At 43.3% G+C, this 144,179-nt stretch overlaps 1 protein-coding gene across 1 annotated transcript; it reads left to right on the forward strand.

Moving 5' to 3' along the window:
- The first annotated feature begins 36,482 nt into the window (after window positions 1-36,482).
- Window positions 36,483-115,192, forward strand: WWTR1 (WW domain containing transcription regulator 1). The gene is made up of 6 exons (XM_044288649.1): window positions 36,483-37,236; window positions 84,488-84,624; window positions 100,306-100,511; window positions 108,243-108,376; window positions 108,470-108,582; window positions 111,440-115,192. The coding sequence occupies exons 1-6, from the start codon at window positions 36,827-36,829 to the stop codon at window positions 111,619-111,621; spliced, it is 1,182 nt and encodes a 393-aa protein (XP_044144584.1). The 5' UTR covers window positions 36,483-36,826; the 3' UTR covers window positions 111,622-115,192.
- Window positions 115,193-144,179: the final 28,987 nt, after the last annotated feature.

Below are 144,179 nucleotides of genomic sequence, written 5' to 3' on the forward strand. Positions count from 1 at the left end.
GATGGCCTCTTGGGGCAAGTAGTATGACGCTTGTTGATTGGCTGCTTTGCAGCCTTTCAAAAAGCGCCAAGAAAGCGTCACAAAAGCGCGAAGAAAGCGACGAACACCGAACCCGAACCCGGACTTTTACGAAAATGTCCGGGTTCGGGTCCGTGTCACGGACACCCCAAAATTCGGTACGAACCCGAACTATACAGTTCGAGTTCGCTCATCCCTATTCTTAACTATTGAAGGGCACTGTTGTTGGCTTTATTTCTACTGGGGCACTATAGGTGGCTTTAGTGCTACTAGGGCACTATACACCATTATGGCATTATGCATTATGGCTGTCTCTACTTCTACTGGGGACACTATAAGGGGAATTATTAGTACTGGGGGGGGGGGGGGGCATTTTGGTGGGTTTATTACTACCAGAGGACTATGAGGAACACTATTACTAGTATGGGCATTATGGGGACATTAACACTCATTGGCCACAATGGGGGGCATTATTACCAATAGGGGCACTGTGTGGTCACTATTACTACTATGGGTACTCTGGAGAAAATTATTACTATTGGCCGGACTTTTGGGAGCACTATTATTGTTTCTACACCCTGGCACAGTGTCAGTTTAGCACAATTATTTTTTGGGAGACACTATGCTTACGGCATTATTAATGTCAGAGGCACTATTTGCTGGGCCCAATTATTTTTGAGAGCACTGTGTGGCAATAATTATTGAAGGAGACACTGTCCATGTGGTGCTAGTATTTTCAGGCGACTATATGTTTCTGCAGTATAATATTGGGGAGCACAGTGGGAACAGGAGTGTTAAGAAGGTGGGGAGGATAAGGTTGTAGTAGGACACTAAGATGTCTGTGTGACACTCTACAGAGATGAGAAATGAAAGAAGTCATCATGGCAGTCTGGTCTGAATGGAGAAGATGAGGAAAGAAAATGTCTACATCAGAGGAGATGTCACTGGATGTAAGAGGTATGTAGTGCTGTATTCTCCTGTATGGTAGCACAGAATGTAATTAAAATAGTAACAATCATCAATCATGGGTCCTAGTGTGAAGTCTATTATTTTGGCAGGAAGATTAGTCCTGCACGCTGTGTTATTCTTTGTCAAATTTGAAGGATCTTCTGACAGAGGCTTAGAACAGAGCCTATGACAGTAGCGTAAGAACAGCCTTATTTTGCTAACATTTATCACTGTTCGCTTCCTTGGGGGTACTTGGTGCAAACCTTATGTCACTAGGAGGTACTTGGCGTTGAGAACCACTGCTCTGGAGGACCTGGAACAATCAGGCATTTGATGGAGAGCCCATTGATTTCAGTGGGCAGTGTGGAAAGCTACATTTTCCCTTTGATGGCAAGAAAACTGAACAGATGCTGCTCTCTTCTCCCACAGATCACAATTGCTGCTTGCAGCATATCCTTATAATCTGAGCACCCATCTAACAAAAAAAAGGGAAATCCCCACAGGACTATTGCAGTGTATTATACCAGTGATAAAATCCTGTAGTGATACTTAAAATGTTAAAAAATAATTCAATAAAATGTTTCAAAAAACATAACATGAATAACAAAAAACAAAAAAATCCTAATTAAAAATGTTTTATGTCAAAAAATAAAGTACATACAACTATGCTGCATTTGTAACAGACCACACTATTAAATTATCAAATAATTATACTCAAACAGTGAACACTGTAAAAAAAAAAAAAAAAAACAGAATAGCTGTTTTTTAATCATCCTATAATAAAAATCTAAAGTTGCATGTACCCTAAAATGGTATAAATGTAAACGGCAATTCATCCCGCAAAAACAAAAAAATAAGTTATTGCTTTTTTTAAAGCATTTTTTGTAAGTGTTTTCATTGTGCAGAAACAGTAAAACATATGTCTTGTGATACATTAGGCACAGCATCTGGCAGTCTATGTGCCTGAATTGAAATCTACTCCAGCCCTTGGCTGGCATAGATTTCAGTCTTCTTGCACGCCAGAAAATTGGTGTTGAAGATGACAAATATGGCGGGGCCACCAGCCCCTCCCCACGTCTGTCACGCCCACTATTGCTCAAGTGCCTTTGAAAAAGTTGCAAACACACCTTTTGTGACTTTTCTGTATGATAAATCTGGCCCTATATGTATTTAGTATACGGTATATAGTTTTATTTGGTGTATATGCCATTTATACCAAATGGTAAATGCTGCAAAATGTATACAGCATAAAATATTGTCAGAATTGCTGGTACCACAAGAGGGCCAATGAAAAATACAGCTCATCCCACAAAAACCACTGAAATAAAAATAAGTTATAGCTCCTGGAATGGGACGATGACAAAAAAAAAAAAGGGCTTTCTGGAATTCATATTGATGACCAATCCTCAGGATAGCAAATACTATATTCAGAGCAGCACTCAAATACTACGTAGATGCTAACTGGAATGCATCAGCCATCCACGACCTCAGATCCACCTTGGTCATCCAATCAGCATACAAACACAAGTTGACGGCAGCATATCCAGAAGTGAACTTTATTCACAGTGGGTCCATGGAAAAAAATGTGCAATTAGCCAATAAAGTGCACATTATTGGCTTTATTGCACATTTTTTCATGGACCCACTGTGAATAAAGTTCACTTCTGGATATGCTGCCGTCAACTTGTGTTTGTATGCAATCCCCAGGATAGGTCATCAGTATAAGATTGGTGGGTGTCAGACAACCAGCACCTCCGCCGATTGTATTTTTGAAGATGACACGGCACTCCGGTAAGCGCTGCAGCCTTCTTATGCTAATTAAACACACCTCCGGTCCATTCACTTCAATGGGACTGAACTGCAAATAAGCCATGTGAATGTAACATCACAGGTCTAGGTTCTCACCGGAGCACTGTGACCTCTTCAAACAGCTAATCGGTGGGAATACCGGGAGTTGGACCCTTCGCCAATTAGATATTGATATTAGATATCCTGAAGATAGATGATCAATAAAGGATTCTAGGAAAACCACTTTGAGGCCCAAACAGGCCTGGTCATTTAGAGGTTAAACTTATTTGTGGTGGTAACTAAACTTTTTTTAATTAATGGAGGACAGGTCATGGTGGGACCAAGTTAACCAGTCCAACACTGGTGCCAGAACCAGGAGAACAGACTTTACACATATCAGAATGAAATCTTGTTTGTACTTGTCGAGTGGCCAGCTCCTGAGGACTTGGAGCCAGCTCCTGTGCGATGCCCATTATAGGAAGAATGACTACAAGCTGCGTGCTCTTACAATTATATTGATATGACAGTCGCTATAAACTCCAGGGAAAGGCAACGAGAACTGGCATTAACTGGAGGCCGGGAAGCTGCGGGGAGTTTAGTCTTGAATCTGACTTTATTACAGCCGTGTTTGTCCTTCAGTAGATCAGACACAGTCTCCCCCTCTGGGCTTCATTTTCTCTTGCACAAGATTTCGGCTTTGTTTTTCTCAGCCCTGACGCCACAACGCACACACAGACATTGATTCACAAAGCCAAGACTGAGCTCTTTTAGAAACTTGTGCTTGAGCCATTTACGTACATGCTGAAACCCCTCAAATTAAATGCCAGAAAAATGACGTCTTACAACCCAAGCCGTGTGATCTGCTAGCATCCCATAATCCCCTCACATGCAGCTCATAACTTCTTGCACAAGCGAGCGATGTTGTTCACGTAATATTGAAGAGGTTTTCTAGGAAACGTGGTGTTGATAGAGAAATAGACTGTAAATAGTAAATCTAAGATACTTGTCTATATAAGATATTGCACAGGGTTCCCACTAAAAAAGCTGCAGCCTTTTGGGTAAGCATAGATATCTCTACAGTATATAGTCATGGCAAATGTGGACACATCACTACACTCATAAAATCATTTAATTATAGTTTATTTTATTATATAATATATATTACATTATTTGGAACATATCCATAGCTGGGGCAAGGAAAAAACATGGAATCACACAAGAAAGTGCGTCTACCTGCTTATTTATAATTATGCCTTATATAGATAAGGAGATAGACAGATAGGAGATAGCTAGATAAATGGATAGATAGATCAATAGATAGATCTCATAATAGAGATAGATAGTCTAAATTTGCTTATCGAAATGTATCTTTCCTTGAGTCCAAAGGCAGCACAACACAAAGGGTTAATGTCCTTGCTCCTCCCGCCTAGGACAGAAGTTAAATCATTAGTAAATCAGAATAATTAACCCCCTATAAAGGAAGCACACCTAGTAGGTAGATGTGTTTTTTCCAAGCAATGTCTTTTTCAGGGAGGGATATTTGTGCTGCCTTTGGACTCAAGGAAAGATACATTTCAGTAAGCAAATTTAGACTTTCCTTATCGTCCTACAGGCAGCACAACACAAAGGGATCTGAGAAGCAGTATTAAACAAGGAGGGGGGGGGGGTCGAAATCGCAGCCTTAATCACTTGTCTGTCAAAGGCTGAATCGCAAGCACCAAATATATCCAACTTATATTGTTTTGTAAAGATGCATGGAGAAGACCATGTAGAGGCTCTGCATAATTGATCCAATGTTTTTTTTTTTCCTCTCTCTTCCCTCTGCCCAAGCAACTAAGTGGACTGAGTTGAGTGTGCTGTAACTTCACCTGGTAACTGGGGTACTCGGAATTTAGAAGCAGATTTTAATAGTATTCTTAATCCAAGCAGTGTAGCTTGCTGGCTTTTATGCTACTCTATATAAACAGTTGGTCAGCTGACCTGAAGGACCCTGGTTCTCCAATGACCAGTAGATGAAGCTTGTCTTGTTCAGCTGATTGAGAATTCTGGCAGGAGAGTTTCTTAACTTACATTCATGTCAGATGAGAGCTTTGGTAGGATATAGGGCATCAACCTTAAAATCGAAGTCTCGTTTATGGACTTTCAGATATGGGCCTTGCAAAGTCTGACACCTTCTTGGCTGATGCACATGCCACCAGAAATAAAACCTTCCAAGATACCAACCTTACTGGTGCTTCTGTAAAAGGCTGAAATAGAGTTTCAACCAGGGTCTTGAGGAGAAGAGCCCAATCCCAGGCTGGAATAGGAGGCTTAACCGATTAAATTAAATTGAATAAAGAACGTAAAAAAAAAAAAAGCTCCATCTATGCAAGCAGTGGGGGTCATAAAATGCACTCTTACATTGTTGGATTTTAACCCAAACTGGAAACCTTCCTAAAAAAAAAAAAAAGAAAGTAAGACTTCAGACCGATCAGGGTTTTGCACAGTTTCCTCCACCACATCTTATAAGCCCTTCTCCAGTCCTGAACCGTCAGATTCCAGGCTATAAGCTGAAACATTTCCTGTGGATTCTGTAGGCCTGTATCTCCAATAATTTCCTCTGGAAAGTTGTAGCCAGTGAGGGATCATGCCCTCTTGACCAGATTAGCACTATGGTTATATCTGAGACTCTTGTCTTATTTTCCTGAGCACTCAGGATATGAAAGGAAATGGAGGAAAATTTGGATGAAAAATTCGTTCCCAACTGAAAGACAGGCCATCTATTCTTTTTGGTGGATTCGCTGGATTCAGGGAGCAGAACCTCTTGCTCTTTGTATAGGAGGCTTTCCCCTTAGCATCTAAATGGGGTACCCCACCCGCACACAAACTGTTAAAAAAAATACACTTAAAAAAATTGATACTGGCGCTTCTACCAATAACTATATATAACTGTCGCTGCGGTACCACTGCAAAACCGCTATTGCTGCGAGTAATCTAAAACTTAAAAAAATGCAAATAGGTCCCATGCGACCCTGAACCTGCACCTATTAAAACACCTTAAATAGAGGTATATATGCGTACACAGCATAAAACCATGTATATGACTTACTGAGCTCCACTGTCACTTGCTGCCCGTGCTGCTCCTTTCTTGTATACTGGTGCTGCTTATCCGCATGGGGTAAGAGCTCTTATCAACTAGGGTAAGATAGAGTGGTGCCACCAGCCGGGGCACACTCTAAGTCCTATCCACCTACTCGCGCTCAAACAGAGCTCTTAGTGACGTCACTTACTGAGTACGGATGTCCTGAGTGTCAAAAATTCCAATGCGTTTCGGATACTACGATATCCTTCGCCTGACAAAGGATATCGTAGTATCTGAAACGTGTTGGATTTTTTGATAGTCAGGCATCCGTACTCAGTAAGGCTACTTTCACACTGGCGTTTTTGGCTTTCCATTTGTAAAATCCGTTCAGGGCTCTCAAAAGCAGTCAAAAACAGATCAGTTTGAATGCATCAGTTTGCCTCCGTTCAGTCACCATTCTGCTCTGGAGGCGGACACCAAAACGCTGCTTGCAGCGTTTTGCTTTCCGCCTGACAAAGCGGAGCCAAACGGATCCATCCTGACATACAATGTAAGTCAACGGGGACAGATCTGTTTTCTTTGAAACAATCTGGCACAATAGAAAACTGATCTGTCCCCATTGACTTTTAATGGTGTTCAAGACGGATCCGTCTTGGCTATAGAAGACATAATACAACCGGATCCATTCATGACGGAGGCATGAGGTCATATTATTGTAACGGAAGCATTTTTTGCAGATCCATGACAGATCCGCAAAAAATGCTAGTGTGAAAGTAGCCTAAGTGACTTCACTAAGCTCTCTGAGCGTGAGTAAGTGGATAGGACTTAGAATGGTGCCACCGGCCGGGGCACACTGTCTTACCCTAGTTGATAGGACCTCTTACCCCACGCGGATAAGCAGCACCAGTATACAAGAGAGGATCAGCATGGGCAGCAAGTGACAGCAGTGCTCAGTAAGTCAAACACTTGGTTTTATGCCGTGTTAGCATGTATACCTCTATTTAAGGTTTTTTAATAGGTGAAGGTTCAGGGTAGTGCAAAACCCATTTGTATTTTTTGATGTTAAAAATACAGTCGCTGAGACTTCAACTGTGACCTATGTAACAGATCCATCTGAATATTCATAATACCTTGAATGTGGATGGCTCTCTACGGTTTGACATTCCACTGCCCAAGTAAAAATTTGACTGCACCGTGGATCAGAGTGAGTCCTGTGCCAATTGTTGATATAGCACATGGTGGAGATTATCTGTTTGCTCCCCCACTGGCTGATTCTTGAGCCTCCCCTAAATGAAGAGCTAGATATATTGTTCCCAGGTCTCTGATATTGGATCACAGATACATCTCTTGAGGAGACCGTCTCCCCTGAACTCAAAGAATGTGGAAGTGTACTTCCCGACCAGAGTTATCGGAGTGGCCAGAAAAAATCTAGTTTGTTCAGTATTTCTTGGACAAACCAATCAATACAGGTCTTCCCAAGTTTCTGGCTTGATCACCACAAGACGAACCAGGCTTGATAAACATTGGTTTCTTCCTGAAACAATGCTGGTTTGCAATGTAAACTAATGCACATGTTACAGCTTCTATCTAAGAGGTCAGGAAAGTATATATTTGTAGACAAAGACTTAAGCAACCAGTTTATGGAGTCCAACTGGAAGCTAAGAGCTGAGTTAGTGCTACCACTTAGTAAAAACACCAGTCGATGAAACCAAAGGCCAGTGAATTGAAGATGAGATACCCTGGTGAGTGATGGCCAACCTGAGAACTTGTGATGGGTTGGCATTAACATGCATATAAGGTCTTGGCTATAAAATCATCCTGCCGGTTAATGTTACATCATGAAATTGTTCAAAGAAGGTATTTATTTAAACATGTCAGATCTAACCTCCATCTTACCTGTAGCTTTGGCACTGCATACACTCTTGAAAAGACCCCAGAAATTACCTGGGAAAGAGGTCAAGATTTTCCTGTGAAGTCCTGAAACAACCACCATATGAGGCTTTGTGAAGGGTTGACCATTTTGCCTTGGGGGGGGGGGGGGGCAACTTTTTTAACCTGAGGGAGTGGCCTAGGTACAAGATTTCATCCAGGAGTCTGACGTAATCCTTGCCCAAGAAAAGGTTCCAAATTTCTACTTTCTAGTGCTTGGAGAGCCTGAACACTTAGAACTTACTCTTCTCTATATGTTCCTTCTCAGCCCCTCTTAGGTGATCTATGGAATGAAAATGACAAGAATAACAATAGACCTAGAGGTATATTGTGGAAAGGAGACCCCTCTGTAACCACGATTGATTCGAAGATTTCCATATTGCAGACAAGAATGGGCATTACCATACAGGGTAGGAAGTTCTGAACCGCAAATGCAGAATGCACGCGGCGGATCCGTGTCCTATGGATCCGCAACTTGTGGTCTGCAAAATCGGATATGGTTCTATGAATGGACCCCCAATCTTAGTGACTAAGCGAGACTTCATGGGGAAGCAATCCCTATGACATTAGGAAACTGAAGCCAAAGAAGCTTTGCTCTCCGCCATAGACAAGGAATTACTATGTTTCAGAAGGAAACAATCTTTCTGACCATAGGGATAACCTGACAGGCAGAAAAAAGTCTTCCCAGACAGACCGGCCACTGGAATATTACCTTAGGGGGGGTTACCCCGCTGAGCTATGACTGCAGGACATGGCTGTAATCTAGCTCCCACATAATGTTACCTTACCTGTCTGGAACCACACTCCTGCCATACTCCCCTCCCCCTCCATTTTGGGCTTATCCCCTCTGGGTGCAACCATTTCAAGGTGAGCTAGCACATCTTTAAAAATGAAGGTACGCCATCATGAAACAAAGATCTTGCAAATCCTCCTGATCACAGAGACAGTCCACATCCAGGTCAGATGAGGCATGGAGACACAGATCACATAAATACTCAATTAATTATTAATAAGACACCACAACTTAATGTTGGATAAAATAGGCCATGTTGCTTTATTCGGGGTTACCCAAGTTCAATCAACCAATAAATATATACATATTTAATAAATAATCAATAAATAAACCACCAATAAATAATTAAACCAATAATGAATAAATATCGACCACTAAGTCCACCCAGCATTAGCTGGGCGACCATATCCCCCAAACAGGCAACATGACTAACAAAGGGGAGGGAGGGTGGGGCACAGGTCCAGGTCTTCTTACAACTGCAGGTGACTAATGGCAATGTTCTTTCTTTTAAACCCACAGGCTTCCCGCCACAGCAGACTTCAACCAATCAGCTGATGGACCTCTTCCTGCTGCTGGACAACTGACCAATTAACAGCTGACTCCAGGACACCTGTCACTGGGCAGAAGAGGGATCCAAACCAGCTGAAACCAGAATTCATCCCAGGTAAGTCATGTCAACACAAAAGAGGGGGAGGGAAGGAGACACAAAAAACACACACCACCGGCCAAAACAATTAAACAAGAACAAGTGATCGTGTCCAATGGTCCCCCAAGCTATACACTCTGGGGGGCCCCCAACAGGAGATAAGGTAAAGGAGTTGTAGATAAGAGAGGTCTTATAGATATATGAGCAGAAAGGACCAGAGAGTGAAAGCTTCTGACCGCTGAGAAGTAAACCATTCCACAACCTCTGTACTATGTCTGGAGACCTTTAGCTGGGAGGCAATGGTGCAGACATCTCCTACATTGTCCACAGTTGGTGCAGACATCTCCTACATTGTCCACAGTTGGTGCACATACTAGCATGTATGGCTTTATGGGATTCTTTGCCGGTGTCTGTAATTGTAACATAATAATTTGCTTACACATACATAAAAGCTACATATGAGCCATGCCAAGACCCAGGATCCTTAGAGCTGCTGTAGCAATATCTCACTGTGCAGAGCCACAGATGTAGCTGACCTAAAAACAACTCTGATAACTTATGGCACAGTGGTATTTCATACCATTTTGACAAACTATTGAAATAGTTCGTTAACCTTTTGTGCCATTTTTTACTTAACATGTTACCCATCAAGTTTAGCTCAGCTGCACCTGTATACTTCTACTCCAAAATGGCTCCTGAGATGAAGACACTGCTGCAAGCCTGAAGACAATAACAGTGCTTCTAACAGCCAAACCAGCACATCTCACAGGGACACACCCTGAAACATACATAGATAGTTTGCAGGGAACATCCGATGCATATGAGAAACTGACCAGCAGTGATGGCCAGTTCGCATTGTTCGCCCGCGAACACATGCGGACTGCCATCTTTTCTCACAAGTCCGGCGATGCACAGGTAAGCCCTTACCTGTGCCTGTGCGCGAGCCGGTCTGAAACAAATGCAGTCAGCGGGAGCAGGCAGTTCCGAGAACAGCCCGATGAAGGCCCCCGGCGGCTGTTATCGGAACTGCCTGCTCCTGGCGACCGCATTTGATTTCAGACCGGCTCGCGCCCAGGCACAGGTAAGGGCTTACCTGTGTATCGCCGAACTTGTGAGAAATTATGGCAGCCCGCATGTGTTCGCGGGCGTACAATGCGAACTGGCCATCACTGCTGACCAGGAACCTCCAAAATAAATCTCAGTTTTAACCTCCCATGGAACATCAGATGGGGAAAATAAATCATGGAAACCACTTCCAGTTCAGTAATGTTATGCAGTTAATTCTGGAGCAACCCTCCAGCTCTAGAACATGCATATAACAATGGACTCTCCTCCAGCATCTCATATGATATTCTGGAAACCACTTCCAGCTATATAATATCAGGCTTAACAACCATACTGACCACAGCTGCAGGAGCATCTGTATGTGTGAGCTTCATTGTCCTAGAGTCCTAGACAGAAGAAAAATACACATCTACCTAGTGGGTGTGCACTCCTTTATAGGGGGGTTAATTAGTTAATTAGTCTGATTTACTAATGATTTATCTTATGTCCTAGACGGGAGGATCAAGACATTAACCCTTTGTGTTGTGCTGCCTGTAAGACGATAAGGAAAGATAGATATGATAGATAGAGATGGCCTTGCGGTTCGCCCCGACGGTCATTTCGCTGCAAACTTTCCTCGTTCGCGAATTGACAAACATGCAAACATATGACGATGTTCGCATGCGCCATATTCTTTTGCATTGCGCCAAACACATCTATCAGGTGGGACAGCCAATTGAGACGTTTTAGCACATGGACACCCCCCCCCACACTATAAAAGAACCCGATCTGGCAGCCATTTTACATTCTGTGTTTTGCCAGTGTAGGGAGAGGTTACTTTGTGGAGCAGGGACAGACTGTTAGGGACACCAAATGCTAGCTAATAGGGCCACAAAAGTCCTTTTAAGGACTGGTATAGGTTTGATATCGATAGGTGTGATATACTTGAAATATACTTTCTAACATAGAAAGTATATTATAGTGCATTTGTATTGTACAGCAGTTGTGTACAGTTTTGCTGTGAAATCGCAGCTATATAGAGGGACAAACGCTATTGGAATAACTAATTGCAACTGGTGTATTATACCTGTTGCCCCCCAAAAAACTGATTGAGGGCCCGGGGTGTGATATACCTATAATATACCTTCTAACATAGAAAATATATTATAGTGCATTTGTATTGTGCAGCAGTTGTGTGCGGTTCTGCTGCGATACCGCAGGTATATAGAGGGACAAGCTTATTTGCAATGCGTGTGATATACAGTACCTGTTGCCACAAAAAAAAAAATGATTGAGGGGTGCGATATACCTGCTTCCACAAAATACTGATTAAGGGGTTTGATATACCTGCTTCTACAAAATACTGATTGAGGGGTGCGATATACCTGCTTTCACTAAATATTGATTCAGGGTTTCTATATACCTGTTTCCACAAAATACTGATTGAGGGGTTTCTCTATACCTGCTTCCACAAAATACTGATTGAGGGGTTTGATATACCTGCTTCCACAAAATACAGATTGAGGGGTGCGATATACCTGTTTCCACCAAATATTGATTCAGGGCTCTTTATACCTGTCTCCACAAAATACTGATTGAGGGGTGCGATATACCTGCTTCTACAAAATACTGACTAAAGGGTTCTATATACCTGCTTCCACAAAATACTGATTGAGGGGTGCGATATACCTGCTTCCACAAAATACTGATTAAGGGGTTTGATATACCTGCGTCCACAAAATACTGATTGAGGGGTGCGATATACATGCTTCCACAAAATACTGATTGAGGGGTTCTATATACCTGCTTCTACAAAATACTGATTAAGGGGTTCTATACAACTGCTTCCACAAAATACTGATTGAGGGGTGCGATATACATGCTTCCACAAAATACTGATTGAGGGGTTCTATATACCTGCTTCTACAAAATACTGATTAAGGGGTTCTATACAACTGCTTCCACAAAATACTGATTGAGGGGTGCGATATACCTGCTTCCACAAAATACTGATTAAGGGTTTTGACATACCTGCTTCCACAAAATAGAGATTGATGGGTGCGATATACCTGCTTCCACAAAATATTGATTAAGGGGTTTGATATACCTGCTTCCACAAAATACTGATTGAGGGGTGCTATATACCTGCTTCCACCAAATATTGATTCAGGTGTTCTATATACCTCTTTTCCACAAAATACTGATTGAGGGGTGGGATATACCTGCTTCTACAAAACCTACAAAAAACGGAGCTCACCATGTACTAGTACCAAAATATATAAATACTTTATTGAATTCATAACATGATGTATATAAACGACATTGTCATTAAAAACAGGTAGACAGAAAGAGACACCACCCTGGTGGGACATAGGCTGCACATAGATATTATAATGTAACTGACTGCTTATCAATGTATAATAAATAAATGAATAAATAACATGGCGGTTGGTCTATAATTATGTAGTGTATACATATATAGGAGACAGCAGGCCTGCAGAATGTTCCCAGCAGTGCTCCGGAAAACAGAGACCGGCACTGTGACTCCAAACCATGTGACCCAATATACTATGCAAAATAAGAGGAGACCTACCGGAAAGGGTGCCGTATGTCCACAACAAGGATGGCGCTACTCCGACGCGCGTTTCGGTGTGCCTTCGTCAGGGGGTATCGTCTTCACTGTGGAACACAAGATTATAAACCCCTTCCCACAAATAGGGCGCGTGCCCAATAATCCGCTCCCTAAATCACCTGGACATCTGCTGGCTGCGCCATGAGAGGGCCGCCGCACATGATCCTCCCCCCAGCCAGCGGCACATCGCAACACCCACACCACGTGACGGAGTCACGTGATGCGATGGATCGACGTCAAGACGCCGGGTGGGAGGTGCCACCTCGCGCACACATCCAGAGGAGAAGGGAAGTAAGACCGGCTACAGCCATAGGGAAAGATACTCCCTCTACTGGCTGTCAGTATATATACCTGTGTGTATCATCACGGCTCACCCACCGCCACTATATACAACAGACAGTTCTCAATGAATAATACCTCCCTGTTCCGTAAACAATTACAGTACACTATCAAATATTATATACAAATAAATATTATAAATATACAGTAAAGAAATTATATATAAAAGGATGACAAAAAATATATAAATATTTGTGTGATGTAAAAATAAATACCAGTATACAGATACATACTAATGATTATAATTCATATTATAAACACATATCATTAAAAAGTGCAAAATGCATGGTGTATTAACCAAATTAATTGATCACATCAAAAAATATTATAAATGAATGAACAGTGTATTACAAAAAGTGTATCCCAATAAATACCAATAAAATATTTAATTACATTAATAAGTAGGGTAGAACACCAAAAAGGGTATAGTGGGTGACAACAAACACCGTGAAAATCAAAAAACATATGTAGAATGTGTAAACAACATATATGTGGTATATATAAGTGAATGGCAGTGACGGGGTGGTGAAAAGACTGTGTGAAAAACAAGCGTAAAAAAAATAGTAAAAATGTGTAAAATGTATAAAGGATTGTAAAAAATGATGGAAATTGGCCTTAAGCCGTCTTAATAGCAGTTCAACGCATACCAATTGCCTCCAACAACATCTCCTGGCAGTAGCCAGACTTCTCATTGCTTCAAATTGGAAGTCAAGAAATGTGCCCGCTGTCCATCATTGGATGGCTCGCTGCGACCCAGTTTATAGGCTTGAGAAAGTCTGGGGGGTGTGGAAGAAATTAAGAGATTTTACTTAAATGTGACCTATCTTGTTATGTATATGCATATATGTCCTCCGAACTGAGTGATACTCAGATGATATTTATAATTATATCCTAGGAACAGTACTAGGAAGGGGTGCGATACAACTAATCGTTGATTTTATGTATATGTTAATGTCAATACTACTGTGCATTATGCAGATGCATAATACGATGCCATTGATGTCCTCAAAGTATGACATTCTTTTTGACTTGTACAATAAAATATTTTACAAACTAAAAAATGCTGAAAAGTGCATGTAAAAAATGTGTAATAAACCCATGATAAAATGTTATGTAAAATCATTTGAAGGCACTGATGTGGAATGGAGGAGGGTGGAAATGGGGAGGAGGGAGGGAGGGAGGGAGCGGAAAGGGAAGGGTTGAAAGGGCTGGCCCATAAAAAGCAAATATGGAATGGGGAGCCAACAGAACTAAATTTTGAATTCAAACCTACCCAGTGGTAGGGTAACCAAATAAATACTTACTGTAATAACAGTGTGGGACTCAAGTACGGGGACAGAAGAGGGAGGGGGGAGGGGGATGGAAGGGAAGGAAATGTGAAACAGGGCACCCATCTCTGTCATCCAAATTCTTACATTAAGTATAGAGAAATTCAAGAAACAGGGAAACTGAAAGAGTTATGGCAATGGGAGTCAGGACGACACCAGACATCAAAGTCTTAATACGATGATACAGCCAGATCCTATATAAGAACAGGAAAAATGCTCTGCTCTTAACATGGATGAAGAGATCTTCTATTTCAAACAGCCAGGAGGCTATTTTGGGGGTATTATAACCTGAAAAAACAAGTAAAGAAAATAAAACGTTAAAAAACAAAAACTAAAAACAAGTGGTCCACAGTGGCGGTCTGGATGGTTAAAGATATGCAGCGAAACCCAGGTTCTAATTAAGACCCGAGGGACGAAGAGTCCCCAGTGTCCAGAGCCAACGACTCTCTTTCTGGGCCAATTTTTTAGATATATTTCCGGTGCTTAAATCTACTCTAATGCAGTCGATTCCCTTTACTTTGAGAAATCTAGGATTACAAGCATGACAAATCTTGAAATGTTTTGGAATAGGTTTTAAATCTTCACAATTTTCTACATCCTTAGTGGCAATAATTTCTCTTACATGCTCCCATACCCATATTTTTAATTCACGGTTAGTGAGTCCAATATACATTTTTGGGCATGTGCACATGGCATAATATATTACTTTGGATGTCGAGCAAGTGATTTGATGTGTGATTTTAAAAATTTTAGTGCCCCCTGCATCCATAAACTGATCTGCTCGTTCCATGTTGGGACATGCATGCCACGCATCTCCCACATGGTTTGAAACCGCATTGTGGTCCTCTATTTCTGGGGAAAATCTGTTGGGGCGTCGGTTCCAAGTAACTCCTTACCAAATTGCTGCGCAGAGTGTCGGCTCTGCGCACAGTAATGGAAGCGTATGTCGGCAAAAGTTTCTACAAAACTGGATAGGTTCGCAGAACCGACCAGTGTCTGGCCACAATATCTCTCATCTCCTCCCAACGGGAATGGTATGTAGTTACATACCTGATTTTATTATCTGTGGCTTTATCCTTTTTCGGTTGTAGGAGATCAACTTGTTTCTGTGATTTGGCTCTATGGTACGCCCTCTTTATGGATCTTCGGCTATACCCTCTTCTCAAAAAGCGGTTTGTCAGATCACTCGCCTGTTCCTCAAAAGGGTTATCCTCTGAGCAGATCCTCCGCATACGCAGGAATTGTCCAGTGGGGATTGCGTTGATAGTGTTTCTAGGATGTAGGGAAGAATCGTGTAAGAACGCATTAACCGAGGTGTCTTTTCGGTATACATCAGTTTTTAACTGTCCCCTACTTTCTTTCAATATTGTCACGTCTAAAAAATTTATCGTATTTTTGTGATATGTATAGGTAAGTCTAATATAGAAATTCTGTAACTGTCCCTCAGTGCCCTGCCAGATTATGAAGACGTCATCAATGTACCGCGCCCAAAAAATTGCGTGGTCCATGATGACGTGTCCATCTGGCATGGCATCATGTTTGTCAGACATAAACAGGTCTCTTTCCCACAGCCCCAGGAACAAGTTGGCATATGAAGGCGCACAAGCTGCCCCCATCGCAGTTCCCTGGAGCTGTAGGAAAAAAGACACATTAAAAGTAAAACAAAAAACTGGTGAGACTATTCTTTGTTATTGGCCCTCATAAAAAACTCCAATCAATCTGAGTGCCTAATGCTCGTGTGGAGAGATTCTACATCACATGTAACTAACAAGTTATCTTCCTCAAGATTTACTCCTTGTAGTTTCTGCAGTAAATCAGAAGTATCCCAAATATATGATGGTAACGTTTCCACTATAGGTTTCAAGTGGAAATCAAGTAGTCTACAGATATTCTCTACCAGGCTGCCTTGGCCTGATATGATTGGCCTACCTGGGGGAACTGATGCATCCTTGTGGATTTTTGGTAATAAATAAAGTGTGGGTATTGTTGGCTCTAGAGTAATTAAAGCTTGATGCAATTGTTTGGAAATGATGTCTTCTTTCAAAGCCTTGTCCAGGATTTTCAATAGGTACGCTTTGGTATATAGTGGCTCACCTCTCTTATCACTATGGCAATGGTGCTTTGCTATGAGTGGTTCACCTAACCACTTCGTAGTGTACTAATATAATTGATTAGCAGGCACTCACCATCTGCATTTCATACATATATCACATTTATTTAGAAGGATAATTGTAATAAAAAATCTGTCGTACAATTCGTAAAAAACAAATGGTAAAAAACATACGATAAAAAGCTTGCAATAAAACATAAAACATATACTTGTGGCATAAATTTGGACCTTATGACATATAAAAATGGATACCAATAAATAACAAAAAGTCCATATGACGACACTAATTATTAGTCCAGTATTGATAGTATCCACATAAACTGTAAAAAAGGGTGCATTAGTGGTCACACTCAGATTTATTATTTTATTATTACCTGGGTGTGTTGTAATTTTGTTGATAATATCCTGTGAATCAGTCCACTGTTATGGTATCTTTGTGTGTTCTTGTAGCTATTGGATACTGTGTCATAGGATGGAACACTTGAATAGAGTGGCTGAGTAATGTAGCTGACTGATTTAGCATACAGACAAAAAATGACTCTTATCGATAATATCACTCGAATTAATAATGCAAATTATTAATGCGAATAATCTCACAAATTTGCATTAATAATTTGAGTGGTATTATCAATAAGTCATTTTTTGTCTGTATGCAAAATCAGCTACATTACTCAGCCACTCTATTCAAGTGTTCCATCTTATGACAGTATCCAATAGCTACAAGAACACACAAAGATACCATCATAACAGTGGACTGACTCAGGATATTATCAACAAAATTACAACACACCCGGATGGCTGAATATCATAATAATAAATCTAAGTGTGACCACTAATGCACCCTTTTTTACCATCTATGTGCATACTATCAATACTGGACTTATAATTAGTGTCGTCACATGGACTTTTTGTTATTTATTGGTAACGATTTTTATGTCATGAGGTCCAAATTTTTGCCACAAGTATATGTTTTATTGCAAGTTTTTTTTATTACAATTATCCTTCTAAATGAATGTGATATATGTATGAAATGCAGAATTTTCAATAGTTCACTTCTAAAGGAAGATAGGGGGTTAAAGGTTAGTTTTTTATAACACTTCTTGTCCCTTAATTGCCTATATGCTTCCTTCAGATACATATCGCGTGGCCAGACAATCAAATTCCCTCCCTTATCTGCTGTTTATATAAAATGTCCGGTAGATTCTTCAGTTTCCTGAGGCTTTGTCGCTGTCCCTGTCTAAGATTGTCTCAGTGGACTGACCTGGGTATATCATTATAATCCCTGGAAACCAGTTTAACAAACAGGTCCACTGCCGGACATGAAGATAGGGGAGGGAATTTTGCTGATTTCTTGCGCAAGACAGGAGGCACATCATTTGTAATCCTGTCTTCGCGTTAGTACAGCAGGTCCTTTAAAATTCGCAGGGCCTGTTCTTCAGACCGGGTGTCAAAAACATCCACCTCCGTTTCCTTATGGTGCCAGCGCTTCATCATCAGGGAACGTCCGAACATGTGTAGATCTTTAATAGCAGTGAACTGGTCAAACCGTGAACTGGGTGCATACGACAACCCTCGTTCTAACAATGAAATATCAAAATCAGAAAAATTATAAGTGGAAAGGTTGATAACCTTGAGGTCTTTATCGTATTGTCAGGTATTGGTAGTTGGGGCCTGTTGTCTTTTCTGCCCCGGTCCCTGATCATAATCCATTTTTCTCTTACTTCTGCTTGATCATGTAAAGTGAGATGTACTAGGTTGAGAGTCATTCTGTGAGAATATCAAGGAGACGGATGGGGATCTACTCAGAGACCTGCCCCTGTCTCTACCTCTCCATCTGTATACTCTCCTTTGTTGTACGTCATTCTGGTCACGAGTGAATTTCTTCATCTTAAACTCCTGAATTTCCTTTTCCCATTCGGAATATTTATTTTCCATCGAATTGGGGAATTGTTTCAACATCTCAGGATTGCCATCCTTGGAGAGGCGTGTCTGTAATTGTTCAATGTCTTGGTCTATTTGTTCTAGACTCTTCTTATTTAATCCAATTAAAAGTTCCATAAATTTGAAGGAACTGTTATTACATATGTCCTCCCATTTCAAGGTAAAACTCTCATCTTCTATGGGGAATGAGGGGAACACTTGTATGCGTAATCCCCTGGGAATAGGGCTACTCTGGAGATATTTTTCCAGGAAAGCCTTATTCCACCAAATGCGTGTTCTTTTATGTAATAATTGCTGCAATGAGTGCTGGGTCTCCCTGAGAGTCTTGCCACCATCCAGACCACCAACTGCCCCCTCGTCCTTAAAAACAGCGTCCAGTTGTGAAAGCCACGACTGTTCTGTGGGGTGGGATGGAAGGGAAGGGAAGGAAATGTGAAAAAAAAAAACATGTGTACGGACATCAGGCAAGGGTGCCCAGACACAAGGGCACCCATCTATGTCATCCAAATTCTTACATTAAGTATAGAGAAGTGATCCAGATCACGGTGTTCTATAAATCTGTTTCCACAAAATACTGATTAAGGGGTGTGATATACCTGCTTCTACAAAATACTGATTAAGGGGTTCTATATACCTGCTTCCACATAATACTGATTGAGGGGTGCGATATACCTGGTTCAACCATATATTTATTGAGGCCTGCGATACACCAGCATCCACAGAATACTGATTGAGGGGTGCAATATACCTGCTTCCACCAAATATTGATTGAGGCCTGCGATACACCGGCTTCTACAAACTACTGATTGAGGGGTCTGATATACCTGCTTCCACCAAATATTAATTCAGGGGTTCTATATACCCGTTTCCACAAAATACTGATTGAGGGGTGCAATATACCTGCTTCTACAAAATAATGATTAAGGGGTTCTACAGACGTGGACAAAATTGTTGGTACCCTTTGGTCAATGAAAGAAAAAGTCACAATGGTCACAGAAATAACTTTAATCTGACAAAAGTAATAATAAATTAAAATTCTATAAATGTTAACCAATGAAAGTCAGACATTGTTTTTCAACCATGCTTCAACAGAATTATGTAAAAAAATAAACTCATGAAACAGGCATGGACAAAAATGATGGTACCCCTAACTTAATATTTTGTTGCGCAACCTTTTGAGGCAATCACTGCAATCAAACGCTTCCTGTAACTGTCAATGAGACATCTGCACCTCTCAGCAGGTATTTTGGCCCACTCCTCATGAGCAAACTGCTCCAGTTGTGTCCGGTTTGAAGGGTGCCTTTTCCAGACTGCATGTTTCAGCTCCTTCCAAAGATGCTCAATAGGATTGAGGTCAGGGCTCATAGAAGGCCACTTTAGAATAGTCCAATTTTTTCCTCTTAGCCATTCTTGGGTGTTTTTAGCGGTGTGTTTTGGGTCATTGTCCTGTTGCAAGACCCATGACCTGCGACTGAGACCAAGCTTTCTGACACTGGCTAGTACATTTCTCTCTAGAATTCCTTGATAGTCTTGAGATTTCATTGTACCCTGCACAGATTCAAGACACCCTGTGCCAGACGCAGCAAAGCAGCCCCAGAACATAACAGAGCCTCCTCCATGTTTCACAGTAGGGACAGTGTTCTTTTCTTGATATGCTTCATTTTTTCGTCTGTGAACATACAGCTGATGTGCCTTGGCAAAAACTTCGATTTTTGTCTCATCTGTCCACAGGACATTCTCCCAGAAGCTTTGTGGCTTGTCAACATGTAGTTTGGCATATTCCAGTCTTGCTTTTTTATGATTCGTTTTCAACAATGGTGTCCTCCTTGGTCGTCTCCCATGTAGTCCACTTTGGCTCAAACAACGACGGATGGTGCGATCTGACACTGATGTTCCTTGAGCATGAAGTTCACCTTGAATCTCTTTAGAAGTCTTTCTAGGCTCTTTTGTTACCATTCGGATTATCCGTCTCTTAGATTTGTCATCAATTTTCCTCCTGCGGCCACGTCCAGGGAGGTTGGCTACAGTCCCATGGATCTTAAACTTATGAATAATATGTGCAACTGTACTCACAGGAACATCTAGTTGCTTGGAGATGGTCTTATAGCCTTTACCTTTAACATGCTTGTCTATAATTTTCTTTCTGATCTCTTGAGACAGCTCTTTCCTTTGCTTCCTCTGGTCCATGTCGAGTGTGGTACACACCATATCACCAAACAACACAGTGATTACCTGGAGCCATATATATAGGCCCAATGGCTGATTACAAGGTTGTAGACACCTGTGATGCTAATTAGTGGACACACCTTGAATTAACATGTCCCTTTGGTCACATTATGTTCTGTGTTTTCTAGGGGTACCATCATTTTTGTCCATGCCTGTTTCATGAGTTTATTTTTTTACATAATTCTGTTGAAGCATGGTTGAAAAACAATGTCTGACTTTCATTGGTTAACATTTATAGAATTTTAATTTATTATTACTTTTGTCAGATTAAAGTTATTTCTGTGACCATTGTGACTTTTTCTTTCATTGACCAAAGGGTACCAACAATTTTGTCCACGTCTGTATATACCTGCTTCCACAAAATACTGATGGAGGGGTGTGATATACATGCTTCCACAAAATAATAATTAAGGGGTTTGATATACCTGCTTCCACAAAATACAGATTGAGGGGTGCAATATACCTGCTTCCACCAAATATTGATTCAGGTGTTCTATATACCTGTTTCCACAAAATACTGATTGAGGCATGTGATATCACTGCTTCTACAAAATACTGATTAAGGGGTTCTATATGCCTTCTTCCACAAAATACTAATTAAGGGGTTCTATATACCTGCTTCCACCAAATAGAGATTGAGGGGTATGATATACCTGCTTCCACAAATACTGATTGAGGGGTGTGATATACCTGCTTCCACCAAATATTGATTCAGGTGTTCTATATACCTTTTTCCACAAAATATTGATTGAGGGGTGCAATATACCTGCTTCCACAAAATACTGATTGAGGGGTTCTATATACCTGCTTCCACAAAATAGAGATTGAGGGGTTTGATATACCTGCTTCCACAAAATACTGATTGAGGGGTGTGATATACCTGCTTCCATCAAATATTGATTCAGGTGTTCTATATACCTTTTTCCACAAAATACTGATTGAGGGGTGCGATATTCCTGCTTCCACCAAATATTGATTGAGGCCTGCGATACATTGGCTTCCACAAAATACTGATTGAGAGGTGTGGTATACTTGCTTCCACAAAATATTTTTAAGGCCTGCGATACACCAGCTTTCACAAAATACTGATTGAGGAGTGCGATATACCTGCTTCCACCAAATATTGATTGAGGGGTTCTATATACCTGTTTCCACAATAAACTGATTGAGGGCTGCTATATACATGCTTCTACAAAATACTGATTAAGGGGTTCTACATACAAACCGGATTCCAAAAGAGTTGGGACACTGAACAAATTGTGAATAAAAACTGAATGCAATGATGTGGAGGTGCCAACTTCTAATATTTTATTCAGAATAGAACATAAATCACGGAACAAAAGTTTAAACTGAGAAAATGTACCATTTTAAGGGAAAAATATGTTGAATCAGAATTTCATGGTGTCAACAAATCCCCATAAAGTTGGGACAAGGCCATTTTCACCACTGTGTGGCATCTCCCCTTCTTCTTACAACACTCAACAGACGTCTGGGGACCGAGGAGACCAGTTTCTCAAGTTTAGAAATAGGAATGCTCTCCCATTCTTGTCTAAAACAGGCCTCTAACTGTTCAATCGTCTTGGGCCTTCTTTGTTGCACCTTCCTCTTTATGATGCGCCAAATGTTCTCTATAGGTGAAAGATCTGGACTGCAGACTGGCCATTTCAGTACCCGGATCCTTCTCCTACGCAGCCATGATGTTGTGATTGATGCAGAATGTGGTCTGGCATTATCTTGTTGAAAAATGCAGGGTCTTCCCTGAAAGAGATGACGTCTGGATGGGAGCATATGTTGTTCTAGAACCTGAATATATTTTTCTGCATTGATGGTGCCTTTCCAGACATGCAAGCTGCCCATGCCACACGCACTCATGCAACCCCATACCATCAGAGATGCAGGCTTCTGAACTGAGTGTTGATAACAACTTGGGTTGTCCTTGTCCTCTTTGGTCCGGATGACATGGCGTCCCATATTTCCAAAAATAACTTCGAATCGTGACTCGTCTGACCACAGAACAGTCTTCCATTTTGCCACACTCCATTTTAAATTATCCCTGGCCCAGTGAAAACGCCTGAGCTTGTGGATCTTGCTTAGAAATGGCTTCTTCTTTGCACTGTAGAGTTTCAGCTGGCAACGGCGGATGGCACGGTGGATTGTGTTCACTGACAATGGTTTCTGGAAGTATTCCTGAGCCCATTCTGTGATTTCCTTTACAGTAGCATTCCTGTTTGTGGTGCAGTGTCGTTTAAGGGTCCGAAGATCACGGGCATCCAGTATGGTTTTACGGCCTTGACCCTTACGCATAGAGATTGTTCCAGATTCTCTGAATCTTCGGATGATGTTATGCACAGTTGATGATGATAGATGCAAAGTCTTTGCAATTTTTCGCTGGGTAATACCTTTCTGATATTGCTCCACTATCTTTCTGTGCAACATTGTGGGAATTGGTGATCCTCTACCCATCTTGGCTTCTGAGAGACACTACCACTCTGAGAAGCTCTTTCTATACCCAATCATGTTGCCAATTGACCTAATTAGTGTTAATTGGTCTTCCAGCTCTTCGGTATGCTCAAATTTACTTTTTCCAGCCTCTTATTGCTACTTGTCCCAACTTTTTGGGGATTTGTTGACACCGTGAAAATTTGAATCGACGTATTTTTCCTTTAAAATGATACCTTTACTCGGATTAAACGTTTGATCTGTCATCTACGTTCTATTACAAATAAAATATTGACATTTGCCATCTCCACATCATTGCATTCAGTTTTTATTCACCATTTATTTAGCGTCCCAACTTTTTGGGAATCCGGTTTGTACCTGCTTCTACAAAATACTGATTGAGGGGTGCGATATACCTGCTTCCACAAAATACTGATTAAGGGGTTTGATATACCTGCTTCCACAAAATACAGATTGAGGGGTGCGATATACCTGCTTCCACAAAATACTGATTGAGGGGTGCGATATACCTGTTTCCACAAAATACTGATTAAGGGGTGCGATATACCTGCTTCTACAAAATGCTGATTAAGGGGTTCTATATACCTGCTTCCACATAATACTGATTGAGGGGTGCGATATACCTGGTTCAACCATATATTTATTGAGGCCTGCGATACACCGGCATCCACAGAATACCGATTGAGGGGTGCGATATACCTGCTTCCACCAAATATTGACTGAGGCCTGCGATACACTGGCTTCCACAAAATACTGATTGAGGGGTGTGGTATACTTGCTTTCACAAAATATTGTTAAGGTCTGCGATACACCGTCTTCCACAAAATACCAATTGAGGGGTGCGATATACCTGCTTCCACCAAATATTGATTCAGGTGTTCTATATACCTGTTTCCACAGAATACTAATTGAGGGGTGCGATATACCGGCTTCCACCAAATACTGATTGAGGCCTGCGATATACCCGCTTCCACACATACTGCTCTTCTTTAAGGACTTTGGCACAGGGTCATTTTGAAAATGACAGGCAGAGGAAGAGGCAGGACGTTCCGCGGGGGTGGTAGGGGTCGGGCAGGTGCACCAGGACGGAGCCTAAGTGGGAAGTTGGAGAAGGCGCGTGCAATAACTTCAAAGGTCGCACCAGAGTTGGTTGAGTGGCTCACTCAGCCTTTTGCTTCTGCACCCTTCTCATCCTCTGTATCTGCACCCTCCTTACTCTCTGCTGTGTGCATCCCCAAAGACACCACCATAGCCCCTCTACTCAAGTCAGAGGAATTATTTTCCCATCCATTCCCAGACCTTACCAATGAGCAGCCATTCTCGGCATCGGATGAGGAAGAGCAGGTAGCAACGGCCGCCACCCAGTGGTCTGACGACAGTACCCAGATCTGCCCAAGGAGGGTGGTCCCCACTGTTGCTGCCTACTCTGAGATCTCTAATGTCAGTGGTGGTGAAGGTAACGATGATGAAGTGTCGATGGACGTCACGTGGGTGCCCACAGGAGAGGAAGAGGAGGGGAGTTCAGAGGGAGAGACAGAGCAGCAGAGAGGAGAAGCAGGCAGAACTCTCAGTGCACAGGAGGCAAAAAGCAGACTGCAAATGTATCTGGGGCCAGCCATCCACCATGCACGGTCACATCTTGTGCTCCCAGGACGCCGGCACATGGCTCCGCAGTGTGGGCTATTTTTAACGTGTCAGCTGCTGATAATAGTGTTGCCATCTGCAGCCTGTGCTGTCAACACATAAGTCGCAATAAGCCCAACACTCACCTAGGGACGACCGCCTTAAGAAGGCACCTGGCCTCCAGTCACTGAGCCCAGGAGCAACACTGTTAGAATCCACAAAGCCACAGTCCCGGCGCTCCACGTCCTGCCTCTTCTCCTTCTCCTCCCATTTGTCCTCCACCTTCCACCGTGCTGTCGTCGCGTTCATCTGGCACAAGGCAGGCTTCTGTGGCCCAAATGGTCGAGCGTAAAAAAATGATGACGCTGGATAATCCTCTTGCCCAACGGCTGACCGCTGGCTTGTCGGAACTGCTAGCCCGTCAACTACTGCCTTATAAATTGGTGGACTCAGAGGTCTTTAGAAGATTTGTGGCCATTGGCACACCACAATGGAAGGTCCCCGGAAGGAAATATTTCTCCAAGAAGGGCATCCCTGAACTATATGGCCACGTTCAGCGGCAAGTTAATATATCACTTGCACACAGTGTCGGTGCCAAGATACATCTGACCACAGACACGTGGTCTAGCAAACACGGGCAGGGTAGGTACATAACTTTTACTGCCCACTGGGTGAACCTTCTGACGGCCGTCAAGCATGTAAACTGTGGCGCCCGTGTGGATTTGGTGTTACCGCCACGGATTGCATGCAGGCCTGCCTCTTCTTCTCCTCCTCCTCCATGGCTGACTTCTCTTTTTCCACTGCTCCCGCCTCTTCCTCTGCACCCTTCAAGCTCTCCAGAACCTATTTGACATGCCAGGTGAGACGTTGCCATGCTGTGCTGCAGCTGTTGTGCCTGGAAGCCAAGAGCCACACCGGTCATGCACTCCTTTTAGCTCTGCAGTCACAGGCCAATCAGTGGCTAACCCCGCTCAATTTGACAGTTGGTAAAGTGGTGTGCGACAACGGTGCCAATCTGCTGAGCCCGCTGAAACAGGGCAAAATGACACATGTGCCGTACATGGTACACATCCTGAACTTAGTCGTGCAGCAATTCGTTGCCAAATACCCCGGGGTCCAGGACGTCGTGTGGCAGGCCAGGAAAATCTCTGGCCATTTTAGATCTAATACAGCCATGGCTAGCCTTGCTGATGTTAAGCGGCGACAACACTTGCCCGTCAAACATCTGATTTGTGACTGCCTGTCGCGCTGGAACTCTACCTTGTAAATGCTTGATAGGCTGCTCCAGAAGAAATGTCCCGTTAACGACTACCTGTACAAACTCTACAGAAGGACTGGGGAGCTTGTTTTTTTTCACCGTGCCAGTGGCTGCTCATGAGCGACACATGCAAACTTCTGCAACCATTTGATGAGATCACCAAACTGGTCAGTCGCAGCCAGGGCGCCATCAGTGACATCGTACCTTACGCTTTCTTTCTGGAGCGTGCATTGCGTTGTGTCATTGATCAAGCCGTCGAGAAGCAGGAGCTGGAAGATGAGGAAGTTGCAATGCTGAATGAATTCCCAGGAGGGCTACTCCATCTGAGACAAGTCAGCAGGAGTCTGAAGAGGAGTCAAAGGAGGATGGTGGCTGGAGGGAGGAGGAGCAAGAAGAGCAGGCTTTAAACTGGTGTTATCCACGGCTGGGGGAGGAGACCGAGGATGACATTCTTCTGGGCGATGAGCAGGAGCCCGGGCGCTCCACCGCTTTCAATTTAGTGCAAATGGGGGCCTTCATGCTCCGGTGTTTGAAAAGGGACCCACGTATAAAAAGCATAAAGGTCAAGGACCTGTACTGGGTTGCAACGTACTTAGACCCTGGGTACAAACATAAAATGGCAGACATGTTACCAGCATCACAGAGGGCTGTCAGAATGCAGCATTTCCAAGCCTTGCTGCGAGAGATGCTGCATTCTGCTGTTGAGGGCACTGGCAGAGGAATTTCCACCCACAGCGAAACAGGTGCGGGTACCAATCCTATCGCGCCTGCAAAAAGATGGCAATTTGAATATTTGTTGGTCACTTCGGATATGAGATAATTCTTGCAGCCAACCCATCGACAGCTGCCCTCTGGATCCAGCCTCAGGGAATGCCTAGACCGACAGGTGTCCGACTACATCGGGTTAACGGGCGATGTGGACGCTCTAAGAAGCGAGGAACCCCTGGACTACTGGGTGTGCAGGCTTGACCTGTGGCCAGAGCTGGCAAAATTTGCCATGGAACTCTTGGCTTGCCCCTTGTCAAGTGTCCTGTCCGAAAGGACGTTTAGCGCAGCAGGGGGGATCGTGACTGATAAGCACACTCGCCTAGCACACAACAGTGTGGACTACCTCACATTTTTTTAAATGACTGAGGCATGGATCTCGGAGGAATTCAACACCTGTGATGACCACGTGTAATTGAACTTCCTCATGCCAGCCCACACATATCCGCCACCATCCAGAACAAAGAATGGCCCTTGCCTTATGTAAATACAGCGGCATAAAAGGCCTTTTCTGCCAGGCGAATGTCTAATTTTTGGTGCCTGTACTGGATGACAGTTACATATTTATCCTGTGAGCAGCCATAGAATCCAAAGTTCTTTGCTGTCAGGTGAATTCCTATTGCCTAATTTTTGGGGCCTGTACTGACCGACAGTTACATTTTTATCCTGTGACCGCCTAATGTAACACCAGCCACAGAATCCAAAGTTCTTTGCTGTCAGGTGAATGCCTATTTTTGGGGCCTGTACTGGCCGAAAGTTAAATTTGTTATCTGCAGCCACATAATCATACCCCTGTCTCACTCCTCTGCCTCTCATTATGGTGGTGTATGAACCGCATTCACCATAAGGACTTTCTATTGTCACAGGATCATGTGACTCTGCCCCCCCACCCTGTACTGTGCCCCCTTATACTCTGAATTGTGCACTCTTACCACACCCTGTGCAGTGCCTCTAGCCATTCCCTGTACTGTGTCCTCTTATACCCTTTTATCCGGTCACTGGTATGGCTGTGTTATCCGGTAACTGTACAGAGGTGTTATCCGGTCAATGTATGGCGGTGGTATCCAATAACTGGATGGCCATAACTGTATCCCTTTCCCTGCCCACGCCATCCTTTTTTAGACCTGGCATGAGCGGGAAAAATATGCAGATTGCAGTGCTACGGACCTTCGCGCCACAATCTGTGTCAGACATACACCTAACATAGATGTATTTCTATATAATAAATGACCACCTAATTGTATTATTCGGGGGTAGGGCTAATATCTTTATATTATATAGATTCTAGTGTATTATACTGTGCCATGTAGTTCCCAGTAGAAAATGATCCTTGGGAAGCACAGTCCTCATCCCTGACCACCAGGATCAGGTAGCGCTCTGTCAGTACATGGCGGCCTCCCCTCTCCGCCACTCTGCTCCGCTGTGTACTGGTGCTTATTCTGACACTAGGGCTGGGTTCACATCCTATTTTTGCCATCCATTTAATGCATACCAAAAATGTATGCGCTAACAGATGTCTCAGACTGATGCTGTACAAGTGGCAGTCCGTTCACCATACAGTTCCATGGTTGAAAAAAAAACATTACGTTAACGTATGCATTTTTTTGGCGGACTCTGCAGGATACAAAAGTGGAGTGCTGCACATTTGTATACATCAAATCGATAGAAAATAAAAAATTTCTAGGGTCCAGCAGGGCACATTTTTGAGAGTTTCCCTTTAAGACGCATAAAAATGGCCACTGATTAAAAGACATTTTTTGTGGGAATTTTTGCCAATGATCCCCCTCTGGTATATCACTGTCCATGTTGTGGGACTATTTGTGCACTTCTAGTAAGTGTTTGATGGCTGCAAATATGACCTGAAGGTTTTTCAGGTTCGCCTGCCATTAAAGTGACTGGGGCCCGCCGCAAACGCACGGCTCACAAACATTTGATCGTGAACACGCTTTCGCGAATCGTCCTGGCCGATGTTTGTCCATCACTACTGACTAATGTACCTCCAGCCACATAATCACTTGTTCTTTTCTGTCCGGTGAATACCTAATGTTTGGGTCCTGTACTCCACCGAAGGATACATTGTATTACAAGACCTATCCAGGAGCGAAAGGGCCAGGGATCAATACTTACCTCCCTTAGTACTTCAAGGGTTGCGATTCTATCCTCCAGAAGGATGACCTTGGATTTCGGTTGTGGACTTGAATGGCGCAGATCAGACCGCAGATTTCAGACTTGTTCCTTCTCGACGCTGTTTTCAAATGAACAGCAGCGCATTTTCCCATTGAAGAACAACGGTAGGAGGTATACACACGGTTTTCCTGGGGATTTCGTTGCTGAATATCTGCCAACATCTGTGTGTATGAATCATACCAAAGTGCATTTGTAACTTTTTATTACCAATGGCCTGCCACACCCTGTATCTGCGGTAGTGACATTTACACAAGGCATTACTGCCTAGCGCATGCTCTTGCAAGAGCCCTCAGTAAGATAAGTACGATCCTTGCCAAGAGTTTCCTCTTCATGGCTCATTTAAATGTCCATCGGACATCACCATTCTTCAAACCACTGATTGTTGGTAATCATGATATATAAACCTTTCCTTAGTCAAAAGCAGAACTGGACTCTGTTCACACCTGCGTTTCCATTCACTAAATCCATGACCTTTTGCCTGGCTGGAAAGCATCTGGATCCCCCTCAGATCCCGTTGTAGTCAATGGGGATTTGGAAGTTCCAGACATTATCTGGCTATGCTGGATATGGTAAATTCAGGATGGCTGTTCCTCTCCCAGAAAAGCTTGCGGATTTGCAAACACTGATGTGAATATAGCCTTAGGAACAGAAACAAGAACATGATGGCAATGACAGATCTCTCACGTGACAAGCACCAACAGCAACTGAAGACCACTTTGACTGTAATGGAGTCCATTGGATTTCTGTCATGGTGTCCATTATTTTACTAGAAAAATTGCTATTTTTTTTCTGGTCTTTTTGAGAGAATCTAAGACAGAGATTCTTAAAGGTTCTCCAGTAGAGATGGCCTTGCGGTTCGCCCGGCGGTCGTTTCGCGTCAAACTGTGCTTGTTCGCCAAACGGGCGGACATATGGACATATTCGCGCTCGCCATATTCTTTTACATGGTGAAGAACTTTGACCCATGACACATCCATCAGGTGGTACAGGACAGCCAATTGAGACATTTCAGCACATGGACACCACCCAACCCTATAAATAAACCCAATCTGGCCGCCATTTTACATTCAGTCTTTTGCCAGTGTAGGGAGAGGTTACTGTGTGGAGCAGGGACAGACTGTTAGGGAACCAAACGCTAGCTAATAGAGCCACAAAAGTCATTTTAAGGACTGGTATAAGTGTGTTATCGATAGGTGTGATATACTTATAATATTCTTTCTAACATAGAAAATATATTATAGTGCATTTGTATTGTGCGGCAGTTTTGTGCGGTTCTGATGCGATACTGCAGATAGAGGGACAAACGCTATTGGAATAAATAATTTCTACTAGTGTGATATAAATGTACCAGTTGCCCCCCCCCCCCCCAAAAAAAAACAACTGATTGAAGCAGGGGTGTTATATACCTATAATATACTTTCTATATAGTACATTTAGGTAGTGCAGCATTTGATCGCATTCGCAAATTGTCCCGGCCGATGTTCGTCCATCACTATTCTCCAGCAAAGATGTAAACACAGCGTGAAAGCCTCCAGAATGAATGTGCTGAACAGCAGTTGTAGGCTTCTTCATGATTATGTAGCAATACCTTAAACCTGTGTTACACCTGGAGATAGTTGGGCAGATCATCGCTAACAAGCGTTCGTAGAAACACTCGTTAACGATGATCTGTCTGTGTAATACTGCCACCGATTACCTGATGAACGAGGAAACGCTCATTCATCGGGCAATCACAACCTTTAAGCAGGATAACAAAGTCATCATTTGCCTGCAGCAGATTGTGCTGTCTCAGTCTGCTGCTGAGAAATAATGATTCTGTATGGGGATGAGCAATGGCATTAGCAATCACCCATACTGTGGAGGAGATCACTGCAGGTAAATGCAGTGGTCTCCTTCACTGACGAAATGCTGATCTGCAGGTCTAATACAGGCCTTAAGGTGCATTTACACGTGCAGATGAGAAGCAGATTGTTGGGAAGGAAGCGTTCCTTCATGATAGTCAGCTGCTTGTGAAGTGGAGGTGATGTGCTGCGCTTACATGCAGAGATCACCTTCACAGTATGAGGACGAGGGATCGCTATTGCGGTCACTCATCCTTATACATCTGCAGTGAGCTCTGGGAAGCAGGTCACTATTTAGACAGCACGATCTTCTGCAAAGAAATGAGGATTTAGGTGCCTGCACAAACGACAGGATCACCCGATGGACAAGAGTTTCACTCATTCATCAGGAGATCTGCTGTATCTTTACACGGGCAGATTGTCTGCCCGATTATTGCAATGTGTAAATCCACCTTTAGGGTCCATTCACACGTCCATAGTGTATTGCGGATCTGCAATACACCCGGCCGGCCCCCCATAGAACTGCCTATTCTTGTCCACAATTGCGCGGACCGGAAGATCAGGGGTGCGCTCCGGAAATGCGGATGCGGACAGCACACTGTGTGCTGTCCGCATCCATTCCTGCCCCATAGAGAATGAATGGGCTCGTACCTGTTCCGCAATCTGCGGAACAGATGTGGACCCGTTCTACGGATGAGTGAATGGACCCTTTCCGTCTGTTAACATGACAAAGAGACAGTGAAGCCTTATGTACATTGCAGAAGGGATCGCTCAATTAGTAAATCAAAGTTATCGCCTTGTGTAGAGTAAATAAAGACATTCTGTTATGTAAACAATACAGTGCAACAATGTAGCGACTGCTTCACGGGGCCGGGCTTATACATACAGCTTATTCACAAGTCTCTGTCCATGTGAAGTCAGTGACAAGATGGTCAAAGCCTTATCCATGAAGATGTCTGTGAAGTGTCCATATTGTGTCCTTCATCGGGCTGTTCTCAGAACTGCCTGCTCCCGGTGACCGCATGTGTTTTTTAAGGACTTACCTCTGCATCGCCGGACTTGGGAGTGAAGATGGCAGATCTCATGTGTTCGTCGGCGAACACTGCGAACTGGCCATCACTGATTCCACGTGCACTGACAGGCTGACAAGACATGTTCATTGCATCTCTGACCAATGGTTAGTGAAAATGTGGATGGCATCTGTTTTCTGTCAGTGGTTTTCACAGACCCATAGATTTCAATGGGTATGTTTGGTCCACAGCACGGACTAAAAGCAGCGCATGTCTCCGCTGTTTTTCTACTAGAAAAACAAGTATATGTGAATAAGGCTAGTTCCACACTAGCGCTAGGGATCCGGCAGGCTGTTCCAGCAGGGAAGGTCTCCGTCCAGCCCCATTAACTATATTAGGGACCGGCAGAGATCCATCTGCAATCGGTAAATAAGCAGCCACAGTATCTAAGCATCTAAACTCATACATCTATGAAGACTGTAAAAAATGCCATGCGCATGATGCAGAAACATCCCCATCTCATAGGTCCCTTTCACATGAGCGTGATTTCCGCGCGGGTGCAATGCATGACGTGAACGCATTGCACCCGCACTGAATCCTGACCCATTCATTTCAATGGGTCTGTGTACATGAGCGTTGTTTTACACGCATCAGTTCTGTGTTGCGTGAAAATTGCAGCATGTTCTATATTCTGCGTTTTTCACGCCCTGGCCCCATAGAAGTGAATGGGGCTGCGTGAAAAACGCATTGCACCCGCACGGAAAAAACTGAACAACTGAACGCAATCGCAGACAAAACTGACTGAACTTGCTTGCAAAATAGTGCGAGTTTCACTGAACGCACTCTGAACGCATCCAGACCTAATCCGTCACGCTCGTGTGAAAGGGGCCATATGGGCTTCACATAAGGGTTTCACATAGGAGTATCACACAGGGGTATCACATAATGGTATCACACAGGGGTATCACATACTGGTATCACACAGGGGTATCACATAATGGTATGACACAGGGGTATCACATAATGGTATGACACAGGGGTATCACATAATGGTATGACACAGGGGTATCACATAATGGTATTACACAGGGGTATCACATAATGGTATCACATAGTGGTATCACACAGGGATATCACATACTGTTATTACATAGCAGTATGACATAATGGTATCACATAGGGGTATCACAACTGGTATCACATAGGGGTATCACAACTGGTATCACACAGCAGTATAACATAATGGTATCACACAGGGGTATCACATACTAGTATCACATAGGGTCATCACATACTGGTATCACAAAGCAGTATAATGGTATCACATACTGGTATCACATAGAGTATGACACAATGGTATCACATAGGGGTATCACATAGCAGTATGACATAATGGTATCAAATAGGCGTATCACATCTGGTATCACATAGGATTATCACATAAGTTTATCACATACAGGTAACAGCAGTATAACACAATGGTATCATAAAGGGGTATCATATACTAGTATCACACAGGATTATCACATACTGTTATCACATAGCAGTATGACATTGGTATCACATAGGGGTATCACATACTGGTATCACATAGAGGTATAACATAATGGTATCACACAGGGGTATTACATACTGGTATCACATAGGGTTATGACACAACTGTATCACATAGCAGTATGACATTATGGTATCACATCCGGTAATCACATAGGGGTATCACATACTGGCATCACACAGCCTTATGACACTATGGTATCACATAGGAATATCACATAGCAGTATGACATAATGGTATCATATAGGCGTATCACATCTGGTAATCACATAGGGGTATCACATACTGGTATCACATAGGGGTATGACATAATGGTATAACATAGGGGTATCACATAGGGTTATGACATAAGGGGTATCACATAATGGTATCACACAGCGGTATGACACAATGGTATCACATAGGGGTATCACACAGCGGTATGACATAATGGTATCACACAGCGGTATGACATAATGGTATCACACAGCGGTATGACATAATGGTATCACATAGGGGTATCACACAGCGGTATGACATAATGGTATCACACAGGGGTATCACACAGAGGTATGACATAATGGTATCACACAGCGGTATGACATAATGGTATCACACAGCGGTATGACATAATGGTATCACACAGCGGTATGACATAATGGTATTACATAGGGGTATCACACAGCGGTATGACATAATGGTATCACACAGGGGTATCACACAGAGGTATGACATAATGGTATCACACAGCGGTATGACATAATGGTATCACACAGCGGTATGACATAATGGTATCACACAGCGGTATGACATAATGGTATTACATAGGGGTATCACACAGCGGTATGACATAATGGTATCACACAGGGGTATCACACAGAGGTATGACATAATGGTATCACACAGCGGTATGACATAATGGTATCACACAGCGGTATGACATAATGGTATCACACAGCGGTATGACATAATGGTATCACACAGCGGTATGACATAATGGTATCACATAGAAGAATATATATGGATTTCTGCCACCGTTTCTGCAACAAATCTGCCACCTATGAACATAGCTTTAGGGTATATCTACATACTTTAAATTTCACACAGTTTTAGAGGATATTCTGCACCAAAACCACGGCAAATCCATGTCCAATTATTTTCAATGGGAAATCAAGTTGCCGTTGAATGGGGCGAATCCGCAGTCAGATCCACAGCATGACAAACTACAAATCCGCTGAAGAGATCCAAGGCTCAGCTTGTGAGAACGTCATCTTCACTGTGAGAACGTACCCTTAGGGCTCATGCACATGAACATATTTTTTTTCCGTGTCCGTTCCGTTTTTTTGCAGCCCATATGCAGAACCATTCACTTCAATGGGGCTGCAAAAAACGGAAATGTCTTCGTGTGCATTCCATGTCCATATGTCTGTTCCGCACAAAAATAGAACATGTCCTATTATAGTCCACATTACGGACAAGGATAAGACTGTTCTACTAGAGTCCGGCTGTTCCGTTCCGCAAAATACGTTATGAACACGGCCGGTATCTGTGTTTTGCGGATCCGCGAGAACGGAAGCCCGTATTATGGCTCTAGTCCCGTTCTATGGGACAGTCCTATGGAGCTGAATGGAGCTGTGAACACACATGTATGTGTGCAGCTCCATTCAAACAGGGGAACGAGACCCCCATTCTGGTGACCCCCAGATCAGACACTTACCCCATATCCTATGGATAGTGGGTAAGTTGTAATGGGACCACCCCTTGGAGTTGGGGACAGGGGCTGATGACCACTTCTGAGGTATATGTGTAATAAAATGTAAATGTTTTAGGGTACTTTCACACTTGCGGCAGAGGATTCCGGCAGGCAGTTAAAACTGATGGCATTTGTCAGATGGATCAGGATCCTGATCCGTCTGACAAATGCATTGGAATGCCGGATCCGTCTCTCCGGTGTCACCTGGAAAAACGGATTCGGCATTTATTTTTTTCACATTTTTTGCGGTCTGAACATGCGCAGACCACAATGCCGGATCCGTTTTGCTGGAACACTCGGGGCCGGATCCGGCATTAATGTATGTCAATGGGAAAAAATGCGGCAAGTGTTCCGGAATTTTAGATGGAGATAAGGTTACTTTCACACTAGCGGCAGGACGGATCCTACAGGCTGTTCACCCTGTGGGATACGTCCTACCGCCGCTCCGTCCCCATTGACTATAATGGGAATGAGGGCGGAGCTCCGACGCAGCACGGAAGTGCACGGGGAAAGGCCGCCGGACTAAAAGTACTGCATGTCCGACTTTTTAGTCTGGCAGCCTCTCACCGCGAACTGCGCCGGAGCTCCGCCCCCATTATAGTCAATGGGGACGGAGCGGCTGTCCGGCGAAATAGCGGCAGGACGGATACGACAGGGTGGACAGCCTGTCGGATCCGTCCTGCCGCTAGTGTGAAAGTAGCCTAAAAGCGTAGCATGTTGCGGTATTATCTCCGGCCTGAAAAGTCTAACGCTGGGTTCAGACCTGAGCGTACTTGAACGTACGCTCTGTATGCGCGATTGTACGGGCGATTGCAATCGCGCATACAGAGACAAGCGAACGCCCATTGTCGCGCGTTCCCGCTGAAGTCTATGGGCGGGAACGCGCGACAAGACGCCCCAAAGAAGCTCATGTACTTCTTGGGGCGTCGGGTGTTTTACAGCGCGATCGTACGCGCTGTAAAACGCTCAGGTCTGAACCCAGCCTGAAAGACTGAACTGAAGACTGAACTGAAGACTGAACTGAACGGATTGCTCTCCATTCAGAATGCATGGGGATAAAAGCGATCAGTTATTTTCCGGTATTGAGCCCTTTTGACGGAACTCGCTGTTTTTTGAAGAAAACCGCTAGTGTGAAAGTAGCCTTAACCCTTTGCTGCTTTCCACCACACGCGCTGTAGCTGGGCAGGAGCAGTTGGGGAATGTCGCCTCCATAAAGCCATGGGAGGGGAGAGGCAGGCTCCGGCTCTGCCCTGTAAGGTAAAGTCCCGGTCTGGAGGGGGAGGAGGGCGCGGCTCACGGATTATTCACGGCCCGTCCTCCTGTGAGTTGACATTTTCGGACTTTGCTGGGGACACGGTGGAGACTCGGGCCGAGGTGCCGGGAACAGCCGCCCACACAGCAGGCTTCGGACGGGACCCGAGGCTGCTCCAGGTCACAGAGGGGAGAGCACTTTAGGGCGTGACGTCACAATGCTCCTCCACTTCTGGGGCACGTTCACACTCGCCGCGTTCTAGGACGTCTCCGGTGCAATCTCCGCTTCTCTCCGGGCCACCTCTGCTCCCTTCCTCTCACTTGTCTTTGGTTCTACAAGGATGAACCAGAATCCAGGTCTCCCCCCTCCAGGGCAGCAAGTCATCCATGTCACCCAGGACCTGGACACGGACTTGGAGAACTTGTTTAACTCTGTCATGAACCCCAAACCCAATTCTTGGAGGAAGAAAATCTTACCCGAGTCCTTCTTCAAGGAACCCGACTCGGGCTCCCACTCCAGGCAATCTAGCACGGATTCTGGGAGTCACCCCCCAAGGCTTGGCATCCAGCACGTCCGATCCCACTCGTCTCCTGCCTCGTTACAGCTAGGTGCTGGTACCGGTACCGTGCCCAGCCCGGCCCAGCAGCATGCCCACCTCCGCCAGCAGTCCTATGATGTGACAGATGAGCTGCCCCTACCACCCGGCTGGGAGATGGCATTCACCCACACCGGGCAGAGGTATTTCTTGAAGTAAGTGGCTATTCCGAGTTTTGGGGGGTTACATGGTGGGGTCCAGCCCTGAGACATACCATGTAGGCTGGAGGAGAAGAGAGGGAATTGCATTAACCCCTTTCCACCCACAGGGCTCTGCTGAGGAATGTTGCTATTTCCTTTCCTGCCAGTGGATTATGCAATCCCATAAACCAGGGCTGTCTGTCTGTACAGTGCGGTTTTAACTCCTTACTTGATGGACACGGCTGAATTAATCGCCGTGTATCCGATCGCGGATAAGGCTGCACGGAATAGCACACATGGTGCAACAAGCTTCATGCAGAGCATCTCATAGCTCACCTAGCTGTGTTACAATAAAGGGTTAATGTGCCAGATTTGTCCTGAATGTTACCAAAGCATTTCCTGTGTCTCCCACCACTGAGAAGTGGTTCCGAATATTGGAGGTCTATGACCAGTCTGGTAACAGAACCCTCTCTCTAGGGGCTCATGCACACGACCGTATGTCAACAATACGGATGACGTCCATGTGCATTCCGTATTTTGCGGAACAGAACAGCTGGCCCCTCGTAGTACTATCCTTGTCCGTAATGCGGACAATAATAGGACATGTTCTATTTTTTTTGCAGAATGGAAATACGGACATATGGAAACAGAATGCACACGGAGTAACTTCAGTTTTTTTTTTGCGGACCCATTGAAATGAATGGTTCCGTATATGGAACGGAAGCACTACGAAGGGCTTTTGTGAGGTTTCGTTCCGTGCTTCCGTTCCGTAAAAAGATAGAACTTGTCTTATCTTTTTGCGGAATGGACGGACCGCGGACCCCATTCAAGTGAACGGGGTTGCGATCCGCAAGCGTCTGGCCCACGGTCGGTGCCCGTGCATTGCGGACCGCCATTTGCAGGCCGCAGCACGGGCATGGCCAGAGGCCTAAGACATGTTCTATATGTTTACGGACCGGATCATCCGCGTGCTTTCTGCATCAGTATGTCCATTCTGCAAAGAGATAGACTATGGGGGTCATTTATTAAGAAATATGCGCCACTTTTTGGCTTATTTAAGGTGCAGATTTTGTCGCAAAGGGGTTTTTGCAGCGAAATCTGCCCCTTTTCCCCACTCGCGGGGGTGTGGCGTGGGTGGGGAGAAGCGCAGGCCGGACCATCTCATTTACCACTTTCTACGCCAGTTTATTTAAACGACAGCTCTAAGGGAGATGATGTAGTTTAAACGATGTTGCGCTTTGGGGCATGCGTCGCCAGCTCATGGGGATTAAGACGGGCTTAATAAATTACACCCTATGTCCACAAAATGTGGACCATAGACCCATTGAAAAAAAATAGGTCTGCAAATAAAATGTGAACGGCACACAGATCCCATCCGTATTTTGCTAAATGCATATGGTCGTATGCATGGGGCCTAAGGCTTCATGCACACAACAGTATTTTCCATCCGTGTGCTAGCTGCATTTTTTGCGGATCACACATGGATCCTTTCATTTCAATGGGTCAGAAAAAAAAACAGACAACACACAGATGTCATCCATGTGCTGCCCGCATCCATATGTGCGTTCCACAAATGATAGAACATGTCCTATTCTATTGTGGACAAGAATAGTCATTTCTAGTGATTGGAGTGAGAAAAATGCTAAGTGCACTTAGAAACTGTTCGTATTTTGCAGATCTGTGGTTTGTGGACCACAGTGCGGACACGGTCGTGTGCATGAGGCCGCGGCCTAATCTGTATTCCTTTCAACAGGGCCATAAACAGCACGTCAGTATAAACTGTGGGGTCCAGCATCAGTGTGCCCCTTTTTATCAGTGTGCCCCTTTTTATCAGTGTGCCCCTATTTATCGGTGTGCCCTTACTACCCCTATTTATCGGTGTGCCCTTACTACCCCTATTTATCGGTGTGCCCTTACTACCCCTATTTATCGGTGTGCCCTTACTACCCCTATTTATCGGTGTGCCCTTACTACCCCTATTTATCGGTGTGCCCTTACTACCCCTATTTATCGGTGTGCCCTTACTACCCCTATTTATCAGTGTGCCCTTACTATCATTATTAGTAAGGGCACACTGATAAATAGGGGTAGTAAGGGCACACTGATAAATAGGGATAGTAAGGGCACACTGATAAATAGGGGTAGTAAGGGCACACTGATAAATAGGGGTAGTAAGGGCACACTGATAAATAGGGGTAGTAAGGGCACACTGATAAATAGGGATAGTAAGGGCACACTGATAAATAGGGATAGTAAGGGCACACTGATAAATAGGGATAGTAAGGGCACACTGATAAATAGGGATAGTAAGGGCACACTGATAAATAGGGATAGTAAGGGCACACTGATTAATAGGGATAGTAAGGGCACACTGATAAATAGGGATAGTAAGGGCACACTGATAAATAGGGATAGTAAGGGCACACTGATAAATAGTGATAGTAAGGGCACACTGATAAATAGTGATAGTAAGGGCACACTGATAAATAGGGATAGTAAGGGCACACTGATAAATAGGGATAGTAAGGGCACACTGATAAATAGGGATAGTAAGGGCACACTGATAAATAGGGATAGTAAGGGCACACTGATAAATAGGGATAGTAAGGGCACACTGATAGATAGGGATAGTAAGGGCACACTGATAAATAGGGATAGTAAGGGCACACTGATAAATAGGGGTAGTAAGGGCACACTGATAAATAGTGATAGTAAGGGCACACTGATAAATAGGGATAGTAAGGGCACACTGATAAATAGGGATAGTAAGGGCACACTGATAGATAGTGGTAGTAAGGGCACACTGATAAATAGTGATAGTAAGGGCACACTGATAGATAGTGGTAGTAAGGGCACACTGATAAATAGGGATAGTAAGGGCACACTGATAAATAGGGATAGTAAGGGCACACTGATAAATAGGGATAGTAAGGGCACACTGATAAATAGGGATAGTAAGGGCACACTGATAAATAGGGGTAGTAAGGGCACACTGATAAATAGGGATAGTAAGGGCACACTGATAAATAGGGATAGTAAGGGCACACTGATAAATAGGGATAGTAAGGGCACACTGATAAATAGGGATAGTAAGGGCACACTGATAAATAGGGATAGTAAGGGCACACTGATAATAGGGATAGTAAGGGCACACTGATAAATAGGGATAGTAAGGGCACACTGATAAATAGGGATAGTAAGGGCACACTGATAAATAGGGATAGTAAGGGCACACTGATAAATAGGGATAGTAAGGGCACACTGATAAATAGGGATAGTAAGGGCACACTGATAGATAGGGGTAGTAAGGGCACACTGATAAATAGGGATAGTAAGGGCACACTGATAAATAGGGATAGTAAGGGCACACTGATAAATAGGGATAGTAAGGGCACACTGATAAATAGGGATAGTAAGGGCACACTGATAAATAGGGATAGTAAGGGCACACTGATAAATAGGGATAGTAAGGGCACACTGATAAATAGGGATAGTAAGGGCACACTGATAGATAGTGGTAGTAAGGGCACACTGATAAATAGGGATAGTAAGGGCACACTGATAATAGGGATAGTAAGGGCACACTGATAAATAGGGATAGTAAGGGCACACTGATAAATAGGGATAGTAAGGGCACACTGATAAATAGGGATAGTAAGGGCACACTGATAGATAGTGGTAGTAAGGGCACACTGATAAATAGTGATAGTAAGGGCACACTGATAGATAGTGGTAGTAAGGGCACACTGATAAATAGGGATAGTAAGGGCACACTGATAAATAGGGATAGTAAGGGCACACTGATAAATAGGGAAAGTAAGGGCACACTGATAAATAGGGATAGTAAGGGCACACTGATAAATAGGGGTAGTAAGGGCACACTGATAAATAGGGATAGTAAGGGCACACTGATAAATAGGGATAGTAAGGGCACACTGATAAATAGGGATAGTAAGGGCACACTGATAAATAGGGATAGTAAGGGCACACTGATAAATAGGGATAGTAAGGGCACACTGATAAATAGGGATAGTAAGGGCACACTGATAAATAGGGATAGTAAGGGCACACTGATAAATAGGGATAGTAAGGGCACACTGATAAATAGGGATAGTAAGGGCACACTGATAAATAGGGATAGTAAGGGCACACTGATAAATAGGGATAGTAAGGGCACACTGATAGATAGTGGTAGTAAGGGCACACTGATAAATAGTGATAGTAAGGGCACACTGATAAATAGGGATAGTAAGGGCACACTGATAGATAGTGGTAGTAAGGGCACACTGATAAATAGTGATAGTAAGGGCACACTGATAAATAGGGATAGTAAGGGCACACTGATAAATAGGGATAGTAAGGGCACACTGATAAATAGGGATAGTAAGGGCACACTGATAAATAGGGATAGTAAGGGCACACTGATAAATAGGGATAGTAAGGGCACACTGATAAATAGGGATAGTAAGGGCACACTGATAAATAGTAAAAAAAAAAACACTTATTTGGGCATTTTTTACAAAGCCAAATTCATATGTGTAATGACCCTTGTGCTGTCATTGCTAGTGTATGTTTTTAGCAGGTTCCTATCATGGTCATGTGCTTGGAGCGTTTCTCTGGAGAGTCGTGCTTTCATGCTTTGATTCCATAGGGAATCATTATAACATAGCCTTCATAGCCCATGCAGTGTAAGAGGGAGGGGGCCATGTTGATTTGGTCACACTGCGGTATTTCAGCCCCTGCCTTCTTTTGAGAAGTTGTAACTCCTTCCAGCAGATTACTGGAAGTGGGAGTTGGGTATAAGCCAGATCCATGTCCAGACACAAGTCTGGATCTGTACACTGTAACATCATTGCCTTCTCCTGGAGACCAGTCATTACCATGAATGTTCATGTATTCTCGACCAACCAAGCTCAAACCTTTGCTAAGTTCCGTTTTACTGTCATCCTGGACCCTGAGATACGAAACAACATATCTGACAACCTGACCATCCTGAAAACGATGGCCATGCCTTCTGTGCTTCTCGTGTTTTGAGGTTTTCGCGAAGAAAGCAGATATGATTTTGGGATACTGGGATAGGTCAGCTGTTCTCTTGTATCTCCCAATGTATACTTGTGGGGGTTATAGAGCTGAAAAACTATAGCTGCTCACCTTATTCTCCATCATAGGTTGTCAGGGGTTTTTTACACCGTGATTCATTTCCACTTGCGTCTATGAAAGTGGTACAGTGGTGCAGCAGAGCTTAGTTGGTATTTCAGCACAACTCCTATGTGATATCTGTCATTTTACATAGGAGTGCCTTGTATGTACTGCATTATCTTACATTACAGGAACATTACAGAACTATTGAGTTAGCTGACAGTCAGCTCTGCTACATAAGTAAAGCGGATGAGGCCTCCTCAGCCAACTCGGCTGTGTGTAGAGGATTTTCTGGTTTGCTGTCAGTGTTTACATGAAGCAGCTGACAAAGTGAACTTGTAGGGAGGTGAGGAGGGCCATTACTGGCAGATCCTGCACCAGATCTGTATTCTCTGGAGCTTTACAACAGCAAACACTTCTCAGCGCAGTAGATTTGTGATGGCTTCTTTAACCTCTGACTCTTCACACATTCCTTTCTACCTCACCACCTGCAGTAAAAGTACGGTATGTCATAAGTAGCAACCCGTGTTCTCTGGTGGTTTATGCACTCAAGAAACCACTACGTTTAGACTTGCAAGTCTATCCCCAAGACAGCACCTAAACTGCACCCCCAATACAGACGCAGATGTAGAAAGTGCCCTATATTCCTAACAAGTAGCTCCTATAGTTTACAGGTATAAGGTGTGCGGTGTATTTATAGACAAACCTGAAAATTGATCAGTGCATCGTGCAAGGGGCTTTCTTCATATAGTGTATAAAAAAAAAAACATCTTGGTAGTAGAAACTTTAAAGCGAATGGACACTTTTGATGTTGAAAAAATATTACTAGAGGCTTCCTTGATTAAAAAAAAACAATCTACAGCAAAAATCTACAGCATATATAAGCTGCTCTTCTTGGAAGCTTTCCCCCCATCCTTATTCTATGGTATTCCATGTACAAAATCCTTCCTTCCTGCTATCTCTAACACCCAGTGAAAAGAGAGAGCGGTCAGACTACTTCACACTCTGTCTATAGCATGTGTGAGCTTCCCTTCTTGGCTGCTTTTCCCCCTCTCCATTCTCTGATATGCCATGTAAAAAATACCCCTTCCTGCTGCTATCTCTAACAACCAGTGACGAGAAGGGGGAGAGTAGAGAGGGCCATCAAAGCAGTGCCTGACAGATTTATGTCAGATTCTGCAGCAACACCAGCTAGGTAAAGGACTTGCATACACTCTATAGAGAAAAAAAATAGTAAGAGATTTTAGTTTTTTACTTAAAAGGGCTTCTGCCCATGCTTTCTTGACTCCGACTAATCAGATAAAAATCTGGAAAAAATATTTTTATGACTTCTAGCAAGGTAGATAGTCTGCAGCTGAATGGAGTCCTTCATCAGTCAACTAATGTTTGGCTGATAAGGTATACAGTGTTACCCAATGATATATTGGGTTGCATACAAGCTGTTTATATTTATTCAGTTACTGTCCCTTCAAGCTTTGAAGGCGCCAGTCGGAGGTGTAGTGAATGGAAAATCACATTGACTTCAAAGGGAGTTTCCATGCCATGGTGCCCTGTCCAGCAACAACAAGGCTTAATGAATAACGTGACAAGAATTTCATAGGAGACAGCGAAATGCAAGTGCAACCTACATCCCTAGAGCTTATTTTTATTACATTTGATACCCCCGAGACTTCAGTTAGATCTACATTCAGAATAAAGACAACCAGAAGGTTTTTGATGTCTCATATGGGGCTAAAAGAGGTATGAAACAATATCGGTGAATGTTCAATAGCTAATTCCATGTTATTTATAAGTTGTTCTCTCCTGCATAAGCAAACCATAGAAGATCCCCCTAACCCCTCCATTGGAATCTCTAGTTAGCACCATGAGATGTTTTGGGTGCAGTTCTTCAGTTCTCCTGCACACGGCATGCTGTTTGGTGCATCTCCTATGTTTTATAATACAATATGGTGCTTCCGTGATTCTGTGTATTCTTCCCATGACTTGGAACATACCATACAAGAATAAGTGATAAAACAACTCTGTATGCCTCCATATGTAATCAAGGGAGCACAGAGGTACAGTATGGACCTATAGATTTATATATGGGCACGATTTGATGGACCAGTATTACATCGGTGGTTCATGCCTGCCGCTGCCCTGCCTTTTTGGGCAGGCATGGGTGCCGCTTCACTCACCCTGTTTCTGTCACAGTTCCAGCACCTTGGTAGCGGGTGCGGGAGCCAGTGTCCTGTGTGTCTTTTAGGGATATTCTTCATTGCTCCTCACCTTATTCTGATCCCTCCTTTGGCTCTGTGTGCAGCTGTTAGGTTGTTTCCAATGTACTAATCTGCTTCTGCTATATAAACCCTGCTGTTTGTCCTATTCTCTGCCTGAGCAATAGGTTTACTAAGTTGCTAAATCGTAAAAAGAGGCTATAATCTTTTTGTCTGCCCATGTACCGACTTATACCCGATTCCCAGTTTCTGACCTTCTGCCGCCTGATCTGACCCTGATCTCCATAATGGCCCTGTGCTGGCTGCCACAACCTTTTGGACTGTTTCTTGGATTCACACAAACTCTGTTTTCCCCAACTTCGGCTTGTTACAGACAAGAGTTTTGCCTTATCTCTCGGAGCTTCGCACCAGTATGTCTGACCTCTGTGGGTCAGCTCTTAACCACAACCAGGACTATTTTAGGACGTAATAACTTGGTGATTCACCGGCAGCAAAGTCCAGATCACTGTATATGAGTTAAAGGGGACTGCCAAGATAACAACATTAGGACTAGCCCTAAGTCAAACCGGTTGGTTGACGCAGTTGTTTCACATCCACTGAATGTAACAACTTGGACAACATAAAGCCATAATATGGTCTTGTGCAGAAAGATCTTAATGTGACCGTACCCCTATATTAGCTGTTGGCCAATATGTGTCTCTCTCAGCTTCCCAAAAGACATACACTTTTAGTTCACCAAGCGCATGTGTGTTTTCAATGGGAAAGAGAAGAAAGCCGCAGCCAGACACCTCTGGTGGTGGCTTATCTCATGAGAGAACAAAAGAATGAGGCATTGAAATCCCACATGTCTGATCTTTCTCTTTCTTTCCCCCAACATCACCTGTTGGGGTGAATTCAGGAGGTGTCCATAGACATTAGATTTTCGAATGACCTGGAGGAAAATGGCAAGTTCACCAACAATACTCACAACTACACTAATTTGTATGGAGGGCTTTTGAGTTACTCTTGAAGCCATAGATCAACTAGTGTTTATAAAAAAAAAGCACTGTTTATATACACTGATCGTTACATTCTCTCGAGATGAGAAAAAAACTGATCAGACCCCCACCGTGCAGGTCCTGCTAGGGGTGCACACAGAGACCTGGAGAATTTGTAACGTTGAACTTATGAATAGCCAATCAGTAATCCGGGAGGAGGGGATCAGCCCATTGGAGAATCTGAGACCACAGTCAGATGAGCCATACATAGCTAATGTTATCCTGTAACATAAATATGTATCTTGTATCCTTAGAAACATCTTAGTACCTGTCTAATAATTCACGCTATAAACAGTATGTGCTCGCTAGGCGGTAAGGATAGGTGATGTAGGGGCAGCGCACTCTGAGCAGACTGGTAATTCATTTATCACTGGTACAGAGATAAGAAGAAGCAAATACACTGTGTCCAGCCCACATATCTGCTGTAGGAACCAGTGCTGAAATCAAAGTGGGAATATTTTTAGAACGGGACTATATTTTCATGATGGAAGGTTCTTCTGACACACATGGTCCTGCTTTCTCCATGGGAATCTGTATATGAGGAGGCCTGATAGACTATTTTTTATGGAGATTAAATGTTTTCATTGAATTGTCTTGACACATAAAAGCGGCAAAGTATGGCTTTGACAGTAGTAGATTCATTTTCTGTCCTCTGACTATGACCTTATAATACGTTAGGACAGGAAAACCGATCCTGCTGCTTGTCGCTGCCGTTCACATTGTATTGTCTGAAGCGAATTACTTTCAAGAACGCATCAACGTCTTGGGGAAGAAGTGTATCCCTACAAGTAACATTGAAGAGGACCTGCCACCTTTCCTTACATGTCTGATTAATTAAATACTTATATAAATAATGAATAGTTAATAAAGTTACTAGATGAGGGGGGGGAAGGGTAACCCTGCTCGGTCTGTCACTGCGAAGTCAGTGCTGCACTTGTTGGGACAGACCTCCAGCCGGTAACACCTAGAATAGGCAGTTCTATGGGGGTTCCAGCCGGGTGTATTGCTGATCCAGGATAGGGAATAACTATTAGATATGTGGGGTTCCTACCACTGGGACCCCCTCAGATCAGGTAAATTGGTGACACGGGATCCCTGAAATGAGCAGAGTGGCAGGTCAAGCATGCAAATTGCTGTTCCTTTCGTCTGAGGGTACTTTCACACTTGCGTCAAAGTTTTCTGGTATTAAGTTCCGTCCTAGGGGCTCAATACCGGAAAAAAAATGATCAGTTTTATCCTAATGTATTCTGAATGGAAAGCAATCCATTCAGGATGCATCAGGATGTCTTCAGTTCAGTCTTTTTACGGTATTTGGACTGAGAAAAAAACGCAGCATGCTGCATTTTTCTCTCCGGCCAAGAATGCCGGATCCGGCATTTTTTTCCATTGGAATGTATTAGTGCATACAGATTGCCGGATCCAGAAGGCAGTTCTGGCGACAGAACTGCCTGTTGGAATCCAGCAACACAAGTGTGAAAGTACCCTAAACGTTGTACCCGGCTATCTCTAGAAATCCCATAGAGATGAATGGAGTGGCATTGCATATGTACTACTGGTCACTTTGTTCATTTCAGGGGGCGCGTGAGTTACAGGGTCCCTGTTCTCATGATCAGTGGCGTTTCTAGCAGTAGGAACTCTATGGATAATAGCTATCCCGGATGTTGTGGATAGGGGATAACTTGCTACAACCTGAATACCCCTTTAAGGAATGTGCATGCTAGGTGAATAAGGATCCCCTGCGACCTGGCTCTAAAATCACCCAAGGCAGACTAAATAAAAGGATTCAGCAGCTTCAAAGTTCAGTAACTATAATCATTTGAGACATGGGGCTCTTCAAAATGAAGTAAGGTATAGAAGCATATTGTGTAGTCCCTGAAAGAAAATCCCCAAAAATAAAGGGCAGGAATAGCTTTTTATACTATGATGTCTAATTCAGAAAAGAGCATACCACTCAAACTTATGGTTAGTTGCAATTAGTTTATTAGTTCCATCCAATCAATACCGTTAAGATATGGCCAACGTTTTGGTTCCATCCTGGAACCTTGTACATGGCCTGTGAGTCATGTATGTGTTCCTGTTGGATGGTGGCGTTCCTATACAGGAACTGGTGCTTCCGGTTTCATCCACTGTATAGTTTCCATCATTGGCAGCTGATTGGTTGGGGTGTTGGAGCCTAACTACTTGATATTAATGACCTATCCTCAAGTATCAGAAAAACCTTTCAAAATATTTACCTTCATTCTATTTTTATGGGCAAGAAGGACCCGGCTTTGCACGGGTATATTTCATCTATTTAATTTAATGTTTGTGTGTGTCGTTAAAATATATCAACATTATCCCCCATAACAGTGACCTCTACAGTACCCCACACCCTTAACAGTGACCTCCACAGCCCACCAGCCCTTAACACTGACTCCCACATAGTACCCCACCTCCTTAAAATGGGACTTCCACAGCACCCAACCCTCATGACAGTGACCTCTACAGCACCCACCCCCTTAACACTGACCTCCATAGCAGACCGTCCACTTAACTGTGACCTCCACCGTCTCCTGTCACCTTAACAGTGACCTCTACAGCATCCCACGCCCTTTAACAGTGACCTCCACATCAGCCGCCCCTTTATTAGTGACCTCCACAGTACCCCATCTCCTCAATAGTGATTTCCACAACACCCTGCCCCCATAACAGTGGCCTCTACAGCAATTCTTCCCTTAACACTGACCTCCACAGCGGACCATCCCCTTAACTGTGACCCCCACAGCAGCATGCCCCCTTAAGTGTGGTCTCCACAGCATCCACAGTGCCCTTCCCCTTTAAAGCTGACCTACAGCAGTGAAGAAAAATGGCTGGGTTGTTATGGAAACCTTGTGTAAAACTGTGTGTATGTAGAGACTAAGGGCCTGCAAGCTTCTATTGGCTGATAGGGGTCATGTGACCGTGTGTATGGCACTTGGGATATGAGGAGAAAGACCTGAAGGCTTCTATTGGCTAATGTAGGTCATGTGATGGTGCCATATTTGCATTTTTTGGGAATATCTCAGGGATGGTATGTGCTAGAGAGCTGAGACCCTGTCTAAAACCTTCCCAGACACCTGATGTACCTGTGTGCCAAATTTCGTGATTATGAATGCGACGGTGCGGATTACTTAAGCGGACATATGTACATACATACACTCAGCTTTGTATATTAGATTTTATCTGCCTTTCACTGAACGGAACTGCAGGGTGGGGAAAACCAAATACCCCAGACTGGTCGTTCTATAATTACACCAAAACCAGCATTAGAGATCGAGGAACAACTGCCATGCACAGTTGCTGAAGCTTCTCTGATTTGCAGTTTTATGTTTGAAGTGGAGATCAGTGGAATGCAATGAAGCCGCTCATCACATAGCAGATGCTGGGTCTCCAAGCAATGGGAGAGACAAATAGGGGCAGCGGCTCACCCTAATTTTCAGTAGAGGTTTTCTGTACAGCTCCATCCTGAATAGGACATGTACAAAGAATCTGTGGAGACTCTACCAGGACTTGTGATCTCTTTACATCAAATGCTTCTAGCATCAGTTTCTGATTGATCAGACACTCACCCATTTATCTGCCATGGCCCAGTACATGGCACTTCTACCTGCGCACACAGCATGATCGGGTTTGTTGGCATCACAACTATCCATGAAGCCTCATATCCTAACTTGGAATGGGACCCCATTTGCCAATGGCAAGCTCGGTGACAAAGTGAGAGCTCATGATTAAGGTCTTCATTGTTCTATTTAGTGGTGTACCTAGCTTATCTGCAGTAGTCAACAACCAGCCCTCACCCCTGGATATGGTCCCTCTCAGCTTCTGGATCTACAGTATTGTTCGCTACACTGTCACCCATATTCTGATATAGAGGTGTATGTATTTACGGTCTATCTATCTCACTATCATCACTTACAGGAATTGCTGCCAAGGTATGAAATTTGGTGAGTTCCTCAGTACAAGTCCTTGGGATTAGAGGGCAAGTAACGCAGCTCTCTGTTCTTCTGATATGCTCTCGGAGTATATTAATGTTCCTTAGTGAGTGGCAATGACTCTTCGCTCTAAACTATCTGGAGAATGCTGTGATTTCAATAAAGCTCCAAGTGATTTGCTGCCTCATTATTATTTCGGACATTGATGGATTCAGCTTGCCTCCAAGCACTGATTCAATGTTATAAATGTCCATAAAACTGTTGGAAACTACGGTGAAACACATCACCAAGAATATTAATCAACATATCGGTATTAATAAAGCGAATGCTTGACACCAGAATGAGCCATCAGGTGGCAAGAGTAGTCCAGCTAACATTTGTCACTTGTCACCGTTATTGATCCTTTCCAGTGCAGACAACGTTGAGGCCTTCTTCAGTATCCATCTTGTGTCGTATAAGATGATAAACAGCGACTGTATTACTGTCTTACATTACTGTGCTATGATCTGCCTTAGGCCTCTTGCACACAAACCTATTTTCATTCTGTTTCCGTTCAGTTTTTTTGCGGACCGTATACGGAACCATTAATTTTAATGGGTCTGCAAAAAAAACGGAGGGTACTCTGTGTGCATTTCCGTATTTCCGTTCCGCAAAAAAAAATATCAACCTGTCCTATTATTGTCCGCATTACAGACAAGGATAGTACTGTTCTATTAGGGGCCAGCTGTTCCGTTCTGCAAAATACGAAATGCACACGGAGGTCATCCATCTTTTTTGCGGATCGTTTTTTTGCGGACCGCAAAATACATACGGTCATTGTACATAGTGTGAACTAAGTGTTGCTCAATTTTTCGAAGAGCATGTTCACCCCACGGATTTTCTATGTGAATACATGTATTCTTCAGAAAAAACATGTATTCTGGCCCCCATTGTTTCTCGGTGGGAGTTCGTGCTGCCATTCACACGCCCACAGAGCTTTGTTCATTCCCTAAAGACCCCCATACACATTAATGTACTGTTGGCTGAACCCGCAGAGAAGATCCGCCGACACTCTAATGTGTATGGGGGGCTCCAATCTCTTCCCCAACAGAGGATGTTGGGAAAGAGTTTTTGAGAAAATCTATATTTTTTGCCCAATCTATTTGTTCTCCCAGGAGATAATCTGCCGTCAGCGGCTTCCTTACCCTCCCCATAGAATACACATACAGGTTTGGCCGAGCCGAGAACAGTTGTCCCATTCCCCTGTCTTTCAACAACGGCAAGGACGCACATGCTCTTTGCCACTCCATTCATGATGGACATAGCCGAGTATAGTGTTCGCCTACTTCCGGCTGTCCAAAAGAGAATTAATGAAGGGTGCATGTTCGGCCTGTTGCTCCACCAGGAAGGGGGAACGAGACCCCCATTCTTAGGATCAGTGGTGGTTCCAGTGGTCAGGGGCAACTTGAAAACTTGGAACAACCTCTTTAATGCATGTACAATATTCATATTACCCTAATAATATTCCCTTTAAGGCTACATGCACACAAACGTTGTTTGTTTCTGTGGCCGTTCCTTTTCTTTTTTTTGCAGATAGGATGTGGACCCATTTATTTCAATGGGTCCGCAAAAAATGTCTGCATCAGTATGTCCGTTCCGTAGCCCCGCCAAAAAAATAGAACATGTCCTATTCTTGTCCGTTTTAGGCATTATTACAATGGATTTGCCCCCCCCCCCCCCAAAAAAAACGGATGGCATACGGATCTCATCCTATTTTTTTGGCGGACCGCAAAACACATACGGTCGTGAGCATGTAGCCTTAGGGCTCATGCACACGACCGTATGCCCTCCGAGACATACGGTCCGTAAGTGGGCCATATGTTCCTGAGCGGCATACATCGTGCACACGGGAGCGCACAGTATTATAGGTTACTATGATGCTGTGCGCATCGGGCCTCCAGCGGGGTTATTGTCCCACACTCATATTATCATATGAGTTTGGGACAATAGTCCCACTGGCGGCCCGATGCCCACAGCATCATAGTAACCTATGATGCTGTGCGCACGATGTATGCCGCTCTGGGCATACGGAGGGCATACGGTTGTGTGCATGAGCCCTAACTGTGTATATATTGCTATTTGGAGGTCAGGTAGAATTGGTGTTTGGTAGAGAAGGGGTTACAGAGCAATAATAAACTTGTACACAAAGTGCTGAAAAAGTTGGAATTTAAAGCTCATGACTGGAGGACATAGCTCGCTGTGTACACAGAGCCCTCATTGTTCTTCCTATTTGTCTCTTGCTTAAATTTTAATAATTATTGAGTTGCTGGTGATTATTAACTGAGATTATATTTAACATTGAGAAAAGAGCTACATTCCAAGGCAACCGAGGACAGCACCATGCTGGCATCCGTTATCATGAGCTGGCAGGACATTTACAGGTAGTTTAGGAAGGTTGTTTGCTTGGTGTACATAGCACCCTCTAAGGTTTCTTCTGAGGGAGCAGTAATTGAGTCTTATTTAGTAATGTCTCGTGATTGTCTATGTAAATGCAGCTAAGGCCTCTTTCACACTTGCGTTGTCCGGATCCGGCGTGTACTCCACTTGCCGGAATTACACGCCGGATCCGGAAAAACGCAAGTGAACTGAAAGCATTTGAAGACGGATCCGTCTTCAAAATGCGCTCAGTGTTACTATGGCAGCCAGGACACTATTAATGTCCTGGTTGCCATAGTAGTAGTGGGAAGCGGGGGAGCGGTATACTTACAGTCCGTGCGGCTCCCGGGGCGCTCCAGAATGACGTCAGAGCGCCCCATGCGCATGGATGACGTGCCATGCGATCACGTCATCCATGCGCGTGGGGCGCCCTGACGTCACTCTGAAGCGCCCCGGGAGCCGCACGGACGGTAAGTATACTGCTCCCCCGCTCCCCGCTACACTTTACCATAGCTGCTAGGACTTTAGCGTCCCGGCAGCCATGGAAACCATTCAGAAAAAGCTAAACGTCGGATCCGGTAATGCGCCGAAACGACGTTTAGCTTAAGGCTGGATCCAGATTAATGCCTTTCAATGGGCACTAATTCCAGATCCGGCCTTGCGGCAAGTGTTCAGGATTTTTGGCCGGAGCAAAAAGCGCAGCATGCTGCGGTATTTTCTCCGGCCAAAAAACGTTCCGTTCCGGAACTGAAGACATCCTGATGCATCCTGAACGGATTTCTCTCCATTCAGAATGCATTAGGATAAAACTGATCAGGATTCTTCCGGCATAGAGCCCCGACGACGGAACTCTATGCCGGAAGAAAAGAACGCAGGTGTGAAAGAGCCCTTAGGTAAGTATTGGTACAGCGTTGTATGGGAAGGAGACTGAGGTCTTCTGAGTCGTTTATTTCTCAGAGTAGCCCACTTCCTACCACTTGTAGAACATTGGCCTGTCTGACGTCAGGCTGGTTCCCCGCTCCTTTGTGTAGAGTAGCCTAATACCACACTTTGGCCTCATGCACACGGCCGTTGTGTGCCCGTGGCCATATTGCAGCCTGCATAAGTGGGTCCACGGGTACCGGCCCGTGTGCACTCCGCTTCACGGATGCGGACCCATTCACTTGAATGGGTCCGCAATCACGGAGATGCGGAACTGAAGCGTGGACCGGAACCCCATGGAAGCACTATGGAGTGCTTCTGTGGTGTTTATATCCGTGCCTCCACACCGCAAAAAAATAGAACTTGTTCTATTTTTTTTGCGGTGCAGACGGATCACGGACCCATTAAAGTTGAATGGGTCTCGATCCGTCCCGGCCGCCGCATTGACGTCGCCCATGCATCAGGGACCGCAAATTGCCGGACGCACAACGTTCCTGTGCATGAGGCCTTTGGAAGAGGAGATATCACCTCGTCTTTCTACAGACCTCGCGCAATCTTATTGTTTCCTGGTGTACAAGCTATCTTTGAAAACAAATTTACCTACACAGATCTAGCCACAGTTTCTTCTACCTCTACTTGAGTTTGATTTGATCCTTGAGTACATAACCTCAAACTGGTAGGTAGTCTGAGAGTTAGGCCTCATGCACACGACCATTCCGTTTTTTGCGGTCCGCAAAACACGGAAGCCGCCCGTGTGCCTTCCGCAATTTGCGGAACGGAACAGGCGGCCCCATGTAGAAATGCCTATTCTTATCCGCAAAACGGACAAGAATAGGACATGTTATATTTTGTTTGCGGGGCTAGGTAACGGAGCAACGGATGCGGACAGAACACGGAGTGCTGTCCGCATCTTTTGCGGCCCCATTGAAGTGAATGGGTCCACATCCGAGCAGCAAAAAACTGTGGCTCGGATGCGGACCAAAACAATGGTCGTATGCATGAGGCCTAAGGGTGATCATGGAAATCGCTGTTGGACCATATAAGTTAATCGCCACCTTTTAGATCGGCCAATGTGAAATGTGTTGTTACTACGATTGTTTGATTCCCATACAGTTTGTATATTGTCATGCACAGGGCGATGTGTTGCTTGAACATTGACTGTTAGGTCCACTTCAGCCAAAGCAGCTTGTTTGTCCGCTAATTGGTGCCATGTTTACACAGACCAAATGATCAGGAACAGTCGTATGACTGATTATCAGACCATGTAAAAAGCCATTGTTATCAAAACTGGTGCTAAGGAAATCTGTCGTCCATCGCCACCAATCAGGTTGATCTTTTCATTTTCCAAAGGAGCTCTGAAAAATGAAAGGTGGAATATGATTGGTTGCTATTGGCAACTAAGCCAGGTTTCCTTTGCATCAGTCTTAATAAATCTCCCCCATTGACTTGCGCTTCCTGGGCAACGATGCAGAATTTGTAAAAGGCCGCCATGCCCACTTACCACATGCCACTTACGATACCACCTTTGGACCAGGGATTTCTGCCTCGGTGCTTTCTATATGTATAATTCTGAATAGATTACACATTAGACCAATGTTCCTGAAGTGGGCTATGACTGCTGATTAGGCATTTAGAGCATGTGGCAGAAGTTCGGGCTTAACCTTGGATTTCTGCAGTTATACATGCCACCATAACGCATAGTTCTTCTCTGTAACATGGATTTCCATTGATGTCAATGTGAGGTGTATTTTGTGCAGATTCCACCATGTGAACATGCTCTTAGAGTATAGCTGCTAGGTTCTCCACCCGTAGCACATATACCCCAGGGGGTACATGCCATGTCTGTAGGGGGTAGTTGGATGATCATTACCTTGGGGATACTTGATCATCTGCTTGAGTAGGAGGGCTTAGGAACATTGAGAAAAGAAACATTAATGGGAGATAAATATGATGCATATTAACATAGACCATATTTTCTAGAATGCCTCACTTGTCCTGTCTGTAGGGAGTGTTCTATAGAGGCATTCTGAAGGCACTGGAGCATCTGGTCTTAGCGTTGCCTGAAGGAACGTGCGGCCATTTTGCAGAGCATGAATATCTTGCTCTCCAGTGCTGGGGATCTATTTTGGTCGTGACTGTAAACTTGCTGTATAAAGAGGGGCCATGACCGCCCTCTGTTAACATGCTGTAACTTGATGCTAGCTGCTGAACTTAAAGTCACGGATTGGGTTTACTGATGCTGCCTAGAAATGCCTGCTTTAACAAAGTGAGCTTTGTGCTGTAAAAACACGTTTTGGAGGAGCACAGAGCCTGCTTTTTTAGGATATGACACACAAAGCTGAGATTTTCTTATTTTTTTGGTTGCCATTTGCTTTCTTTCACGTAGAAGGTTCTCAGACATCTATGTGGTATAACCTGCACGTTTACTCTTCAACTCTTATGACATTTTCCCTCCAACTCCTATGTTATGGCAGCGCACTAACTAAAACCCACAGATTTACTAAGACATGAAAATTTCCACTAAGAAACTACTAATGGAGCATGGCCTGTAATGTGACGTCCTGGACGCTGCATTTTAGTTATGGCTTTATTTTTTTTATCTCACTTTATAAGTTTAGCAGCAGCATATTTTGCAGCGCTGCACAGAGAAAGTACTCATTGCTGCGCGCTATCTTTATTCTCTTATCTAAATCACACACGGTACTGTTTGTCTTTGGATTTATTTTCTTGGCACAAACACTGAAGACCGGCTCATAGCGCCACTATTGGTCTGTATTACGGATAGTAGGCACTCTGGAGGCCACCATATGATGTCCCTGTGAGCCAGAAGCAATGCCTGTGTAATATGGCTGAGGTACAGTATGGGCCCATATTGCGCTCAGAATATCGATCTGTGTGATACATGATAAGGATAAACACAAGAGCTTATTTGTCCGACAGCTATCTCTTCTGACTCCGCCATGAACATGCACAATTGGATTGGCCAAGCGTGTAGTTTTATTGCCGAAAAATGATGACTTTTAGTGCCGCTAAAAGATGATGATTGGCAGCATGTGTACACAGGGCAGTGGTCTGGAACAAACGTTGTAAAAGGCCCCTAACTGGCAAGTAAAAGCGCCCACCTAAATTTTTACCACTTATCTATCTCCTTCCCTCTAAACACCTCTCATCTGTGGAAACCTAGCAACCAATCACAGCACGGTTTTCATTTTCTGTTCTGGACAAATGAAAGCTGCTCTCTGATTTAGACCATTTCCTAAGCCTGCCCCATAGTTCCCTCCAGAACTAACATGGAGATGGTAGAACCGCAGGATCCGGGACATATACGTTTTATTCTATCACAGTAACGGATTCTGAACCCGATCGTTCAAGTAGGGTTCACTTCACACACGTGATTTTGTCTCTGGCGTTTTTTTTTTTTTTGCACACAGTGTGACTTACTACTAGCGTTTTCCCCCTACAAAGAAGGTGTTGTCAAAATGCCTGAAAAAAAAAAAAAAATTCTAAAGCTGCGGCATGCTGTTTTTTTAAAAGAAGCAATCTAACTAGGACTAACGCCAGTAGCGAAAAACATCTGGAGCTCCCATTTTTACAGCAAAAAACACTGCCACAAAATGCCAGTATAAGAAAATGTGACATAAAACTCAAAAGTGTAGAACAACGCCAGAAAAAAAAAGCTGTGTGAAAGCACCGTTAAAGGGGTTTTCCACTTTTTCATCAACATTCTGTAAAAAAATAATTTATGATGGCAGCTGTAATTCTGTAATTTTGTAATGTATGTCTTTTACAGTTATTGCTCCGATCTTCCGTCCTGGGCTGCGGTCATGCAACTCTTTCTTATTCCTGTGATGTTATTTCCATGGGCGTGTCAGTGATAGGGGAGTGTCTATGTAGCTGGGTGGGAGGAGCTATAAACTAGCTGGGTGTTGTTAGGCAAAGTGATAGGGGAGTGTCCATTTAACTAGCTGGGGGGAGGAGCTATTAACTTACTGGGTGTTGTTAGGGGCGGTGCTGGAGCTGTGGCAGAGAAAGGAGAAGTGCATCATGGGTTTGGTTGGATACAACAACAGGAAGTGCTACATACAAGGTGTGAACAAACCAGAAGGATTGGTTTACATGGTGAAAATGGGTCAGGAGAGTCCAAATTGAGATGGGGAAGTTGTACATGAGGTAAGCAGCTACATGAGCGTATTAATTATCACAATAATCCAGAAAACCCTTGTAAGCCCAAGTATCTCAGAAAGAAGGGTTTACATTTTAATTTCCTTATTCTGTAACTTGGACGGTTTCCTTACAGACTTCTAAATATTTTTCTTTGTTATTTTATTTATGTGCCATTCAGAAATAGTCACCTTGAGGTTTATACTGTACTGATTTGCATAGCAATAATGGAGTTATTGTTAAAGGTCAACATCCTGAAACGATCTGTCATCGCAGTCATGCTAGTGGCCCACAGCAATAATAAAATCACATGATGTTCACTACAACCAGCATTTTTTTAGGCTTACAACTATAAATACTGCCTAGAAATTCCCTCTCAGCCAATCAGTACCGGCAGTGGTGACTCGCCTCAGCCGGTGATTGGCTGAGTGGGCCTTTCCTGTGTTTGAAGAGGGTAGCCGGAAGTAGAAAGCAGTGGGGACACTGACTTTGTTTAGACAGCAGCAGCTGGGAATTGGTGAGGTTTTTTTAAGCCACTCTGAGCCCATTGTCATAATTTTTTTTTCCTTCTGGAAAACCCCTTTAGGCATTTATAGAGTATTTGAGTGCTTTAAATGCCTGATAGGGGCGGGTCCCTCTCTATCTATGACATTTATATCTTCGTATATTCTAATAAGACTATGGATATTAATTATTACGTGACCCCCTTGCTATGTCTATGTTTACATGAAGATCATTGAACTTTCACATGTATGCCTAGAATCACCACTAATGTACTTCTAGTGGTACATTGTAATATTAGTATATATTGCATATACAAACAGCTAAAGCATTGCTGGTCTTTACTTCTTAAGACTATACTGAAATCTCTTTTTGTCAATGCTTAGTGTGTGTGCTGTGTTTGATTAGAAAGTGTTATGACGTAGAGGTAGTCAATCGAAGGTCTTATATTTTAAGGTCTGTTTCACACTGGCGTCAATGGTTCCCCTGCCGGATCCGTAACTACCATTTGAAGCCGTGTCCTGCCGGAAGGCTGTCCGGCCCCATTCACTATAATAGGGACTGGTGGAGATCCGGCAGCAGCACGGCAAATACGCGTGCAGCGGTATTTGTCCGGCCACTCCTTGTCATATTTGCCGGGTTGCGGCAGGATCTCCGCTAGTCCCCATTATAGAGAATGGGGCTGGACGGTCTCTCAGCAGTGCTCAATATTCACTGATCTGGGATGCTGTTCCCGGCCACAACAGCCTGCCGGATCTGTTTACCGCAAATGTGAAACAGGCCTTAGACTGCTCCATGTTCGGGCAGGATGAGTGCCAATGGACGATTATCATGGTCATTGTTACTTGTTTGCACCAGTCTATTGCACATGCAAAGTCAATGTGGTAGGAACCATTTATACCGCCGTGGTTCCTCCCTCATTCAGTTCTGTTATCGTCAGCATGTTCCTGATTATACAGGGCGATATGCTGCTCGATAATTGTGCATCTTTCATCACCATGAGAGATGCAAATCAGCCGTCAATCGAGCACTTGCTCATTCATCGGCTGATCGACAACAAGCATTGCTATAAACTTGTTCTCGTTAATTGGGCCGATAGGGTCCTGAGTGCAAGACATAATTTACTACTAGACTAGACTAGACAGCTATTTATAATTGGGACATAACCTGGGTAAGGTTTATTAAATTGTTTATTTACAGATGCCTATACAGGCGTTGAACCTATCTTGCCCCAGGTAAAAATTAATACTTCACTTTTATTGTTACTTTAATTAAAAATCTTAACGTGTACTTGGTGCTTTAATTTTGACTTTACTTATTGAACCAAAAATCAAAAAATTGTTAAAAATACAGTCACCACTCCACTGAAATATGAAGGATTGGTCAATGGATCAAGAGGGAGAGCCGTGCACTATCTCTCACCCCTGTCACTTTACTGGCAATGTACTGCCATTAGCCCGCTTCCAGTGCCACTATCAACTTAAACTGAGTTGTGGGAGCGCGGAGCCGTCAACCCACTATGAACGCAGCACACTGAGTGTACCATGTGCTATCATGCCAACGTGTATCCTATCGATAGTGACCACTGTAGACGGACCAGTCACGGTTTTGATACCGTGTCTGACTGCTAAATCTGCTAGCAATGATAAGTAGGCCAGCCGGACTACCACTAACTAACCTGCAGTGGAGTGAATCATTGAGTTAAAAACAAAGTCTGCCCCCCGACATGTTTCACCAGATTACTGGCTTCTTCAGGGGAATTGGGCAACAAAGACTAGACTAGACAGCTGGATCTTTAGAGAGAGGTCTACGTAGTTAGACAAAGTACATTACCACTGGCAACATAATATTTCACTATTTACAACCCAAAACTAGGGCTATAAATGCCTTAAAAGTATCCATGTAACATCACAAGAATTTGCTGAGGCATCCAGCCATCGTAGATTTCCTGTTACACCTACTGTTGGTTCAGATACATGCTGGAACAATGCTCCAGACTTTCATTAGAAGTGCGGGTTGGCCTATTCTCGCGTCTAGCTTTTTCTACTTTGTTCCTCAGACTTTCCACATCTTTGCAAACCCATCAAGCTCTGGAGTAAGCTGCCTTGGTGGGCCTCATTTCCAAGTGCAATATGCTTTTTGAATAAATGTGACACTTGCCCTGTGATATTCCCCCAACGGTGAGGCCTGCCTTCAGCTTTACTAAGGAGCAATGCAATGTGTCTGACCTAAGACTGTCCGAATGTTGTGTAACTGTCTCTTCCTAAAAAGAGAAGCAGGCCAGCACGTCCTCTCCATCTGGCTGTGTATTGTTTTAGTGTCTTGGACTGCGATTGCGGCCTGCCAGTGGAAAGCTGCTGCACGCCCTATTACTGGAGGTCAGTGTAGTAATGCCACATCTCTTAGCAAGCTGCTTTGGACCTGTTCATTGCCTGTGGACAATTTTGTGGTTAGACCTGACTCACTTCCTGCTCCAATGTGTCCTAGATGAAGTGAAAAAACCTGTTTGTATCACTCAGAACTCACGGGTCTTGCCCATAGTTCATTGGACTGACTTTCTGGAGGTTATGAAAGGACAACAGCTCCTTTGAAACAGCATGTGTTAGAAGTGAGAGCCCTAGCGTGACTAGCAGATATAAATTGTATGGAAGCAATTAAACTAGAAGGAAATGTCATTCCGGCCAAATTTAAATCTACAAACCCATAGCTCTGATTAATGCTTTTTTTCCCTTCTTCTAGTTTTATAAGAAAGGAGTCATTTAGGAGCTTTGATTGAATCAATCCCTAATGCTGATTCCAGATATGGAGAATCAGTGTGATATAGGGGATTGCTATTATTTTTATTCTAATCATTGCAATTGCTGAGGGTCAAGGTGTTGACTATTTTAGCATTTTGACTTCCATTAGTTTTCATTGACCAATAACTAATAATTATAATTTTTATTGATATATCACTTCCATATTCCGCAGCACTGTACACTCACCATCTAATACTTTCTATATGTTGTACACGGGCCTGTTTTTGACTGATCCAATCATGAATGACTTTCTTGTTGCTATTATGGTTTTGTGTGAATTTTTCATTAAACTATAAAAGCTACTTTTACACTTTCTTCACCTATGAAGGTCATGGGACCCACTACATTTTCACAATCACACCAGTTACTTTTTTTCCTTATATCTGGGCATAAACCATACAGGATCCCTAGATTTTCGATTCGAGTACATATGTGTATGGGGACTCAAGAGGCCATTTGTCTGACAGCTACTGAAGGTGGATGGACAACTGATAGGTAGCCATATACGTTGGTCCAAAGTTGATCAAAATGATTGTTCATTTGATGAAATTTAACAATGAATGATGTTTTTAGCCAACAGTCCATCATCATCTGGAAAGAGGTCAGCAGTGTTTGAAATTTCCATCCAAAGGTCAGAATCAAATGTTTTGGATGGTTATTGGATGGAAATTTCAAACATGGACGATTTCTACCCAGTCAATGATGGTCTGTCATTGATCAGCTAAAATGATTGTTCATTGTTAAATTTCACCCATCCCATTTCTTCTCTCCAGGACTTTGATATTGAGAACCTTTCCTTAGGATAGGTCATCTGTAAAAGATTGTCTGGGGTCCTTCTGTCACCCGCAATAATCTGCTGTGCTGGAAACAGGTGCTGGAACTACAAAGCTCCCTAGTGGACAGAAATGGTTACTGCTGTGCTGCTTTTTTTCATTTGGGGTGTTGGTAGTTGGACCCAAGCTGATCTGAGATATCCAAGGATAGGCCATCAGCATTCAAATCCAGAAGAACCCTTTTAAGCAAGTTATTGAACAGCACTATATATTTTGTCTTCTAGGTTTCCTCACTGTTATGTTGAGTCTTGTTTTGTGTGTGGTATCTTTTGTAGTGTGTAGGTGGTCATATAAGCTGATGGTGGTACTGATTGAATATGTTTAGATGTTTCTACCCTTTAGATAGTCTTCTTTCATCAGAAAACATGTTCCATATTCCAGTTTTGCTGTGATTGGGTTTACAGTGGAAAGACAGTTACCGCCAAGGAATGTTCATTCTGGCAGTCTTCCAAGGTGTGTGTTTAATGAAAACTACAGCCAATATAGAAGTGGTTTAATATGAAATAACTTGTGGTAACATTTTACTAAAATCTATGTTTAGTTGGGGGCACCACAGAATAGATTTTTCTCCTGTAATTTTATTATGCATGGATGAATATTTGTGAAAAGCCTTTTGTCAGTCTGATAGGCATAGTGTGCTTTCTCAAAGCCATGAGTTGTATTTTTGGTTCCAGTGGTTCAGCCATGTAACGAGCTCACTTCCAACTCCCCTAGCATGACATCATATGAATTAGGATGTTCCGAAGACACGTATTCCTTTATAATTGTGTTAGAAAAGAAATTATAGAAAACCTCCTATTCTCTGCAATCAGACGTTTTACCAAGAATATTGAGGTAACCACAGGAAGCCACTATGAGCAACTTGTGGTGGCAATCAGTGCACAATCACTAATCTAACATGTAAGTGATTTATTAAGTTTTACATTGTGTATGTACATATAAGAATATCCTAGAAAGTCCCACAATGATGTGTCAAAGTGTTGATGCTTGTAGTCATTTACCAGTTTGGAGATACCTCTTCAAGTAAGGTTTAGTGGACATGTCTTAGGAGGACTGTTGGGAGATCACTCGTGCAGGATATTGACTCATAAGCTTCTCCATCTCCTGGTAAATTGGCTTGTGAAAGAACAATATAACTTTTAGCTTTTTTCCAGTTTTATCTTAAACAAGCAAAGGACTGAATCATTTTCCTACTGAAAACAGGAAACTGCAGAGTACAATGACAATCTATACCATTCCCAAAAATAATATTGACTGAGTTATGTTGCCATGTGTAGCCAGGACTGAGATTTCTTCACTTTGTGGCCCAGCGGTAGTCTTGGTTTTCTTTCTAGTTTGTATGTGTTTATATTATCATATATTAAGTAATCGTATGGGCTGTAGATGTCTGTGTTTAAAATCAGGAATTCCAAAATGACCACACGTCTGACTTATCAGGGTCCACCTATCAGAACATGTGAACTGACCACTCATGGACCAATTCTACAGGCCTTCGATCAGGGTAATAACCAGCAGTAAATGGACAAGGTTTACTGCTATGTGGTGGGCTGCCCCTGTGCATGCAACTTGAAACCGTGGCACGGACAATTAGCTGTAATCTGCATGTAGCCTGCATGTTACCGCCGTTCAACCGCATACGTGTGCTACCACCCTAAGGAGTGTTGATTAGTGCTTTAGTAAATGATTTATTTTATTTAAAAATGAAGGCCCACACACCACAATCTCTGCATCTCCAGTGCAGGAAGAACTTTGGAGGTAGTCAGGTGTCTCATCAACAGTTGGGGTATGTTCATACGGTGTGATCTGCAGCATTGTACCACAATTTCATGCTAATCGTGGTAAATAAATCATGATTTGACTGCACCGTGTGACAGGTACCCTTGGTCTCTTGAAACACCTGGTCTTGGTGGCAGATTGCGATATGCTGTACGTGGCTGACATCCATTGCATAAAAGGACAATTCTTGTTTTTCCCACTTTGGACCCTTCTTTTCCTTCAGCATCAGAGGCATTTGTCCTACATGGACCCAACAATGGTAAATCACGAAGAATGGTAGTGAGATTACTTTAGTGCCATTTTCCCCTTTTCTATATGAGCCAATGAAACAAAACATTCAGATATGATTCCGAGCGGTGGGATTAGTAAGAGGATGTGCGTGTCTTCACAAGTTTTCTCATTGCCAAAGATACATCAAAGGTCTAAAATGGAAAAACATATTTTCTGAAAGAGGAACCCTTATTTAGAAACCGATGCTGAAAACCTGGGAGAGATCAGACCGTTTCACAGGAGCATCTGGTACTTTTTATGTCACACCGAGACATGGACTAAAATCAACTAATAAAGACGACCTAACTGATTCGTGCTGCTGGGATATCTTTTTGAACTTTCAATGGGATCTTTTAAGATTACCAGAAGCCCAGCACCTGTTCAGGAAAAGAAAGCTTTATCTTAAGATACTACCCTCATACGCCTCAGTATAGTCATGCGTCTTCTGGGAGTCAGAGGAGGTAGAATACTTCCTGCTAAGAAAAAGAAACTTAACCTCTTAAGCCCCGGCGGATTTTATGTTTTTGTGTTTTTGTTTTTCACTCCCTGTTTTTCCGGAGCCATAACTTTTTTATTTTTTCATAAACATAGCCGTATGAGGACTTGTTTTTTGTGGGACAAAATGTACTTTCTAATGGTCCCATTTAATATTGCATACAATGTAGTGGAAAGCTTGAAAAAAATTTCTGCAAACGATATTATCGCCGATTGCAGACATTAGCCCCGGTCCTTTGCTTTTTGAAACAGCAGAAACCTAGTGGCTACGGGACTTACAGGCGGGCACCATAGTTAAACAGATGTCTACCACTGTACATGTACGGCGACGGTCATCTAAGGGATGAAATATCCGACGGTGACATTTAATAACATTTCTACCTACCTTTTTTTTTTAAATAGAGACTGGTATATAACATGAAATGTGAAGTTCTTGAGTTATTCTCCTCAGATATCTTCTGGTTGAGGTGACAATTGTGGATTTGTATTTATCCATCTTTCATTGATTTATTGAATGGACTTTTTCCTTTTTATACAGATACTTCATATGCTGCTATATACTACAGCTCTTGTAGGGTATGTTCACACAGATTGGACTCATGGCAGGTTTCGGCGCTGTCCAATCTGACAGCTGGGAATTTACTGAAGGTGACATCCATGTGTGGAGACAGGTGGTGAAACTGTCCATGTGTCCCTTAAACAGGCCATATAGGCGGCATTGCTTGAATTTCTCAAATTCATGTACATGCCTTCTGCAGTGTATAGGAGGAGCTTAATCATCCCCGTACACCACAAAACTGGCGCTAAAAAGTTCCAAACCCTGGGTTTGTGACTTTTTAAATGCCATTTCTGCATAACTTTTTCTGCTAGTGGCATTTTACCATGGCCCTCGCCACGTGTGGTGTAGGGGGAACCATCGATCCCCATAGTTTTATCAGAGAACTGGCGTAAATGATGACTTAAATCTGCCCAGCCACTAGCTCATTCTAGGCGGATGGACTGTTAGAGGCGCTGCAGGAATATAAAGACCAACATTAAAAACTCCAGTCTTGATAAATCTCCCCCATAGTGTTTTTTCTATCCCTGTCATAAAGGGCATGTAAACGTCTTTTTACACGGACCAATCATTGGTTAATTATCAGGGATGAGCATTTGTAGAGATGCTTGTTCCCGATAATTGACCTGTGTAAGGGGCAGCGGAGATGAATGTTCATCAGGTGATCGTATCTTTTGACCACCTGAAATCACTTTTTCTGGACAACACTTTTTCTGCTGCTCAAAAGCAACGACACTTGGTAGGGGAAGAGCAATCGCAGTAGAGATCACAGGTCCTCGTAAAGGGGAGATGTCTGCTGCATTTAAATGCAGCTCTCACTTCCACTCACCTGGCAGTTATCGGCAATTTATTGAAGCGAGGGATGTCTCTTCCTGAAGCTGGTAGATATTACATTCAGGACTTTGGAACAATGGGGCCAAAATGGAGGGCGATCACTTTTAGAAAGCTAACTAAAAATGGCTGAAAATAATGGTGAATAAAAAAAAAAAGGACAAATCAAAATAGAGCCTAAGGCTACGACTTTATCTCCTAATAGTAGTGAATGTGGTCACGTTGCGACCTACAAGGTGCTGTGTCCGCAACTCAACAGTCGTCAGAAATCCAACTCTGCCTGTGATCTTGAAGAGGACCTTTCACCAGAATTAAACTTCTAAAGTAACTATACAGGCATGTAGGGCGGCGCCCAGGGACCCCCCCTGCACTTACTGTTATACCTGGGCGCCGCTCCGTTCTCCCGTAATTGCCTCCGGTATCTTTTTACAGTTAGGCTCCACCCAGGGGAACCTGCCGGCGCCTCCTTCTCCCATGCTGCAGCGCTGGCCAATCACAGCGCTCAGCTCTCTCTCAGGCTATGAGCTGAGCGCTGTGATTGGCCAGCGCTACAGCATGGGAGAATGAGCCGACGGCAGGTTCCCCTGGGTGGAGCCTAACTGTAAAGATACCAGAGGCAATTACGGGAGAACGGAGAGGCGCCCAGGTATAACAGTAAGTGCAGTGGGGTCCCTGGGCGCCGCTCTACATGCCTGTATAGTTACTTTAGAAGTTTAATTCTGGTGAAAGGTCCTCTTTAATGTTGCTTGACCAGAAGTCGCCATGTAGCCCTAGCCGTGTTTTGTGGCAGATATGCTAGGGAGACATGATGCACTCTATTCTTCTCTAGAAGCAATACAGAATGCCTCCAGAAAATGGAAGGTACATAGCCCCATAGCAGTCGGTGGGCTGTGTGCATTCACCCATGCTTTGCTTGTGTCTTTGTTTTAGCAGATACCTACGAGTGCACTTTCTCCTTGGATTAAACTGATCTACCAAAAACCACACGTAGACACATCTTTCTCTTGGACTAGGTGCAGCGGGCGCAAAATACTGGTTCTGTAAAGTAGACTCTGCTTTTTCATGTGTTTTTAATGGCACTGGACCATTTTTCCCAGCCACTTGCAAACAGTGTCTGTCTGGCAGGATTTCCTGGATACAGCAGACGGTGGAATTGCTGAAGGCCAGCGTTTTGAACTTCTTGTGATTAGCCTGGTTATGGAGGCTGTTTTTCTTTTTTTCATGGGTTATGACCAGCTTATTACAGGGATAAAATGCTGTTCAGGAAGGAATCCTCATTATAAAGGACAGTAAAACACTAAGGAAGGCTTAGGTACTTAGGTATACCGGTATATCGCTGCGGAGAAGCACTTACTGAACAGAAAATCTGGGACCTGGGAAAAGGATATATATATATTTTTTATATAGATCGTTAAATCTGAACGCCATATACTTGTTATCTGGTAACCTGCTAAAGCCAGTTTTCTCATGTACAGTGTGACCACCGAGTATACGGCAGACTGTCAGTACTTACAATATCAATTAGCTGTACAGTGCCCGGGCAGCTCCCTGGTACAGATGGTATATGGGTGCTCAGACCTATTCAGCCTGAACGAACTGCTGCAGGGAGACCCCTGTCACTACCTACCTTGGCCAGGAATTCTCCTGAATCTCCTGAACCTACAGGGACTCCACTCGGATACTGATAGTCAAAACCGCACACAGTAACCCCTTGGGAGCAACTACTCTACCCTTTTATATCCTACCAATCGCCAGCCGTCAGTGTGCCAAAGTGCCCATCCCCCAGTGTGGCCAGGTTATGCGGGTTTCCAGGCTTATGATATGGGTGACCTATCTTCAGGATAGGTCATTATTAGTATCCAATCAGCAAGTGTCTGACACCTGGCGCCCCATCAATCAGCTGTTCCCTGCAGTGCTGGGTTACTGCAGCTCAGCTACCATTCACTTCAGTGGGAGCTAAGCTGCAATAACACAGTGACACAGCTCAGAAGGCATATCCTTTCTGCTGCAGCTCTCTCCTTATCACAGCTCAGGGGGGCCTATCCTTTCTGCTGCAGCTCTCTCCTTATCACAGCTCAGGGGGGCCTATCCTTTCTGCTGCAGCTCTCTCCTTATCACCGCTCAGGGGGGCATATCCTTTCTGCTGCAGCTCTCTCCTTATCACAGCTCAGGGGGGCCTATCCTTTCTGCTGCAGCTCTCTCCTTATCACAGCTCAGGAGGCATATCCTTTCTGCTGCAGCTCTCTCCTTATCACAGCTCAGGAGGCATATCCTTTCTGCTTCAGCTCTCTCCTTATCACAGCTCAGGAGGCATATCCTTTCTGCTTCAGCTCTCTCCTTATCACAGCTCAGGGGGGCCTATCCTTTCTGCTGCAGCTCTCTCCTTACCACAGCTCAGGGGGGCCTATCCTTTCTGCTGCAGCTCTCTCCTTATCACAGCTCAGGAGGCATATCCTTTCTGCTGCAGCTCTCTCCTTATCACAGCTAAGGGGGGCCTATCCTTTCTGCTGCAGCTCTCTCCTTATCACAGCTCAGGGGGGCCTATCCTTTCTGCTGCAGCTCTCTCCTTATCACAGCTCAGGGGGGCCTATCCTTTCTGCTGCAGCTCTCTCCTTATCACAGCTCAGGAGGCATATCCTTTCTGCTGCAGCTCTCTCCTTATCACAGCTCAGGAGGCATATCCTTTCTGCTGCAGCTCTCTCCTTATCACAGCTCAGGGGGGCCTATCCTTTCTGCTGCAGCTCTCTCCTTATCACAGCTCAGGAGGCATATCCTTTCTGCTGCAGCTCTCTCCTTATCACAGCTCAGGAGGCATATCCTTTCTGCTGCAGCTCTCTTATCACAGCTCAGGAGGCATATCCTTTCTGCTGCAGCTCTCTCCGTATCACAGTTCAGGGGGGCCTATCCTTTCTGCTGCAGCTCTCTCCTTATCACAGCTCAGGGGGGCCTATCCTTTCTGCTGCAGCTCTCTCCTTATCACAGCTCAGGAGGCATATCCTTTCTGCTGCAGCTCTCTCCTTATCACAGCTCAGGAGGCATATCCTTTCTGCTGCAGCTCTCTCCTTATCACAGCTCAGGGGGGCCTATCCTTTCTGCTGCAGCTCTCTCCTTATCACAGCTCAGGAGGCATATCCTTTCTGCTGCAGCTCTCTCCTTATCACAGCTCAGGAGGCATATCCTTTCTGCTGCAGCTCTCTCCGTATCACAGTTCAGGGGGGCCTATCCTTTCTGCTGCAGCTCTCTCCGTATCACAGATCAGGGGGCTTGTCCTTTCTGCTGCAGCTCTCTCCGTATCACATATCAGGGGGCATGTCCTTTCTGCTGCAGCTCTCTCCTTATCACAGCTCAGGGGGCATATTCTTTCTGCGGCAGCTCTCTCCTTATCACAGCTCAGGGGGCATATCCTTTCTGCTGCATCTCTCTCCTTATCACAGCTCAGGGGGCATATCCTTTCTGCTGCAGCTCTCTCCTTATCACAGCTCAGGGGGGCCTATCCTTTCTGCTGCAGCTCTCTCCTTATCACAGCTCAGGGGGCCTGTCCTTTCTGCTGCAGCTCTCTCCTTATCACAGCTCAGGGGGCATATCCTTTCTGCTGAAGCTCTCTCCTTATCACAGCTCAGGGGGCATATCCTTTCTGCTGCAGCTCTCTCCTTATCACAGCTCAGTGGGTATATCCTTTCTGTTGCAGCTCTCTCCCTGTCACAGCTTATTGTACGGCACATCTTTTTTGCTACAGCTCTCTCCCTGTCAAGGCTCAGGGGACATGTCCTTTCTGCTGCAAATATCTCCCTGGCACAGCTCATATGGCACATCCTTTTTGCTACAGCTCTCTACCTGTCAAGGCTCAGGGGGCATGTCCTTTCTACAGCAGCTCTGTTCCTGTCAAGGGAGAGCACATCCCTTCTGTTACAGCTCTCTGTAAGTAGTTTTGTATAAGCCTGGTTTGTACCAGCCATGCATGACTTTGAATGGGGTCTACATAATGGGAGGAATCTAAGGTGCCAGAAAATAAATGCCTACAGGATCCTGAGATGTTATTCCAGTACTGATGAAATGACTGCAGATAGAAACGCAGTCTTGAGTCAATATTACATGCAGGCTTGCCTAGTCCGGTACTTGGCAGGTGAGTGGTTAACTGTTTCCCAAGTCTAGGGCTTGCCTAGTCCGGTACTTGGCATGTGAGTGGTTAACTGTTTCCCAAGTCTAAGGTTTGGGATTTGAGAATGATTAGTGTAAGGGCTGTTCCAGGACCTGCTTTGCACAAATGCGTTTGGAGTGCTGGTGCTAATTTTCCACAGAAGGGGACTCGCTCCGTCAGACAGCTGAACTCTCCGAGACCTCTTGTGTTATCTGCTGGAAACTCTGAGCAGAGAGAGAACCCAGTTTGTCACTGACTTGGAAAAAGCCCCTCCACAAGTGTCCGGAATCCAACCTGCCAGACCCCTTAAACTGAGCAGCGGAGGATCTCCGTTAACGCTAGAAGGCCACAACCAACCTTATGTTGTCTTTTTGTGCAGTGTGAAACAAAGCTGTTTTGTTTTTACCCTTTAAGTCTGGACTTTAAAGGGTTTCTCCGATTTTGCCATATTGATGGGCTGTCCTCAGGATAGGTCATCAGTATCAGATCGGTGGGGGTCTGACCGCTGGCACCTCTGCCAATCAGCTGTTTAAAGAGAACGCAGCGCTCGTATGAGCGCTGCCTTCTCATCCTTTTTCCACCTGCTCGCCGCAGCAATTGCAGTGGTGAGAAGGTGTAATTACAACTATGGCGTCCCTTTCACTTCAATAGGACAGCTCTTTCCTGTTCGAGTGAATACTACAGAGCCATCCCATTGAAGCCATAGTTGTAATTACACCTGCTCACTGCTGCAAAATCAAGCAGGTAAACAATGAAGAGAAGGCAGAGCTCGTACAAGTGCTGTGTTCTCTTCAGACAGGATTGGCAGGGGTGCTGATCTGATATTTATGACCTATCCTGAGGATAGGTCATAACTATGGCAAAAGCGGAGAACCCCTTTAAAACTAGTTATCAATCTGCTCATATTGCTGGCAGATTACACAGCATTTTTGTGGTGACAGGTTCCCGTTAACCCTCTATCAGACAGAAAACATAAAGGGGTTATCCAGTAGCAGAAATACACCCCCACACAATGTCCAGGCCCCTCCTATAGACGATGCTTACCCGGTCCCCGACACCGCGGTTCTAGGGAGGCTGGTCACTGTCACAACCTGCTATTGGCTGCTCCCCCCCCCCCGTCCCCGGATGTTTTGATCCGAGCGACGGGGAGATGAAGGGGTGGCCGTGCAGCGATCTGGAGGGATGCAGGTTCCAGGAATGGGGTGAGTATGCTTAGGCATTGTTGGGGGGGGGGGGGGGATTTCTACTATTGGATAACCCTTTAAGATGGAGAACAGGACATCTGCCTCATATTGAGTGGTCAACACCGAAGACATATCTATAGAAGCCGTATGGAGATGGATTCAGAGAAGGCTCTCAGTCTTGCTGTCTAGGGTGACCATTTAAAATACAGGAGGGTTAGCCTCTAAACTCCTCAGCCCACTTGGCTGTGCCCCTTTTTTTCAGTTTTTGCTTCCTGCACCCACAATTTTTTCCTGGCTTTTTTGTCACTGCTAAAAAAAAAAAAAGCCAGAGCGCATGCATTTTTTTTGTGTTGTTTTTGTGCTAAAACGCATGTTTTATCCCTATATCCCTGTGTTTCTTATTTCCATAGACTTTCAGCTAACAGCTGATGCTGGTGTTTTTTCTGCAAAAACTGCACAAAAAAAGGCGGCGCAAAAATGTCTCAAAACACAATAATGCTGAAAAAAAAACACGCCACAAACCCATCCTAAATGTAACTTTACAATTAAAGCTGCACCTCACTTTTCGGTGGTAAGGAAACTACTTGCGCTCCTCAATGGCGACATTATTAGCTTTGTAAATGCATCTCTGCTAATGAGGTTCAGACATTAGCAGTCTGTTTGAGGGAAGGAACACAATATGAATTGTCTATTTCAGTTTCTGCCCCTTTGTTCTTACTCTTTGGACCTTGTCCACTTCTTAAATGTTAAATTACCAATAGAAATCAAAGGGGGGTTTGTTTCCAAATGTGTCATTGGTTACAGTGTTAAGTCTGGAGCATTCTGTATACTAACAATGGACTCAGTCAATAGCTTGGGACTCAGCTAGATTTCTTTAACCAGCTCTTATCTGGAATGGCTGCAAGAAGCCAGTTATGTACTGCCCACACCATTCTCTACTCTCTACATGATCCAGAAGCCATCGCTTTAAAAAGTCAACTTGCTTAAAAAAAATCCACAGTGCAGTGTGCAGATCTTCAGAGCAGCACTGCCGAATCTGATCTTCATTAAACTTTTGACTCTTTCCAAATCACTTGGACGAGAGAATATACGATAAGTAACAATACACAATAACTTCACTAGAGGGCCATCCCGCTGGAAACGTACAAGTTGGATATGTTCCTTCATGTCCTCCTTCTGCATATGTTCTTCCCCGATTTTCCAACAGGAGACCTTTTAAATTGCAGACACAGGAGGCCTTACTTATCATAAGCACTTTTTAGTCATTATTTATTAATGGACATCTACCGTAGAAAATCACTTAAATGGGATTTTCAGAGTGTGTGTGGGGGGGGGGGGGTGTCTTTAGAATGGTCTCAGATTGGGATAAGAAGAGAAAATACTCACACTCGGCGATTCTCTGCCAATCCCATTCTAGCACTTACTGGGTCCCCACTAGTCTCTTCTTCCTGGTCCCTTCTCAACACACAGGAAGTCACCTGCCCAGTCCCTCAGTGGCTGATGTAGGCATATCCAAGTATTTTCTGTGGGGTGAGACCATACCAGGAAGTAGAGACGGCGATCCTCTGCCAATCCCATTCTAGCACTTACTGGGTCCCCACTAGTCTCTTCTTCCTGGTCCCTTCTCAAAACGCAGGAAGTCACCTGCCCAGTCCCTCAGTGGCTGATGTAGGCATATCCAAGTATTTTCTGTGGGGTGAGACCATACCAGGAAGTAGAGACGGCGATCCTCTGCCAATCCCATTCTAGCACTTACTGGGTCCCCACTAGTCTCTTCTTCCTGGTTCCTTCTCAACACGCAGGAAGTCACCTGCCCAGTCCCTCAGTGGCTGATGTAGGCATATCCAAGTATTTTCTGTGTGGTGAAACCATACCAGGAAGTAGAGACCAGTGGAGATCTGGTGAATATTGGAACAGAGCGGTGGGGCATCAGTGATGGTGACAATCCCTTTTATTTTATTTTTTTCTCTCTTGTCCTGGGCCCTTTTTGTGATTCACTGAACCTTCTTAAAGGGGTTTCAGAGATTTTACAAAGTTTCCTAACTTCAGTAAATGCAATAAAATAAATGAAATAACTCACATTTTAAATGGTGGTGCGAATACTGCTTTAGGTTGCAGAGGGCAGTGGTTGCTGCTGTCACGTGCATGTGAGGCACATCTTCACTGAAGAACAAGTTAACGCAGGGCAACAGAGTCTGCAGAAGCGCTGGGGGGATATGAACTTTTTTTTTATTTTACTGCAAGGGAACGTTTTAGAAATCTTGGAACAAACCCTTTAAGGACCCATATTTCTGTTCATTCATATCTTCCAAAGTTCAGGAATATAATGGCAAGCCGCAAAATTGGCGAAACTACTGCCTTGTAAGCAAAGCAGCTAGAGTGTTATAGAAAGTGAAACAATACTCCCTGCTTTGTCACCCAGCATCTTACCTGCATAGGAGAAGAAGGTAACTTAGAAATGACTAATTACAATCTGAAACCATTTAACACAAGAAAACAAGGCAGTAGAATTGAATGCACCGCCCCAACATGCTAATATAGCGTGAATATGTGTAGATATATAACTGCCATACGTGTTCTTTTACTAGATATACTGATATGTGCATGCTGGTCCTCCGCTAGTAATCGCTTTGAAGAAGATAAATCCATTTCTAAAGTTGGAAAGGAAAGTCTGACAGCTGCACTTTGAGACTGGTGCTAGGTTCCCTCCAGTTGTTTTCAAGGGTACAGTGAGGAGCCACCCAGAGTGCTTTGCAACAGCTGTAAATGTGTGACGAAGGAAGAAGTTTATAAAGGGTGCCAACAAAGTATTTTAAGAGCCGTCTAAGAATAGACACAAACAAGCAGCAGCGCTGGAATCTTCACCTCCATGCTGGGACAGGCCACACTGGATGGAGGTTACTCGGGGGTTCTTCATCTTAAAATCACAGCTCACCAGTGGCATTTAGTGTCTTACTTAGAAAGAACACAGACAAATGTTTCCAGACAGTCTGAGAAATCATGTCGTGAGGGCATCTGAAGCAATTCAGGTTATAAACTTGGATATATATTTAGGTCTTAAAGGGGTTGTCCTGCTTCTACCACAATTTTAGCTATGCCCTGGACAGAGTTGTGCCTAACATAAAAATACACCCACCTGCTCCCCACTGCATCCATTCCAGTCCCTACTCATTCCAGCCCCCGACGCGTCATCTTCTGGGTGGGGTCACATGCTGCGGCCGGTCACTGGTTTCAGCAGTGACATGTCCCCAAGCAGCATGTTACTGCTGGTTCATGTGCTGTTTGGGGACATTGATCGTCTGCAGCTCTGCATGTGACTCCATCAGGATGGTGACCAGAAGGAGCAGGATCGGACCCTCTGCTCTGGAACAGAAGAGCTGTGGGGAGCAGGTGAGTGTATTTTTTAACTTGGGTACAGTACTGTCCAGGGCATAAATAAACTCGTGTTAGAAGCTGGACAACCCCTTTAATATCTTTGTATCTAAAAACATAAATTACATTTGCTACATAAATATTCAGTTAAAGGCATTATGCTATGATTGATGTAAAAAATGAAAATCAGACATCATATAGGACATAGCATTCTGTTTATAACAAAGCTACAATCAGTCCTGTACCTCGAATGGATCCAGAGATCTCCCCATTCATTACTCTAATTGTTCTTCTAGATTTATTTCAGCCTGGCAGCTCAGGGGCATGTCCTTTCTTTTACATCTATCCTCCTATCACAGCTCAGGGGCATGTCCTTTCTTCTACATCTCTCTCCCTATCACCGCTCATGGGGCATGTCCTTTCTTCTACATCTCTCTCCCTATCACCGCTCATGGGGCATGTCCTTTCTTCTACATCTCTCTCCCTATCACCGCTCATGGGGCATGTCCTTTCTTCTACATCTATCTCCCTATCACCGCTCAGGGGCATGTCCTTTCTTCTACATTTATCTCCCTATCACCGCTCAGGGGCATGTCCTTTCTTCTACATCTCTCTCCCTATCACCGCTCAGGGGCATGTCCTTTCTTCTACATCTCTCTCCCTACCACAGCTCAGGGGCATGTCCTTTCTTCTACATCTATCTCCCTATCACAGCTCAGGGGCATGTCCTTTCTTCTACATCTATCTCCCTATCACCGCTCAGGGGCATGTCCTTTCTTCTACATCTATCTCCCCATCACAACTCAGGGGCATGTCCTTTCTTCTACATCTATCTCCCTATCACCGCTCAGGGGCATGTCCTTTCTTCTACATATATCTACCTATCCCAGCTCAGGGGCACGTCTTGTCTGCTGTTGCTCTCACAGATTCTAACAGAAGATATGGCTGGGGACAGTTAAAGATTTAAACTGAGCATGTGTGACCAACTCAGTGAGGTGGACACAAAATAAGGAAAAGAACAAACAGTAGGGTGGCGCTATACAGATGCATATAGCTCAGTGGCTTTGCTAAATTTTTATTTACATGCAGTTACAAAAGTATTCAGAGCCAGGTGCTGGATTGAAAAATATTGTGGCACAACCCCCCAAAAGGAACACCATGACAAAGTCTGGCTTATTATTGTTAGCTTTTGCTTTGGTGCCTAGAAGATTAAAGAGGTATGCTAGGATTTTATTATCGATGGCCTTTTCGCAGGATAGGTCATCAACTGATCAGTGGGTGTCCAACACCCCACTCCCCCTCCGATTAGCTGTTTTAAAGTGGCTTTGGCGCATTAAGTTGCCGCCAGAACTGCACAGCCCCATCCACATGTAATGCAGTGCTGCTCGCCTTGAAGTGACTGAGAACAGAACTGCAGTTACCACCTCCGTCTACTGCACAATGGATGGCGCTGTGTCGTTCTGTCTCAGTGCTACTGCAAAACAGTGTAGGTGCGAGGTGTTGGCCCCCAACCGAACAGAATGAATACAGTTGTGACCAAATTGTGGCAAAGTTTGCACCCAAAAACTGTCATACATACTTGCACCATAACTATCATGCTTTACACACTTTCTAAGCCTTGGTTGAGGGCATTGCTTAGTGGGCATGGGCCGTGTTTGGCTGGGACAGAGGGTATGGCTTAAAATGCAATATGGGGCCCCTTGGCAAAAAATTCTGGAGCAAAGTAAAATTAATAGGCAATGTAAACTTAGTCTTCCACTGTCAGCACAGATTGCAACGTGTCAGATTGTGCAGGGACACACCTGTAAATGGTAACACCCAGCTGAACCTTTATTGAAGACTGCTGGCACTTAGTAGGAATACCAGAGGACAGGTACCACCTAGAGTCCAGGACTGGTATTACATGGGGAATGCAAGTACTGCAGTTACTAAAAGAGACATTTCAGGAGAGGTGACAGGTTCTCTTTAAAACAGAACATTTCTAGTAGATTTTGTCATACTTGTAAGCGAATCACTTGTTTGTTACCCCTCACACATACTCTTCGGCCTACTGAATGTAATTTCACAGTGAAAGCAAGGATGGCATTGGGTCATAGATGGAAAACGCTGCCACCAGAAAATTGAAGGCTATACTCACTGCCCAAAACAGAAGGTTAGGGAAATAACCAGACAAGCCGGACCGTATCAGCAGTCCAGATGCTGGGAAATAGCTAGGTCAGTGGACAGGCTCAAATGCCTTGAGTCAGTTGGCTAACCAGTAGGTAACTGGTTAGCGAACTGGTAGCCAGTAGTGAAGTGTGCACAATACAATTTTTTTGAAGCATCTTTCAGCCTTTGTAGCGACATATAAACCTATAGAGCATCGTTCAATACCAGATGTTCTTCAGATACCGTCCAGTGGTAAGCTCGCTTGTTTGATGGGATGGAAAGCCTTCGTCCTGGCAGACCTTGTATGTGTGTGGGCATCTTTAGGAGGAAAGATACACAGTACATGAAATGCAATCAGATCCTGATAAACTGTGGTCAGTACAGCCACAAAAGGCAAAGAAAACCCTGGAGCAGCTCTCGTGCGCTCTATCATGCTGGAGTCAGCATTTTCTGTTCATTTTCTGGCTGATCTATGACTCGCCCTTCATTGGTAAGATTATTCTGCTTTTGCTGAACCAGTCATTTTAACTTGTTACCAATTTTCTTCAAAGGCCGTCTTGAACTCGATGGCGTGTTTTAAAACAGACGTGTTACTGATTTCATTCCAGTGCTGGATGAAGGGGAGTGTTGTGTGAGCAGGAAGTCAGAAACCTCTATCCCCCGTCCAGCCTGGAACACACATGTATTTGCCAATGGCGCAAAGTGCACCTCTGATGGACTCTCTTTGGCTCTTGATTTTGTAATAGGCATGGATAGAATCTTCTACTGTACGGGTCATAAGTACTTATAAATCAGAGGGCCGCTGACGCTTGGAGTTTCAGCAAATACTCTCACTTTGGTTACGTAATTGAAATGTAGCTTTGATCTAGTTTTATATTTATGATCAAAAGGTTAAAACATTTTTTGAGAATTTCCAAATTAATAGAGGAGGTTCCACAATCAACTGTTAGTCAGAGTGGAGAAGCACTACAAAGAATGTCTTTTGGAGGACCTGGTTTGTCTATGCTCTACATGGATGTCACATTAATTTAAACGAGGACTCTGTAATTCATGATTTCCCCTGTGGAGGTGCTGTAGGTGAACTGGATACTTCGTGCCAGATACCCACACTATTTAAATATAAATGCTAGGGATCTCAGCAGTGGGACGCCTCTTCATTCTAGAGTACTAATTGCTTAACATAGTCACTTTACAGTGCTGCACGTTTTCCTACCTATTAGCTCTCTTTACAAAACAACAAGAAAGCTGTGCCTCTAGTGTCACCAGCTGTAAGATAGCTACCCTCTAAGTCAATGTCAGATTTTTTAAAACAGGCCTTGAGACATAATTAAGGATTACAGCTAAACCTCTACCCCATCTGCACACACCTGTTTCACGGCGGCAGCCGGAGCAGTAGAGGTAAGTAGTTTTTTTTTCTCTGATTTGAGGCCTGTTTAACATTGTGGTCCTATTAACATGGGGGTCTGATCTGAGGTCTAAATGGGGGTCTTATAAGCATAGGGAGTCTGTTTGGAGGTCTTATTAACTTTGAGGGTCTGATCTGAGGTCTGATTAACTTTGGGAGTCTGATTGTGGCTCTAAGCTGGGGTCTGATGAAATTTTTTTTTCTTATTTTCCTCCTCTAAAACCTAGGTGCGTCTTATAGGGCGAACAATACTGTATATTATTAAATGCCTTATAGTCATCTTACATACACATTCATCAACACTAGACAGAAAGTGGCCACACCCTTAAGTAAATTATACAATACATTGAAAGACATATGATATTATCGTGTCACCTGTACTGTATATACAGAACATAAACAATACATGTAGACATATAAAAATATAAATAATAGCTGCTAAAACAAACATGGATCCTGTTGTGTAAGGCTCTTTAGACATATGATATCCTTATATATCTGGAAAACCTTGACATGGACATCTGTGATTTAGGAAACCCTGCCCATGTTTATTAAAAAGTACCTGTCATTAGGATCAACCCTATGAAACCTGGTAGGGCTTATCCTGCTGATTAAAATGACACCTTTCTTGTGAAAATCAGATGTAGCGTTCCCAAGAAAAAATACTTTTTGCAAATTAGAGCTTCAGTGCACCGAGAGGTAGGGCCTGGCTCCTTGGAGCACCTCAGCTCCTCCTCTTTCCAGTGCTGGCCGTGTCCCTTGGTGCACTGAAGTCTTTATTTGCCTTGAGAATAAGGATTATAACCATCATGTATTGACTCCAGCAGTGGAAATCTGGTATTGGATAGGCAAAGTCTAGTGCTGTGCATCATAAGCCATAAATCTTCCATGGTAGAGACCTTTCACATTCCATCCGTCTGTTTCTGTCTACCCTTGTGTCTTATGTTCCACAAATTAGATTGTAGGTTTCAGCATACTCAGCTTTATTATTCTTTTTACAAAAGTATAACTAGGTCACAGGTAAGGAGTTTCTGGTTCTTCTTGACACTCCCATTGCGAACAGTTGAGCCTCTCACAATTGTGTTAATGTCACTTGAACTGTTGAAAGATATAAGCTATGTCCCAGATATACAAATATAGAATACACAGTGTACAAATAACAAAATAAGGGCTTGTACATGCAGGAGGCCATGCCATATAATGAGTACTTTGTCTACGGTACAGGTAGAACTGTTGTAAAGGCTGACGGTATCTTTTTAGTCTTTTCAGTGCATCTATGATGAAACTATTCAGTGGTGTAACCAGACTTCATGGCGTCTCAAAGCAAAATCCATTCTAAATGAACTCTCCTTTCCCCGATTAGCTGTTTGAAGTGGTCGCAGCACTTGCAGCGCTGTCTCCTTTGTAGCCCCAGTTCAGTGTAATTACAACTTCTCATCCCATTCACTTGACAAGCAGCTGTAACTACACTGCACCAGCACTGCAGAGGAGATGACGCACAGGTAAACTTTGAACAGGAAGCATCTCTCGCTCGAGTGCAACAACCACTTCAGACAGCTGATCGGCTGGCAGGGGTGGACTGGCCATAGACCCTACAGGGAAATTTCCCAGGGGGTCGATACCCCATAGGGCCCACTAAGCCCTCCTTATGACCACCAGCCGGGTACATACTAATCTGATGCTCTCAGCTTTAATTAATGTAAGACCATCAGGTACTTATGCACCTGGCCAGCCGCCACACCTAGGTGCCCATGTAAATTCACCTGTCTCACCATCCTTAGCATGGGGATACAGTTGCATACTGTGTCAAGGGGGACAGTAGTTTGTGCTGCACTGTGGTATTTGGTTCTGCTGAGCCAGTTGTTTTTGTTGCACTGTGGTATTTAGCTTTGCTGGGGCGGTATTTTTTGCTGCCCTATGGTATTGCCAGGCCAGGTCTACTTAAGTTGTCTCTGCCTACTTATGCTGGCCCTACTTGTGTTGCATCATTTTGTGTCAGTTTGGACCCCCTACAACATGAGGCCACTTTTAAGTTCCTAGTTCGTCCCTGTCGGCGGGGGGTCCTGGGAGTCAGATCTCCACCGATCTGATATTGATGACCCATCCTGAGGACCATTCATCAGTATTACGTATTACTATAATAAACACCATAATAGTCTTACTGCAAAAATAAAAAAAAGATTTTTGGTTTCTTGTTTTTATGGTCTGATTAGTCTTGCTTTCTGTTTTTATGGACTGATTAGTTTCTTTTAACTTAATGACCAGAGGAGCTGTCCTTGTACGTTGTGGTCTCTGTAGCCCTGCCAGCTTGCATTTACGCAAAACATAAACCAAGAAATCCTCCTGACTCCAGTTCAATGGAGTGCCTGGTACACCATGGACATTTACCACTACAGCGTCTATCTTTCATGTATGTGGTATAATAGTACCGTTATCTTACGTTCTCCTTTTCTGTGTTTTGTTTGTGTGGGACATTCAGGTGTGTTATGTTATGTCTTTGATGCGCTGTTTATATGGGTAGTACAGGGAGGGGGGAAAGACAAAAAATTCAGTGTAATCCCGAAAGTTAATATGGTCTACCTTTGCCTACCCTACTCATAGCCATTTCCTAAAATACTTCTATTCCCAGAATTGCTCCCTTTATGAGTGGAAGCTTTCTCTAATAACAGGGCACAGTAGTTGCTAATAATGCAGAATGTTCGGTTTCCATAAGCTACAGCCTATACCATATTCTGAATATGGGGCTACAGAGAACCTGCAGCTTTCCTGCTCTATCTTATACATTAAAGGAAGTATATTTGCAAACTTTAGTATAAAGAGTTCCCTAATATACAGGCTTAGGTTTACCAAAAAGTAATTTACATACTATTCAGGTCTGGATCTCGTTGTGCAATCTCAGTTTTTCTTTTGTTAATAGTTCACTTGGCCAAACTAGTATTGTTATTGTACTTCCCCCTGTCTGATTCATTATCTTTCATTCTCCCTGGCAGAATAGCCGGTTTTTCTTCATGTCCTAGAGGTGTGGGCAGTCTGGGTAGAGTTTCCGTCTTTTCATCAGGTTAACGTTTGCAGTCAGTCTGTTTCAGCACCTGTTGGGTAACCTCCTGCAAAACTAAGCATAAGATGAGCAGGCTGTAACAAGCCCCATCACCTCCACGGTGGCCAGCATAGTCCCAACTAATCTATTGCTCCAGAGACATTGATAAGACATAGGGAAACCTGACTTCACCTCTTTCCACACTTTCACAGTGTACTTTGGACAAATGACAATATTAGTAATTAAACTAACAAATGTTGACATAGGAGATTTTCTCCGTACATTAGATTGTAACTCAGTTCTTCAAGAAGATTTTTAAACCAACTATGTAAGACCATGCTCACAGCAGTGACTTTCCCTCTCAATTTAGTTTAAAAAAATCTGATTAATAACGCAGGATACACATAACAGTAGTTTCCATCTAAATTTAGTAAAACATGGAATAATAATGCAGGCTGTGCATAACCCTAGCTTTCCATCTAAATCATGAGGTCATGAGTAAGGGCTAAAACTGTTCATCTGCCCGAAACGCGTAGACCGATGCAACCTGTACTTGGATGTTTTAATATTGGATACTCAATAAAGTGCTTTTGGAACTCCACAAAGAAAGGCTGGACAACTCCTCTTTTTCACTTTTCATCTAAATGTAGTAAAAATATGGATTGATAATGCAGGTAGCACCCAATAGTGGATTTCCAACAACATTTTGTTAAAAAACAATTGGCTTAATAATGCAAATTGAGAAGTGGAATTACATTACCTAATATTACCATTCAGACTGGTTACTAGAAATATAGTATACATTGAGATATCTACTGCCAGTGTAAAAGTACACACTACTACTATGGTCCTAGAGCAGTGATGGATAACCTCTGGCACTCCAACTGTGGTGAAACTACGACTCTCCATTCATTTCTATGGAGTTCTGAAAACAGCTTAGGCTACTTTCACACGAGCGTTCGATCGGATCCGTTCTGAACGGATCCGATCATAATAATGCAGACGGAGGCTCCGTTCAGAACGGATCCGTCTGCATTATATTGGCATATAAAAGCTAAGTGTGAAAATAGCCTCAGTACGGATCCGTCCAGACTTTCAATGTAAAGTCAATGGGGGACGGATCCGCTTGAAGATTGAGCCATATTGTGGCATCTTCAAACGGATCCGTCCCCATTGACTTACATTGTAAGTCTGGACGGATCCGCACGCCTCCGCACGGCCAGGCGGACACCCGAACGCTGCAAGCAGCGTTCAGGTGTCCGCCTGGCCGTGCGGAGGCGAGCGGAGCGGAGGCTGAACGCCGCCAGACTGATGCAGTCTGAGCGGATCCGCATCCATTCAGACTGCATCAGGGCTGGACGGAAGCGTTCTGCTCCGCTCGTGAGCTCCTTCAAACGGAGCTCACAAGCGGACAGCAGAACGCTCGTGTGAAAGTAGCCTAAGCAAGTGTGCATCTTGGGAGTTTTACTACAGCTGGCGTGTCGGAGGTTAGCCATCACAGTCCTAGAGGTTTGGTGGACCTGTACAAGTGCTAATTCCAGATTTTGAAATTGGCACCAGAGTAAGAAGTGTTTTGATCTAAATCTCCCACTTTCAGTACTATATGATGATCTCAGGTCATGACAGGAGTTAGGAGTAATGTTCCAGTTCGTATCTTGGGGGGGTGAATGAGACCATGGTTCTACTAATCTGGGCTTGGCACTTTGCATGTAGCAAGGGCACCATGTCAGGAGGCGGCCCTTATTATTTCATTATGAGACTTACCACATTGTACATCCATGATTAACATGATCTAAAAGCAGTGGCTTGTTACATGAGGTTGTCAGACAGAAACCAGCCTGTCTCCCATTACTGTGACCAAAATATCATTCAGTTCAAGCAAAGTGAACGGGTGAGGAGGTTTCTCACACCACAGTGTTCCTGTCTCTTTCTGCCATAGTAATCCGATTTTTCGAAAAAATACAGTTAGGAGGAGATTTATCTAATTAATTCTACTCTCAATCTCAGATCTTGTCTTAATTACAGGGTGTAAGTACTAAGCTGTACTGTCAACGTAGTTAAAGGTCTCGCATTACGGAATATTTCTAAAGTTTAACTTACACAAATATCATAGATTGTAATGGTTTTGTTTTAAAGTGGTTTGATTGCACACATCTCAGAAAGGGAAATGGCACGGGTTCTAATCCTGTCATTATATCTGGTGTTCCGCAGAGTGACACATCGCTTACTCAACTGCAGTGTCAATAGATTTCCCAGCTCCTGCCTGTGCTTCTGCTGGACGGAGGGGGCGTCTCGGCGGGATTCTGGCGCACTGCAAGCTGTCAAGTGCAGGACTCAAAAATGACTCAAACCTTCACAAGTTTTTACAGTTTTGTGACATATCCATCTCTGGCTTACGCAGGGGGTGGTCAGGCTTTGAAGTGACTGAGTCATAAGATCGTCTCTATTCTCCAAGTGACAAAGCCCCTATCCTGGCACCAGTGGCCATTAGTTTGGGTGTCTGACTCTCGGCTACTGTTATCTGTAATTGCAACATGTTTGCATAACAAAAGCCTCGGACTTTTCATGTCTGCATTGCTTTCTGTTTCCTGGGGCTGCCTATACAGAGAAATAGTGATTTGTCACTAAATAAAAGCTGCAGCTCGGCAAACGATGAGAGTTCGCTCCAACATAGTGTCCTGGTAAAGAATTGAATAAAATGTATTTAATGCCTAGAGACCCAAGCTATGACCTAGAAATGCCCAAAGTTATCTAATTAGGCTACTTGCGCACATTGCGTATTTATTTGTATAAAAAAAAAAATCTGCACGAAGTCTGCACTATTTATCTTTTTTTTTTTTTTCATTTTTTTTCATTTTTTTTTGTTGCAGATTTTCCCCATTGAAGTCAGTAGGGAACTGTACTATGTATAAGGTGCAGAATCACACAAAGAATTGACATGCTGCAGAATTTAAAATCCACGCGACAGGTCAAATCCATATGGAAATTAGATTTATCTAATCTCATTCACCTTGCTGATACTGTAAAAAAACAGTGGTTTCTCCGTATGAAAATTCGCACAGAAAAAAACCTGCATGTAATCGGGATCGTGTGCAGTTACCCCAAAGGTGCATTTACATGCGCCGAGTAGCAACAGATTGTCAAGAAGGAGGAGTTCCTTTCCGACAGTCGGCTGGTAGCTCACAGTATGAGAGCGAGCAGTCGCTATTGTGATTGCATCTGCATTGTTTCTGGACAGCAGATCGCGGTTTAGATTGCCCAGAGACGATAATTTACGTGCTTGCACGAACGCATAGGACCACTGGATGAATAAGCATTTTGCTCGTTCATCGAGTGTTCTGCTGCACCTTTACACGGGCAGATTGACGGTAACGAGCATTTGCAGGAACCTTCGCTCCCGATAATCTGCCCGTCTAAATCCACCTTTAAGATCACTTAGATTCATGTGACATGAGTTGATATGTCTGTGTGTAAATTAGAAAATCACAGAGTCGTCCCCATATCTCAATGTATCAAGTTTTAAGGATACTTTCACACTAGTTTTGTGCGGATCCATCATGGACGGATCCGTTCAGATAATACAACCGTCTGCATCTGTTCTGAACGGATCAGTTTGTATTATCTTTAACATAGCCGAGACGGATCCGTCTGGAACACCATTGAAAGTCAATGGAGGACGAATCCATTTTCTATTGTGCTAGATTGTGTCAGTGAAAACGGATCCGTCCCCATTGACTTACATTATGTGCCAGGACGGATCCGTTTGGCTCAGTTTCATCTGCAAGCAGTGTTTTGGTGTCCGCCTCCAAAGCCTAATGGAGACTGAACTGATGCATTGTGAGTGGATCTTTTTCCATTCAGAATGCATTAGAATGCAAACTGATCCGTTTTGGGCCGCTTGTGAGAGCCCTGAACACATCTCACAAACGGACCCAGAAACGCCAGTGTGAAAGTAGCCTAATCCGTGTGTACAAAGTTTTTCAGCTTTGAATATATTTCTAGGACAGGTTCTTGTCTTAGAATTATTCAGTCACTTGCATATTCAGCATGACCACCATAACAGTTTTTTCTATTTTATTACAGTCACCTGGAGAAAATTACAACATGGCAAGACCCTCGGAAGACAATGACACAGCCAATGCCTCATATGAACCACCTTCCTGTCACCACTTCTACCCCAATAAGTCAAAGATCACTGGCAATGTCCCAACCCAACCTAGGTATGCTTTCCTGACATAGCCAATGTAGATGAGACATGTAATAGTTTATGATATAAGTAATTATTCCAATATATATATAAGATTATCCCATCAATTCTGGGATCTGCTCCTGTCCCCATAACTGGCCCCCTGAAATGCAGGGGAGCACACCTTGCAGGCACTACCAACCCCCCTATTCACTGCTATGGGAGTGGAGTGGAGCCAGCTTAGCAATGAATGGGGAGCTGACTATGCATCTGCGGTGCGCTTTATATTCACTTCGGAGGCCCCATTCTGGAGATAGAAGCAGGTCCCAGAGGTAGGATCCCCAGCTATCTGACGGCATTTCTTCTCAATGTCTGAGATGGATATAACCCTTTAAAAAAATTAAGTGTAAATCTGCTCATACAATACAACTGTCTTTCCCAATCAGGATTCGCAGTAACTGTGGGGTTCCTTGAGCCCTGATCAGGGGTTCTCCAGAACAGAGTGACAGCAGGACCTTTTACAATAGAGAAGCCCTGAGACCCCCCCCCCCCCTCCCGATCCCTAGAACGAGGGAAGATTAGCACTTACATAGCACTCTCTCCTCGCTGCTGAGAGTGTGCTATGCGCACACTTTTCTCCCCTCGTTCTAGGGATCAGTGGTGATCTCGGTGCTCCTACCCCCATCAATCTAAAATTTTGATATGTCTCTGTGACATATCAAAAGGTTTTTGACCCTTTAATATTTTGAATCACTGCACTTTAGATAACCAATGGACACCTACAGTGGGTTAGACAGCCTCCATTCTAAAATGATCATTACTCAGTCAGAGATCTTCTTGGGGGGTGATTGTATGTGATAGAGAGCACCTCTGATCTTCAAACATCCTCCCGTCCAGACAAAATGCATTTAGTCTTTCATCCTAAACACGTCACTTGACTACACGATCAATGAATGCTGTCCTGTATATTGATATAATCCAATAAGCAGCCATTACAAAGTAACCCATAATTCTTGGGCTGGTTGATTTGTCTCCTGGTTTTGGACTGTTGGAGAAAGTGGTTTAATAAGTCCATGGCCTGCATCTGTTTATAGGTTTCCAGTCAGATGTCACATACTTAACCATACATAAATTTTCAATTGCGTTCGAGCCAAGGCGAGCCTTGCCAACATCCTAGCAGACTTTTCAAGAAAATAATGAAAAATGCAGAGCGAGTTAAACTAATTTCTTGGCTGACACCCTAGGACCCACTTTGAACTGCTCCATCTTGAAAGAAATGGCAGTCTACACCTATGTCTTTATCCTTCAGATTCTCTTCGTAGTCTTGGAATTGAAACATATCTTTCTTTTGAAGGTCTGCCATCTCCTGGCGCAGAGCTTTAAGCATCCAGAGATTTATTCCCGGGTCTCTAGGTTTAATCGGGAACATGTGTGTCTGTAGCTGAAGAACTTATTTATTACATGGAAAATGTAGTGTGCTTTGTACAGTCTGCTCCTGGCTTGCACTAGATCTTGGCTTTCTTTGAGTATACAAAAGCACTTCTAAACATTTTTATCAAAATAATATGAATGTGACTAAGCAATTCCACATCCTAACATGACTGTGAGCAAATACAAACCTCAGGGGAGAGGTCACGTAATCTTCAGAGAGTTTACCCTAAGCCGTGAAGCCTGCTTTCTTCCCGTTTGTTTGCTTCTTTCTTCGGCAAGTTGAGCATTGCCTGTTTATTCCAAACCCCATCTGTTAGAAATTAGGTGAAGTTAATTCTGGCTATCAGTAATGACTCAAAGTGACGACACTGCCGCTTTGTCATATTTGGATGGTAGAATGCCAGGTTAAGTGTTGTTTTATTAGAAGTGGACCTGCAGAGTCAAAGTGAAAAACAAAGACATGATACTTTCTGGAGCGTGAGGGAAAGACTCCACAGTAAACGGCAGTAATGTGAGGTCTGGGGAGCCGCGTGTTAGAGGAGTCACATTTTAGTACAGTTCTTTGCAGTTGTTTATATCAGTTGGTCCTGAGATTGGTGAGTGATCCCATTCCACATTCCACTCTTGAACATTATAAAAGTGAGTAATGCCATGCTTCATCTCGGAATGGTCTCTGTGTGGATGATCTGTGGAAGACAAACAAGGAGTGTCTCTGGCCCGTGGCATCATTACGACATGTTATATTACAAGTTTAATTGTTGTAATGGAGATCATAATGCAAAAATGTTCTGAAGTGCGAGGCTCCAAGAGCTGTCCAGTGGGTTGATGTAATGCTGATGCTTTAGACCAGGGGTGCACAAACTGCGGCCCGGGGGCCACATGCGGCCCTCGATACCATTCTTTGAGGCCCCCAACCATCTGGTAACAGATTTGTATGCCTATGTCTAGTGTCAGCTCACATGTATCTTTCATGTATTTTCCTATTAGATGAGAGTACTAGAAGTGTAACCAGACATTAATGATATATACTGTATGTTTAATATGCCATAAATACAGTATTTCAGTTGGTAATACCTCCTTTAAGTTATATTTTCGGCCCTTGGAATTGGTTCAGGCTGACAATGTGGCCCCCAACCAGAAAAGGTTGGGCACCCCTGCTTTAGACCCTGTTTCAGTATGGAGATTGCACCATTGAAATTGGCTATAAAGTGATTTCATCACCAGTTTTATGACGCCCTAACTAATAAACCAGGCACATAGCCTAGTAGGGTTGATCATGCTGATAAAATGATACCCTTATGACTATTCATGGTTCCATTGCTGAGAAAAATGCATTTTTATTTATATGCAAATGACCTAACTGGAACACCGAGGTTCTGGCCAGAGCCCTTGAAGCACCAGTTTGTTACACCCCTTCAGCTTCTGCCCATCCCCACTTCCCCTGGATTGACAGGGCTAGGCATCTCATCTAGCCCTGTCTTCTTGTGCCTGTGTCATAAATTCCTGTCTTGACTCTTTCTGCCTCCTGCTACGCTCCAAGCGCCAAGACCTATTATCTCATTCCTGTTCTGTGTCTCCCCATCTCAGTGCTTGCTTAGTTGGAATCTGCATTGCTTAGAGAGCAGCAGGAGATGCACGGAGACCAGGAGATACAGCGCAGGTGCGAAATGAGAGGCCTCAGCACTTGGAGTGTTGGAGACCCACTGAGCAAGCACCAAGTCTGAAAGATATGGTGCAGGCACAAAATGTCTAACCCTGTGATTCCAGGGGAAAGTGAGAAGAAAGTGAAGCTGAAGGGATGTAACAAACTTGTGCTCCAAGGGCATGCTGAGACTTGTAGTTTAAAGGGCTTCTGTAACCCCCCATTGTGCAATTTTCATTAGCCGACATTAGCTATTTACTAATGTCAGCTGAGTGCAATCATACATTTCCTACCTTTGTCATACTTTTATCATATGCAAATTTCTTCACTACCAGCAAGTTGGGTGTGTACTTGCTGGTAGCTGACGCATCTGCCGCTTCTAGACACGTCCCATCTCCTCTTATTAGACAGGGCCAGCGAGCGCTCTTCTCCTCCCGCTGGCCCCGTCTGCTGCTGAATTCCTGTGCCTGCGCTGTAACGTTCATCGATCGGCGCAGGCGTACTGAGTGAAGGACGCGCGCTTGCCAGCTCCTTCCTCAGTGTGCCTGCGCCGATTACGTCACACTACACTCGGAAGAGAAGACTGCCGGCATTAGCGATAATCGGCAGTCTTCTCTTCCGGGTGTAGTGTGACCTAATCAGCACAGGTGCACTGAGGAAGGAGCTGGAAAGCGCTCGTCCTTCACTCAGTACGCCTGCGCCGATCGAGGAACGTTACGGCGCAGGCACGGGTATTCAGCAGCAGACCGGGCCAGCGGGAGGAGGAGAGTGCTCGCTGGCCCTGTCTATCAAGAGGGGATGGGGCGTGTCTAGAAGCGGCAGATGCGTCGGCTACCAGCAAGTACACACCCAACTTGCTGGTAGTGAAGAAATTTGCATATGATAAAAGTATGATTTTTACAAGAAATAAGCCACAGACAAAGGTAGGACATGTATGATTGCACTCAGATGACATTAGCAAAATTGCACAATGGGGGGTGACAGAAGCCCTTTAACAACAGCTGTATGCCGAAGGTACTATTCAAAATGTAACAGCAAAAGGAGGAACCAGCTCGCCAGTGAAATGCCTAACCTGGGACCACACCTCCAGGCAAGCAGTTGGATGCTACGGCTCTCACTCAGAGCAGGAGGAAGGGGCTATGAAGTAATCATGCAAGAGTAGAGCCTGGCAGAATAAAAGTTCATATTTACACTACTCCTGATAATAAAAAACTCAGCAAAAAGTATGCCCTGCTCTCCCCAGCCCCTACCTAGTGCTGTCAACAGTTTAGCATGGTCAAAACTGCTGACCGATTCCCTTTAAGTTGCCTGTCTAATGTCTCCATATAGACAAGATCTTGTGCCCATTTATTAAATGGAATAGACTTTATTAATAAGTGAATATTATTTTAAAAAACCAGGGATAGTTTAGTAGCAATCCAGATGTGCAGATTTATTAATACATTTGAGCAGTGTTAGCGGTCAGGTATTGCACCTGCTACATTTTATCGGAAACGAAGTGGTCAGGAAACCCCTAAACAATGAGCAGTTTCAGTGAGTGGCCCTGAAAGCTATAAACACATGCAGCAGACTTTTCCATATCCTGCTGCTCGGAGGAGGAGAATGCCTATTGTTTAAAGAGGATATCATGAAATAATGGTTATGTTGGCTTCATCGACTGCTAGATAAAAATGGAAAATCTCGTTTTTATTTTCCCACCTTTCTACTTATCATTTCCAGCACCAGTTGCCAGATTTCTATTCAATATATTTATTTTGTGTCTGCCTGCGAAATCTGCTGGGTACTGCCTGGCTTGTCCCCAGCAAAGACGTCCAAACACCCCAACCCCAGAGACAAAATGAAAACAAGGGAAATAGGATTGTGCTGACTTTGTAAAGGGAATTTCTAGATTTATGCAATTAAAACTTTACCATGGTACAATAAAAAGGCAGGCAGCCGTCTAGTACAATTTGTGGTAACGTTTTCCCACCATATTCTAGACCTCTGCTTGTTGTCAGAGAATCAAATTTTTTATTTTTTTCTTGTTTACAATTAGAAGATGGTAACCCAACCTGATCATGTCTGGTCGACATGGGTGCACCAGTGTCAGGTTTTTGAGGGTGAGACCGGACCATGCAGCATGCAACAGAGGCCCAAGCCACAACCACCTGCTTTGGCCAATGGCAGGCGATTTTGCTGCACCATCTGGTTTTGCCCTTAATGTAAGCAAGAATGTGTCCCTTCATTCACTGCAAGCAAAGAGCTTAAAGATGGTGAGGAATTGAAACGTAAATTATTTTATAATAATATAGTACATAATATAATACAGAATTTTTTGCAAAGAAGAAAAGCCCTGTAAATTTCCTTTATTACTGGTCATGTAGTCATGTACATGAGGCTTGTTCACCCTTGTGGGACCTTTCTGTCAGACCTCCACACGTCACTGGACCTGCAGGGGGAATCATATTTACCTGCCCCCCTGCCGCTAGGTTCCAGCTGCTTCGGCCCCTCGCCACCAGTGCCACTTGTCCCCCATGCGTCACGTGATCTAGTGACATGAAGCATGGGGAAATATCACTGCTTTGATCCTGGATGAATAAAACCTTTTGATCCTGGATGAATTAATTTTCTGTCCTGTGCGCTCAATATCTGGAGGCATACTGTAACGTGCAGGAAGTTCAGGGTTCTGTGGGAGTGAATGCGCTTTCACATCCTTCAGTAAGAGCATCTGAAGCCATCCCTAGTTTGTATTGTGATTATTTATAGCAAAGATATTAGGTTTTCACCAAAACAAGACCAGGACCCTCAGAAACATCATTTCCTGCGCAGGATTTCCCCTCTGACTGCTAAATCTGGCCCTGTACACTACTAGCTATGTACATGCAAGAGCCGCAGCCATCGGGACCTTCACAGAATTATACACTAGAGCTGCTTTACACTTCTTGTGGCTCTGCCCAGCAGTTTCAGCAATGACCTTAAACTGACGCCACTTCAGAGAGATATTATGGAACTGTATATTTAATATGTCAGAATGTCTTCTATACATTTCATGAACAAAAACCCTTTGGGTGCAGTGTGCCCTTGTCAGCAAGAGGGTAGGACTGGCATATACACCCGATTGCAGGTTCCTTTGCTATTATGGTAGCACCTGCGTCCTGAAATGTACCATATAGTGCAGACACGGCCAACCTGTGGCTCTCCAGCTGTTGTAAAACGACAACTCCCACCATGCACTGCTGTAGACTGATTGCTGTAGACTGCCTGGGCATGATGGGAGTTGTAGTTTTGCAACAGCTGGAGAGCCTCAGGTTGGCCATCCCTGATATAGTGTATTATTTACAGAGATGACATTTTCTGTACTTTTGTCATATATTGCTACAGTATCATCCCTATTACTGGTATCATCAGAATAGTAAAGTATTGTTGTAAATGGAATAAAATATTCCATTATAGCTAATTGTTTTCTTTTATTTCCATATGCTTTCATGATGCCTTTACTGGTAAGTAATATTTACTTCTCAATATATGTCGTCTTTCACTGTAGGTTCTGCTAGTGGAACTTTTAGGGGTATATAAGATTAGAAACCAACATGACTGCTTTCTTAAAGTAACAGTGCCACTTTTGTCCATGGGTGGCATGTAGTATTGCAGCTGTGTCCCATTCACCTAAAGGGGTTATCCAAGACTATTAAATGTCCCCCATATGCCTAGGCCCTTCACAGTGAATATACTTACCTGGCTCCCCGCGCCGCTCCTGGTCCCTTGGCTGCAGCTTCTCCCCGTGCGTGGATGAAAACATCCGTTTTTGGCGGAGAGCAGCCAATGGCAGATGGGGATGAGGCTCGCCTGCCATTGGCTGCCCCCCCCCCTTCCCCAACACCAGATGTTTTCATCCGCGCACGGGGAGAAGCAGCAACGGCGGTGTGGGGACCAGGAGTGGCACGGGGAGCCAGGTAAGTATATTCACTGTGAGAGGCCCAGGCATATGGGGGACATTTAATAGTCTTGGATAACCCCTTTAAATGAGGGTGAGCTATACACAGACAAAAGAGGCGTTGTTTCTGAAAGAGAGCAGCCATGTTTATTTTTAAAAAATTAGAAAAAAATTCCATTCATCCGGTACTGGGCATGGTCACCTGTCATTCCCTTGTGGCAAAATTCTAAACTCCTGAAGCTACTACACCTTACTGACTACAAATGTTGGCCTCAGAGGGATATGAAAGGGGCTTTCCGGTTATAATTATATTTTAAGCAATGCTCTCAGCCTGCCTCCTGAAAAGGAAGACTCATACTTACCACATCACTCCAGTCTCTCCATCTGCCGGTCAAGCCACAGTTTACATCCGGCTGGGTATGGGCATGATCACATGCACTGCTCCAGCCAATGACTGGCTTCAGCGGTGATGTGGCCACAAGCAGCTTGTCACTGCTGAAGCCCCAATCATTGGCTGGAGTGTTGCATGTGACCATGCCTATTCACCAACAGTATGGAGACCGGAAGATAGAGAGCAGAGGCAGCGCAGAGGACCGGCGTGATGCAAAGCTGGTAAGTATGAATCTTCTTTCTCAGGAGCCAGGCTGGGGGCATTACCTAAAATATAATTATAACTGGAAAATCCCTTTTTTAGAACATTTGCAGACCTGAAGGCAACAGTCTTGCCTTTTTTGATACTTTCAGTCAAGGCATGCTTGTGAGGCATGATTTGGCAAGTGTCCTCTTCTAAGGTTCTTATCCCTAAGCTTCGCTCTCCCTTGAGTGGATCCTTCAAGTGCTGGAAGACAGGCATTCCGACCTTGGAGGCTCATCGTGAAAAGGAGTTGGCCTCTTGTTGGCGCTCCACAGTGATTAGTGCTAGAGATCAATTGATCCAAGCAAAGTGGTTGCACAGAGTATACTTTACTTTCATCTGCTTGGTCCAGATGCGTAAACTTACTAGCGACATATGTAGCAGTTGTGGTAGAGGAAGGGGTACTTTTAACCATGTTTATTCTTCATCTCACACAACCTCTTTAATGTTGCTATCACCATTATATCACTGGATGATTGCCCTGGTTTCTTAGCATCGGAAACAATCATAACGTTGTGAAAAAAGCTTAGCAGTATCAGTTATCGGATCATTTTCAGGCAAAGCCTTGGTATGTGAGGTCAGGTACTTGGTATGGCATCTCCCCATTCTGATGTAACCATTGTGCTGGAGATGACTTGCGAAGCCATATGCTTTGACCAGATGAATTTGGTATCTGTTCAGACATATAATCCTGCAGAAGTCTTCTGGGCAGTTTGTTTCCAGGCATGCACCAATGATCACATTTATTTCACTAGGGTCATTTTAGTGCAGCTTGAGGCCCCTTAAAACTGACAGTGCAGCTCTTCGACCTAAACGATTGTTCCCCCTAATTTCGACTGTAGTTCAGATTCTAACCAGCAGTGTAAGGAGACTTAGTGGCAATGCTCCACGGGAAAATAATATGCAAAGAGTTATCTTCCCGAGAAAGAGAACAGTCTCCCTTTTGCATTTGGATATGTTTGGCTATTTCTTGTCATGTTCAAAACCTTATTAAAAGGATGGAAATTAAAGGGGTTTTCCAGATGTTTAAAAGTAATGACCTGTCCAGACGATATCAGGAGACCATAACACTCGCAGTTTTACCAAGCACATCACATGTCCATTGGATAGCAACCGTGAAGATGTATCCCAACGATAGGCCATCAATATCAAAATCTGATACAACCTCTTTAACTCATAGGAACAGAAGGTGGCACTAGGGAGACCGATCTTTCTCTGGTAGATTAAATTTGCACTATATATAATATTTCATCAAAAACGTATTACTGTCATCACATTTTCAGTGGGTAACCGTGCCCATATCACCTACTGGTGCCATGACCCATTAAAATAGATGCCTATTTACCTTGTAGCACCAATACACTATACTCAGTATCCGGCACACACTCATAATGCATAGTGGGACTTTTTACTTCATAGACCTTGATCTAGAAGACCACTGTGATATGGAAAGCACTCTTTATTTAGCAGGTGTGGGTTGCATATGTATATAGCATATATACATAGATCACTGTGTATATGTGCTGTACATACAGTCCCTACAACCAGACTATACGGACTATCCCGTCTTATCCTCATAAAAATGTGTTAACACGAGACATGCTCCTGTGTTGCACACCGTTTTACAAGAAAGCTTTTAACCTTTATAGGAATTCATATGACCATGCGTCATATAAGGGAAACTCGGAGGCAGACAACTCAGTGTTTGCTGTCCCCCACCACCACCACCACCAACATGCCTGCAGCTTACTTCTTCTTAGTAATAATTGTAACATTTTCTTTCAAGTTTTCTTGCATGGATACGTAACATTCCTGGTGGTCTAGGGTAGTAAAGGGGTTAATAGTAATATCCCTAGTGGTCTAGAGTAGTAAAGGTGGGCTCTGTGATTGGTTGACTGGGATGAATCAGGGTCTGTGTAATCCATAACACATTGTGAGCAGAGGAAACGGATGAAAGAAGCAGATCTGTTGTTTTGAAACGCCTTGTAGACGGAGGACCCTCATGACCCTCTGTGAAGCTGAATCTGCTGCACAGTTTATATGTCTGCCCTTAGGAAAACTATAATGGTATACATTATAAACACAATCGTAACTAGACCACAGTGAACTCAGAGATCAGCTTAGACAGTGATGGCTAACCTCCAGCACTCCAGCTGTGGCCAAACTACGACTCCCAGCATGCTCCATTCATTTCTATGGAGTTCTGAGAACAGCCAAGCAAGTGTACATCTTGGGGGTTGTAGTTTTACCACCGCTGGTTAGCCATCACAGACTTAGAACAACTTCTTATTCAATTGCTGAACATTTTCTAGTCAATTTCAGCCAGATCCATCATCGTCTATGGAGGAACCAGGTTAGATTTTTTTTCTTGATTCATATCTCAAACATATACATTATATTATGAGATGTCATTTTAGCTATCTAAGGATTGCGTCTTGTGTAACAAGGTAGCTACCAGAACAAATTTCATTCCAAAAAACACCAAAAGTTACATTTACTTGTCTTCTTCTGGAAAACTAATGTTGTTTCTTGGAAATCTGTGCCACATACTTTGCTGGCAGAGACAACTGAGGGGGAATGGAGACCAAGCTCTAGTTTCTCTCATCTGCAATGAAATGTGTTGTAAAAAATGAAGTTTTTCTGTCCATAAAACCACAGAGATATGTTTTCCATCAGGCTCTCTGCCGTCTGACACCTGACATTGGATAGTCCTTATAAGTTAACGTGAAGACAAACAAATGGTGGGTAGGAGGGGATAAAATGGCTCTCAGCTGGATTTAGTTTGCTGACACAAGCAGAATGAGCCCTTGGTTGAAGGCAATCTGTCAGGTTAGCACCTGGCTATAGATCATCTCCTCAATAAAACTGCTGCTGACTGCTCAGATAAAATACGACTTTTATTCCATCATTTGCAGAGTGAGTTTCAGAATTGACACTTTTATAAAAGTCTTATCACATTTCACTTTGACTGTATGAAGACAAAACAGTAAAATATGGAAATGATGACAATATAGAATAGTATTACACTCTTACAAATCAAAAATGTAATCAAATGCCATCACATTAAAGGGGTCTCATCTTAGACATTGGTGGCATATCGCTAGGAGAAGGGATTGGCAACCTTTGGCACTCCAGCTGCTGTGAAACTACAACTCCCAGCATGTACACTTACTTGGCTGTTCTTGTAACTCTTATAGAAGTGAAAAGAGGAGTCTGGGAGTTGTAGTCTCTGAACAGCTGGAGTGCCAGAGGTTTCTGATCCCTGTGCTAGGATATGCCACCAATGTCAGATAGATGCAGGTCCCAGCATGCTCAACTAAATCCCATAGAAATGAATGTAAAGTGCACCGCACAAGCGTGGCCACCACTACATTCACTTCTATGGACTGGCAGAAAAAGCCGAGCCAGGGCTTGCCTATTTTTGGCAGTCCGATACAATGAATGGATGGCAGCTGCGCATAGCTGGCTGCTCTCCGCTCACTTTATGGGTTCAGTTCTGGAGAAAGATGTGGGTCCCAGAGATATGCCACCAATGTCTAAGATGAGACAACCCCGTTAGCATGGCAGCCTGCAACATTTCTGAACGTGCAAGAAGGAAGAATCAATCGGTTCCCTGTCTGGTGCTGGTTCATTATCCTATTTCAACATTGAGGTGATAGATCAGAGTGTCACAGATGACACACATTTCCTTTAGTGGATCATTGATTTCAAAGTAGAAAAACACAGATGGAAAAATTTACAGGTGAAAAGCATTCCTCCTTTCATTGAAGTCAATGGGACATTGGATTTAGGTTTTGTACTAAATACATTAAAGGGATATTTGGATCACTGAAATGTATAGTGTATAAAGGCAAACAGAGAATATATGAACTATTGCTATATTCACTATATAAAATGAATGTGAAGTATTTGCAAATATATTTTGATTAAAATCATATATGCCCATCCACCACATCTAGGTGACCTCCTCCTGGATGGGAAACTATATATCACTTTCTGGCCTCTGATTTAGAAAGAGCAAGCTCCACATGTATACTGAACCTGCTCTCTTTGTACCAGTAGCCTCCAGTAAATTCAGGGAGAGCAGACGAGAGCCACATTTACTGCACTAATTAAAAACAGGATGGGTTAGTTAGAAGTGCGTGACCAAAAATGAGACAGCCACCCCTTCCAAATGCATGTGGCAGACAAGAGACAGCGTCGGCGCATCCTGTAAAATGAAGTGAATGCGCAACATCACTCTGCAAGCATAACTCTGCTAATATAACAAATTAATGTATGGTGTATATTCTGAGACCCTGGTCTGTCTAGAAAACAGGGATCCTGTAACTCCCGCTGTGCCATGCAAAATGGCCTATGGAGGTCAATAAAAGTGGGCGAAGGATGTATGTGCAGACTGGGCATGCACTGAGTAGACAACCAATGCACCCCTAATGAAGTCCTTTCAGTGAACTTTCCATGTGTTGTTATTTTTACAAAGGTTTTTTTTTTTTTTTTTTTTTAAATCTTTCCAGGCTGCAATTTAAATATCTGGGCACTCCCTTAGATATAGTTTCAAATACAAGACAAATATGTGGCTAGGATTAGCCAAGGATCGGATTGTATGCATTTTGAGTGGGTGGCCTTGGGACACGCAAAGTGTTTGTGCCGAGAGGTAACTCTAGCCCATCAGCTTGTGTAAATGAATGCATTAAGTTCTATTCTAGCTTGAGTACATAATTATCATTACTTGCCGTATCACAAAGCGCCCTCTGGTCTTTGCCTGCCAAAACTTTATTAATCAGCAAAATGTTTGTTTTTGCTTTACTTGTCAGTGCATGCCTTTTGAATATCGTGTGCACATCCTATTTTCACCGGGCAGCCTTGTTTACATGTGCAGTATATGGGAGTATTTTGGTTTATTTCTATTGATTTATCATACTTTTAGCTAAAAGGACTCATTACCACTTCTGACATGTCTATTTTAGTAAATGCTTATATTGTTCATGAAATAAGAGTTCTGGAGCATCTTTTCCTAAGTCTCAGCTTTGTGTCCTTCCTCTGTAATTCTTTCTAGAAGTTTATGAGTAAATTGTCAACTGGGTGTTAACATCCCCCTACATAATCTGACTCTGTCATCACAAATTGGGCAATATCTACACACCCATAAATAGTAACACCCGCATGTCTATTTATTCATACAGAAATAACAGAAGAACCATACAATGAGTTATAAAAAATATTCCTGAATTGTTATATTATAGGAAATACAATTATCTACTAAAATCGACAGATCAGGAGGGGTGGCTGGCTCTCTTCAGGCTGTACTCAGACTAGAACTTCATGGGTTTCTTTCAGGAATAGTTATAGTACCTTCAGTCATATGTTTAGTAGCATCAGCATTCTCATTACTGGTAGTTCCCTAAAATTAAAAATATGACCGTAAATTAGCTTTCAAATACTTTGATTAAATCTGATACCATCAGAGCTAAAAATTGATCATATATTTTAACTCTAGCACCCCCTTCTCACAATGTTACTCATCAGGCTAAGGCCTCATGCACACGACCGTTGTGTGCATCCGTGGCCGTTGTGCCGTTTTCCGTTTTTTTTCACGGACCCATTGACTTTCAATGGGTCAGTGGAAAAATCGGAAAATGCACCGTTTGGCAGCCGCATCCGTGAGCCGTGTTTCCTGGCCGTGAAAAAAATATGACCTGTCCTATTTTTTTCACGGCCAACGGTTCACGGGCCCATTCAAGTCAATGGGTCCGTGAAAGAACACGGATGCACACAAGATTGGCATCCGTGTCCGTGATCCGTGGCCGTAGGTTTTAGTTTCATACAGACGGATCCGAAGATCCGTCTGCATAAAAGCTTTTTCAGAGCTGAGTTTTCACTTCGTGAAAACTCAGATCCGACAGTATATTCTAACACAGAGGCGTTCCCATGGTGATGGGACGCTTCTAGTTAGAATACACTACAAACTGTGTACAAGACTGCCCCCTGCTGCCTGGCAGCACCCGATCTCTTACAGGGGGATATGATAGTACAATTAACCCCATCAGGTGCGGCACCTGAAGGGGTTAATTGTACTATCATATCCCCCTGTAAGAGATCAGGGCTGCCAGGCAGCAGGGGGCAGACCCCCCCCCCCCTCCCCAGTTTGAATATCATTGTGCGGCCCCCCCTCCCCTGTTGTTAACTCGTTGGTGGCCAGTGTGCGCACCCCCCTCCCTCCCTCTATTGTTTTAATACATTGGGGCCAGTGTGCGCAGCCCCCCCCCCAACCCCCCCTCCCTCCCTCTATTGTTTTAATACATTGGGGCCAGTGTGCGCACCCCCCCAACCCCCCCCCCCCTCCCTCCCTCTATTGTAATAATAGCATTGGGGCCAGTGTGCGTCCCCCCCCCCCCCCCCCCCCCCGCGATCATCGGTGGCAGCGGAGTAGAAGATTTTCATACTTACCTGGCTGCTGGCTGCTGCGATGTCTGCGTCCGGCCGGGAGCTCCTCCTACTGGTAAGTGACAGCAATGCGCCGCACAGACCTGTCACTTACCAGTAGGAGGAGCTCCCGGCCGGACACAGAGATCGCAGCAGCCAGCAGCCAGGTAAGTATGAATCTTCTACTCCGCTGCCACCGATGATCGGGGGGGGGGGTTGGCGCACACTGGCCCCAATGCTATTATTACAATAGAGGGAGGGAGGGGGGGGGTTGGGGGGGTTGGCGCACACTGGCCCCAATGCTATTATTACAATAGAGGGAGGGGGGGCGCGCACACTGGCCCCAATGCTATTATTACAATAGAGGGAGGGAGGGGGGGGGGGGTTGGGGGGGCGCGCACACTGGCCCCAATGCTATTATTACAATAGAGGGAGGGAGGGAGGGGGGTGCGCACACTGGCCACCAACGAGTTAACAACAGGGGAGGGGGGGCCCACTGGCCACCAATGAGTTAAAAACAGGGGGGGGGTCTGCCCCCTGCTGCCTGGCAGCACCTGCCAGGCAGCAGGGGACAGTCATGTACACAGTTTTTTTGTATATTCTAACCTGAAGCGTCTCCATCACCATGGGAACGCCTCTGTGTTAGAATATACTGTCGGAAATGAGTTTCACGATGTAGCTCATATCCGACAGTATATTCTAACATAGAGGCGTTCCCATGGTGATGGGGACGCTACAAGTTAAAATATACCATCGGATTGGAGAAAACTCCAATCCGATGGTATAACAGAACTCCAGACTTTACATTGAAAGTCAATGGGGACGGATCCGTTTGAAATGGCACCATATTGTGTCAACGTCAAACGATCCGTCCCCATTGACTTGCATTGTAATTCAGGACGGATCCGTTTGGCTCCGCACGGCCAGGCGGACACCAAAACGACTTTTTTTTCATGTCCGTGGATCCTCCAAAAATCAAGGAAGACCCACGGACGGAAAAACGGTCACGGATCACGGACCAACGGAACCCCGTTTTGCGGACCGTGAAAAAAAACGTCCGTGTGCATGAGGCCTAATTCGTATGTTCATCTGATGGCTTCTCTTACTTAGAAGATCCTTGTAATCTTGGTCAAGATTTGCCTGTCTTCTGGGTAAAGATATATTTATGATACTCCTGATGCTATAATATTTAGCAAGAGAGTATTTTATTTTATTTTAACTGGTTCAGGACCAGACAAAACTTAGTTGTTTTTCACACACATTAATGGCTAACTTTTTTATCTATTGGGCTAACAAAATTATTTATACAGCATTGTTTTGTAATTTACTTTTTTGAATACTTTCTTTTTAATTCTTTAGGCTTAGAAATTGAAAAAAAATTAGTAAAAATATGCTTGTTGCAATTTAGTTATTTTTTTCAGTTAAAAATATTACATTTTCATTTTGTGATTCTCGTTGCCTACCATACATTGTGATCTATCACATGCCCCATTTGGATAACTAGGTCATGGCTAGCCTTAACTCTCACTTTGGAATACACCCCATGATTTCTACAGGTCGTTGTTCCATAAATAATAGTTAAGTACCGGTTTCTGCAATGACAGTTTCCATAAGCATTGTCACACATGAATATTTAGAAATCTTGGACTGACCTGTCTTCCTTCTCTTCTAGTACTGAATCATCAGCATCAGCAACAGATGACTTCCAACCCAGCCATATCCCAACAGACCCACCCCGCCCAGAGCCATCAAGCTGCGTTAATCAACTTGCCCAATGCGCTTACCACCCAGCAACAGCAGCAACAGAAGCTCAGACTCCAGAGAATCCAAATGGAAAGAGAACGAATCCGAATGCGGCAAGAAGAACTGATAAGACAGGTTAGTATGGTTAGTGGTATATCACAAATTCTGACCTGTCCTTACAACTAGGGTCGGAATGGTTCACCTAAGAAAAGGATGGTCCTCTGCTGGCAGAGCTGATGATGTCCTGCACAGTTTGCGGTGCAATTTTAGGGTATCTGCCCCTGCATCATTTTGTTCAGATTTTATTTGACTTTTTCTGTTCAAATATGAACAAATGGACACAGTGAAATTAATGTAAAAAATGCAACATACGAATGTAAAAAAAATCAACATACAAAAAAAAAAGAAAAATCATGAAAATGGTGGAATATATTAAAGGCATTTTCCAGTATTTTGAAACTGATGACTTATCCTCAGGATAGGTCATCAGTATGTGATCGGTAGGGGGTCCGACACCCGGGACCCCTGCCAATCGGCTGTGTGAGAAGGCATTGGCGCTCCTGTGAGCGCCGCGGCCTTCTCTCTGCTCACCAAGCACAGCGCCGTACATTGTATAGCGGTTGTGCTTGGTATCGTGCTCAGCCCCATTGACTTCTATAGGGATGAACACGATACCAAGCACCACCACTATATAATGTATGACTCTTTGCTTGGTAAGCACGGAGAAGGCCGGGAGGCTCACAGGAGGTCGGACCCCTACCAATCAGATACTGATGGCCTTCCCCTTTAAGTGCTTGACACCCTACATATAATTTCTCTAACAAAGAATAGTGCTTATATCCCCTTTAAGGTGATATGAAGAATAAGCGTGCATAGACCAGAATATATAAAATTGTGTGGCAGACTAAATGCAGGAGATAATAACAGGGTGGAGAGGCAGGTCATGGTTCTAATACTAGCAGTGCTGTACCTAAGATACTTTAAACTATGTGAATGAATAATCATTTTAATGTGTAGCCGACACCAAATTATGGCTTGGTGACCTGTCCTGTGATGTCATCAAGCACCATCTAGTAGATCACAGTATGGGTCTTTTATCTGTTGAGCTCTTGATTTAAGACTGCATCATTTACACATCACAAAGCAGCTAATAATGAGGAGGTGCACGGAGTTAGTAGCCACCAGAAGGGCTGTTCTATTGGCTGGAACAGAGTGAATCGTCAGTTTTTTTAGGGACCTCGGTGACCTGCTATTGCACATGAATGTGTGTCATTTGATGGCTGTCGACAAGGACTCTCTTAGGGTACAACCACACGGTCAAGTTTTTGAATGCAGTTTTGGAAGCCAAAACCAGGAGTGAGCTAAAAAAAAAAAAAAAGAGAAGTCATATCTGTTCTTTTCTACGTTCTCTCCTTTTATGATCCACTCCTGATTTTGGCTTTCAAAACTCCATGCAGAAAACTGACTGCGTGGCCGTACCCTTAAGGCATGGAAGAAGAAGCCACCAGCTAGTCAGATTAATTGAGGAAGAGTGACCACCAAACTCACTCATGAGCACTTTATTCTTAGTCCATAATTGTTTCTTCTGATGGACACATTGGGGCAGTTGCAAGCACTTCTTTCGTATTATTAGGTCATCTAAGCATACATTAACATGCATAAGATTTGTTGCAGACAATATCTGTGACTGTCCCATTCATTTGAATGAGGTTTGCCAAAATCTTTCATGTGCTGTAGAACGATAAAAAGCCTTTCAGATTTATGGGACAGACATTTCTGCACCAAATCAAGCATGTGTAAATATCCCTTAACAGAGCCTAATGTAAATTGATAAATCCTGGTGACAGATTTCCTTAGATTAATAGTCAGAAGGATGATTTATATTTATCCCTTGGTTGTTGAGGTAAAACTTATAGTTGCCCCTCGTTAGGCCTCTTTCACACTTGCGTTGTCCGGATCCCGCGTGTACTCCACTTGCCGGAATTACACGCCGGATCCGGAAAAACGCAAGTGAACTGAAAGCATTTGAAGACGGATCCGTCTTCAAAATGCTTTCAGTGTTACTATGGCAGCCAGGACGCTATTAAAGTCCTGGTTGCCATAGTAGTAGTAGGGAGCAGGGGGAGCGGTATACTTACAGTCCGTGCGGCTCCCGGGGCGCTCCAGAATGACTTCAGAGCGCCCCATGCGCATGGATCACGTGCCATGCGATCACGTCATCCGTGCGCGTGGGGTGCCCTGATGTCACTCTGGAGCGCCCCAGGAGCCGCACGGACGGTAAGTATACTGCTCCCCCGCTCCCCACTACACTTTACCATGGCTGCCAGGACTTAAGCGTTCCGGCAGCCATGGTAACCATTTAGAAAAAGCTAAACGTCGGATCCGGCAATGCGCCGAAACGACGTTTAGCTTAAGGCCGGATCCGGATCAATGCCTTTCAATGGGCACTAATTCCGGATCCGGCCTTGCGGCAAGTGTTCAGGATTTTTGGCCGGAGCAAAAAGCGCAGCATGCTGCAGTATTTTCTCCGGCCAAAAAACGTTCCGGTCCTGAACTGAAGACATCCTGATGCATCCTGAACGGATTTCTCTCCATTCAGAATGCATTTGGATAAAACTGATCAGGATTCTTCCGGCATAGAGCCCCGACGACGGAACTCTATGCCAGAAGAAAAGAACGCAGGTGTGAAAGAGCCACGACAAATGTGGTTTTCCAGTAGGTCTTCTTAACTGTTAGGGTACTGCACACATCATCCACCTTTCAATGAAAAAGCTACAGCTGGATCATATCTTGACGTTTTCTAAAGACCCCAAGTATACATAATGGCCGCTTCATCAAAGACTACTCCAATATGCAACCCCCAGTGCTGTTTAATTGTGCCCCCTTGCTGTCCCCGAGCTAATCCCTCACTCCTGATTCATTATCCTTAACGTAACCTGTCCAAAAAAACTGCTGAGTTAGTACTTAGAGCAGTTGCTAAGTAACTGGAATGAGGCGGAAGGGTTTGGGTGTGGAATTCCTTTGGCAGGTCTCTCCGGTCTCTTTTTAACCTGACAGCCGCTATTGGCCAACCCGTCCAGCCGTGACAGCTGCTGTGCATGGAGCAGACACACCCAACTGAGAGAAAATACCAGTTTCAGGGAGTTCAACCCAAGGTTTTACATTTTGCTACGTGAACTCTCTGAATTTGTTGTGGAAGGGAATTAGACAAGCTAAATAATGTTTTTATCCTATAGATGTAGTCCACAACTCTCCAGCAGTTGTAAATCTAAAACCCAGGGTATCAGGGTATGATGGGATGTGTAGTTTTGAACAACTGAAGAGCCCTCGTTTGGAGGTGACTTAGTGATGGCCAGTTCGCATTGTTCGCGGAACTGCCTGCTCCCGGTGACCGCATTTGTTTTCAGACCGGCTCGCGGCACAGGTAAGGGCTTACCTGTGCCTCGCCGGACTTGTGATAAAAGATGGCAGCCCGCATGTGTTCGCTGGCGAACAATGCGAACTGGCCATCACTGGTGACTTATTCCTGGCCAAGTTATGCTTTGTATGACCTCTGGGTAATATGAGGTATATGGAAGTATATGGTGCACTACTGTACCTCTGTTCACTCAAATTATTTATGGGGCTCTCTGTGTGAATCCATCAAAGACTACAGCGAGGAATGGCTTACATTGCAGCTCTTTTTATAGTGTTTCCAAAATTGCATTTCGCATTAAAGATACAAATTGTGGTCCTTTAGTAAGACTGGTGCTTCACGCGACAGTCTTAGGCTACTTTCACACTTGCGTTGTTGTTTTTCCGGTATTGAGATCCAACAGAGGATCCGTCAAAATGCAAGCAAACTGATGGCATTTGTCAGACGGATCAGGATCCTGATCCGTATGACAAATGCATTGGAATGCTGGATCCGTCTCTCCGGTGTCAATGCCCTGCTGTAGGCTGATCGGACATGCTGGGAGTTGTAGTTTTGCAACAGCTGGAGGGCCGCAGGTTGAGGATGCCTGCTCTAGGGCAACAAGCAAATCCTGAAAGGAGCATGCGATTAAAAAAATAGAATAGCAGCTGCTGCAATGCCCAAAATAGAGGGGGAAAAACTTGTTTGAGCTTGTTAAGGCCTCTAGAGCAGTTGTATCTAGCGCATTCACGAGGCAAGTTTACAGCACAGTTCAATGACACCAAGACATGTACCCTGAGCCTACACAGCTATTATTGACTTATAGCTGCCATGCTAGGAACAATCAGAAAGGGCTAGCGTGTGGATGAACAATTCTTAGTATTCCCAGTTTATATACTGCTTAATACCATAATTATTAATGGATTAAAGGTGTGTTACTTCACTGATGTCAATTCAAAGCAAAATTGTGTGTGCCTTTTAAGAAATCTAAGATCTCAGGAAACCACATAACCCTGAACTGTGTGTATGGAACACTATTCTTTAGGTAGCATTTAATATATTGTGATTTTAATAAGAAAAAACTGATTAAGTGAAGTACAGGATATTTTATTTTCCAGCCTGCTCACAAATAGGTTAGCATTCGTCTAGCAAATAGTCCCACAGAATACTTTAGGAAAGTACAGTGTTTGCAATTATGCATGTTTTTTATTTGTTAGGTGATGACTGCTAGATTGGTTGGGGTCTGACTTCTGGGACCATCACCAGATTCCAGAATATGGCACCCCCTACCTGCAAGACCGTGGGCTAAGGGTAGTTAAAATATAGCTGTGCCCTGTCTGTTTAGTCAAGGTCTGTGGCACTGATGAAGATAGCCAAGCACCAATTATTTTTCTTTGTCAATTGGTTCTGGTCTCAGCATTTGGACCTGCACCAAATCTAGCAACTATCCAGTGAAAGGTGATCAGAATACCCTGTTAGCTTAAAGGACATGGCACCCACTGCAAAATCTGTAAGGGTAAGGGATGTCATAGAGCAGTGATTTCACCCTTTAACATATGGGTTTTCACTGCAGGGGTGACACCAAACCGCTACCTCTGTGAATAGTTCCAGAGTAGTTGGCAGCTGAATCTGGCAATACTCATAGTCAGAAACAGGTCAGGGTAGGCAGAGTTTGTGCAAATCCATGAAACAGGTCCAAGGTCAGGGCTGGCAGCAGATAGTCACAACTGTTAACAGGCACAGGTTGGTACATGGGCAGGAACAAACACCTTGGCAGGAATTTAGCAAGCTAGGAACCTTATTGCTCAGGCAAGGAGAGAGAGAGGGCTGGCCAGCAACTATAGCCGAAGCAGATTTATAATTAGAAGTAGCCATGCAGCAGCACACAGAACAAGGAGGGAAGTGGTGGTGGTGGCAAAAATAGAAGTAGTAGTAGTTCATTGAAAAATGTTCCTACTAGAGATAGCAGAAAAGCGATGGACACGGGTTGATGATGTAACACTGAATAGGTTGGGAATGTTTATTGTCTAAAATGATGCCATCTTCTCAGTTCTTATTTCTCAAGCCACAGGCCTATGTGTATTATATTCAATTATATTTATTGATACAGAAGCAGGCCCTGGACATTTTATTGTGGTTTTCACATTGTGATCTCATTGATCTAGGTTGGGTATTGGCTTGTTGGCTTTTATTTGGATTTGTGAATGAAAGATCCATTTACAAGGCAGTAAATTTACTGCACAATAACCAATCAAACAATCTTGGAGGCTACCTGGCTGAAAAGTGTATGCCCTTCTCAAAGGAGTCAGCATACCCCCAAGAAATATAAGTCTTATCTGTGCTGAGTTCCAAATCTCCCACTACAAAAGCTAGGATCTTGCTTTTTTGTGTAGCTGGGTCTTGTATTCTTGCAGAGAGTAGTTTAAGCCTTTGTTAGAAATTGATAGCCATGAAGAGCCTCTAGCTATGTCTTGAGTATCCTTATATAACATGATGGAAAGTTATATACCCTCCAGTTATGTAGCAGTTAGACATTTAGAAAGCTTTCCAGCAGAGCTCCTACCTATAGATAATAATCAAGTGTTTAGGATTAGGCTGGCCATACACATACACAAAGCTGGATTTACATGGCCTGATGTTTGGACCGATTATTGTTCCCAATAATCTTCCCGTCTAAAGGTGCTGCAGATGGCTTCCTTCCCGACAATTGGCTGGTCCTTGCAGCATCTAAATACGCCTTAAATGTATGTCAGCTGAACCTGCCATTTCAGTGGGACCTGCTCACCATCTAGTGTGTATGGGGGCCAACCGACTCTCCCCTGACATTTGGCAATTGGATTTCAATTTCCAGATCCATTTTGTTGGGGCTTCGCCCTCATCCTACTGGAAAACACATGCTTGTACTGCCAAGCCAAGCAGGCTTGTGTACGAAGAGATCAGCAGCTATAGTATGCGTACAGCCAGCCTTACTTAATAAATAATAGTTATTTTGTGTCTTCTGATGTTTACATAGTACGTAGTGAGGTTATTAGAAAAATCATTTAAAATCATAATTCTAAAAATAAAATGTTAAAACCTCATATTTTTGCTTCTGAACAACAATAAGATATATCAACAAATTTAATCTACCTATATAGTACCCCATTTAGGTTTTTTGTGGGGAGAGCTTTTGGTTTGTTTGCATGAAAAAACATTAAACATTTTCTACAGCTTTTAGTGTTTTTTTGAAGAGTTTTCATTGGAATATTTTTTACCTTGTATGACTTTAAAAGAACCTGCCATGTTGAATGTGCAGTCCATTCGTTGGGCAGCTTGTTATAGAGCAGGAGGAGCTGAGCAGATTGATATATAGATTTGTGGGAAAAGATTCAGTATACATTTTAATTTATTGGGAACAGAGGAGAAATCTGCTGGAAGACACCTCTGGCAGAGGCTAAGGCTACATTCACGCGACCGTATGTGTTTTTCCGTCCACAAATTGCGGATCCGCAAAAAAAAAAAACGTATGAAGTCCTTATGGCATCTATTTTATTTGCGGATCCATTGTAACAATGCCTATCCTTGTCCGCAAAACAGACTAGAATAGGACATGTTCTATTCTTTTTTTGCGGGTTTACGGAAGGGACATACGGATGCAGATAGCACACGGTGTGCTGTCCGCATTTTTTGCGGACCCATTGAAATGAATGGGTTCTCATCCAATCCGCAAAAAAAAAAAACGGAACAGACATGGAAACAAAATACGTTTGTGTGAATGTAGCCTAAATACACTAATGTACATGGGGGCCTTTAGTCCCTGGGATCAGCTCACAAGTTGTAATGTATCTATCAGGAATGCTACATGTGTTCTGTTATTTGAGTTGGTGATATCACGCCATACATTATTTAAAATAGTAGATTTCACTCGAGTGGTGCTGAAACAAGTGTAACTATATTATTAAAGTATATAAATAATTTATTAATCCTGGCTGTGCTACCCGGAAAATAAGGTGGAATAATGATGTTAATAAATGCAGTAAGTTCAGACAACGTGATTACAGAACACGTGCAGTGCTAATCTGGTACTTCAATTCATGACACGCTCTCCATTAGTCATGTGTCTTCCTTAGTGTAAGAGATAATGATACATCTATTCTATGCTTTACCCACCCATTGGCCCCAGGTTATTGGGACAAGTGGAAACTAATTATGGCACTTTACATGTTTACAGTTTCATTAATGAATTAAGATTTTGTCTAAAAGACGGCTACGGACTAAAATAATGTGGCTTAAAGCAATCCAATCACCTGTATCAAGCTTAGTAATGCTGGTCAAAATAGACAACTTAATTAAAATATATAAATTACCCAACAGACTGGAAGAAGTTTCATCTAAACGTGATTATTTCATCATCAAAGTAATTTTTTTGACTATGAGAAATCTATAACTGGTGCTCATGTGTCCTACATTTTATATATTTTTCTTTGATCCAGGAAGCTGCCTTGTGCCGACAAATTCCAATGGAGTCTGAAAATATTGCCCCTGTTCAGAACACAGTCAGCCCCCCTACTATGACCCAGGACATAAGATCCATAACTAACAATGGTTCAGACCCTTTCCTCAGCAGGTAAGTTGACTAGATCACAAAGTAGACATAGTGGAGATGTAGAATGTAGTGGACGTACTTGCTAACCTCCGTTCAACCTGTTCACCTCCATAGTGGGCCATACCACTCCAGAGAACAAAGCACAGACAGCGGGCTTGGCCTGGGATGTTATAGCTTACCAACAACACCTGATGATTTCCTGAGTAATATGGATGAAATGGATACAGGTAAAAATCTATGTGGAATTACATTTCTTTGATATAATTTGTGTACTTTTATTAATTTTCTGTATGTTTTCTTTGTGGTCAAGGAAGCATTTCAGAAACATAACAAAAAGACTGGGAGGCAAAATTAAAACATACATACATTGGTACATTGTAATCCATTGATCAAACTGGGGTCTGATGACCACCGTCATTCGTTACTGGGTGTAGAAGTGCAACATTAAATGGTGCATATTAGAAAGTACAACTTGTCCTGCAAAAAACAAGTCCCCATACGTCTATGTGCATGGAAAGTAAAAAGGTTATGGCTCCAGGAAGGAAGGGAGTGAAAAATGAAAACACAAAAATGGAAAATCGCTGCGTCATGAAGGGGTTAAACCAAAAGTTGTTGTTTTTTTTTGTCTCACCTGTCCACAAAACATTACTCTTAAGTGCCTTCTGGCTTGTCCAGGTGCTCTTTAGCAAACTGTGATGGACAGAAATGCTCTTTTTGGAGATCAGCGTCGTTCTCCTTATAATCCTGCTATACACACCATTGTTATTTAGTGTCCTCCTGATGGTGGACTCATGATCATTAACATTGGCTAATATGGGAAAGGCCTTTAGTTGCTTAGAGGTTACTTTTTTTTTTTTTTTGTGCCCTTGTGTACTATTACACGCCTTGCTCTTGGTGTGATCTTTGTTGGTCGGCCACTCCTGGGTAGGGTAATACCGTATTTTTCGCCCTATAAGATGCACCGGCCCATAAGAAGAGGTTTTTGAGGAGGAAAATAAGAAAAAAATATTTTTAACCAAAAGGTATGCTTTTGGTGGGTTTTGAACTAATGGTGGTCTGTGCATGACACTACTATGGGGGGGATCTGTGGATGGCACTGTTATGGGGGGATCTGTGGATGGCACTGTTATGGGGGGGATCTGAGGGGGGCACTGTTATGGAGGGATCTGAGGGGGGCACTGTTATGGAGGGATCTGAGGGGGGGCACTGTTATGGGGGGATTTGTGGATGGCACTGTTATGGGGGGGTGATCTGTGGATGGCACTGTAATGGGGGGTGATCTGTGGATGGCACTGTTATGGGGGGAGATCTGTGGATGGCACTGTTATGGGTGTGATCTGTGGATGGCACTGTTATGGAGGGGGATCTGTGGATGGCACTGTTATGGGGGTGGCTCTGTGGATGGCACTGCTATATATGTGTCACCCACATATCCCCCCCCCCCCCTATAATAGTGTCATCGACAGATGCCCTAATATACCGAAGCTAAACCTGTAGGAGGGTCCGGTGTCATGCAAATGCGGCGGGGCCGGTGCGGTCACTGTACTCCGGCCCCGCCGCTCACTCACTGCTTTATTGCCTAAACCTTTTATAATAATAACTTTAATTGAAGTTTCGATCCCCAGCCCCATCTGTACTACTTACTAAATGTCCTGTAGCAGGCAGAGCAGGGCGGCCGGCCGTAACTCACTGATGTCACGTGCCTGCGCCGCCTACTTTATGAATGAAGTAGGCAGCGCAGGCACGTGACATCAGTGAGTTACGTCCAGCCGCCCGCCCTGCTCTGCCTGCTACAGGACATTTAGTAAGTAGTACAGATGGGGTTGGGGATCGGAACTTCAATTAAAGTTATTATTATAAAAGGTTTAGACATTAAGGAAGTGAGTGAGTGGCGGGGCTGGAGTACAGTGACCGCACTGGCCCCGCCGCATTTGCATGACACTGGCCCCTCCTCCCTCCAGCTGATACATCGCAGTCTGCGATGCTGCAGCATCGCAGACTGCGATGTAAAATGGCAGCATTCACCCCATAAGACGCAGAGGCATCCCCCCCCCACACTTTTGGGGGGGGGGGAAGTGCGTCTTATGGGGAGAAAAATACGGTAATGGTTTGGAATTTCCTCCTTTTGTACACAATCGTTCTGACTGTGGCTTGGTGGATGGTTTTGGAACCTTTTCCAGCCTGATGAGTATCAGCAACTCTTCTTCTGAGGTCTTTGCAAGTCTCCTTTGTTCGTGCCATGATACACTTCCACAAACGTATTTTGAAGATCAGATTTTGATGCCTGTTCTTTAGATAAAACAGGTTGCCCACTTACACATGATTGTCAACCCATTAATTGAAAACGCCTACGTGTAATTAGACCTTCAGATTGTCTCCTAGTCTTAAAGGTTCACATACTTTTGCCACTAATAAACATGTGATATTGGATAATTTTTCTCAATAAATAAATGATCAAATCTAATATTTTTACTGAGTTTTAGGTCAAATTTAGGTAGAAATAGAAAGGGTTCACGAACGTTCAAGCACTACTGTACATGATATATAGACTTTGTCACACTTTGTCATCCAGCCCTGGTTGCATTGTTGTGGTGTATAACGTCAAGGAAACAGCCTTATACCCCTTTACACTTGACTTTTCCGCTTGTGTACCTCTTCCTACCCATCCTTTTAACTGTAACTTATATTGCACATTTTGGTATCAATTTGCAATTTTAGATATATTCTCAATGAATTATTGTTGAGGGTCTGTCACCTGGGACCCCCACACATAGGCCCAACAAGTACTTTGTCCCCTTCATTGTTTATCCAAGCACAGCGATATATAGATATAAGTTTGTCTGATATTGCAGCTCAGTCCATTCTGGTGAACAGGGCTGGAGCTGCTGATTGTTCAGTGCGGGTGAGTGAGACCCATACAGAACATACATTGATGGTCCATCCTAAGGCTAGGCCATCAATTTCAAAACCGGAAAAGCCCCTTTATTGCCAACACATATAAGTCACCACATAAGGGGAACATTTTTCTACAAAAAGTCATCTACAGTTCTTTTTTTTTAATTTATTGCAAATTTCCATCTACAGGTGAAATTCTGGGACAACCAACTTTGAACCTGAATCCACAGACACGCTTTCCAGACTTTCTTGATGCTCTTCCGGGGACTAATGTCGACCTGGGAACACTTGAGTCTGAAGATTTGATTCCGAGTCTGAATGATGTGGAATGCGTGCTGAACAAAAATGACACCTACCTCACCTGGCTGTAGACGATGGTGCTCAGGCTGATCTGTTCCTGTTTTCTTCCCTTTCCAATAACCTAGCTTTATGTTTTTCTCTTGTGGAAATATACGATGAGCCTTCTAACGATTGTGCTGCCAAACTGCCTCCAGCTGTAATTCTACAGATTATACTTGTTTGTGTATAGGATTGTTCCTTATTGTATCACCACTATGCAGATGCTGTGAGACTATCTACAACCTGTGGCATATCTACACAAGGCCATCTTTAAAGTCCTAGAGTCAGACCTTTAAATGGTTTTACTTGTTTAGGAGACTAGGTTATTGCGTTACATACAGATGATCATACACAACATGGGCAATATCCTTTATTTATAACTCTACAACCTGATGCATTTAACCGTTTTAATATAAGCTTTACAAATCATTGTAATATTACAAACGTGCTGGAAATAGAATAACGAGTAGATTTTTTTTTAATGCTAAGCTACCTAGGATGTTCTCTTTTGTGTGTGTGTGATTTTTTATTTTTTTTTCTTGCAGAAGCACAAACATTACGTTTAGAGTTTTTCTTCAGTATATTACTGTATAGCTTTTAGATGGAAAAAAAAAATTCTTCCAAGTAGCATTATGTTCAATAATCGCGAGACACTACAACGTTGACCAGTTTGGTACTAACTACCACCATTATTATAATTTTTTTTTTAACAATGTGACTACAATTTTTTTTTTACTTTTATTTTTAATGCATATTAGATTGTATTGTTTATTGTATTAAGCACTATTTTTTAACTAATTGTAACTGATAAATGCAAGCTTTTTTTTATAATACAGTGTATCTCTGGAACTATCAAAGGGAGTATTTTAAATACAAAATGATGTTTTGCCTCAAGTGGGTTACTGAAAATATCAAAAATTTGGAGGGTAAATAAGAAATCCTTTTGATAAAAGATATATACTGGAGCCCACTTTATACATTGTTACTTATAATGTCATGATAAAAATATATACTATTTTTCTAGCTTCACCTTCCAGCAGTGAAATATTATTTGTTAGCTACAGTTGGAGAGCAGGGACTATCTGCAATATATTGTATATTACGTTGGAGATGTGGGACTGATTAAGCATTGAAAGTACCAGTTATATAGCATAGTCGCAAATGCAGATGACGTCCTAAAAATCCATAATACTTTTTGAATCATTATTATATTTATATCAAAAGACTAAACTTTATTTGTAACTTGTTGAATGAACCCATTATAAAGGCATTATTGATCAAAGTCTCTTGTGTCCACAAGGGATATTCTTTGCACTTACAGCGGGTATATGGGCTTACTCCCTCTAAAAGGTCTTATAGTACAAATGCTCATTTGGAGACCTGTTTTACTTTGGGCAGATGAGGAATGATCCACATTTTAACAGTGCGGTGGCCTGAAGAGGGGTTTTTAACTAGGGCAGAGAAAGATATTCTGTAAATATTTCTAATATTAACACTTTCTGGTACTGTAGATTTATATGAAATAATCTACATTACCGTAATCATAATCCTGTGCAACATTGCATTTCAAACGACTTCTCGACTTCTGAGAGGCTTATCATTTTATAATGCAACATAAGTCATGATGAAGTCCACCCAAGAAGAAAACCATTAAAGGGGTTTTCTGGGAATAATTACTTTTTATCTAATGCCCGCAGCCTGCCTCGTGAAACAAAAGATTCAAACTTACCTGCTCTTCGCCACTTTGGTCGTCTGCACTGTCTCCGGTGTGTCCATGTTCCGGTCCTGAAGTGTTTACTTCTAGCGCAGCATGGGCATGGTCGCTTGCTACACTGCAGCCAATGGCTTTAGTGGTGATGTGCTGCTATGTCACCGCTGAAGCCAATCAATGGCTGCAGCAGAGCATTTGACCATGCCCATGTAGTGCCCGATGGAAACACCCCGGGGACCAGAACATGGACACAGCGGAGGACTGCATCGTCTGGGAGCAGGTAAATATGAATCTTCTGTTTCAGGAAGCAGGTTGCGGGCACTAGGTAAAAAGTAAAACCAGAAAACCCCTATAAGGGAACACTCTGGACAAAACTGATACACTGGTGAAGATTTACTAATACTTAGTGTAAATTTGTTGTCGGGTGATATATCGCTCGCACCTTTAGACCCTCTAGTGTAAGTTTACACCACTTATTTGTTGGCTTACTTTACGCCCGAATCATACGCCTTAGTTTTGACGCATTTTTTATATATGTTAAGCCAGAAAACTACACCCCTTTCCCAGTAAGTCACTCCCCTTTGTCGTAAGTATCAGAAATTGTCCAAAACACTTAATAAATGAGTTGCAAAGCATAAACGCTAGTTTTTTGGGCACACATTGCACCTGAATTCTGGCACATTTTAATTAGTACATCTCCTCCATTGTGTCAAGCCTACTGCAGGACATGGACAGGAAGTACATTACATTGAAAGGAGAATCTGGTGCCTTACAAGCCCCCGCAGACCATGCACTAAGCATAACACAGTGCATCAGTTTTGCCTAGAGTGGCCCTTTAAATATAGTCAATTGATTAGGAACTAGTGACATGAGGAAGCATATGCCTTTCAGACTTCATGGTATCAGGCTACAGTTTTTAATCCCACTGAATTTCTATGTTTATGAGGCTTGAATTTTGCATTTCATGGTTCAAGAGTATGAAGATACAGTATCTCGCTTGCGAAGTTGTTGATGACGTTCTTGACGAATGTTAAGTCAAGGGCCAATTGGTAAATCCTTATCACAATAAGGAAAGGCATAAATGCATTGCATGAGTTCAAGCCAAAGCTGTTTTTTAGTTAGTGCAGGTGGTGATCTGAAGGTGAATAACTTATGATATCAGAGGTAGGTTGTAGACTCGAGTACTAAGTAGCAAATCAAGAGTTACATTAAGTATTGTTATTACGTAGGTTGCTTATGGAAAGTGGATAGTATCCAAAGAGTAGAGAAAGAAAATGTCATTGTGACTTGTGAAATAAAATCCTGTCCTTTTTAGATTGCCATTTATGAAATAAACATTTTGTAATGATAATACATTTTCTATCTTTATTAATTTATCTATGATAAAGAGTTAGTGTTTTACGGCAGGTCACATTCACTTCGAGCAGTGCAGTTTTTGGAGGTTGAAGTACTAAGGAAATGTACTGATGTTGGTACCATTGAATTACAAGGAAGCTGAAGCATTTATAGTCCTGCAATATGAGAGGTCCGAAAATAAGTCTGAGATCATTTACAGTATGCTTGGCTCAAGTTTAAATGCAGTTTGATATGTTTCCTGCTGTACACCAACAGGGACTACTCTACCTTGACAACAGACAGAACAGCACACAAATTAGACAACAACCAAGTAGATGCTGCATTGTATTAAAAGAGTGAAAATGATAGGAAAAGATGACATTTCTGGCTCCGTTTAGCACAATCACACTGTTAGCTGTGCAGGTACTGGACATCATTTTTTTTGTTTTATTGGGTTATTTTGGACAAGACATTTAAGATCTTACAATGTTTGACCACCTCTATCATAAGTACCATGTAAAATGCAACAGTCTCTAATAAAACATTATTTGTGTGGACATCGGAAACTGTTCTCATTTCACCATATATACACAGGTTTTCTATCACATCCAGTTTCTTTCATATCACAGCAATGTTTATAAGGCAGCGGAACAGATATGGGCTGGGGGTAGACTAAAACCCAACACAAAGACCTGTATTGAGGATGGCATACAGTGCATTAGAAAGATGGCAGCTATGTGTTCAGCCTGTCTGTAGTCAACCATATTTTCAGTCGACAAATGGGGAGTGCTTAAGACTCTGTTTCACCCTCTTTATATACAGACTACATTAGGAAGAAAATGAGATATATCGTGAAGGGACTTTATACCAAGGCAATGAGTATATTTCTACCCTGGCCAAAATTATTAAATGTCTTCCATATGGGCTGTTCCTTATATTGGCCATTAAAGCTGGATTTCTTTTGCAAGTATGTACGTGGCTGCATCCCATTCATTTACTTTTACACTGCTTTGGGATGCTGTAGCACTTCATGCTGTTGGGTCAGCAATGCCACTTTTACCTTGCCTGCAGCATTCAGGATGTTTCTGGCTACAGAATATCCTAGTCTTCATGAATATGTAGCAAATGGCATATGCCAAATGTCGTGCCATTCATTAGTCCCTAAGAATGTGTTTTTTTCCTTGAGCAAATTTTTGTAGGTTCACGGTGTTAACATAAGGTCACCTTCTGATAAAGTCTAGTCTGTCCTGTCAGTGCAGTACCATTGCCAATCAAATTAGGAAGTGGCTACCTCTGATCACAGAGAATAGGGTGGACATCACTTTCCTAGGCTGATCCTTGAAATCATTGCAAGTGTTGTGATCAGCTGGCCATACACAGAAGCAGCCGGTTGGTTATCTGTGAAATTGATCGTAGTTAAAATCCCACCAGCAACATAGCAGACACTAAGGGGGCAGTTATCTGCCAAAGTCAGCCAATCATGCTGTACTTTTTATATTTTTGGCCAGCCATAAACAACATTTTTCACCCATACCAATCACACTTCAGCAGATCATTCTCATTACATTTTCAAACTATGTTAGGCTCAAAAGGCCAAAATCAACCATCTGGGCCAACTTTTATTTTGTGTATGAGCACCTTAAGATACTTGATTTCAAGGTTGGACTGGGCTAACCAATAGACACCAAGGACTAGGGCACTGGAAACACTTTTGTTAGTTATGCTAGGGGGTCACAAGAGACAGAAGTGATCGAGTGTTAGTGTTCATCCAAGCTAGATAATAATGAAAGTCTCAAACTGGTAGTTGTGGATTCCAGTACATCTAAACAAATTGCATTATGGTATCAGACTAATGTTTTAAAAAACAACAACTGAAAATTCAGTGATGGCCAGAGTTCAGGAGCTCTGCTTACCCCCAAAAGTTTTAGTTACCTGAATGTGGTGACAGGAGATCCTCTGCTTTGCTCCACTAGGTCATGTGTAGGAAATACTGCTACTACCAACTATGGGTGACCACAGATATGTGGGCCCTTGTTTAAAAGGAATCTGTCAACCCGATTTTGGACCATTACCTACAGTAATACATGAGAGGTACTGTAGATAAGGAGACCAGATCACTATTTTTTAACTACTGTACTTCCCCCAGTTCATCCACTGTTAGCGCTCATGGCTGCATTGAAGTACATTGTCAGGACTGCCGTGCATGCGCACATGAGTCTTCTCCATTATGTTAGAACAGCACAGCAGTCCAGACCGTGTATTTCAGTGCCGCTTTGAGTGTGGACAGTGGTGGAACCAGGGGCAGTAGGGAAATAAAAATAGTGATCTGGACTCCTTATCTGCAGTACTACTCATGTATTATTGTAAATTAACAGTCGAAAATTGGGTGACAGATCCCTTTTAAGAAAAGTGGCAATGTTGTCTATGGTGACAAATCAGATTTTCCAGGCTGGGTATAACAGTTGTGATCTGATCGGTTCTGGGCCCCTTTACACAGGACAATTATCAGGTCGGCTATCTGAAATGAGTTTTCATACGCTTGCTCGTTCCTAGTAGTTGCCCACAGATCACCCAATGAACAATCAAACATTCATCTGGTGAAAGCATCATTGATGTGGACATCAAAATCATTGTTTCTGGGCAACAGATCATTCTGAGTAAACAGGGATCTGATGCCCAGAAACAATGAATCTCTGTAAAGGGGTCTTAACACAGATTTTACCCATGAGGCTGAAAGCGTTTGTTGCATTTGTAGATATGGTGGTCACTGATACAAGTAGTTCTTGACAGCTGAGAAGAAGACCTAAGAACATGCAGACAAGAGATGAAAAGTAAATGTCCACCAGCAGGGGGCAATATTGTATCATTATTGTATTACAGAAAATGGTTTTACATGTGGAGTTAAGCTTTAAATAACTGAATGTGAAGTTGCACGTTACAAATACTATTGTCACTATTTTTTAGCCCCGTGCTGTCTGGCACTACATCAGTGCAGTGTTTTCTTGAGGTTTAATTGCATGAAATGATTTTTTTTATTTTATAACGTAATTTTTAGACACTACAGCTAAGCAGAATTATTCTGTATTGTGTGTGTTTTTCCTATGTACTTTATACTCAAGTGAGTAGTTTGTTTTTCATCTGCATATGAAATCATGCTGCCTATGAAGCCGAGGGCTGCATGGAGGAAACAAATTGCTCATACTTCTTATATCATACCATTTTATCTAAATTAATATCCAGCTCTGCTTCCTTGTTTGGGCAACTATGCAATAAACCCTCCAAAAGTATTTTGTGTTTTAATTTTTTATTATTTGATTAGCATTATGTCTTGTTCTCAAATGAGACACAAAACCTTAAAGGGTACACATTTGCAATCAATATTTTGTACAATGCATCTACAATGGAAAATGCAGAAATCCCTCAAATCGTCATTATTAAAGGCGTTCAGTTGTTTTGTGTCTACAGCACTAAGCAGACTCATGAAGCCTCTATGGTAACATAATACAAACAAAGTACGTGTAGTCTGATCCTCCATTTATACTCCCATCTGTCTTCTACTTCTTGCTAACATATATTTGGTAAGCTAGTAAAAAGAAGGGGACAGATGAAAGCGAGTCTGATGGCAGGATCAGACTACAAACAGTTTGTTCCACATTCCTGGCTAAGAAGTTGGTGGACAGACGCTCTGCATTAAAAGGGATTTCCAGTTTTTTAATATTGATGGCCTATCAATATCTGATCGGCAGTGGTCTGACACCCTGTGTCTCCACAGAAGCTCTGGCGCTGGAAGTCAGCACCTGAAATATACAACTCTATCCGTTATGTAGTAGATTAAGCTGGTTACTGCAGCACTACTTCCATTGAAGTATATGGAGCAGTGCTGCAATTACCAACTCTGTCCATACACAATGGACTTAGCTATGTACTTACGGCTCCAAGTTCCAGCACCAGAGATTCTCTGGAATGTGTGTGGGATATTGGACACCTACCGAGCAACAGTAAAATTCTAGAAAACCTGATAGTCGGAAAACGCTTATCTGTTTCTGTGTCTTCCATAGACTGTGCATGTGCAACCAGTTCTCAGCAGGGTTACCAAACATTTGTAAGTTCCTGGACAGTCCATAAAAATATGGACTGTATATAAAAATGATTTTTCAATATACAGAAATGCTACTAATACGTTCATTTCTAAGCTATAAACTTGTATTGCTTACAGTCTTTATACAATGCATTCGGATGCATTTTTTCACATTTTGTTATGTCGTGGCCTTGTGCTAAAGTTCAAGTTTTCCTCCATCAGTCTGTGCTCAATATCCCATAATGAGAAAGGGAAAACAGAATTTTAGGAATGTTTGTTAAGGAAAAGCCAAACTTTTGCATGGCCATAAGTATTCAGACCCTTTGCTATGACATAATTTAGCTCTGGGGGCCTCCCATTTCTATTGATCATCTTTGAGATGTTTCTACACCTTGATTGAAGTCCACCTGTGGTAAATCTAGTTGATTGGGAATGATTTGGAAATACACCCCCCTGTCTATATAATAAGGTGTCACAGCTGACAATGTATATAAGAGCAAAAACCAAGCCATGAGGAGGAAAGAACTGCCTGTAGAACTCAGATTGTGTGGAGGCAAAGATCTGGAGAAGAGTATGAAAAAGTCTGCTAGACCGAAAGTTCCCAAGAACACAGTTGCCTTCATAATTCTTAAATGGAAGACGTTTGGAACAACTAGGACTTATCCAAGAGTTGGTACTCCACTGATTTGGGCTTTTTGGCATAGTGGCTATAAAGAAGACTCTCCTCAGTAAAAGAAACATGAAAGACCCTAAAAGATTCTCAGACTGTGAGAAACAAGATTCTCTGGTGTACTGACACAAATCCGAATTTGGAGATATTTTATGGGCCTCATGTCCCCGTTTAGATTATAACCCTAGCATTCGTCACTAATATACTTACTCCCCACTGCCATAGCGAAGGATGACGACAGGAGGAGGCGTGGCCGACGAGAGCGGTCGTGCATGGATTGGCTGCCTGTCAGAAGTTAGTGATGACGGCAGTAGGAGGCGTGGCCGGTGGGAGCGGTCGGACGCCTATTGGATGCCTGTCAGAGGCTTGGCAGTGAGAGGAGAGGAGACATCTCCATTTAATCAGCGCATACTTCGCGCGCACTACGGCCACTACAGTGCCGGGGGGCTTGTTTGCTGCACGCACGCCATCTGAGGCGTGCAGCGTTATAGTCTGCAATTAGACCAAGTGTGTTGGTGTGATTACTGCGCTCCCACTATCAGGGTCGCAGTGTATAGTGTTGGCAATACACTTAGATCAATGCTCCTGATGAATTACTGACAGTAGTCGGAAGGGAAACGCGTCGAGCATTAGACTGCAGTATAGATTTTGTACATGCGGGTTGACTCTCTTCCCCTTACTGAGCCCCAATAGGGAATACTCCTACATATTGGTCCAACAACAATAGTGTATGCACTGTCTATAGGGTATGCAGCCCTGAGGGACTAGTGCAGATACACTTCTAGGACTGTAATAGGAGTTTTCCTTTGCTTTTCATACTCCTACACACATAAGGAGTTCTTGTAGTAGGGTCTACTTAGGAACCAGCATATTACTGGTCTGAATTAGTTCCAGTTCACCCTATCAGCCTATAATTGTGGAGATAACTTTTTAATAAAATGAAATAAAGTGTTTTTAACGTACTTTAGTTAGGCAGTAAACAGTATTCACTCAGTACATCCGTCTACTATTATACTATAGTTAATCAGTCTTATTAGTTTCTATATGTGATGGCGGGTTTCCTCTCAGGGGACATTACCTCTGATGGTTGGGGAATCCCAAAGAAGTATTTTCTGAACAGGAACTTCCAACCCATTGAAGCTATTGAAGTGGCAAAAAAATTCTCTCCTCTACCAGATTTTGCTAAAAGAGAAACATTACTACAGCAATCAGTGGAGAGAGATTTACAGGATACCTAAAGGAGGGAAAACATAATCAGTTTGTCAGAGATAGCAGAGATTTCAGAGAGGGCAAAATTCTTGAATTTGCAGGCCAGAAAGTGGTTAGAAACCCCACGGAAAGTGAGACAGACCCTGAGACAGGATTAGGAACAGACTATAGGAATAGAGGTAGAGGTAGAGGTGCAGATAGAGCCTGTGGCCGGGGACGTGGTAACAGTGAGAGAGGACATCGAGGAGGTTTTTTTAGGGACAGCTTTGAGGTCACTAGAACCCACTCAAGTGACGAACGAGTATCCACTCAGAAATAGGAGAGGCAATTAAGGGTGACAACATCTGTAGATACATCTCAGATTATTAACCTCTCAAAACGTGTTTTAACCACTGCTGAGATGACAGTCCTGAGCAAGGGCTTGTCATTTGTGCCTGAATGTAGGTTTAATCCCTTCACATGGGTGAAAGATATTAATCTATTTATCAGGAAACTGAAGTGGAAGAAGTTCTTCTGCACCCATGACAGGGAACAATGTGAGAAGTTGGGTATTGACCAAGATGAACTCCCAGATGTGAGACTACTGGCTGGTCTCCTAGCAGATGGTGAAAAAGGTTTGGGTGAAGAACCATTTACTGACCTCAAATTACCATCAAAAAAATATCCTCAAGTGGGAGCTTATTCTCCTCTTGATGTATTCCTCACTGTGGTTACAGAGAAAATACGGTCCCTACATGTTCAGAGTCGTTACCCTAGGAATATAACAGAGCAGGAACAACTAGCATTAGTGGAATTACAGAGGGATTCAAGTATTATGATCAAACCCTCGGACAAGGGGGGAAACACAGTAGTCCTTGATGTTAGCATATACATACAGATGTGCAAGAAAATCCTTGACGATAGGACATGCTATACTAAGTTAGATCATAACCCCCTTGATACATATAAGAATGAACTGAATCAAATTCTGAGTAGAGCAAAGGGGCGCAGACTAATTAGTGCTAGTGAACTTGCATATTTGTTACCCATGTACCCGACACTGCCAGCCTTCTACAGTTTACCCAAAATACATAAGGGCATTGATCCCTTGAAGGAAAGGCCGATAGTGTCGGGAATAGGGAGCCTTACAGAGAGAATCAGTGTCTATGTAGACAAAATTCTTAGGCCTTTTGTGTTCTGCCTGCCGTCCTTTGTTAGGGACTCTATGGACGTGTTGAGGAGATTAAATGACATCAGATGTGATCGTGACACCCTCCTCGCCAGCCTAGACGTAGAAGCTCGGTACAGCTCCATCCCACATCAATGAGGATGTGAGGCAGTACAGACATTCCTACTGGAAAGAGGGTCTCATTTCTGTGAGCATAATGACCTGATAATAACTCTGCTCAATTTTATTCTGTACCACAATGTGTTCATGTTTGACTGTTCCCTCTACCGCCAGCTCATGGGGGTGGCGATGGGCAGCCCCTGTGCCCCAACCTTCGCCAACCTCTACCTGGGCTGGTGGGAGAGAGAGACAGTGTTTAGTCACGAGATGGAAGAATGGACCTCATCCATTTTAATATGGATGAGGTTCATTGACGTTAATTTCATCTTGTGGAGAGGTACAAAGAAAAAATTCTCTGACTTTGTATCCAGGCTGAATGTAAACACTTTGGGCCTATATTTCACATCTGTGATTGATGAAAAACATCTGACTTTCCTGGACCTCTCGATTGAGATTGATCCCTCTGGATATCTGAAAACAAAAGTGTTCCGCAAACCCACGGCCACTAATGCACTCTTGAGGTGGGAAAGTGGACATCCACACCCACTTAAAAGAGGCATTCCTAAGGGGCAATACCTTAGAATGAGACGGAACTGTTCTCAGTGGTCTGATTTTAAGGCATCAGCGGATGACCTCCAGAAACGGTTTGTGGAGAGGGGTTACCCAAAAACTGTCTTGAAGGAGGCCTATCAGTGTGCAGCTGCATGCGATAGGGAAAATATCCTGCATCCCAAGAATAAGGTATTTGAGGATGCTCAACTACGCATCATAGGGACCTATGACACGGCACACAAGGAGATACGTGCGTTGTTGACTGAACACTGGGAGATTTTAAAAACGGACCCAGATGTTGGGCATCTAGTAGGAGGATATCCTATGATAACATACCGTCGTAGTGGGAATATAAAGGATAAGGTGGTCCATAGTGCTTTCAATTCCCCTACCAATGAGACCTGGTTAGCGGGAAATATACCAAATGGCACATATAAATGTGGGAATTGCATAGCCTGCAAAGTTATTTTAAAGGGTGCACACTTTACTAGCTCAACCACAGGACACAGATTCAACATCAAATCCTTTATTAATTGTAAGACAGTAGGGGTGGTGTACCTCGCGACCTGCATTTGTGAATTACAATATGTAGGGAAAACGAAGCGTGAGTTTAGGAGACGCATAGGGGAGCATTTACTGAAGATCAGAAGCCATGGTGATACCCCTATTGCGCGACATGTAGCAGCCAATCACCCCATGACAACAGACTGTTTTTCAAATTTCAGGGGATAGAACATGTGCGACCACCACTCGGGGGGGAGATTTAGACACACTCCTCCTCAGAAAGGAAGCACAGTGGATTTTCACACTGAATACAGTGAAACCAAAGGGCCTTAATGATGCTATTTCATTTGCATGCTTTATTGAATGAATAGCGTTGCCCTTCACTATACAGTATAATTTATATATCCTCTGCCTTCCTGTCCATTTGATATGGTCGTTTCCCCTATGAGACAGGATCCAATCGGATCCATTATGTTTCTAGCAGGAGTGTCAGTGACTGACATTTCTGTTGAATATTAGTCACTATCTATGGCAGGTATGGTTTCACCTGTTCCGATTCATAGACATCAGTTTTATCCGAATTTGGAGATATTTTATGGGCCTCATGTCCCCGTTTAGATTATAACCCTAGCATTCGTCACTAATATACTTACTCCCCACTGCCATAGCCAAGGATGAAGACAGGAGGAGGTGTAACATCCCAGAGTTATGTTACGAAACACTTTTTCCCCGCTACTATTTGTTGGTAACATGTGCCTTGTCATCTAATGTGATTTTATTTAATATTCCTCACAAATGTGCATATTCTAAGCCTGTTACATGTAATTTGCTGTAATTTCCATGTACACCAGCAGGTGGCAGCAATGCATCAGCAGGGCCTTAGTAACAGTTTAGCATATCTAGACTGGAATAGTTTATTCCAGTTTAGCTCCCCCCTCTTTGAGCAGAGTGGGCTGGCCCATGTCCTGCCTCATGGGGAGGGAAGGAAGTTAGAGTTAGTGTGCCAGCCACCCCTGCTAGGGGAAGGCTGTGCTGGTAGCAGCTCCCGGAAATAGGGATCCCAGACCAGGATTGAGTCTCGGCTGAGACCAGGATCGTCATCCCCAGTCTGAGCCCTTCAGCCTCAGCTGGCGACAAGCAAGCAGCCACCTCCAGAACTCCAGGAAGAGCAATTCCCTGTGAGCTAACTGTGAGTACCATCCAGAGGCCAGGAGAAGCCAAATTCCTCCTCAGCTAGTCAGTCCCACACACAGCAGAAGATAGACAGAGCAGAAGATATAGATTCCTGCCACATATTACAGAGCCATAAGCAGACGACTAATCCTGCAAGAGAGCTCCAGGCACATGATAGAAGCAGAAGAGATATTGATCCCTGCCATACATTGCCAATACCTGCTGGGACCTTCAGACTATCGCTGTATCTCATGTGGATTAATGCTGCCTCTAGTAAAGACCAGTTTGAGTTATATTCCAAGTCTGGATCTCAATCATTACTACCAAGTTCCTCATTACTCTTACTAGCAACACACAAATTTTTTGCAAGTGAGCCAGGATCCTGGAGTCCAGCCGTACGAAGGTAGGAGACACCGTTGACACTATACCTACTACTACACAGAGACATTATACCACTCTGGCATTCCTCACCTGGTACGTGAGTTGCAACACCTTAAAGGGCCCTGAGACTTGTACTCTGCGCACGCTGCAATTGGTGTCACAAACAAAAACAATAGACTTCTATATCCATATCCGGACCCACTGCATAATTTTGGCGTCCGCCTAACCGTTCCATGGTCCGGCTCATTGCAGAGGCGTGGCCGGTGAGAGCGGTCGTGCATGGATTGGCTGCCTGTCAGAAGTTAGTGATGACGGCAGTAGGAGGTGTGGCCGGTGGGAGCGGTCGGACGCCTATTGGATGCCTGTCAGAGGCTTGTAGCGTTATAGTCAGCTCTACGGCCACTACAGTGCCGGGAGGCTCGTTGTTTGCTGCACGCACGCCATCAGAGGCGTGTAGCGTTATAGTCAGCAATTAGATCAAGTGTGTTGGTGGGATTATTGCGCACCCACCATCAGGGTCGCAGTGTATAGTGTTGACCATACACTTAGATCAATGCTCCTGATGAATTACTGGCAGTAGTCGGAAGGGAAACGCGTCGAGCATTAGACTGCAGCATAGATTTTGTACATGCGGGTTGACTCTCTTCCCCTTACTGAGCCCCAATAGGGAATACTCCTTCTATATATTGGTCCTATACAACAATAGTGTACGCACTGTCTATAGGGTATGCAGCCCTGAGGGACTAGTGCAGATACACTTCTAGGACTGTAATAGGAGTTTTCCTCTGCTTTACATACTCCTACACACATAAGGAGTTCTTGTGGTAGGGTCTACTTAGGAACCAGCATATTATTGGTCTGAATTAGTTCCAGTTCACTCTATCAGCCTATAATTGTGGAGATAACTTTTTAATACAATGAAATAAAGTGTTTTTAACGTACTTTAGTTAGGCAGTAAACTGTACTGACACCAAGAATAAACTTTTTGGTCTCAATTCTAAGCGTCATGTCTGGGGGAAGCCAGGCACTTCTCATCACCTGCCCAATACCATCACTATGGCGAAGCATGGTGGTGAAAGCATCACGATGTAGGGGTGTTTAGCAGTGTCTGGGACAGGGGGACTGGTTAAGGGACAGCTGAGCAAAGTACAGATATATTCTTAATGAAAACCTGATCCAGAGTGCTCTGAACCTGAGACTGTGCCAAAATGTCACCTTCCAACAAGACAATGACCCTAAGCACACAGCCAAGACAACACATAAGTTACTTAAAGGGGTTGTGTCACTTCAGCAAGTGGCATTTATCATCTAGAGCAGGCATGATCAACCTGCGGCCCTCCAGCTGTTGCAAAACTGCAACTCCCATCATTCCCGGACAGCCTACAACTATCAGCCTACAAAAGAGCATGGTGGGAGTTGTCGTTTTAGAACAGCTGAAGGGCCTCAGGTTGAGCATCCCTGATGTAGAGAAAGTTAATACAAGCCACTTACTAATGTACTGTTATTATCCATATTGCCTCCTTTGCTGGCTGGATTCATTTTTCCATCACATTATACAGCGCTTGTTTCCATGGTTACGCCCACCCTGCAATCCATCAACAGTGGGCGTGCTTGCACACTATAGGAAAAATTGCCAGCCTCTCTGGAGGCCGGGACCTCACATAGGCTGGTGCTTTTTTCTATAGTGTGCAAGCACGACCACTGCTGCTGGATTGCAGGATGGTTGTAACCATGGAAATGAGCAGTGTATAATGTAATGGAAAAATGAATCCAGCCAGCAATGGAAGCAATATAGACAATAACTATACATTAGTGCCTTGTAATAACTTTCTCTACCTAATAAATGCTATTTGTTTCCCCTTTAGGAAAACTCTATGAATGGCCCAGCCAGAGCCCTGACTTGAACCCAATTGAACATCTCTGGGGAGACCTGAAACTGGCTGTCCACCAACAGTGTCCCTGTACAACCTGACAAGGCTTGAGAGGATCTGCAAAGAAGAATGACAGAAAATCCCCAAATCCAGATGTGTAAACCTTGTTGCATCATACATAAGAAGACTGGAGGCTGTAATCACTGCCAAAGGTTCTTCAACTAAGTACTGCGTAAATAGTTTGGATACTTATGGCAATCCAAGATTTTACTGTTATCCCCGGGCGCCGCTCCGTTCTCAGGTTATAGCCTCCGGTATGTTCATAGTTAGGCTCCACCCAGGGGAACCTGCCGGCGTCTCTTTCTCCTATGCTGTAGAGCTGGCCAATTGCAGCGCTCAGCTCATAGCCTGGCTAGCAATCATCAAGGGAAACAAAATGGCCGCTGTTCCATTAGTTCACACAGAATCTGTCCTGATCAGATATGAGGACAAGTTACTTTACAACACTGAGGTAAAGAGCTGCCTCATCCTCCTCTCTATTTGTCAGGGATTATAATCCTGAATACAGATGATAAGAACTTGTTGAATCTCTGTGGGAATGAAGTTGATGAGGAGACATAAAGTACAGAGAGGATGGACAGGACAGACTGTGGTAATGTGTTGCTGTGTTAATGGATACAAGTCCTGCTGCTCATTAGCCACACCTGAATCTCCTCTCATGTCTCCTCATCATCTTCATTCCCACAGAGATTCACCTGTATTTAGGATCAGGATTCCTAACAAGTAGAGCAGAGAGGAGGACGAGGAAGCTCTTTTCCTCAGTGTGGTGAAGTAACTTGTCTTCCTGTGGGATTAGGACAGGTTTTGTATTTCTCCTAATGATTGCTCCCTGAGACAACACAAGCCATTCTAAGTAATGAAAGCTATTTGTGAATATATTTATTATAAAATAATATTTAACTATTTTCATTTTTTTTATTCCTGGAGAACCCTTTTAAATGCACTGAGGGTTGAGGCCAGCACTAGAAAGTGGAGGTGTACAGAGGGGCAATAGCCCACCCTTTGTTGCACTAAAGCCCTCATTTGCATAAAACTTTTTTTTTCTCAACAATACTGCAACCGATTTTCACAAAACATGGATCGTTTTAATCTGCAGGGTCAACCCTACCAAAGCAGTATTCTGGTTTTATAGGGTTGATTGCAGACAGGTGCCTTATAATTAATTGACTTGAGCAGATGTATTGCTTGAAATTTACTTTGTATATGATGTGGCAATTCAGTCCCTAAAAAATCAGATCTCGTTGACTACGACTGCATGCTCCGAGCTACATTCAGCACATTCATGGATGTACTGCATGGACATAAGATGGCATATGGTATTATACTGATATTTATGCCGTTTATTCATTTAATATGGCTACTATCAACTGCAGTCTTGTCTCTTCTCCAACGTAAAAACTTCAAAGTCACAGACAGTTCAGAACAGACATGCCTTTACCACAACCTAGCAGACTCAGACACGTTTCTTGGAAATGTGTATTTTCATCCCAGACACACACAAAAAAAGGTTTTATTTACAGCCATGGCATAGGTTACATCCAGAGAAACCGCAGGATGGACTTCTATAAACTGTAAGACGCGAAGAAGCCAAAGACCAAACCTAAGGTTACAGACAGGACATTCATAGAAAGCCAGGAAATATATTGTAATTAAAATAGTTCTGGGTAGAGGGTAGGAATATTTTGCATAAGATTTATTCAAGGAAATGTGAACACACTCTGATCATTTATCAAGATATACAGAAGTATTTTATCGTATATGTTCACATTTGAAAGGGTTCTCCACTTTGGAGAATCTCCACTTGTTAGATGGGTATAGTGATCACATTTTGCCCCCTGCTGGAACTTCCAGTGATAACGTCTAATCTGCGGGGAAAGGTGGCCGTTAGGCCTCTTTCACGCGAGCGTGTCCGGATTAGGTCCGGATGCGTCCCAGGGCATTGCGGCAAACCCGCGCGAGTAGGTACGCAATTGCAGTCAGTTTTGACTGTGGTTGCGTTCCGTTGTTCAGTTTTTATCACACGGGTGCAATGTGTTTTGCACGCACATGATAAAAAACTTTATGTGGTACCCAGACCCGAACTTCTTCACAGAAGTTCAGGTTTGGGTTCAAGGTTGTGTAGATTGTATTATTTTCCCTTATAACATGGTTATAAGGGAAAATAATAGCATTCTGAATACAGAATGCATAGTACAATAGGGCTGGAGGGGTTAAAAAAAATATATATATTTTAACTTACCTTAATCCACTTGTTCGCGCAGCCGGCATCTCTTCTGTCTTCTTCTGTGAGGAAAAGGACCGTTGATGATGTCACTACGCTCATCACATGGTCATTCATATGATCCATCACCATGGTGATGGATCATGTGATGAGCGTAGTGACGTCATCAAAGGTCCTTTTCCTTACAGATAAAGACAGAAGGGATGCCGGGCTGCACGAACAAGTGGATTAAGGTAAGTTAAATGATTTATTTATTTTTAACCCCTCCAGCCCTATATTCAGAATGCTATTATTTTCCCTTATAACCATGTTATAAGGGAAAATAATAATGATCGGGTCCCCATCCCAATCGTCTTCTAGCAACCGTGCGTGAAAATCGCACCTCACTCGCACTTGCTTGCGGATGCTTGCGATTTTCAATCAACCCCATTCATTTCTATGGGGCCTGCGTTACGTGAAAAACGCACATAGAGGAGCATGCTGCGATTTTCACGCAGCACACAAGTGATGCGTGAAAATCACAGCTCATGTGCACAGCCCCATAGAAATGAATGGGTCCGGATTCAGTGCAGGTGCAATGCGTTCACCTCACGCATTGCACCCCCGCGGAAATCTCGCCCGTGTGAAAGGGGCCTTAGTGTTCAATTTCCCTATATGACGTAGAGGGGAGGAACTTGCACTCCTGGTGGTAGGGCGAGATGCTGTGGTATACGGCAGAGCCTGTGTATATTTATAGAGAAAACCACGCACACTCTTAAGAGTTTAGATATGCCAGGTGGATTTATTGTGAATCATACACTTCAAACTGTGAAGTAGGTGCCAGCAACATTTGTAATAATAGGCAAGTAAGTGCTTCTGCTGGTAAAATTACACGATACTGCCCCAGTCGGGCATTAATTGCTCCGTTATAATGAAAATAATGTTGCGCCGTGAGTCATGTGGAGAGTTGCGATGTTTCAGATGTTTCGGTCATATGAGACCTTTGTCAATAGATCCCAGGTATAGTTGCGAAGGGCGGGACTGCTGCGCAGCAGAGTTAGGCTGGGAGCTCAATTTCCCTGTATGAGCACGACAGGGAAAGTTAAAGACTATGGACAACTTTTGGGCAATTTTTTTTTATTATAATTTTTTTATTGCATTTTGCTCATTTTGGTCAAAAATATTTTTTAGGTAGCTTTTTATAAAAAATATTCAGCCGTTTCTGAAATAAAGGGTTAAAAATCAATCTCTTTACAGGCTTTCAGTTTCTGGTGTCTTTGAATCCCGTCATCTGATGGCTCATGTGTAGCTCTTATCTCTGATCTTCTGATCTCATAAATACTCATTAAAGCTCAATTCCCATTAAACTGAATAAGGCCTCATGCACATGGCCGTTGGGCTGCCGTGACCGTATTGCGGCCCGCAAACGGCGGGTTGGCAATCGCCGGCCGCCGGCCGTGTGCACCCCGCATCACGGATGTGGACCGATTCACTTGAATAGGTCCGCAATTCCGGAGATGCGGAACAGAGTCACAGTACGGAACACCGGAAGCACTACGGAGTGCTTCCGTGGTGTTTCTTTACGTAGTTTCGCACCACAAAAAAATGGCTGCACAACGGCCATGTGCATGAGGCCTAAGCTTAAATAAATGTTGATGAAGTCAGGAGATCAGTGATACGAGCTACACATGAGCCATCCGATGGCTAGTGAGATTCTCTAGTGAGATTCAAAGAAAACAGAAAGTTGCATAGCCTTTAAGCATTTTGTTCCCTGTAGAGGAGTGTATGGGAAAGTTCCTGAAAAAAGCAGCATAGCCAGTACATGCTAAAAAACAAAAAACAAAAAATGGCATGTACCCAAAAAAAGGCACTACAACGCAGCTGGAAAAAAAAAAATGTTTAGTTTGTGTTTCTACATTCCCCTAGACGTACAGATACAGTTGCAAGAAAAAGTATGTGAACCCTTTGGAATGATATGGATTTCTGCACAAATTTGTCATAAAATGTGATCTGATCTTCATCTAAGTCACAAAAATAGATGATCACAATTTGCTTAAACTAATGACACACAAAGAATTAAATGTTACCATTTTTTTATTGAACACAGCATGTAAACATTCACCGTGCAGGTGGAAAAAGTATGTGAACCCCTAGACTAATGACATCTCCAAGAGCTAATTGGAGTGAGGTGTCAGCCAACTGGAGTCCAATCAATGAGATAAGATTGGAGGTGTTGGTCACAGCTGCCCTGCCCTATAAAAACACACACCAGTTCTGGGTTTGCTTTTCACAAGAAGCATTGCCTGATGTGAATGATGCCTCGCACAAAAGAGCTCTCAGAAGAGCTACGATTAAGAATTGTTTACTTGCATAAAGCTGGAAAGGGTTATAAAAGTATCTTCAAAAGCCTTGCTGTTCATCAGTCCAGGGTAAGACAAATTGTCTATAAATGGAGAAAGTTCACCACTGCTGATACTCTCCCTAGGAGTGGCCGTACTGTAAAGATGACTGCAAGAGCACAACGCAGACTACTTAATGAGGTGAAGAAGAATCCTAGAGTGTCAGATAAAGACTTACAAAAGTCTCTGGCATATGCTAACATCCCTGTTAGCGAATCTACAATATGTAAAACACTAAACAAGAATGGATTTCATGGGAGGATACCACAGAGCAAGCCACTGCTGTCCCAAAAAAAAAAATTGCTGCACAGTTTGCACAAGAGCACCTGGATGTTCCAAAGTACTGGCAAAATATTCTGTGGACAGTTTAAACCAAAGTTGAGTTGTTTGGAAGAAACACACACCACTATGTGTGGAGAAAGAGACACAGCACACCAACATCAAAACCTCATCCCAACTGTGAAGTATGGTGGTGGGGGCATCATGGTTTGGGGCTGCTTTGCTGCATCAGGGCCTGAACGGATTGCTATCATCGAAGGAAAAATGTATTCTCAAGTTTATCAAGACATTTTGCAGGAGAACTTAAGGCCATCTGTCCACCAGCTGAAGCTCAACAGAAGATGGGTGTTGCAACAGGACAACGACCTAAAGCATAGAAGTAAAAACAACAGAATGGCTCATTAAGGACCAGGCTCATTTTCACCTTAAGGACCAGGCCATTTTTTGCAAATCTGACCAGTGTCAATTTAAGTGCTGATAACTTTAAAACGCTTTTACTTATACAGGCCATTCTGAGATTGTTTTTTCGTCACATATTGTACTTCATGACACTGGTAAAATAAAGTCAAAAAAATTATTTTTTTTGCATAATAAAATACCTAATTTACCAAAAATTTGGAAAAATTAGCAAATATCAAAGTTTCAGTTTCTCTACTTCTGTAATACATAGTAATACCCCCAAAAATTGTGATGACTTTACATTCCCCATATGTCTACTTCATGTTTATAGCATTTTGGGAATGATATTTTATTTTTTGGGGATGTTACAAGGGTTAGAAGTTTAGAAGCAAATTTTGAAATTTTTCAGAAATCTTCAAAATCCCACTTTTTATGGACCAGTTCAGGTTTGAAGTCACTTTGTGAGGCTTAGATAATAGAAACCTCCCAAAAATGACCCCATTCTAGAAACTACACCCCTCAAGGTATTCAAAACTGTTTTTACAAACTTTTTTAACCCTTTAGGTCTTCCACAAGACTTCATGGCAAAAAGACATACATTTTAAGAATTTTGATTTTTGGGAAAATTTTCCAATATAATCAATTTTTTCCTGGAAAAAAACAAGGGTTAACTGCCAAACAAAACTCAAAATGGGTTGCCCTGCTTCTGTAGTTTGCAGAAATACCCCATATGTGGTCGTAAACTACTGTTTGGCCGAACGGGAGGACATAGAAGGAGGGGAACACCATATGGGTTTTGCAAGGCAGATTTTGCAGGACTGGTTTTGTTTATACCATGTTCCATTTCAAGCCCCCCCTTGTACCCCTAGAATAGAAATTGCAAAAAAGTGACTCCATCTAAGAAAGTACACCCCTCAAGGTATTCAAAACTGGGTTTACAAACTTTGTTAACCCTGTAGGTGTTCCACAAGAGTTAATGGCAGATGGAGAAACAATTTAGAAATGTCTATTTTTTGGAAAATTTTCAATTTTAACCCATTTTTTACAGCAATAAAGTAAGGGTTAACAGCCAAACAAAACTCAATATGGGTTGCCCTGATTCTGTAGTTTGCAGAAACACCCCACATGTGGCCGTAAACTACTGTACGGACACACGGTAGGGCGTAGAAGGAAAGGTGTGCCGTGTGGTTTTTGGAAAGCAGATTTTGCTGGACTAATTTATTTACACCATGTCCCATTTGAAGCCCCCCTGATGCACCCCTAGAGTAGAAACTCCATAAAAGTGACCCCATCTAAGAAACTACACCCCTCAAGGTATTCAAAACTGGTTTTCCAAACTTTGTTTACCCTTTAGGTGTTCCACAAGAGTTATTGGCAAATGGAGATGAAATTCGAGAATTTAAATTTTTTGCCAAATTTTTTATTTACTCCATTTTTTCCAGTAACAAAGCAAGGGTTAACAGCCAAACAAAAGTCTATATTTATTGCCCAGATTCTGTCGTTTGCAGAAACACCCCATATGTGGCCGTAAACTACTGTACGGGCACACAGTAGGGCGTAGAGGGAAAGGTGCGGCGTGTGGCTTTTAGAAGGCAGATTTTGCTGGACTGGTTTATTTACACCATGTCCCATTTGAAGCCCCCCTAGAGTAGAAACTCCATAAAAGTGACCCCATCTAAGAAACTACACCCCTCAAGGTATTCAAAACTGGTTTTCCAAACTTTGTTTACCCTTTAGGTGTTCCACAAGAGTTATTGGCAAATGGAGATGAAATTCGAGAATTAAAATTTTTTGCCAAATTTTTTATTTACTCCATTTTTTCCAGTAACAAAGCAAGGGTTAACAGCCAAGCAAAAGTCTATATTTATTGCCCAGATTCTGTCGTTTGCAGAAACACCCCATATGTGGCCGTAAACTACTGTACGGGCACACAGTAGGGCGTAGAGGGAAAGGTGCGGCGTGTGGCTTTTAGAAGGCAGATTTTGCTGGACTGGTTTATTTACACTATGTCCCATTTGAAGCCCCCCTGATGCACCCCTAGAGTAGAAACTCCAAAAAAGTGACCCCATTTTAGAAACTACGGGATAGGGTGGCAGTTTTGTTGGTACTATTTTAGGGTACATATGATTTTTGGTTGCTCTATATTACACTTTTTGTGAGGCAAAGTAACAAAAAATTGCTGTGTTGGCACCATTTTTATTTTTTGTTATTTACAACATTCATCTGACAGGTTAGATCATGTGGTACTTTTATAGAGCAGGTTGTCACGGACGCGACAGTACCAAATATGAAAACTTTTTTGGGTTGTTTGTTTCAGTTTTACATAACAAAGCATTTGAAAAAAAAAATGATTCTTTAGTGTCTCCACATTCTGAAAGCCATAGTTTTATTTATTTTTTGGGCGACTGTCTTGTGTAGGGGCTCATTTTTTTCGGGATGAGATGACTGTTTGATTGGCACTATTTTGAGGTGCGTATGACTTTTTGATCGCTTGCTATTACACTTTTTGTGATCTAAGGTGACAAAAAAATGGCTTTTTTTACACCGTTTTTATTTTTTATATTTTACGGTATTCACCTGAGGGGTTAGATCATGTGATATTTTTATAGAGCAGGTTATTACGGACGCAGTGATACCTAATATATATACTTTTTTTTTATTTATGTCAGTTTTACACAATGATTTCATTTTTGAAACAAAAAAAATCATGTTTTAGTGTCTCCATAGACTGAGAGCCATTGTTTTTTCAGTTTTTGGGCGATTATCTTAGGTAGGGTCTCATTTTTTGCGGGATAAGATTACGGTTTGATTGGCACTATTTTGGGGTGCGTATGACTTTTTGATCGCTTGCTATTACACTTTTTGTGATGTAAGGTGACAAAAAATGCCTTTTTTTACACAGTTTTTATTTTTTATTTTTTACGGTATTCACCTGAGGGGTTAGATCATGTGATATTGTTATAGAGCAGGTTATTACGGACGCAGTGATACCTAATATATATACTTTTTTTTTTATTTATGTCAGTTTTACACAATGATTTCATTTTTGAAACAAAAAAAATCATGTTTTAGTGTCTCCATAGTCTGAGAGCCATAGTTTTTTCAGTTTTTGGGCGATTATCTTGGGTAGGGTATGATTTTTGCGGGATGAGATGGCGGTTTGATTGGCACTATTTTGGGGTGCGTATGACTTTTTGATCGCTTGCTACTACACTTTTTGTGATCTAAGGTGACAAAAAAATTGCTTTTTTTACACCGTTTTTATTTTTTATATTTTACGGTATTCACCTGAGGGGTTAGATCATGTGATATTTTTATAGAGCAGGTTATTACGGACGCAGTGATACCTAATATATATACTTTTTTTTTATTTATGTCAGTTTTACACAATGATTTCATTTTTGAAACAAAAAAAATCATGTTTTAGTGTCTCCATAGACTGAGAGCCATTGTTTTTTCAGTTTTTGGGCGATTATCTTAGGTAGGGTCTCATTTTTTGCGGGATAAGATTACGGTTTGATTGGCACTATTTTGGGGTGCGTATGACTTTTTGATCGCTTGCTATTACACTTTTTGTGATGTAAGGTGACAAAAAATGGCTTTTTTTACACCGTTTTTATTTTTTTATTTTTACGGTATTCACCTGAGGGATTAGGTCATGTAATATTTTTATAGAGAAGGTTAATACGGACGCGTCAATACCCAATATATAAATATTTTTTTTATTTATTTAAGTTTTACACAATGATTTCATTTTTGAAAAAAAAAAATAAAATGTTTTAGTGTCTTCATAGTCTGAGAGCCATAGTTTTTTCAGTTTTTGGGCGATTGTACTATGTAGGGGCTCATTTTTTGTGGGATGAGGTGACGGTTAGATTGGTACTATTTTGGGGGGCATACGCCGTTTTGATCGCTTGGTGTTGCACTTTTAGTGATGTAAGTTGACAAAAATGGCTTTTTTATACACAGTTTTTATTTTTTATTTTTTATGGTGCCTATCGGATGGGGTGGATCATGTAATATATTTATAGAGCCGTTCGTTACGGACGCAGCGATACCTAATATGTGTGTTTTTTCTTTTTTTTCAATTTTTTATTAGAAAATCAGGGGAATTTTTTTTTACTTGAAACTTATTTTTTTATTCCAAACACTTCTTTTTTTTTTAACTTTTTTTTAAACTTTATTTCTATCCCACTCTGATCCCCTCTGCAATGCATTACAATACATCTGTATTGTAATGCATTGCCTGTTAGTGTATGACACTGAGTCATACACTAACTGGTTGCCTAGGAGACCCAGCCTGAGGCTGGATCTCCTCGGCTCCCGTAGAAGGCAGTTCCCGATGCCGTGCAGGGCATTGGGCAGCCTCTGCACGGCATCGGGCTGCCTTGTCACGCATCGGGTCCCCGCCACAGCAGCGCGGGGACTCGATGCGATCACTCACCTGCCGCAAACAACTTCTATGTCGCGGTCCGCGTTGTAAACAGCGATGCCGGCGGATACAGCAGGGGCCCGGCTACCAGGGACTGCCGGACCCCTGCAGTGATCGGGTGCGCACCGCTCCGGTGCCCGCCCGATCATCCTGCCGTACATGTAAGGCGGAATGCATTCTGGCAATGCATCCCCCGCCGTACATGTACGGCGTTCTGCGCTAAGGGGTTAAAGGGACACTGACAGGCCCAATTAGCATATTTAGGTATATATATGTCAGTACAGGTCTTCTAAAGTCTATTAAAATCATCTACGTAGCCCCCCTGTCCACCTTATAAATACCGAAATATAAAGTTTTATAACCTGCTTGTCCGGTCACCAATCTGCCCAAGGGGCGGCGTTTCATGTCAAAATGCGCCCAGCCAGCCGCTCCCAACTGCCGTTCTGAAGCCCCGCCCAGCTCATCAATATTCACTGAGCTGGGCGGCGGCTACAACTCTCCCGAATCAAGTGCCCGGCGCATGCGTATAAAGCAGAGGCTGCAGCGCTCTGTACGCAGGCGCGATGTGACCCCGGCCGGGCGCATGCGCTGAAGATTGGACGGAGGACGTGCCCAGAGGATTGAATGGGCCATGTGCAGGATCGTGAGTCGGGAGAGTTGTAGCCGCCGCCCAGCGAAGTGAATATTGATGAGCTGGGCGGGGCTTCAGAACGGCAGTTGGGAGCGGCTGGCTGGGCGCATTTTGACATGAAACGCCGCCCCTTGGGCAGATTGGTGACCGGACAAGCAGGTTATAAAACTTTATATTTCGGTATTTATAAGGTGGACAGGGGGGCTACTTAGATGATTTTAATAGACTTTAGAAGACCTGTACTGACATATATATACCTAAATATGCTAATTGGGCCTGTCAGTGTCCCTTTAAACAGAAGAAAATATTATTTCTGGAGTGGCGCAGTCAGAGTCCTGACCTCAACCCGATTGAGATGCTGTGGCATGACCTCAAGCAAGCGATTCACACCAGACATCCCAAGACTATTGCTAAACAGTTCTGTAAAGAGGAATGGTCAAGATTTACTTCTGACCGTTGTGCACGTCTGATCTGCAACTACAGGAAACATTTAGGTTGAAGTTATTGCTGCCAAAGGAGGTTCAACCAGTTATTAAATCCAAGGGTTCACATACTTTTTCCACCTGCACTGTGAATGTTTACATGGTGTGTTCAATAAAAACATGGTAACATGTAATTCTTTGTGTGTTATTAGTTTAAGCAGACTGTGATTGTCTATTGTTGTGACTTAGATGAAGATCAGATCACATTTTATGACCAATTTGTGCAGAAATCCATATCATTCCAAAGGTTTCACATACATTTTCTTGCAACTGTATAATACCTGGAGGTAGTATTTAAACGCAAACAAAAAAAGAATGCAAGTAAAAACAGTGACAACAACCACAAAAGTTGGCAAAAACACCAAACAAATCTGTGTGAAATCAGCCTAAAAAAGGAAAAACTACAATCACTGTTTTGAATGTTCCCCCACTCCAGTGCCGCAGCTCCCATGCCTGACAGAAGTGACGGCATCTTGTGATGGTCATGTGACAGCTGCAGCCAATCACTGACTTCAACAGTCACATGCATGCACAGCAAGTGCCATATGAGATGAGAGTCTAATACGAACAGAAGACTCCTAGGTCCAAATACCTCTCAGTGTTGCATGTATATTCAAGTAAGCACTTTGTTCCATACTCACAGACACTGGGTGAATCACCTTCATATTTTTTATTCATTCAATTTGTCATCCTCCTCCCCTCTGCGCAATGTTTTGGGAGAACATGCCCCATTACTAATGTGTGAGAGAGGAAGAGAAGGTACGGAATTTATAGCATATCACGGAAAATCCATCAATAAATATAATTGCCATATAAAATATATAACATTTACATGATCGTATACTGATTAACCATAAACACCCCATTTTATCAACATGATCTAAAAAATATACATGCACTTTATTAAAATGCACTGAAGCTACAAACTTCATTTAACCGTTTCGAGTCCAGTCTCACTATCTAAAATGTCTCCCTCTGTAGCAAGTATCTTTTTTTTCCCTCTTCATTACCTTTATAATTTATCACCTCCAATACTTGCCACTAGGGATGAGCGAATCGACTTCGGCTGCTTCATCGGAAGTCGATTCACATAAAACTTTGTTGTAATACTGTACGGAGTAGGAGCTCCGTACAGTATTAGAATGTATTGGCTCTGATGAGCTGAAGTTATTACTTAGCGAAGTCTCGCAAGACTTCGTGTAATAACTTTGTGAATTAATTACGCTAAAAAAATCTTGATACCAAACTCGATTTGAACTCAGATCGAAGCATCCGAACTTGATTTGCTCATCCCTACTTGCCACCAAGATCCGAAACCTGATTACTTTCTGCAAAATGTCTGCCCACTGTAGATTTCCTTCCTCCTCCACAAACGTATTTCCCTCCTTTCTCAATTCCTTTCTAATATTGTATTTATGCTCGTTAAGCCTAATTTTCACTGAACGACAGGTTTGACCTATGACGAGCATAAATCTAATATTAGAAAGGAATTCATAAAGGAGGGAAATACATTTGTGGAGGAGAAAGGAGAACAGTGAAGCATTTTTCTTGCCTGTTTTCACAGAGCCAGCTTGGGGGCGTGGCCGGCAATGTAGAAGGACGTGTGAGATTGAGCTCCCGAGCAGCGCCAGCAAAATCCTTCATCATCCTGTGGCTGAGGTGAACTACAACAGACAAGCACCACTAATATCTGCTGAGGAACTCCGCTGGACCCCAGGCCAGTATGACCTGTTCGGCCAGAAAAGAGAAGGAAGCGGTGGGACCGACCCCTGCAAAGGAGCATGGCGCGGCTCCGTCTTCTAAAGCGGCGGAGGTTGCGGCGCGCCTGGAACAATTCGCTCGAGTCCCCCAAACAAAAGAGGACACTGTACATGAGGACACTCTATCTGGAGCGATGTCTGAACATACGGCAGCTTCGGCCGATCACTCGGTGGAGCGAGGTGCTGGCTCCCAAGATGGCGATTCCCACGTGGAGGATCTGGAGGCAAGTGAGGGGGAAGGGGGGGGGGGGGTCCTGCTGCTGAATCTGGCTCATTGCAAATTGCTGATGTACAACCCTCTACCCCCTGTATCCCCACTTTGCCACTACTGGCCGATCCTACTATCAAGGACATATATGCGGCCTGTGCACCAATGTAGTGCAGCTCTAATGACCCTTAACACATCTATTGGGTCCCTCCAAGAAAATGTGTCCTTTATTAGGCAAGATATAAGGAAAGTTAATGAAATAATTACTGTGGCAGAGGGGCGAGTAAACCAACTGGAAGACCAAGTCTCCCCTATGAAGCGTGATCTGGCTAAAGAAATACACAACGTCACTCTCCTGATAAGTAAAACGGAGGATTTGGAAAACAGGTCACGACGAAATAACCTTCGCATCTTGGGGGTCCCTGAAAAAGTTGAAGGGCACCATGCTGTCCAATTCTTTGAGGATTGGTTTAGGAAGATATTTGGGAAAGACTCTCTATCTCCCTTCTTTGCCATAGAGAGGATGCACAGAGTGCCGTTTCGCCCACCACCGCCGGGCGGCCCTCCCAGACCAATGCTTATGAGGATTCTCCACTTTTAGGATAGAGATACCATTCTCCGTAAATCAAGAGAGCACCAGGATTTATCAGTGGCTGGACATAAAGTTTCTATCTTTCCTGACTTTTCAGTAGAGGTGCAGAGACGCCGCGCACGTTTTCTGGATGTTAAAAGACAACTACGATTGCAGAATATACAGTACGCCATGTTAAATCCCTCAAAGCTCCGTGTAGTGTTTAACCCCTTAAGGACTCAGCCCTATTTCACCTTAAAGGGACACTGACAGGCCCAAAAAGCATATTTAGGGGTATATATGACAGTATAGGTCTTATAAAGGGTATTAGAATCATCTAAGTATCCCCCTGTCCACCTCATAAATACAGTAAAAAGAAGTTTTATAACCTGCTTTCCTAGTGTTCAATCTGCCCAAGGGGCGGTGCTTCATATCAACTTCATATTCACTGAGCTGGGTGGCTACTCTGAAGCGCTGTACTAGTGTCCCCGGCCATCTTCAGCCCATGCGCCCGGCACCCTCACTGGCCGGCATCGCATCGCGCGTCTGCTTTATGCGCATGCGGGGCGCTGCTGTGCCCGGCGCATGTGCATAAAGCAGACGCGCGATGCGATCCCGGCCAGTGAGGGTGCCGGGCGCATGCGCTGAAGATGGCCGGGGACACTAGTACAGCGCTTCAGAGTAGCCGCCCAGCTCAGTGAATATTGATGAGCTGGGCGGCGCTTCAAACGGCAGTTGTGGCGAGGCTGGCTCGGCGCAAGTTGATATGAAGCACCGCCCCTTGGGCAGATTGAACACCAGGAAAGCAGGTTATAAAACTTCAGATTACTGTATTTATGAGGTGGACAGGGGGGATACTTAGATGATTCTAATACCCTTTATAAGACCTATACTGTCATATACAGACGTGGACAAAATTGTTGGTACCCTTTGGTCAATGAAAGAAAAAGTCACAATGGTCACAGAAATAACTTTAATCTGACAAAAGTAATAATAAATTAAAATTCTATAAATGTTAACCAATGAAAGTCAGACATTGTTTTTCAACCATGCTTCAACAGAATTATGTAAAAAAATAAACTCATGAAACAGGCATGGACAAAAATGATGGTACCCCTAGAAAACACAGAACATAATGTGACCAAAGGGACATGTTAATTCAAGGTGTGTCCACTAATTAGCATCACAGGTGTCTACAACCTTGTAATCAGCCATTGGGCCTATATATATGGCTCCAGGTAATCACTGTGTTGTTTGGTGATATGGTGTGTACCACACTCGACATGGACCAGAGGAAGCAAAGGAAAGAGCTGTCTCAAGAGATCAGAAAGAAAATTATAGACAAGCATGTTAAAGGTAAAGGCTATAAGACCATCTCCAAGCAACTAGATGTTCCTGTGAGTACAGTTGCACATATTATTCATAAGTTTAAGATCCATGGGACTGTAGCCAACCTCCCTGGACGTGGCCGCAGGAGGAAAATTGATGACAAATCTAAGAGACGGATAATCCGAATGGTAACAAAAGAGCCTAGAAAGACTTCTAAAGAGATTCAAGGTGAACTTCATGCTCAAGGAACATCAGTGTCAGATCGCACCATCCGTCGTTGTTTGAGCCAAAGTGGACTACATGGGAGACGACCAAGGAGGACACCATTGTTGAAAACGAATCATAAAAAAGCAAGACTGGAATATGCCAAACTACATGTTGACAAGCCACAAAGCTTCTGGGAGAATGTCCTGTGGACAGATGAGACAAAAATCGAAGTTTTTGCCAAGGCACATCAGCTGTATGTTCACAGACGAAAAAATGAAGCATATCAAGAAAAGAACACTGTCCCTACTGTGAAACATGGAGGAGGCTCTGTTATGTTCTGGGGCTGCTTTGCTGCGTCTGGCACAGGGTGTCTTGAATCTGTGCAGGGTACAATGAAATCTCAAGACTATCAAGGAATTCTAGAGAGAAATGTACTAGCCAGTGTCAGAAAGCTTGGTCTCAGTCGCAGGTCATGGGTCTTGCAACAGGACAATGACCCAAAACACACCGCTAAAAACACCCAAGAATGGCTAAGAGGAAAAAATTGGACTATTCTAAAGTGGCCTTCTATGAGCCCTGACCTCAATCCTATTGAGCATCTTTGGAAGGAGCTGAAACATGCAGTCTGGAAAAGGCACCCTTCAAACCGGACACAACTGGAGCAGTTTGCTCATGAGGAGTGGGCCAAAATACCTGCTGAGAGGTGCAGATGTCTCATTGACAGTTACAGGAAGCGTTTGATTGCAGTGATTGCCTCAAAAGGTTGCGCAACAAAATATTAAGTTAGGGGTACCATCATTTTTGTCCATGCCTGTTTCATGAGTTTATTTTTTTACATAATTCTGTTGAAGCATGGTTGAAAAACAATGTCTGACTTTCATTGGTTAACATTTATAGAATTTTAATTTATTATTACTTTTGTCAGATTAAAGTTATTTCTGTGACCATTGTGACTTTTTCTTTCATTGACCAAAGGGTACCAACAATTTTGTCCACGTCTGTATACCCCTAAATATGCTTTTTGGGCCTGTCAGTGTCCCTTTAAGGACTTGCCCATTTTTTGCAAATCTGACAAGTGTCACTTTAAGTGCTGATAACTTTAAAACGCTTTGACTTACCCAGGTCGTTCTGAGATAGTTTTTTCGTCACATATTGTACTTCATGACACTGCTAAAATTGGGTCAAAAAAGTTAATTTTATTGCATAAAAAAATACCATATTTACCAAAAATGTTGAAAAATTAGCAAATTTCAAAGTTTCAGTTTCTCTACTTCTGTAATACATAGTAATACCCCCAAAAATTGTGTTGACTTTACATTCCCCATGTACTTGGTTTACAAACTTTGTTAACCCTTTAGGTGTTCCACAAGAGTTAATGGCAGATGGAGAAACAATTTAGAAATTTCTACTTTTTGGAAAATTTTCCAATACAGGGAGTGCAGAATTATTAGGCAAGTTGTATTTTTGAGGATTAATTTTATTATTGAACAACAACCATGTTCTCAATGAACCCAAAAAACTCATTAATATCAAAGCTGAATATTTTTGGAAGTAGTTTTTAGTTTGTTTTTAGTTTTAGCTATTTTAGGGGGATATCTGTGTGTGCAGGTGACTATGACTGTGCATAATTATTAGGCAACTTAACAAAAAACAAATATATACCCATTTCAATTATTTATTTTTACCAGTGAAACCAATATAACATCTCAACATTCACAAATATACATTTCTGACATTCAAAAACAAAACAAAAACAAATCAGTGACCAATATAGCCACCTTTCTTTGCAAGGACACTCAAAAGCCTGCCATCCATGGATTCTGTCAGTGTTTTGATCTGTTCACCATCAACATTGCGTGCAGCAGCAACCACAGCCTCCCAGACACTGTTCAGAGAGGTGTACTGTTTTCCCTCCTTGTAAATCTCACATTTGATGATGGACCACAGGTTCTCAATGGGGTTCAGATCAGGTGAACAAGGAGGCCATGTCATTAGATTTTCTTCTTTTATACCCTTTCTTGCCAGCCACGCTGTGGAGTACTTGGACGCGTGTGATGGAGCATTGTCCTGCATGAAAATCATGTTTTTCTTGAAGGATGCAGACTTCTTCCTGTACCACTGCTTGAAGGAGGTGTCTTCCAGAAACTGGCAGTAGGACTGGGAGCTGAGCTTGACTCCATCCTCAACCCGAAAAGGCCCCACAAGCTCAAATTTGATGATACCAGCCCAAACCAGTACTCCACCTCCACCTTGCTGGCGTCTGAGTCGGACTGGAGCTCTCTGCCCTTTACCAATCCAGCCACGGGCCCATCCATCTGGCCCATCAAGACTCACTCTCATTTCATCAGTCCATAAAACCTTAGAAAAATCAGTCTTGAGATATTTCTTGGCCCAGTCTTGACGTTTCAGCTTGTGTGTCTTGTTCAGTGGTGGTCGTCTTTCAGCCTTTCTTACCTTGGCCATGTCTCTGAGTATTGCACACCTTGTGCTTTTGGGCACTCCAGTGATGTTGCAGCTCTGAAATATGGCCAAACTGGTGGCAAGTGGCATCTTGGCAGCTGCATGCTTGACTTTTCTCAGTTCATGGGCAGTTATTTTGCGCCTTGGTTTTTCCACACGCTTCTTGCGACCCTGTTGACTATTTTGAATGAAACGCTTGATTGTTCGATGATCACGCTTCAGAAGCTTTGCAATTTTAAGAGTGCTGAATCCCTCTGCAAGATATCTCACTATTTTTGACTTTTCTGAGCCTGTCAAGTCCTTCTTTTGACCCATTTTGCCAAAGGAAAGGAAGTTGCCTAATAATTATGCACACCTGATATAGGGTGTTGATGTCATTAGACCACACCCCTTCTCATTACAGAGATGCACATCACCTAATA

This window comes from Bufo gargarizans, chromosome 4, assembly GCF_014858855.1.
Source record: "Bufo gargarizans isolate SCDJY-AF-19 chromosome 4, ASM1485885v1, whole genome shotgun sequence".
In the NCBI taxonomy this organism is placed as follows: Eukaryota; Metazoa; Chordata; class Amphibia; order Anura; family Bufonidae; genus Bufo; species Bufo gargarizans.

Excerpts from the sequence above, each read along its gene's own strand:
- WWTR1 (XM_044288649.1), top strand. The coding sequence starts at position 36,827 with ATGAACCAGAATCCAGGTCTCCCCCCTCCAGGGCAGCAAGTCATCCAT. Across the intron at positions 100,512-108,242 it reads AAGAAGAACTGATAAGACAG|GAAGCTGCCTTGTGCCGACA; the intron begins GTTAGTATGGTT and ends TCTTTGATCCAG. Across the intron at positions 108,583-111,439 it reads TATGGATGAAATGGATACAG|GTGAAATTCTGGGACAACCA; the intron begins GTAAAAATCTAT and ends TTCCATCTACAG.